At 33.5% G+C, this 125,314-nt stretch overlaps 5 protein-coding genes across 8 annotated transcripts; 3 read left to right on the top strand and 2 right to left on the bottom strand.

Annotated features, from left to right (window-relative positions):
• Nucleotides 1-5,909: 5,909 nt before the first annotated feature.
• On the top strand, nt 5,910-11,025 carry hb (zinc finger protein hunchback). Its single transcript, XM_077437682.1, has 3 exons — nt 5,910-6,145; nt 8,838-8,913; nt 9,359-11,025. Exons 1-3 carry the CDS (start codon nt 6,138-6,140, stop codon nt 11,000-11,002), a joined length of 1,728 nt encoding a protein of 575 aa, XP_077293808.1. The 5' UTR covers nt 5,910-6,137; the 3' UTR covers nt 11,003-11,025.
• A 19,977-nt stretch (nt 11,026-31,002) lies between these two features.
• On the top strand, nt 31,003-43,826 carry Uggt (UDP-glucose-glycoprotein glucosyltransferase). The gene is made up of 26 exons (XM_077438675.1): nt 31,003-31,100; nt 34,075-34,340; nt 34,415-34,650; nt 34,720-34,902; nt 35,070-35,263; nt 35,342-35,537; nt 35,607-35,820; nt 35,896-36,152; nt 36,237-36,458; nt 36,529-36,708; nt 36,782-36,963; nt 37,038-37,311; nt 37,387-37,572; nt 37,647-37,828; nt 37,895-37,983; nt 38,051-38,357; nt 38,431-38,791; nt 39,731-39,804; nt 39,884-40,054; nt 41,648-41,825; nt 41,912-42,094; nt 42,176-42,279; nt 42,353-42,519; nt 42,593-42,714; nt 42,784-42,952; nt 43,028-43,826. The coding sequence occupies exons 2-26, from the start codon at nt 34,088-34,090 to the stop codon at nt 43,060-43,062; spliced, it is 4,719 nt and encodes a 1,572-aa protein (XP_077294801.1). The 5' UTR covers nt 31,003-31,100; nt 34,075-34,087; the 3' UTR covers nt 43,063-43,826.
• A 1,916-nt stretch (nt 43,827-45,742) lies between these two features.
• bel (ATP-dependent RNA helicase bel) lies at nt 45,743-55,303 on the bottom strand. Of its 4 annotated transcripts, none has more exons than XM_077438684.1 (13): nt 55,164-55,303; nt 51,655-51,775; nt 51,020-51,208; nt 50,452-50,738; nt 50,224-50,364; nt 49,942-50,150; nt 49,731-49,856; nt 49,390-49,654; nt 49,101-49,308; nt 48,863-49,015; nt 48,592-48,787; nt 48,334-48,512; nt 45,743-48,226 (listed from the first exon to the last, which is right to left on the bottom strand). In XM_077438684.1, the coding sequence occupies exons 1-13, from the start codon at nt 55,206-55,208 to the stop codon at nt 48,087-48,089; spliced, it is 2,259 nt and encodes a 752-aa protein (XP_077294810.1). In that variant the 5' UTR covers nt 55,209-55,303; the 3' UTR covers nt 45,743-48,086. The 4 variants fall into 4 exon arrangements, with proteins under 4 accessions (XP_077294810.1, XP_077294813.1, XP_077294812.1 ...); XM_077438686.1 differs by having other exon boundaries at nt 45,749-48,220; nt 55,164-55,275; XM_077438687.1 differs by lacking the exon at nt 51,020-51,208.
• Nucleotides 55,304-57,927: 2,624 nt separating this feature from the next.
• On the bottom strand, nt 57,928-59,692 carry Rbm13 (RNA-binding motif protein 13). The gene is made up of 8 exons (XM_077439061.1): nt 59,588-59,692; nt 59,431-59,477; nt 59,206-59,349; nt 58,940-59,122; nt 58,739-58,868; nt 58,465-58,668; nt 58,300-58,371; nt 57,928-58,215 (listed from the first exon to the last, which is right to left on the bottom strand). The coding sequence occupies exons 1-8, from the start codon at nt 59,600-59,602 to the stop codon at nt 58,096-58,098; spliced, it is 915 nt and encodes a 304-aa protein (XP_077295187.1). The 5' UTR covers nt 59,603-59,692; the 3' UTR covers nt 57,928-58,095.
• Nucleotides 59,693-61,334: 1,642 nt separating this feature from the next.
• Nucleotides 61,335-73,411, top strand: cmet (CENP-meta). Its single transcript, XM_077437824.1, has 20 exons — nt 61,335-61,732; nt 64,987-65,221; nt 65,299-65,458; nt 65,538-65,612; nt 65,694-65,905; nt 66,029-66,154; nt 66,232-66,367; nt 66,456-66,628; nt 66,706-66,866; nt 66,948-67,007; nt 67,085-67,197; nt 67,282-67,428; nt 67,502-71,467; nt 71,556-71,601; nt 71,687-71,873; nt 71,964-72,150; nt 72,227-72,362; nt 72,442-72,623; nt 72,696-72,821; nt 72,907-73,411. Exons 1-20 carry the CDS (start codon nt 61,588-61,590, stop codon nt 73,030-73,032), a joined length of 6,699 nt encoding a protein of 2,232 aa, XP_077293950.1. The 5' UTR covers nt 61,335-61,587; the 3' UTR covers nt 73,033-73,411.
• The last annotated feature ends 51,903 nt before the right edge of the window (nt 73,412-125,314 follow it).

Raw genomic sequence — 125,314 nt, forward strand, 5'->3', positions numbered from 1 at the left:
TGCTTAACACTGAGAGGCGCCGAGTTCGATCCCTTGAGCTGACCTCGATTGAAAAGAATTTTTCTGAGTATATCTGTAATGCTGCTGGTCAGACCAGGATTTGTGACTCCTGGTTGATCGTTTCCTATCAGAGTTTGCCGATTTTCTCTGATTTCATTGTTGAAACGATTCCCGATTAAAAATTGGCTAAAAATCCTTCCTACCCACTATGTCACCACTATTTGAGTATGAATAATGTAAATATTACAATAAAAAAATGTATGTACAATTCATAGATGTCTCGTTAATTGTCGAGTTTAAGTCAGTGTCTCGTAATTTAGCGACTTATGTATATAATAAAAAATGCTGTATTGTTTGTAATTTGGCCAGGAAGGCGCATTGGGGTTTACCTGTAATGCCTTCCTGGTATGAAATAAAATAAAATAAATAAATAAAAAATTACATATTTACATATAAATACATACATATGTACATATGTATGTGTGAAAAAATGCCGATAATGCTGATAAGACTTAAAAAATATAAATACACATGTACATATTAAATTTAATTTCAAATACATACAAATATAGAGCCGCATCAAATGGTGGGCAAAATCATCAAAATTGAATGCAAAGATATTATTCCGAACTTTGAATCAAATTCTTCAAAAAATGGCACATTTAGAAGACCGTTGATTAATTATTAGAATGATTTTGACAGCAAACTATAATACAGATAGTCCCAGACTTACGACAATTCGCATTTACGACCGAAAAAAATCAACGATTTTCAGAAAATTATTTTTTAAACATTATTATTATTAAACATTAAATCATCGGCTGCTGTAACGCCACTGCCATTTGGAAGAAGTTAAATGGCGCATATTTTCGAGAAATTAGTAAATATGCACATTTTGAAGTAATATAAAATTAATAAATTTTAACGTTTTGTTTGAAATTCAACTTACGACCGATTTGACTTACGATTGAGGTGCAAGAACGTATCTCCGCCGTAAGTCGAGGAATACCTGTATAATCATATAAAGATAGCATATAGGGTTTTCTTGAGTATTCCAATAGCTCCTGCATCAGTCGAAAGATCTTTCAGTAAACCTAAAATAGTCAAAATTTATTTGATATCTTAAATTTTGACAATTTGGTTTTTGGGGGAGGGAGGGGAGGGGGAGGGAAATAAGCCTGTGTGTATATAAGAATAATATTAAAGCTATGACACATTCTTCTTCGTATTCCACGAATGTCAAATTCTATAACCGAAGTCAAAGGGAAGTGATGAAATTATAAATGTTGTCACAATGGGAAATCAGCTACTATATAGAGTGAAAATAATATACCCACCTCAAATGTTTCCCATTAGCTTATTCGTCTTGTATAATGCAAAAAAAATTTAAGCACATTTCAAATAAAAGAGAAAGTTAGTAAAGTGGATTCGTTCGATTCTATGAAATATGTATCTAAATACATTTCGACATATTTTAATGTGTACTTTTTACCTAAATGTTGAAAAATCAATTAATTTAATAGCATATGTATAGGTACGTATGTAGATACATTCATGTATATGAACTATTTACATATATTTAATGTTTGACGCAAATCATACTGATCAATAGGGCTCAAAGAATCAATTGATAACGGAGATAAATGATCATACTTAGTTTGAAATTACTCAAAAATTATTGTTCAATACATTGGACAATGCAGTCGTAAAAAAGGGTATGTTTTTGATTTTTTACACGAACACGACACCCCGAAGAAATCTCGCAGGTATCAATTTTGCAACTCAACAGAACGCCGATGGGTTCGATAAAAACATTCAAGCGGTTGACATACAATTTCGAAATTATGTCCAAGTGAAAATATCGGTTCCTTAGTGTAAGTAATTGTAATTTTTGCATAGATATTAATTTATATCGGCAGGTAGTCGATTTCCCCGAACACAAATATAGTGGTGAAAGCAAAACAGGTGCCTTTTTTATGCGAGGTGTACAAATGTATTTATGTTTCGTATTTTGTTCGATTGCTTTATCGATAAAAATAATGTTGAATTATTCTTTTCAACAACACAAAAAGCCCCTTTTTTATACGTCTGTTGACTCGGATTAGTGTTTTCGCACGTTTTTCTATTTAAAAAAATTCACCCCACCACTTGTTAAAAATTGGGCGGGTCGTTGAAAAACGACCCCTCTTTTTAGAATCGTAGGGTCATGAAGGTCCCTTTTTTTACACATGCTCTTTGCTTAGGTTCCCTGCACTTGTTACGCTCATTTCCCAGATAAAGTCTTCCGTATAAAAACTCCCCTAATTTAATTCAAAACGCTTCTTTTTGAGTGACAGAAAGATCTTTAAACATTTTTATCCCATTTAAAGACATTTTTTTGAAAGTAAAACTAGTGAAAGTAAATTGTGTCCTTATCTTCAAGGTTGTTTTCCTTTTTGCAAAAATGCTATTTATAAGCAAAAAATACAGACGAAGTGAATAATAGCACAGTTGGAAACAATCGCTAGCTTCCTTGTTGCATTTTTCTCACAAAACAAACAAAAGATCGAAAACCCTGACACGATTTTTGTCTGAATAATGCTCTTACAAATAATATTTAAATATACTCATTTATGTATTAAATAGACAGTGACGACCTGTATCCGAATCTCAGGCATTTTTTATTTAAAAAATATGTAAAAGATACCCGGAATAAAATAGATAAGGGTACCTACTTAAAGTAATCGGTAGTCTAGCCAAATAAATAGCCAAATTTAAAGATACCCTTCTGTGAGATAAAACTAGCTGTCGTCTTCTAATGCTAAAAACGACAATGGTAATCCGTTAAGGGTAATATTTTACCCATCCTCAAACGATCAAATTTCTTCGAACGTAAAGAAAAGGTTATATACAACAAAAAAAACCATAAAAATTGTATGCAAATTTCAAACTGAAAGAAACTGGTCCATTCAAAGTGTACTTGCACTTTTTAGAACAATTCCAACCAATAAATTATCCCAAAACCCGTCAATATGCAAACGAAGGTTCTCAGATTTTTTCCTTCAGTTTGATGAATAGAATACTAAGATAGTTTCATTCTTTTGTCACAGCAACATTTAACGTGAGTTAAAATATAATATTTAAAATACATGCTCAAGGAAATATTTCACAATACACATGTATTCATTTATTAACGCTATTTTTTCTAGTTGTTGCAGTAATTCGAAAGTTTGACCATTATCGTGTTATCGATCAAGTTTTCGGGCTGTCAAAAAATTAGCAATGCCTTAAAATACCACGACATTACATGCTGTCACATTAGTAATAAATAATTTGAAACGTAAAATGTGAAAGCAAGTTGACTCATTGAGTACCTATCTAGGTACCTACATATATGAAATTCACTTTATTCGCTTTACAAAAACTGAATAGCTACTGGGTATATAGATGCAATGAATATGTGTAGGCATATGTACATATATATTTATGAAAATATGAGCGCATGTGAAATACATATGGTACATGCATACATATACGGTAGTCGGAAAGAAGATATATCTACAATTATTTTCACCCTTCCTGTTTTGCTAAAAATGTACTTTTGTTAGGTATTTTGTGGGTACAGCATGACTCACCTTCCCCTCAATTTTCAAACCAGAGCGAAAATAAATCCTCCCTCGCATGATTTTGCGATATAAGACTCTCCAACATCAAACTGATTATATTTAATGTATTTAAAATCTATAATATATCTTTCGTGTCACTATGGTAACGGACAAGTTGAAGTATATTTTGAAGTGATCAGCTTAACAATAATTTTGTGCGAATTCATTTGCTCGTATAGTGTGTATATGTACATATGTAAATGTGTATATATACATTCATATTAAAATATATTTATTATATTGAATAAATAATCATTAATATTTGTGTTACAATAATGTATATTATCAATAGATATGTTATTTGCCATTTCTTCACTATTTTTAACATTACATTTCCAAGCACGTAAACATGTTTTCAACTCTTTTATATCGAACATACCTATCATAAGTGCCTACTGACGAAATTTGTTATTTTTGTTAAAAATGGTTGTTTTTGAAAAATAGAATGGTTGTTATTCTATCTATGTATAACTGATAGTTTTCTTGAATAAACATAACTCTGGCGAAAGTACATAATTATCATGTACGAGCCAAGGTTCATTTTTGTCAGTCAAATGACTAATATGGTCAACATCAATATCTCATTTTGCATTTTTCAATATGAATTTAAAACAAACATACAAAATTGTTTACATTGTTATTTGTGAACTATGAAATGCAAAAACATGTTCTTGAATCCCAATTACATTAGAAAAGTAGGTACATTATCTCATGTAAGAACCAATATTTAACAAATGATTGATAAATGTGCATTTATTGCGGATGACAAAACTATACATTGTTGTTTTTAACGACAAGTTCGTGGAAAAACGCATTAAAATGACCCTGATATGGCGGTATGTAGAAATTTTGATAATTACGTACTATATACCGGTGTTTAATATATCAAGGTAATTTTTATACCGCAAATTTATACTGTTTATTAAAAGAGAATTTTAAAATATCAAAAAATATTTGGTTAAATATTCATTCTGTTCTGTTCTGTCTTACAATGTTTACTTTATCTATGTACGTAGTAATAATAGATGAAGTTTTGTGATCATGCAAAAATTCAAACTCGTTTTTTTTAAAATGTAAAAATTTAAAATCGAATGAGCGAACATTAAAGCAACTACTTAAAATAAATAAAGCTATTTATAAATTGTATGAAAGTACAAATTTAATAAATGTTTATTGTCGTTATCTCGAATGTTTGCAAGCCTGTATCAGTTATGATTATTTTTATACAAAATACAACACAGACAAATTTAAAAATTCAAATTAAAATAACACGTTAAATAAAGCATTATTAAAATTGTTGACATAAGAATGCATTAATTTTATTACTTTATCTACATTATTTTATTTGCAGTCAAAATAAATAACACATTTTGTTAAGCGTTATTATAATAATTAAAATCAATTTGCAGTTATGTCAGAATTAACTATTAAACAGCTATAAGTATTAACGCAATGAGCATTCACGAATATTAATTTTACCAACGCACCAGAGTTAATCAACCCGAACAAAACAGCACACACGCCAAGACGCGATTTTTTTTTTCAAAATTGAAAATGGTCGAATATTATTCAGTTATAGCATAAATCGTATTACTTTTTAACTACCCTGACGATCGATTAGTTCGCATGTGATAATTTTTGTGACAATAAAAACAATCACACTGAAACCGTTGACGGTTTCGACAGCTTTGATATTTAAAAATGTAAAAGTCCACTTTAAAGATTTTTTTCTGATGTGCGCGCAGACATTTGAAGAGCCCAGTGATTGAGTTTCAGTTCGCATGTGAGTATTTTTTATTTCAATTCGTATTAAATTTATTTGCGTTGTATGTATGTAGAAACACCTGATGAATTATTCCTTCATTCATAGTGAATTTATAGTTGTTTAATTTTTTAAATTTAAATTGTGTGGATTTCGTTTGTTTTATTTTAATTTGATACGAGTCGATTCTGTCACCTATCTGAGGCACTTTCACCGAAAGGCTAGAAATTGCCACACGCGCAAACGAAAATCGCCTGATTTTCCGTAGAAAACGCTCCGCGATAAGTGCGCTAATCCATAACCGCGAAACCGACCCTACAGTCAACTGGTGGGGGAGCAGAGCGAGACGGCGATGCTGTCGCGTACGCGCGTCCCTCTCTCGCGCTAGCCAGCCAGGGGGCGGGGAAACTGAAAGCGAAAAACGAGAAAATATTGTACGAGTAAAATTGATATGGATTTTTTCCTCAGTCGATTGTCGTCGTTGGTGGTGAGCAGACGAGCATCTCGCCCCGTTTGCTCGCTACGTGTTTACGCGCGCATTTCGTATGCGACAATAAACTGATCTGTCACAAGTACTTAAGCGATCAAGATTGCAATTAGTTGTGCTCAATTTGGATATTGCGAGTGGTATATACATAGTTTGCTATGGTGATTTAATGAACAATATACGCGACAGCTTTTGATACGATTACGCGATTTCGTCGGCGAGTTCTTCAGTAATCTGCCGCAAAATGTCGAGGTAAGAATATATCTATTTTAAAATATATGTACATCAACTTATTAACTAATGCATACTATGCTCCGACACTGAAGATACATATACGCTGTATCTCGTAGGCGCAACAATTAAAAAGTAATTATTATTGTTGTAAGTAGGTACATACATACATACATATATAGATAGCAAGTTGCATTTTTTTCCATGTAATTTAGCTCGGATACGCATTATGTTATAAAATGAAAATAATATTTTTATCTTGCATTTAGATGCGTAAAGGCCTTGAAGATAAAATACCTTCAATCATACAAAAGGATCCTACTTTTTTTATGTACACTTTCTAAACCTTTTTTCCCTTAACCCTTTCATTATAACAAAAAAAAGCAAAACAGTTAGGTTGTATTTCTTTTTTAGTACTGTCTAAAACCAGGAAATGATATTTTGTATTATCTAAAACCAGGAAATATATTTTTTTGAAAATGTTTTGTTTAAAATTTTACATTTTTTTGTTTTAATAATTTAATCATAAATTCTTTTGGTAATTAGCTGCTAATAACTACATATATAATTAATATACCTACCTATGTACATATACATATATGTATGTATGTTTTTTTCTTTGTATACAATACGCATTCCCCTATCACGATATCGACACGTTTAACCCCCCATCTCACCCTCTCTGATTATACATTACGCTTGCGCCATATTATCAGTTTTTTCATCCATCTTTTTTTTCTCCCCAAAAACCCCCCTTTCACCACCCCTTGGCTGATCTGCGGCCATTTTTTAGCCCGAAATATTTCGATTAAAGCTGTTTCAAACCCAAAACCTTAAAAAAAATTTCGGCGGCATGCGATCAAATGCGTTTTGAAATGATAAAATTTCACAAACAAGTATAATTTTTAATTAACGAGAATTCTTCGAAAAGTATTAAAATAATATCGACTGCGAATAATTACAAATTAATTATTAAATACGATACTATAAATAGTCGAATTCGATATTAGATCAAAGCGATAAAACCTGTTTTATATTCGTATTTATACAGAATTCATTAGGGATGTTATTTCACACTATTAATGCAAGATCATTAAGTAGGTTCAAAGAATAACTTCTAATTTATAATAATGTGATTAGAGTGAAATACATGTACACACTATTTCCCATGCCTTTTTGTACACACTCGTGTGTACATATTTACATACATACATACATACATATAAGCAATGACCATATATGGTAAAAAGCGGCGTAACGTCACCAAAGCACCTGCACTTTATTTATTTTATACGCGTTATAAGTTTTCATAGATGGCTTCAGTTAGTATTTTGTGTAGTTTTGGACAGATTTAGGATAAAAATAAGAGGGAATGAAAGCGAAATGGGTGGGTGTTGAATGGGTTTACGTGCGAGGGAAAGAGGAATAGATCCAATGAGATAGAACCAAAGGAGGGAAAGGGGATATATGTACGAATGGATATCGGATAAAAGCGGTCATCTATTTTTATGGTTATCCGGAGAGATCTTTTTATTGAGATTCAGGGGCGTACTAGGTAGCAAACGAACATTCATAAAATATGATTATTATTTCTATCTGCAAACTATGTACTATGTACTGTTACCTTTAGTATTGAACCTTGATGTAAATTTTAATGTTATATTACAATACCAAATTCGTAAGTCCATCAACTATCATAATTTCAACTCAAAGATAAAATAAATACTCTGTTCTAACTATATTTATATAATGTACATATAATACAATATCTTGAAATGCGATCTGCCCCTGTCCATCTTTACATTTTTCTCCCATTTCGACGCTCTCTCCCCTATACTTTCCGTAACACCCAGTACTTACCCGATTGTACTTTTACACGTGTGTAGGCGGATATAAACAGTACCCTGCGTCTATTTAAGATTTAATATTTATTTCTAACTATTCTAGATTTTATTCGCGAGAAGCTTACTTATCGATATTGTTGTTTTTTTTACGCTCTGAAGTATTTTCATAGTGCGAAATGTAATTCTACGGGGAATATTGGTTATTCGACATAACACAATAAGCGAAAGGGTTCCACCCTTTTATATGTGATATGAAAAAGGGCAGATTGTTGGATACTTTTTTCCAGGGGCGAAAATTTCCACAACAACACATCGTCAGATCGATACTCGAATAATATACCGAAAATTATTCAAAATACATTTTCGAAAGCCGGCTCGTCGAAAATGAGCCAGTGGTTCTTAAAAAAGGGAAAATGAAATGGAAAAATTACGAATGTCGATGTGATTTACAACTAATGATTATTTAATGAGATTTTTTGAGCCTACGTGACTTTTGTGCGCTGAAGCTTGTTTTGTCACTAGGTGTGTAATTATTTTTTTCGCCCGCATTAACGACACACTTAATTAATTTAGTAAATTTCTGAGAAGCTGCCGCACTTAAATTAATGATAGCAACACCAAAGTTGGTTCGACTAGATTTCATCACAATTATACCTATAGATACGACTTTAACGTTCGCACTCATCGCATATTACTTATTCGCAATCGATGGATCGTACCGGGTGGACGCATAGCAATCGGTTCGTTCAGTGGCTGCTTCTATTCATACATTATTATAAGCTTTTAATTCTGTTTCCATATATATATTTACAATGCATATACATATATAATGAATTTTCATTAACTAACATTTTTTTTATTCTTTATAGTGTACTAAGCTGGGACTCTTCCACTCTTCGTGCGCCTACTTTACCCTGGACACCTCTCCACCATCATAGAACTATTGTAAGTATACTTTAAATATTAAAGCTAACTACACAGATTTAATCGTCTATTCTAGAAACAAAATGTGAACAAACACGTGCATGGAATATGTTTATGTCATGGAATAATATTATTTAATTAAACTACCAATCCATCATTGATACAACAGTTGAATATTATTTTTATATCGCACTTTTTTTACATTATTTTAATATATTAAAATTAATTCATTATCAGTAAGTAATATTATATATAAATATTACGCTCAATAAATAAATATCACACTAAATACTACCTAAATATGTATATATAATATTTTTGTTTAAACCTGCATTTCAATTTCAATCATCTAATGTACGTGTAGGTATATATCTTCATTCGTAAAATGAATAGTGAAAGCTTTACATACATACATACATGTACGTCATTTTTACTAACGCTTATTATTTTTTTATTTTTCCAACAGAAACAAGAACCGATGGACGCTACAATGGCAAACCCTTTCGTATCAAACCATTCAGAAGGATTTCACAGCGCGTCGCCATCATCATCAAGTCGGGACTCGAATCCTCAATCCCCATGCAGCGTGAGCCCAACCCCATCCCGAAACCAACCAACAACTTTTAGACCTCTAACGCCTCCGAATTACGAAATTTCACCGGAAAACATAAGAAATTCGACCTCACAACCGTCATCGGCCGCAGTGACCCCGCCGAAATCACCTTCACCGTCTCCACCGTGGACCACAACCTCTGAGGGAGCCCTCAGCCCCATGGACTCGGCAGCCGAGAACGAAGACGACCCAGGAGTCAGAATCCCAACTGTAAATTCACACGGCAAAGTGAAAACTTTCAAATGTAAGCAATGCGAATTCATCGCCGTCACTAAACTAGACTTTTGGGAACATACCAAAAACCACATCAAACCAGAACGTATGCTCAACTGCCCCAAGTGTCCATTCGTTACCGAGTACAAACACCACTTGGAGTACCACATGAGGAACCACTTTGGTTCTAAGCCGTTCCAGTGCTCTCAATGCCCGTACTCTTGCGTGAACAAATCAATGCTCAACTCTCATCTGAAATCCCATTCGAACGTCTACCAGTATAGATGCGCCGATTGCAATTACGCTACTAAGTATTGCCATTCTTTGAAGCTGCATCTGAGGAAGTACCACCATCAACCGGCGATGGTTTTGAACCAGGATGGCACTCCTAACCCCCTTCCGATCATTGATGTCTATGGAACGAGGCGTGGACCGAAACAGAGACAGTCGAAACATCAACAACAACAAGAAGAATCTGCATCTAGTATCCAAACCAATGCATCAGTTCCTTCTCATTCAATATTCCAAAATCCTTTCAACGTGACATTCCCATATGCACCACTCCTTCAACATTCCATGTTATTCCCTCACAACAACAACAACAACAACAATAACGACCCATCACTGCTATCCAAAGTAATTCAGAATCAAAGCCCAAAAAAGGACGAAGATAATCATGTCGGTGCTATACAACCGATTTCACCTCACATGCTACTCCAACCGAGATTCCTTGCTGAATATAACCAGTCTCAATTTTCACCCACATCACCTTATTCAAACGCCAATAACCAAACAAGTGAAACACCAATGGATCAGTCGGCAGATGCTCTGGATTTGACCAGCAAGCAAGAAGCATCGCCTGCACTGTTCACGCCCACGATGAAGAGCAGACGCAAAGGCAAAGCGTTCAAGCGATCCGCACAGCCCGTAGAAGACGAAGATGAAGGAACGTCTCAAATGGTGATGCAGAATCTGAAAGACAACCAAGTTGAAGAGATTGAAGTCAGCGTAGACGTGCCAAAATTCTACGACTCTGACGACAAAGAAGACAAGGAAAAATTGGCAACCAGTCCTGAACCCGCGGAGCCGTGCCATTCTACCCCGCCGACTAAAGAAAGTTACGATTGTATGTATTGCGATATCGTATTCAAAGATATAATCATGTACACGATGCACATGGGTTACCATGGATTCAAGGATCCCTTCACTTGTAACATGTGCGGTCATCGCACATCCGATAAGGTGTCCTTTTTCGTGCACATCGCCAGATCTCAACACTCTTGAGGCAATCAAACTCGCACTTTATAAAAAAAATCGACAATAGTGAATGTATAGACGTTATGATAAAATGAAAAAATCCAAAAAAAAAAAATAATATATTATAGGAAGAAACTATTTTTTTACTAGTCATAAAATGCTTGCATGTTAAATTTACGATTTTGATGCATTTAATTTCAAAGTCATTTTAAATTTAATTAGAATACGTACTAGTGTAATGGGTTTAAAAGTAATCGATTGTCGCATTTTTTAATTGAAATGTTTCGAACTAATCGATTAATTTTATTTTATTTTTTGTAATACCAATTCGAATAATGTCGGTGTGAATTTTAATCGATGACATAATTTATTTTATTAATATATTACAATATAAACCAGATTTTTATATTACCCACGTGTTTATATCTTATTGATATTTATTTATTTATTTATTCCAATTGAGAATGAATCGCCAAAAATAGAGAAAACATTTTACTTCAATTACATTACAATTATAAATTATGGCATGGCTAAAATTCGCATTGACATTTCGAATCGCGTGCTTTACAAATTTCTTTGGCTGTATATTTGTGTTACCGATTTTTTAAAAGCTTTTATTTTAAGTTAAGTACAATGTTGAAAAGTGTAGAATTTTATTATTTATTAAATCGCGTCATAGATTTAAAAAAAATACTTATATAAATTATTTAGATCAGATTTCTTTATGGATTTAAAATATTATATATTCGATAGTTCGGTATGAAACGGGTGCGTAAAAAAACAATAATAGATATTAGCCGCTTTCTTGTAGAAATTCCAGAACGAAAAATGAACTTCGGCAACTGTAAATGTAAATATTGTTAATACACATAACGGATTAGATCAGTCACCTAATAAAAGGGTCGAAGATTAAATAAATAACTGACATTTTATTTATCGCAATCATATATAGATATACATATGTATTTGTACATAAATAACGAATTTCGCGACTAAAGAAATATTTACGCGTTCTTCGCTTTAGGGTATTTGCATTGTTTCATTTGCAAAATTTATAATTTTTATGTAGGATTTAGTAACTTTAACGATACGAAAAAATATTGCTCCATACGTCGATAAATCTAAGTCTTAACTAAAGTAAATATTTAAATTGTACTTGTAAATATACATATATATATATATATATATATATATATATATATATATATATATATATATATATATATATACGTATATTTTTTTTTGCAAATGAAATCTGAATGCATCATTTCGTATTTCGAAACTTAAGTAAATCCCTATGTATTATTTATTCAACCCTTTGTGCACCGCGTACACGAACGATACGTCCAATCGTGTAATTCATGCTTTATTTTTTATATCGATATGTATCGAATCGTATGTCTCGAAATATTTTTAAGTAATTGTGTTCGCGTCTGCGATTTTCATACTTGTATAAAAATAATATTTTATAAGGTTGCGCTTTTATATTCATGACTTTTTTTACATTTTAAGATTTAAATTTTCACTCTCACGTGTTTGTAATTTTAATATATGTATGTATTCTAAAGATTTTACAATTTTAACTCTTGATATTCTTTTTTGTTTAGAATTTTACTTTTTTCACTTGCCTATCTAAATGTTGTAAATAAAATTTATGTGATTTAATTTCGTCTATGTGAGGGGCCAATTATGTTTATGTGGATAAGATTAAAAAAAAGAGAATAATCGTTCAAGACTGATATAATACTTTGGCAATGATGTTCACCTCCTTGTGTTTTATTAGATTACATATAAAATATACGTACATATATATTTGTAGAGATGTCTTATTTTTTTATTTTTATGATAGATCGCATTCTTAGTGTGGATATTATAAGCTTGAAACTGTACAAAATAGATATTTAATATTAAGCGTGGATTACAAATACGATGTCGATTTTAAATATAATTCTGCCATTGTGAATACATGCTTTATATTGTTCCGTTCTCCACTCTGAATGGTCTATTTTTATTCTAGTTTTAAAGCTACATGTAAAAACATCTCACAATAACCCTTTGAGAGAGCGTTTCGAGTATTTAATATATCTATACATATGTATGTCTTATATACTGAAACGAAAATAAAACAATCTCAATAGGCTATTGTCAGATGCGATTTAGTTTAGGTTAAGTTAAATATTAAATATTTTCACTATTTTATATATATAGAGATAAATTTATAGAAGATGCTGTGTTTAATATGTATGTGTGCATATTAACAGAGATATATTGTATTATTTATGAACTAATAAAAGCAAAATATTCTTTAAAAACAAGTTTTTCACTTATCTCCAATACAAAACAATGAATTTACACATCAACAACAGCTTAATTAACCCATTAGTATTTGCTTTATTTAATACGAAAAAAACAATTTTACGATGATTGATGTAATTTTACAGTGTAATAAACACGTTTTTATCGGATGTGCATTACGATCTTCCGCATCGCCAGGGGCATGTGTGTCATGCATATAATAAGGAACACGTTCCTAGCACATGCCACTTTAAAAATGGGGGGATGAAAAGAGGGAAAAAAGTAATATAATAATATATTATACATATATAAAAAGATTCCATCCCCCACCGCGTGTCAAAACTGAGAGGTGGGGAACTGTAAAACGAAACAGGAGGGTTTGCTCTGGGGCACCTCCTACTTCTTCGCAACTTCCTGTTTTAAAGGTATCCAGGAGATGGAAGAAAAAAAACTGGGATAAATCTGCTTGACATATGACCTCACACACACGTGCTATTTATTCACAAGGAGTGTGTACTAAACTTCTCGTCAGAAATGATAAATTGCATTTTAAAAATCGAATTTGAGCATTTCTCTAATGATAATATTCAGGAAATGGAATACATTTGATCAACCATAATATTATTTTCATCATTTAAAAAAAAATACATTTTGGTTCGAATAATAACACTGAGCAACAAAAAAAATACCGGAGAGGTGACTAATCAATCTTTACTAAGTTTGACTCACAGAATTGTAATATGACAATGATTTTTGCTTGTTTTATCTCGTTTATGATATATGAAACGTTTTTTTCTCGTTTATGATGAGATATGAGTGCTTAAAAAAATACGACAATTTTACAGATTTTTGGCTTTTGCAGTCAAGTTCAAAATCTAATATTGCTGTGGGTCAAACTTAGTAAAGATAGATTAGTCCCTTCTCCAGTAAGTAAGTAAATAATGTGAATTTTTGTTTACTAACGTGTAATTTAACTGCTCAATGTAATTTGAACTTAAGTTCTTTTAAGACAAATCATTTCATTATTAATAAGTAAATACTTATTTCTAAAAAGTATTACATGTCTGTCTGGAGCAAGTCGAAGAGATCTAGAAGATAAACACAACCAAAAATTTATTTCATTGGTATAATTCTAAAAAAAGTATCCTTCGTTGAAAATATAATAATTTTCATGGCTAGGTATACTGAATTTGTACAAAAAAATGTTTGTAATTATCATTTTATTTTGATAAATATCACGTAATAATGGATACTAATTTTCCAAATGCAAATATGTAAGGAAGGAATTATTTATATGTATTTTTAATTTCGTGTAAAACAGAACGAAGTTGATAAGCTCTGGAACTCACCGGTGTTTACTTCATATGAAGCGGAAAAAAGCCGCGTTTTCCCCACAAAGAACAATATGTCATATAGCACTGTAGCACAAAGATCAAATTCGCCCACGAGTTCAGTTCGATTTTTTGTATTGATTTCCCGAAGCACGCGCTTCCTACTTTTAAAAATAGACCAAATAGGGGAAACGTTTTTAGATTGAGTCTCTGTGACGAAAAAAAAGTAACATATTTCCCCCTTTGCATTTATTCAAAATAGCTTCAGGCATTGTATCTACATACATACATTTGTACCTATACGCACAAAATGGCGGATTATTATATAATTAAATTGAAATTTTCAATAAACCATTTTTTGCAAATTTTACATAGCTATCCAGACATGTGAACTAAAATATATTATAAGAATAGTCTGAGAAAAGACCGCCGGTAAATTTTTACAGTCGGAAGACGTGCGCAATTTTTAACTCAAACCATGGATAAACAACATATGGCGTGTGAAAAAATGTGATTGCTTTTTTTTGTTTGACTTGAAAGGGAACGTGCCGGTGGTTGACGCCCATTTTAATTTCAAACGTCTAAAAAGGAAACCTTTCGAAAAACATCTAATATGTTAAAGAAATTTCTACTCCTATATTAAAAAAAATATATTAAATATATATTAAAAATATATTAAATGATTTTATCTAAATGATTACATTATTTTATTTAAATTATAAATAAACCTTGGATATAAAGTTTAAAATACATACATATGTAGATAACAATTCAACTCCTATAACTTATCATCTAAAAGCAAAACTTTCCATATTTACAACTTGAGTAATCATAAATACAACTGACAATTTATAAGCAAGGATAAATAAATTGTGTGCAACATTGAGCAGTTAAATCGACCCTAATAGACATTGCAAAGTCGTCGTATTTTATAATAAATATAGAATACGAACTAATTTCAAATTTAGTCAACAATAATGTTCATATAGAATTCAGTATTAGATATTTTTACAATGATTATTTATTATAGAATTTTAATCAGTGTATAAACGAAGGAAAACTTTCGATTTCGTTGCGTATAAAAACCGTCGTTATACGAACAAAGATAGAGCGATTAATCACTTTAAAAAAAAAACAGCATTTTCGGCTAACGCTTATACAAAGTATAACTAAAAAAGGTGTGAAAAATCGCAAATTACTCCCGCATTTTAAATCCCATTATATATTATACCTACTTTATAGAGAAGGAGCGAAAATTTGCTCCCGACGGGAGTGGCGCCAACGTCAATTTTTTACGAATGATATATTGACCGCTGAAAAAAACACCTTATTATTGGGTGATTCGGGTACTTTTGCGAAATATTCGCTTAGACAAAACCCCTAAAAAATCCACCTGGCCAGGGACATATTGACGTTTCAAAACGACATCGTCTCGTGCGGTCACCGGTCACCCGTTGAAGTGTCCCTTCAGAATGCACCTGGCCCTCGAAATGTGCACGTGCATAAACGCATACCGATTCGTAGACACTTATTTAAACGTGTATGTTTTTATATGCACAAGTATCGACGAAAGCATGTGGATGCGTTATCTGGGCTAAAAATCCGACAGATTATCCGATGCGATTTTATGCGAAATGAATTTTTCGACGACGCGAACTAAACACTGTGAAGATTTCAGATAGCCCGTCTCAAAAGACGATTTTATTTGGTGGAAACTTTCGCTTGAAAGATAAAAGAGAAGTTTTTAGCAAACGAAAAAAGTGACATCTTACGTTTGTATACGAAAAAAAAATCAATAGAATTCATATCTTGATTTTTTTATTCGCATACATGTCCATACATATGTGTGTATGCACATATGTATATAAAATACATATGTATCAACTTTCATTTCGATAAATATGAAATATCTCATCAAATTTTCACCAAACGGGAAATATTATTTTAAATGATGGATACTACAAAATGTTAATCTGCTTTATCTTAAATAAAGATAAACTTAAAATACTTTTTACTTATCTAATGACAGATTCATGATTTTTACCCTCATCCTAAAATTGTTATTTTCTTAGTAAATGTTTCACTATAAATGGTAAATTCGAGGTATATTTTAGCAATTTTTCAATAAGTAGACATTTCAATATAAGAGAGCGCTATTATTTTTTCTAAAATTTGAAAATAAAACGCGTGTCGATTCAGAAAAATATTTATATTATTCGTATCTATAGGTTTTTTTTTTTTTTGAACTTTGTTTCGGTTTAACGGACGTCGGCTAGCTACCCCAAGGCATATGTTTTGTATGACGATGGCTGAAAAAAAATGGCCCCCGTTGACATAATCCTCGAAAGATCACTCCGCACTCGCCAAAATACATCCCCTAAGATCCCATCTAATAAAAATGCAACAAAAACTGTCCGAGATCCCTGCATTGTTAATATCCGGGTGTTATTTCTTCCATTAAAGGGAGAAAACGTGGACATTTCAATGAAAAATCGACCAACACACACCTATACACGCTTGTAATGAAATTTACGATGTATATGTATGTAGAAATTTTAAATATTAGAAAAAATTATGGAAACCAGAACTATTGATCGAATCGTAAAATTATGCTTAAGTGTTATAAATTTGCAAAAAATGTCAGAAAACATTTAATTAGATAGATCATATTAAAAATATTGGCTATAGATAGGTATGCAAATCGGATAAAACTGGTCACCAAAATCGCAGACAAAAAGAGCCGGTTGCCGAAAATTAATATTCATAAATTAATAAAAGACCTGTGACACAATAAAAACACTGTGTTTCGTTCTCTCTTGTATTTTCCAGCTTTAAAAATGTCTTAAATTTGGATTTTAAAGTTTTTTAAGCAACAACGAAATAGTAGATTAAATAGTAGATAAATTAAATTATCGATATTTAAAAAATAAAATTGAAAATCATCTAAAAATTTACAGCACTACTGATTGTGTATTGGTTGCGAAAATAAGGATTTTAAAAAGGTTACAGGGAAACAGTTCGATTACCTGTGCGAGTCCTTGAGGTAGACCTGCTCAAACCTTTTGTTATTTAAAAAGGACTTCACTTTCTTCCCAACAAAACCCTACCCATCACCTTTCTTCTATTTTTTATAAACATCTAATGCTGATAGGGACGGTGCGTGATTTTTAGTTCAACCACGAACAAAAATTATAAAATTTAATGTACATAATACAGTGCATCGTATATAATGATTTTTTCTTTGTATCACAAGTTACATTTTCATTAAGTATAAATAGGTTTTATTTTATTTAAGTTCATAATTCTATGACAATTATCAAATAGTGTGTAGAAGTGAATAGTTTCGAATATCTAGGAGAAATTATCACCAAATATGGCAAATGACATTGAAATGAAGTGCTTTTGAACGTGTACATACTTGAAATAGTTTAATCAACGTGTTTTGCCAACGATACTGGTACGGACGGCTGAATGATGCACTCAAGTAGATATGTACATACATATGTAGATCTTGGTAGATACATATGTATGTAGCTTGGTATAACGATAAGTGACATAAAACGAAGCAATTGTGTGAAAAATATTATGTAAATATGATGTAGCGAGTAAATTTATTGAAATTTTACTAGGCAGAACAATGTGTGTACTATATACATACATATATACATATGTATGTAACTAGAAACTTAAAATGAAAGATAAACTAAACACATTATAGAATATTTTATAGAACTAATACGTGTAAACAATAGTTATAGCATGAATTAAATTATGATGAAATAGTTCAAATAAAATAGAAAAATATCTCAAAGAAGTACATACATATAAATATATATGTCTTTCGCGAGTAACCACTGCATGTCAAGCAGGCGAAACGGTTTTCACCACAATGCGTTGCAATGGCGGCGAAAATAACAAAAAAATAGCTATATTTGTATGTATTTTCGGTTCGGATACTTTTTAGATTTTTAGAGAATATTCGTATCCTAATATGGAATAGTTTCGAACGAAAATTCTGGGTACAGGAGCCGCAGATCCATTCACCGTGAACCAGGTATGCGCGTTTGGTTTTATTCTTTGTACGCGATAATTCCGCAAGTGCACATACGACAAAAAACGCATATTTTCCATGCGAACATATATCTACCTGTGGTTGTCAACGTGTCAATACATACATAGATACGATATATTAAATATACACCAACACTAAATAAGCACACTATATTTATTTAATTTTTAACAAAAGCATTAATACATTTAATATGTACCTATATATATTTTTATAATTAATTCTTACAAGATTCAACGAAAATTTTCATGGAATTACAAAAAATAAATGATAAAAATATTCCGTTGGTATTTGAAAAGAATATTCACAGGAGAAAATAAATTACTTACGGTTCTATTCTACGGTACCTACGATTGAAAAAAGGTTTCAAAAATAACCCTTTAGAAAAGCAATATTTCATCGCAAAAAAGACTTGTATATTCTTGCAGTATTTATCCTATGAAACTTGAAAGGATTTTACTGATTTTTTGCTTTAAAACAATTTCTTTGTATATGTATACATAGGGTACGTACCTTTTGAAACTTATCTTAAATTACTGACGGTTATAATGTTAACCCTTTCCGTTATTTGTATAAAGATAAATCAAACGTTGTATAACGAACACCAATTTAAGTACAAATACCTATTTATATTTTGAAACATTTTTTTTTTCATATTTTCATACAATATAAAATATGTAAATATTATATAAATCAGAAAATGATTGTTAAAGATAATTTTCATGATTTTTCCGAGTTATCAAAATTTGCAATTAGCGGTGTGTGTGTATGTTTGAAAATATTATTTGATTTAAACTATTTTTATAAATATATTTTCCCATTTAAAATGTGAAAGCTTTGGATCACAATAGAGAGATTTTCGAACGTCCGTTTCTATTGTGGGTTGCCATTAAAAAGTATTAGTGTTGTAAATAAAATCTCGTTGGGGCCTACAAGAGTTTACTACTACCCTTTTGTAACGTCTAACAAAGAACATTTTACTTACTGCAAAAAATATTACCATATTTTTTCAACCCTTTAGATTTAAGGTACCGGTTTTTTCAACTCACTGCAAACAATAACGTTTCAGAAGAAACTGAAAAAATATTTTGGCCTTCTCGATAATTTACCGTTTGACTAATGCATTGTAAAATTGTGTAAATTGGTAGAAATTCTGTTTTACAAAGACGCCGGCCCTTTTTGCATATCGAAAAGGGGTTTGTAAACCATAGAAAAAATTCCTTACTTACATACATAGAGATTTATGTCAGAAAAAATTGAAAGGAACATACAATTCCATAAACAATTGCCTCTTTCAACAAGATGTCTATTTATTTTAGGTGGCATTGTAAAATAATGGCGTTCGGTTGGGTTTGAGCTTTAACGATAAATTCATTGTTGGTTTGTCAATTATAAATTTGTTCTAGAAAAATATAGATATTATAGATATTATAATAATATAATTGCAATGAAATAATTACAGCTAACCGCAGATCGTTTTACATATTAGCGCTTTCGAATGGTCTTTGAAGGGGAGCAAGAAAAAACATCCCCTTTATAATTTGATTTACCTCGCGGGGATTTTTTAAGGGTCGGCACGCGACTGACACGCGAATCCCGATTATGGGGATGAAAGTTGAGTTTTTAAGTAGCTTTTTAGGTTGTTAACCCTCGCCCAAAGGTAAACGAGTGTAAAACGAGGGGAAACGTGCCCTTAAAATAGTCATAAGAGGGGGAAGACAAACACGGATCTATTAGGTGTTTTTTCGTGCTACAAAATGGCCGAAGTGGTATTTTTAAATTGAGACCATTTTGACTAAAGTAGTCTTCAAAGTGTGGGATAAAAATAATTTTCTCCCTGAAACGCGTCAAATATATGAAGACGCTATCCAATTTTCTAGCCACTCTGTAAAACTTAACCATTACAGATTTATACTTAATTTAATAACAACATAAAAAATCAGATTACACACACAAGTAAATATACATATGTAGGTACATACCTTTTGAAAAAAAAACTCCCCTCGCTTTTTTCAAAGAGGGTCGCGCTTTTTAAGGGTCGTGAGAGCGCGTAATTTTTTTCATCGACAAAAATAAGGTGTGACCTACCAAGGGTCGCGCAGGGGCGTTTTTTAAGGACAGTAAACGCCCCTCGAATTGACGCAAAAAGCGAACACTTGTTTTGGAATGCGGAGATAACAGGTTCATTTCCGCGGAAAAAACTTCAGAAGGGGTGCCTGTCTAAAATTATACCTTTTTACTGGTACTATACAAAACAGCGCTTTACAAAGTTACGCATACATATTTTATTTATATTTATATTGTAGACATGTTGCTATGGCGGAATATTGATCGCGTTTATGATTTGTGCGTATGCGAGCATCGGATCCGGGGATTTTTCATTAACCCAGGGGTTAAAATCTGCCCTTGCTTCAGAAAAATAACACACAAACCACAATAGCAATAGGTGAGACCTTTCCAAATTACTATTAATCTCTGAGCTCAATGTGTTTGCGCTCTAGAAAATATAATAGGGCTGTCAAATAAGCGATATATTTATATACATATGTATGTAAAATGTACAGATTCTTCAAAACAATTTTTAATACATTTTAAAATAAGGTTTTCTCAAGGAATATTATTAAAAAAAACACAAAAGGATTAAAATTCAATTTTAAAACAATTTTATATGACACTTACGCGTATGTAAATAAACACGCTCTAAATCCGACTTTTTGCCAATCTTCAGTGAAATAAATTCTTAGATTGTTTTTCTATTTCCGAAATTCAACAACCCTTGTCGCGATCACAAAGCGTGACGATCGATTTTGTTAAATTTATTTTATTTCCTTTATGCATTTCCTCCCCGTTATTGCGCTCGTTTCGATGGCCGCCGCATACCCCATTGTCCAAGCTGGACACAACTGGACATAAATTATCGTGTGTCGTTGTGCGCAGATGCACCCCAAAACTATTGACACTTCCCATTACAAAAATCTAGGATTGTAATCGGAATTAAAAAAAAAATCCATATAAAAAAAAAATAGCGAGTAAACCGTTACCGAACCGTGGCTACCCGTATCTTCACTTACGCTAATGACAAAAGTAAAAATTACTTCGTATTTATTATACGGCAAAAACGGAATAGACCGCACGTTGAAATAAATATGGATCCGATCCTAGCAAAGGGACAGGTGTTCCAGATTTTTTCCTATCGAATTTTGCAATACAGATGTTACACACACGCGCGCTAGCGTGTAATTTTTTCAGATGAAAAAAATCCATAGTCATAATTCGATAACCATATTTATAAATATTGCCTAACTAATAATTTGGTAAACATGAGGTATTTCAAAATCGGCGACGTGTGCTTAAACATAGGTAGCACAAAAATGTTTATAGACAGAAAAAAATTCATTCACAAAGAATCCAAAAAAATAAAATGGCGTACCTTTTGTTGGGCACGCGATGAAATTGGCGATATAAAAACTGTGACCTACAGACCTTAAATATTGTGTTGTACGACCGCATCCTGCTTATATGTATACCAGTGACTCTCAAAATATCGTATCTATGCAATGGAATTTTATACCTATGTATGTATATAATTAAAATCTGATGAGTTGTGACCTCTCTGTAAGTATTTGAAATTGCAAAATAAAATAATACAATGACTTTTACACTGATACTAAAATCTTCAATAAAAATATTACATGCCGTAGAAAGTATGGCCAATCGTGATATTATAATACGTTCATTTATACTCTATAAATTATTATGATTTAATATGGTGATTAAATATTTTTATAATGATACTGATAAGCTGAATCGTGTACCTACGTCTACATATAAAATAATGCATTCAACTGAAATATATCAATCTAAGTGAACTATTGAGTATGGCATTTATTGGCAGATATTCATTAATGAATTTCTTGTGATTTCGGCTAGACATGTGTATAGATATTCGGTAAATTAAAATCCATTGGAAATAACAGTGGAAGGACTCCATTTAATTTCTGAACAAATCAAATAATAAAATTGGCACAGTTTGAGCGACTTGCGCGTGCGCGAAAATCATCGTATCAAATTCTTAAAAGGAGACCCCCGAACAAAAGAAAAAAGTATAAATAAAATTACGGCCAAAAACGAATAAAATTATGGCTGTTCAACGCGAAAAAAAATTTTTTAAGACGTTTACAATGTAATGCTATACCAGAGGAGGTCCGGTGATGCGGTGAAGGGGAAGCTTCCTTTTTGGAAGGCCTTTTATTTGTGTCCTTTTTTTCATTTTATGTCTTGTTCCAACCTGAAAAACCAACAAAAAGTATGCAATAAAAAATCGTGTAAAAACATTCACATGATGATTTTGAGTACTGTATATAGTATGTACATACGTATTATATTATAATAAATATTAACAATCCTTCAGTTCCTTCCCGTGATTAACCGCGTAAGCAAACAAAATGGCGTCCTGAATAATGCAATAATTTATCGATGATACTATTGTTCTTTTTATTTTCATTTATCTTATTGCGACATTTTTTTTGAAAGGCACAGTGTTGCCAGGGTACGCCAGTAAACAAAAGGTGCGGAAACACTATCTGGACGCGAGTAAATAGGCATTGTGGCGCGCAGGCGTACGATTCATTCTATTTTTTTCCCTTTTTGGTCGCGTCAATGCCGTTTATATAGAAAACGGGGGAATTTCGTTTTATAATTCGGCTAAAAACTGACCTTCGATGGCCATTGAAAAAAATTCGGACAAAGTGCCCAAGAGTAGTAATCTATCCCCCGAAAATCCACGGGCACAATGAGCTCCGACAATCGGTCGAGAGCGAGGAAAAAAGGCAAAACGCTATTTATCGACGAGACTGAGACGTCGCCAACCTTTGACCGAGCATTGAAATCCACAAACTATTCTATCATATATAACTGCAACTAAAACCAACAATTTTAACTTCATAGCTTAATGTACAACATAAAAAAAACATCTTTCTTTATATTATATACATATGCATGTAGTAAACAAGATAGCCTCGAACATTTCATCAAAAATCTAGCCAGCGGTATATGCAGCTTGGTGTTTCGCGTTAATGCAGCCACCGAGAGGTCCCGGGTTCGAGCTCTGGTTTGACCTCGTTTAAAAAGAATTCATTCGGAGTATTTCTGCAGTGCTGCTGGTCAGACTTGGATATTCGCGACTCCAAGTCGATCGCTTCCTATCAGAGTTTACCAATTTATCTGATTTCATCGTTGAAACGGTTCCTTACCAAACTGGCAACCAATCTACTTACTATTTGTCACTATTATTTGAATATATGTAATTTCAAATTTATAATCTATAAATTTATGTACAATGTACAAGATTCGAACTATTTATGTCACTTTGGGGGAACCTGAAATGGCACCATGGTATAAATATAAATTTTATTTATCTAAAATAAAATTTGGATATTTTTAATTAGCATTTTTTTCATATATTCAATAGTGCCATGACAGATCACCCTAAACCAACTTTGTACATACATGTCCAAATACATTATATAATGGAGATAGACAGTTATTGACTTTAAACCGCAAGCATGTGTATGCTTGCAACAATCAACAAATTCTAGCCAAATTCATGGGAGAGGGAGGGGATGCTGATTTTATTGGAACCAAATTAAGTTATATAAATTAGCAAACTCAAAGATAGTCCAGCATCCAGATCTTGTCAGTAGCGATAAAAGTACTAATAAACATTTCAATTCCAGTCGAGATTTGATCCCACATCTTTACTTGTAAACAATGGCTCCCGAAAGAATACACTGAATTGCACTGAATTGTGGCCCAGTATCGAGAAATCCTAATTTCCAAAGGCGCTCAGAAGAACTTACGTAATAGTATTCCACAAAAAGGGTTAGCATCCTCGAATAGGGACAAATACCCCTTGACGCTTTTTTGTGGAATTCTGTTGCGTTAGTTCTTCTTGAGTATCTTTGAAAGTCAGGATGTGTCGAGAGTGCGGCTCTCTTGAGTGCATTTATCCGATCACCGTAAACAATTACTTAACTAGTTCGATAAAAAAAAGTTCTAAGTTTTCCAAAATGAATGACTATCTCGTCATTAACCCGATTCGGGGAAATGACGGGATAGCAAGTATAGCTTCGGTCCGCATAGAGCTAGATATTTTATATTCTATTACCTTTGCAACTACTAGATATATCGATGACCAACCAATATTCAAGGATGTTGAGTATTGGTTGGTCGTCGAAAGAACAATGTCCAAAGTGTAGGATTGAGGGTAAAAACACTATATTCATGAATGAACTTGAAAACGTTCAGTCTCTCTTATCGTCTGGTCCTGTTCAGAACTTAACATTTTGGTTTTCTTTATTTTTCTGGTTCATTTTTTTTGATATTAAAATTTTCAACACTTTATTTCTCACATAATTTTTATCACAAGGTAAGATATTTGCACTACACGCATGCACTTCATTTTTGTTTTTTTTTTATTAATATGGTTCATACAAATGCTGATAAAATTAAAGAGCGGCCGATTTAAGTTCGCACACAGGTGGCCGAACTCCTACGCGCGGCCCTGGGTAAATTTTTTATAAAAAAGGTTGCCAACAACTGCACCTTGGAAGCGTATATAAATATTATAACAATATTCGTGTTTTTTCGCGTTGATTCGCGCAGCTTTCCAGGGGCGGACCCGCACAATGACCGGCTGGCACACTTCGAGCACGCTTTGTTGCAACCTCAAAGTAACCCCTAAAAACTCGACCCGTTTTTTTTTCAACTCGTGTACACGCATGCTCGTTTGTACGTAAGTGTGCGTATTTTATATTTATAGCGACATTTTTTTCGATCGGTTATAAATCGCTCATTCGTCCATTGTGCCAAGCGGGGGGAGGAAGAGATCGAACAAAGCGGTACGAGCGGATGACGATTTTCGGACGAGTTTTATCTATTGGACATTGGACGCAGTCAATGGGTTGTAGTGTATGTAAGTGGTGATATTTATACATTCATAATACAGATTTTCAGGAAAAAAATTATCAATTAATCTGTCGTGTGCATCTTGGAATCGTTTCACTTCTTCAACTCCACATATATAGATAAAGATAACGTAAATAAAATGAAAATTTTGAATATACGCATTAAACTTGAGAACATCTTTCTATAAAGTTTTATACGCTAATTTACAAATTCGAAATACATCAACAATTTGCAAATCGTACTATTGTTCGCATTGGAAATTTGGTGAAGGATATCTATGTATGTATGTAGCTGGTATACATATACAATATGTATGAAAATTGAAACTCCTAAATGTCAAAGTTGGAACTACATGCATATACATATATTATACATACAAACATGCATACATACGAGGAAACACAAAATTTTCCAGGAGTTAGCCTTTCTCATAGCTAGGAACCCAGTAGTTCCAACTCGTGAATCTACTTACATATGTAAATATATACGCCATCTATTGATTAACCGGAACAATCAATGAAGAATAAATCGAAAATATAGCCTAAATTTGGTTCGAGAAAATTGGAAAGCTGCTTAATTGAGACAATTTCAGTACATATGTATGTATATGTAGATATCTAGCCTTACTATTATTTTAACTAACCGAAATCTGCTTTGCTACTCAAAGCTATGGAGTTGTGGCATTTTGGCTGAGGTTGAAGTCGTTAAAAATTCGAGGAACCCCGAATCTAATTTCTCGTATAAATTGGATATATTTTTTTACTAAACTATGTAGGTGTGTATATGAATATTTAATTAATAACTGAGAGTAACTCAACAATACCCAACGTATGTACATAGATCCGAGACTTAGTGTTTGACCAGGGCCGGCCCGAGGATATTCAGCGCCCTGGGCAAGAACTAAAATTTGCGCTCTATCAATTTATCAACTAACGCGAATAATAAATGTTTTAGATATTTAAAAAAAATTGCAGTATAATTAATGCATAACGCTGTTAAGTGTTATGAAGAAGATCAAAAGATTTTTTTTATAAAATGATAGCCATCGGAATTTCTATTATACATTGTACATATGTGTATATGCATATAGAAAACAAAATTTTTGGCATGGAATTTTTTCAAACATGTCGCTTAGTGTGATCACTGATCAGACTTTAAAGGTAAAGAGATTGAAGAATATATTAAACTCACCTTGAAAAATATTAAAATGAAGCGTTTGTTGTAAACAGGAAAGTTCTTAGAAATTGTATGGAACACGATGCGTTTGAAAGTGCTAGACGTCTAGAAAGTTTGTGGAAGTAAGCGCTCGCCAATGATATTTATGTTTTCGATAAACGATAAATCGAATTTTGACCTTAAAATTTTAAGCATGCGAAGTCTGACCGTTCTGGGCCATTTAAAATGAACATTTTGAACATTATTTATTTTCAACATTTTTCTTAAAGCTAACCGAGGATGACTAAATGGCGCTGTTTCTCAAGTTTTAGATCAAATTGAGGAAAAGCCAGATATTTGACAAATCCCTCCATTTTATGAGTTCATGAATAAAATATTTAAATTATAAAGGAATGAAATTGCCGTGTCTTTAAGTTAACGACTTCACAGTCCCGGTTTTGAGCATAAAACCGTCGCAATTTAATTATATAGGTAGGTAGTGTTAACCATGTACAACCGATAAAGTCAGTTATATGATATATATATATATATATATATATATATATATATATATATATATATATATATATATATATATATATATATATATATATATATATGATATATTATATGATATCAGTTATATGTAGTCACCGGAGCCTGAGGGGGCCGTGTATTGTTCAAAGGTTGTAAATGCATTGTTAAAGGTTTGCCGAACAATGGATAGCACTGTGACTATCCTACCTCTAGTTATATGTATATGATATCAGTTTAACTTATATCGATTGATATTTCGACTTGAAGGAAAGTGTTAGGAATCCAAAGTATTCTACCATTTGAAAATTTATGTAATTAGGTATGTAAGGTAGTCGATATTTTAAATCGAGTCGAGTCACATCAAACTATTCTACATATCTACACATGTAAGTAGGTATCAGTGGCGTGCCATGACTTAATCTGTTTTGATAATATAATTTTTCATTTTTTGTGCTAACAGAAATATCCTAAGAAGCCTACCTTTCTTAATAACATCTTGTTTGTCTTCAAAACTTAATCTTCTAAATGATTTGTCGAAAAATCGATCGAGAATTTGACATTCTAAGACCTTGTTATTTCGCACCGATTTGTTCCGAGGGAATCGTTTCATGAGCCGAATCTCTTGCAACGATTCGATTTTATGTATAGGCGAATCCGAATATTGGCACTCTAGAAGTTTTGTGTAAATATATGTTATTTTAACAAAAAAAAAGAGTTCAGAATGACGTTGGATGGACTAAAATCATAATATTCTCAGCGAAAATTCCACAAATGCTTGAAGAGACGAGTAAGTTAATCTTCGATGGAACGCCTATACATAACAATTCGCCAGTACTGCGAAGGGAACAGAATCGAGACGGCGAGTCCATGCAAGCGAACGACGCGGAGGACCATACCATAACAATCTACAACCACTACCGCCACCTCAGGTAGGTCGTATTCCGGTTTCTGAACTTCGCTAATTCGGGTGAACAATATCAATATGTGCAACGATTTGAATTTAAGTTGATATTTTCAAAAGTTAAGTAAAAGATTTTAGGGAATTAGCCTAGTCCCTCTAGTCCAATGACGGCACGCCACTAGTAGGTATACAAGTTCAGTAGTCTGAATAATCTCAATCAAGAGATGACCGATCAAGAAATATTATACTTACATAGGTATGTTTAAATTTTAATATAATGAGAGTATTGTAGCTTAATTTTGTCTACACCTACACCACCGCACCCAACATAGGCAATTGTGACGAACGTCGAGCTACACGACAATGCTAGCCACCGTTCGCGGATAAATGATATTTAATCAATAAAGAAACGTTTCGAAAACGTCACATGTCACATTCATCAATCACACGTGCGACAATAGCACGTTTGTCGATTTCTTCATAACGCGTCTTCCCAACAATACACCCACCGTACTAATAATTCAAAAAGTCGTCTCCCCCATATGATATTTTTGCATCGGTTACGAGTTTTTTTTTTTTTTTTGCTCACACTATTTTGCACCCCCGCCGCATTCGACAAACCCGGCAATTTTGATTCTAAATATTATTTATATTATATTATGCGTTTTTTCATTCAAACGCCGAGTGTGCTTTGGTGAATGCAAAAAGTGCAACGACACGCCGATATTGTGTTTATCATCGTTTTCCAATCTTTTTATATCACTGGGTGACGGGGCATTACTAATTTTCACCAAACACTTCAAATTTTTATTGAATCGCCTTGAGATTTAAAAACGCATTCATTGTAGATCCCATTCAAATACATTTGCCGAGCAAACGCATTGTAAAAAATGCACCGAGTGTGAAATTTTCACGCTTATGAATCCGACAACGTATCTTTTGCATGGATAATCCGCGTTTGATATTTATATAAGGAATATGTTTATGAGATTGACGAGCTTTAGACGAAGTCAACCGTGACCGAGAATTTATGCGTTTTTCTAGATTTTTCCGTGAAATGCATAAAAAATAAAACCAACTGAGGCTATTTATCTACTTCATAACGCCCTTTCTTAATCTTTCACAAATGGTGAACATCTAAAAATTTTGTCGTACAAAAAATACATCTTGACAAAATATGCATCCCATTTCTCAGAAATTTCATGGAGAGAAAAATATGCCAAATATAAAATAAGCAAAGAAGATAATAAAATTAGAAAAAAAATATAGCCACACTAAGTAGGTATAATGAAAAAAAAATAGTGTTTAACATTTTGAAGTTATAAATGTATTGTATGTATGTGTATACTAAAATGTTATAATGTGCTTACACATTTAAAAAATCGAACCACCAAATTTGGTAAATGTACATTCATACATAGGTACTAACATTATACTTAGTAATGAACCTTTTTCGAAGATTTTTATGTATAAAAATAAATTTATAAAATAAGAATAAGCAGCAATATATAAATGTTCGGTATCCATGCAATTGTATCGCTTTCCAAAATAAAATAAAATAACACAAAACCTATTATATTGGTACATCGTATACTACTAAAGTAGAACGATTCATGAAATTTTAAATTCAAAAAATATTAACCATACGGATTAATTTAAATGGACCAATAAACATATATGGACGTACGTCCATTTTTTAATCCACTATAAATTTTGTCGCGAGTGTTATAGCGCCATCTATTTAAAAATCTTTTTTCCAATTTGATACTTAATTGCGCCACCTATGTGACCTTGCAGTGACTATATTTTTCGTTTTTCTAAATACGGTGAACGTATTTTGTCGCACTGTATAAAAGCGAACCGGAAAAAAGCCTTGTAAAAATTGGACGAAAAAAATCGCACACTGAATGAATCAGCCAGGAAATATTCGCACAGGCATTCGATAATAATAAAAATCTCGTAAAAAAAGCATATGCCGAGCAATTTTTGGGCAGTTTTCTGTGGTTCGGTGATTACTAGTCACCGGAGCCTGAGGGGGCCGTGTACTGTTCAAAGGTTCTAAATGCATTGTTAAAGGTTTGCCGAACAATGGATAGCACTGTGACTATCCTACCTCTAGTGATTACTAGTCAAATGTGAACCGGTCACAGGACAACTGGTCGCTCTAGATCGGTCACACGTGATCACCCGTCACACTAAAACTGGTCACGAGAAAACTAGTTGACTGATTTTAGGGTGTGACCAGTTTTAGTGTGACGGGTGATCACGTGTGACCGATCTAGAGCGACCGGTTCACATTTGACTAGTAATCACCGAACCATTTAAATGTTAAATAAATAAAACACGAAAAAAGCAGGCAAGTAATCATTATTCATATAATAATCCAAGAAAACCCTAAAATCTGTCAACCAGTTTTCTCGTGACCAATTTTAGGGTGTGACCAGTTTTCTCGTGACCAGTTTTAGGGTGTGACCAGTTTTCTCGTGACCAGTTTTAGTGTGACGGGTGATCACATGTGACCGATCTAGAGCGACCGGTTGTCCTGTGACTGGTTTACATATGACTAGTAGTCCGTTTACCAAACTACTAAATTTAAGAGAAAATTAATAAAAATAGAATGTCCGTTTTTTCCATCCGCCTTTTTCCCGATAACAATTTTCAATTTTACAACATCAAATTTAATGTTAAACTTCGCTTGTTTTAATTACAAGGCTGTGTTTTTAAATAAATATTTAATGTCAAAATGGGAAAAATAAAAATAGGGAACATGGCCGTGGTGGAGGTTGCGAGGGTGTGTCGTGGACGGTTAGACGTCAATAGTGTCAGCCGGCTCCGGTCGGAAGGCGCCGTACACCAGGGCAGCCGCACGACGTGAGCCTGCGCCCCCCCCCACCCCCAACCCGGCTCGGGTCCCCTCTTCCCCGCGCCCCCGCACCCCCACTCCACACCCCCACCCTCCCGCCACTTATCTGACGATTGATGACCCACCCTTTAATCACATAACCTGTAATCACTGACGTGTTCCTTACCTGTATCGCGATTTGCATTATTCAAATTGAACCGGCTGCGGTCGCATGTATTTCGATTAAAACGTCTGCATGCCGAAACTCTTCCATTCATCGATGTGGATCGGACGAAGCAGCGAATTTGCGCGACTCGTTTGAAAATGCGCAGTGCAAAACAAAAGAATGACTATTTCATTTTTTAAACGAATGAGCTGGTATGGCTTCAACGTCACTTTATCCGTGCATTGCTTGCTGTAATGTCCAACATTCGAACGGGATTTTTATATTTAGGGAAACAAAGCCTTTTACAAAGGATTTGATTTGCAAAAATTTAAGCAAATACATTATGCTTTTTTATTCCATTTTTTAAACTCTATAGATGAATTGTACACGCATGCAAAAAATTGTACAAATTGAAGGGGTTTTTTATTTCAAATTTTTTTCGTAAAAAACCAAAAAAAAAAAAAATATATATATACATTGTGCTAAGGCGAAATATGCCAAAGCTACATTGTTGAAACGGTGCAGGTATTTGGCCATTTAGATTCTATATTTAAAAGTATGAACCCTGTGACATTACTAATAACTTTGTGCCCACAATAGTATTCCTGTTCACCACTAACTGATACAGTTTTTTTACACTTCAAATTCAACCTTTTGCAAATCAAATTTAATTTTTAAGTTTTAATACGATTTGTAAAAAGGTTGAATTTTATTTGCAAAAGATTGAATTTGAACTGTAAAAACTGTACCAATATATTTTTTTGCCGTCAATTACCATTAGTGAATTCTTTTAATTCGAGTGGTGAATAATTATACAGCAAAGTTTTTCCTACTACGTTTTAATGTGTTTTTACAAATTTTATAATTAAAATGTAATGTCGCTTTTTTGCAATTTAAGTGTTTCTATATATGTATTGATTTTTGATTTTTAAATGCTTTTTATTATTACGAAATTATGTTCACAATACATCTTATATATATTTTAATAGCTACTGATCTACTGATCATTTTCTATTTTACAATTTAATTTAATTTGGTTAATAATCATAGTATTATATTATTCTAATGTTAATCTACAGCATAATAGGAAAAATAACTCAAAAACCTATTTAAAATCCTTATAAATGCTCATAATACATCTAATACATAATATTAATTAAAGACTCACTAAAGTCGATGACCTAAAGCAGATTGTGTTTAGGTAATTCTATATATGTAAATTATTTTGTTTGTATACAAAATTTAGATTTTTTTTTTCATATTAAAACTGTTTTAAACCTTAAAAATATTTCTATACGCAATTCAGTTGAGACAAATATTTACTGATTGTAATAAACAAAGTGATTTTCTACTGTTCTTAGCTTATCTTATTGGGGATGAAGGTAGTACGGATAATCGAAAAAATCACAATTGACGGGGAAAGACAAGTACATTCAGTATGAATGATTTTTATTTGTCTATATTTACATTATTCTTTATTAAGAAATTCAATTATGGATTTTTGCTTAATGTTAGCTGTTCTTTTTGAAGCTGCCAAATCGCGAATACTTTTAAGACACATAAGTTGTCTCAAGTTACGTTCTTCTTGGCTATCAAACTACTTCATGGCAACATCTAAACACTGAAAAGCTTCAGAATGTGTAGGACCGATATCTCCCTCGCAAATTTCCTCATCGTCTTCTTCATCTTGTTCCACTGAGATAGATATTTCTTTCATTATTTCCTCATCCTTCAAAATTTGGAATGCAGTTTCGTTCGCATCGCAATTTAACGGCTCGATGACATCTCCTTTGTCACATTCATTACATATTGAAAGTCGTGCTATTGCTCCCGTAATGTCTCTTATATCACTCATTAATGCATTACTGGAACACACTATTCCAAAATTTTTTGTTCCATGATTTTTTCAATGTTGACACCTTTAAAGAATTCCAACTTTCAGCTGCCATGTAGCAACAGTCTTTTGAATTTATTTTCTTGTAGAAGCTGATTCCAACACCATATTTATTTGACAAGATACGTCATGAGACACCGCTTTTTAAAGCATTGATTGTAACTAATTTGTCTTTTAATGATTTTAACACAACACGTTTTCTTTTTGTTGTCTTTTCCATATTGGTAGTATTAAAAATACATATTTAAATTTCAATAAACAAACGTCCTTTTAGTAGTGAATTTTGAAAACAACTGACACATTTATCCATCTTATTATCGAATTTTTATGTAATGCATTTATGACCCATACTCCGATTTATATTATGCCATCACGAAGTCAACATTTGAAAACAATTTTAATTCGTCACATGCAAAGCAGCAAAATCGTAAAATTTATGTTTGTTTTTAACAATCTGGATAATCGAGGTTACTAAATATTACAGTATTTAATTTAGAATTTCTGATTGGCTTACATTATAAGATTAGTAAGAAAATCATTATAAATTGTCACAATACTCTATTAAATGAGATGAGATTGAAATTTGTATGTTAAATTTTATACCAACCCAAATAAAAGTATGTTTTTCGAATTATAAAAAGATACATATATAGAATGAACACTATTACTAGCAAATTCAATGAAATACATATATGATAACAATAAGCTATTTAAAAAAATATAATCATCATTATCTATATGGTATTATAAAATAATTTCGTGCTGACTAATTTAAATATAAAATTGTGTAGTAGCTTGTTGTTATGAGTCATAGTTCAATTTACTTTTCATATAATACTTATAGGATTTAAGCAGATTAGGACGTACATATAATATAGTACATGAAACAAAAATATATAGTGATGGCAGCTCATTGTAATATATAATAATATATAATTCACAGGTCACCAATAAACATGACGCTGTTGCTAAGGCTAACATGGTTTCTGTCCATCGTCTATTTGATATTGCCAGTATCGTTGAACGCCAGTGATCCTCCGAGACGACAAGACAAGAAGTCCAAAGCCGTGACAACATTGCTAAATGCAAAATGGGCCGTCACACCGATCGTTCTAGAAATAGCCGAATATATGGGTGAAGAGAGTTCCGACTACTTTTGGGATTTCGTGAACGAAATCAATGCCGTAAACCCACCACTCTGTGATCTCGGTAAAATTTAATTATCTCATTTATTCATTCGTACACATATTTCACAGGCAAATTGAATTGTTTCTATGATTTAGGAACTGACAAGGAAAAATATGAAGAAGCTATTAAAGTAGCATCAAAGCTGATGTCTGCAGCTCGTTTGCAAGTTTTAAAGCTAGGCTTATCGTTGCACATCAACTCGCCGCTGGTTGAAATGTTCGGACAAATGGCTCTGGAGAGAGGTGTCGGAGAAAAAGATTGCTTAGCCGTTGTAGATGTAGCCGGTCAACTCACCTGTGAAACTATCGAACTTGATAAATTAATCAAAAAGGTATGTTTGAATGATGCTTTTGATTAGATTTATACATATTTTGATACGTTATTTTTGCTACTCTTGTAGGTGAGCGATTCTCGTATTGAATCATACCAAGTGGATCATCATTATCCGGGTTCAGTGAACAATACCGTCACTGCAGTCTTGTATGGCGAACTCGGAACTCGGGAATTCAGCACGCTACATGCTGCACTTAGTAAACATGCCGAGAGTGGAAAAGTGGATTATATTATCAGGTGGTATATTAAGGTAAGGAAATAAATAACACATTAAAATAGTTTTGCATTATACATAGTGCCAAATCATGATTCATCAAAAAAGGTTCATGAAATTGTTATTGAATTTACTTAGTGCTGGTTCTTTTAGATGAAAGTACATGTAATTATGAATTACTAAAAACTTTGATGCACTTTCAGGATCGTCCGTCTCGTCGTCTTAGATTGTCTGGCTTCGGTGTAGAGCTGCAGCTCAAATCAACCGAGTACAAAAGTCAGGATGACACCGCTCCAGATGCTGAAGGAGTGGCTAGCGATGGAGAAGCGTCATCGGAAGAAATGGACGAGAATGATCCTCAGAGTCAAATTGATGGCTTTAATTTCGCTCGGCTTAAGTAAATCTAATTGATTTTTTGATTGTAATACTATTTTTCTTTACAAGAAAAAGTATATTCTAATTATCTTCTATTCAGAAATATATTTCCCGATCTGAGATCACCATTAGAGCGATTTAGACGGCATTTGGTGGAACAGGAATCAGAGATTGCACCTTTGAAAGTGTGGCAGTTTCAAGTTTTAAGCTTACAAGCAGCGGAAAGTGTCATGGCGGCTCCTCCTCATGAAGCGTTGTTGCATTTCACTAATATTGCTCAAAATTTTCCCATGCAGGTAATTTTAATCGTAAAAGAACTGTCATGGAAATTTTGAATTGAATCATAATCTTTCGTATTGCTTTAGGCCAATTCTCTAGTACGTTTACCTGTAAGTCCTCAATTACGGGATGAAATCAAAAACAATCAAGAGCTATTCGCGACAACACTGAACGTTCATCCTACAGACACGGCACTTTTCGTCAATGGCATGTTCTTTGATATGGATATAGTCGATATTATGACGTTGTTGCAAGTACTGAGACAAGAGTTGACAACAATGGAAGGTTTATATAACTTAGGTAAGCTATATACAATAGATTTATAATATTTTTGTTATTGCTGCCCTTGTTTACTAATGATTTAATTACTTTAAGGTTTATCGAATGAAAGAATGTCAGCTTTGATGTCTTTGGATTTGACTCAAAACGGCCAAGGTCAAGGCTCTTCCAGTATGATGATGTCCAGTGCCAATATCGATTTTGCAATGGACATCAGAGATACCGGTATATTATGGGCAAATGATATAGAAAACGATTTGCAATACAAGCGATGGTCTAACAGTTATTTGGAGTTGCTAAGACCTACCTATCCTGGGGTGTTGCGAAACATTCGACGTAATCTGTACAATTTGGTAATTGGCTTAAGTGTTTAAAGTCAATGTCATTTAGAGTTATATGATTTTAGATGAATATTTTGTTGTTTTTTTGTTTTTTAGGTTTTAATAGTTGATCCACTAGCAGTATCTTCGAGAGTATTGGTTAAACTTGCAGAATCATTCATACGTCTATCGGCCCCAGTTAGAGTCGGACTTGCTATGAAAGTTAGCACAGACACTAATGTGATTGGATCGCAAGATCCAGGAGTTGCTTTAGTGTGCTCCTTTAATTATATAAGTCAAAAGAAAAGTCCACGAGAAGCGTTGGAGTTCCTTATAAGTGTAAGTTAGCGGTATTTAAAACGTAAATTAATTTGAAATTAGTATGATCTTTGACTTATTTTATTTATAGGTATACAATTTGGCTAAAAACGAAGAAATTAAAGTGTCAGATGTGAAGAAGATTTTGCGCGAATATGGTGGCTTTGGAACTGATATCGACGATATATTAGGAGAGGATTCTGATTTTGATTTTGGTAGAAAACTAACCGGTGAATTTATCAGTAGAACTGGAATGCATAATCTGCCCCAAGTAAATCATTTTCCTAAGTTATTTTTGTATAAAGTATGCAACTATTTTTTTAAATCTAATTTTATTTATTCAGGTACTGTTGAATGGTGCTCCATTGCCAGAAGAAGATTTAGATTCTGAACATTTCGAAGAGGCAATTCTCACTGATATCATGCAACATACGGCAAGATTGCAAAAGGCCGTATTTAGAGGTGATCTCACCGATCATGATGATATCATAAATTATCTCATGGAGCAACCTCACGTAATGCCCAGGTAAATTTAATTGTTGTGGATAAAATTATATTATATTATTAAGTTGATTTTATTTAATTTTCGTTTTATTATAGATTGAATCAAAGAATTTTAAACTCGAACCAAAATCAATATTTGGATGTATCAGGAACGCCTAGTGCTAGCTTCGAACCTAACAAATTGATGGACATGTTGAAACTGAGCAGTAACGATATGACTGCTACAACTATTGCTAATTTGAAATATTTTGAAAAGAAACCAACCAGTGGAAAACCAGATAAAAATTCGTTTGTGAATACAGTTTGGGTTGTTGGAGATTTGAATAATCAAAAGTCGAGAAAGAATCTCATTGCCGCTTTGGATTATATGGTATGATGATCTTCAATTAGTGTTAATATTTGTTGTGAGTTACATTTTTGAATATTTTCTTTTTAACTTTTAAAGAAATCAACGAAAGGCGTACGTGTGACATTTTTACCCAACATAGACGGTGACTCGACTGTTGATCAATCTCTAAACAAAGTAGTTGTAGCTGCATTGAATGTATTGCCTTCAAAAGAAGCCTTGGAGTATGTTTCAAAGCTTCTCGCTGATGATGGTTGTCACGAGCGTAAAGATTGCAGCATAATTGTAATTATAATTATAATTTTTATAATAATTCACTCTACATATATGTAACCATATGATTTGTATAAATATTTTAGACGGAATTAGTACCAGCATTAAATCAACAGGATTGGCTGTTGAAAGCCTCAAGAGTTTACGTCTCTAGAGTTCTCGGTTTCAAATCGGCTGGTCAACGTGGAGTTATTTTCAACGGCAGAGTCCTCGGTGCATTTAGAGAAGAAGAAGTGTTTGATGAAGATGACTTTTTACTTTTAGAAAGGTATTTTTATTTTCAAATGAAAAACGTTCTCTTTTAAAATTGTTATATGAATTGTAATTGTTACAGATTCAGCAATCAAATATATGGCGATAAGATTAGAAACGCTCTCTTCAGCAGAGAGAAAAAGTCTGAAAATGAAGTAATCTCGAGTGAAGGTATTTATAATTGCAAAAAAAAGCGTATCGATTTTGTACAATGTTATTTTAATCCTATTTTTTTTAGATTCAGAAGAGACGATGCAATTAGATGCGAATTCTATCCTGAAAATAATTACTCTGTTGGTGTCGAAGCCACAAACTAAAACCAGGTTTTCAATGCCAGCCGGTTTAACACAGAAAGATTCCGTTTTAAACATCCCAGCTGAAGACAATTCTGCTGCAGCTTTTGATATCATAGCCGTTGTTGATCCGGTCTCTAGAGGAGCCCAAAAGATCGGTCCTCTTCTGATTGCTTTACAACAAGTGCTCAACTGTCGCATTAAAATTTATCTCAATTCCGTTGAAAAGAATTCTGACATGCCACTTAAAAGGTAAGACGAAGAAATACATGCTACGTGTTTGATTTGGTTTTTTGATCATTTATAAAACGTGACTTGTTTTTAGTTTTTACCGATTCGTTCTCGATCCTGAGTTGCAATGGAACAACGACGGCAGTCTCAGCAATGGACCGTACGCCCGGTTCACCCATCTGCCACAGTCATCACTGTTGACTTTATCGTTGCACGTACCTGGAAACTGGTTGGTCGAAAGCGTGCGGTCCGTATACGATTTGGACAATATAAGACTTGCTGACGTGGAAAAAGTAGTACACAGTGAATTTGAATTGGAATACTTGCTTCTGGAAGGTCACTGTTGGGACGCGACAGCCGGTACACCTCCTCGAGGACTTCAAGTCACACTCGGCACTTCTATAAACCCAACCCAAGTCGATACAATTGTTATGGCAAATTTAGGATATTTCCAGGTTTGTTATATTCAAAACTAGCGGTTTTACCCGGCTTCGCTCCGTATTTGTAATATAAACAGCTTAAACATGGCAAAACAATCTAATAGTAAAAATGTTTTTTTATTAAATTTATTTGAATCGAAAAAAAATAATATTCAACGATATCGATATGGTCGTCATAGAAACTTCGATTTAATTTCGATGCTCCCACCCAAACCTTACATAATTACAAAGTATCTTTCGAAATTATATATTAGGGGTCTACCTCACGGGGCCGAAAGTGAAAAGGTCGAAAAAGCAGATATCGGAAGACAAAGATCGAAAATCGAAAGATCAAAAAAAAAGGGTGCATGGTAAACGGTATTATGTATATATAATATATTATCTCTCTTTTTGTCATACAGCCTTGTTTAATGTGCGCGCGCAGGATACGGGAGGAAAAGGCTGTTCCTTTTGTTGTATCCTGCTCGCGCAAATTAAGTGAGGATGTATGACGGGGAAAGAGAGAGTTTTACTGCACGCCACTGATATATATACTAACCGTTTTTCATATGTATGCATGATAAACGAATATTTTCGACTTTTCACGGTCACCCGTATTGGATGCGTGGACAAGTTTGGAGATTTCAAAAATTACTCATAGCTTGTTGCTATGAGTCATAGTTCAATTTACTTTTCTTATAATACTCATAGGATTTTAGGGAGATTAGGAGGTGTACATACATTATTATATATATAAAAACGGACGCGATGTTTCTATGTTCATCATTTCGATGCGGGCGAACGGCGAGCGTTTAATGAGCGCAGGCGCCTATAAATAATTACCTTACACTAAATTTATATATAATACAACTTTATTTTAAGTCGTGTATCAATTCCTTTCCGAAGCCACCCATTGAAATCAACGGGCACAACACTAGTATTGTATAATATTTTTAAAAAATGATTTTGTTTTAGCTCAAAGCAAATCCTGGTGCTTGGATTTTGAGACTAAGGCAAGGAAGAAGTGCTGATATATATGATATTGTCAGGTGAGTTGTTTTCATATGATTTCATTTAGTAGTATTTGTATCGAGTTGATCTTACATATACATGTGTTGCTGATTTCAGTCATGAGGGTTCCGACACACCTCCGAACAGTAAAGATATTAATGTTCTTATTTCGTCATTACGTTCACACGTTTTGAAATTGAGGGTTAATAAAAAGTCTGGCAAGGAAAGTATGGATCTTTTGTCAGATTCGAACGAATCCAGCGGAGGAATTTGGAATTCGATTACTAGGTAATGTTAAATGTTCTGTGCATGAATTCTGTTACATATTTTTTTACAGTTAATTTATTTTTGCATGCCTTCATTCATTGCAGTTTTTGTTTGAGGTAATTTTATGTTGCTGGTGAGATGTTTATATATATAGATAATCATGAGGATTGGTCGGTCTTGATGTGTCTCTGTTGAATTCCGATTACACTGAGCAACAAAAAAATCACGTTTTTCAATTTATAAAAAGTTTGAACCACTAAATTCAAATATGATAATGATTTTTTTGTTGGTTCACTTTCATTTATGAGTATTTTTACTTTGCTAATCGGTCAGGCAATATTCCTACATTCTTCTAATAGATTTGAAACTTTGTTATTTTGCGCGGTTTGGTCACCCGATAGAAATTTAAATCGCTTCCGCTAGTTCGAAGGTGAAAAATAATCGTAATCAACACGTTTAAAAATCGAAAAATTTTGGAGACGATGACACTTCATGGCCAGTAGCCTTGTTTGTTTGGCTTTCCGCCCCCCACTCGTGTGAGATTTTATTACAGCTTTTTGGCTTTTGCCGTCTTTTACTCAGTCTATTGGAATCAATAGTTCGATGATTTTTCTATATATTGTAATTTTTTATTGTTTTAATATAATTATAATTAATTATATAGCAATCAAATTTGTTTTTCCCCATGCTATTATGGGTTTATTTGGCCAGTTTTTCATTTCAAAACGTTTAAAAAGATTGGATTTTTTAATTCGAGAGGTAAATGATTGTTAATTAGCTCTGCTCTGGTAATTTTTTGTTGCTCAGTGTTATTTATCGATATTTAATTTGAGAATTTTTCACTTTAATTCAGGAATGAGTGACTCTTACAATAGTTTCGTTATTGAATTATATTACAATCTTTTTTTAAATTTTGGTCCATACAATTAATGCCATGACTGGCAAAAATAATAATCGACACTCATATAGTGTTTTCAGGTTAATATTTACAATCATTCAATTTAAAATACGTTTATGAATCCATAAATGTTTGTAATAGTATTTTCCGATCCTAATTTGTACTTAATTTAACCTGATTAACTGTTAATATTTTGCTTCATTTTAATATTTCACACGCTTGCAATTAACAAATCGTATCTAACAAAGACAAATACAATAATAAGTTCTATAAGGATCCAAACATGATTAACATTTTCATCATTACAATTTTATAAAATGTAATAATATAATACATATGTATATGTATCACCAAATTTTATGTTTGAATTGCATTCAAATTATTCACAATGTACAAAATTTTGCTCATTTGATTGGACTTTTTTTTGCAAAACCACTTCCATGTTTCAGTGTTGTAAATTTGGAATGAGTTTTCACTGTCTGGAAAATAATGATCATTCGATTAAACTAGCAGCTCTTGATCAACAACATTTACATACGTTTAAACAGTTGGCCCTTATTAGGCTTCTTTCATTATGAATATCGTACAGTTTTATGACCTTGTATAATATATGTATATATAATCGCTAGTTATGTTATCGTCATTTTTAGACATGCATACGTAGTCTGTATAATATATATATTATTATATTTTCGAACCACTTGATAATTTTGCAGTTCATTTTCTGGAAGCGATTCGAACGATAAGGAAGATGAAAAAATAAATATATTTTCCTTGGCTTCGGGCCACCTTTACGAGCGATTCTTACGCATAATGATGTTATCAGTTTTAAAACACACAAAGTCACCTGTCAAATTTTGGTTCCTGAAGAATTATTTAAGCCCCTCCCTGAAGGTTAATATACCAAGTGTTTTTACTAATTTCGATGCACTCAAGCTATTCGCAACACGCTTTTATTGCTGTCGATGCTATTCTTTTAGGACATTCTTCCCTACATGGCTAAAGAGTACGGTTTCGAATACGAACTCGTGGAATACAAATGGCCGAGATGGCTACACCAACAAACTGAAAAACAACGCGTCATTTGGGGATATAAAATTTTATTCTTAGACGTACTTTTCCCACTCGACGTGAAGAAAATCATATTCGTCGATGCCGATCAAGTATGATTTATTCTTACTATACATAAAATTTTCATTCACACACGCTTTTTTTTGTAACATTTTATGACTTTCTTATTACAGATTGTTCGAGCTGACATGAAAGATCTAGTCGATTTCGATTTGGGCGGTGCTCCGTATGGATACACACCGTTCTGTGAAAGCAGAACTGAAATGGACGGTTTCAGGTATTTTTCAATATTTCATTCAAATTAATTTCATTTAAATAGTATTTTAGAATATATTTTATTGTTATTTCAGATTTTGGAAGCAGGGCTATTGGCGAAACCATTTGCAAGGTCGTCGGTATCATATTTCAGCATTGTACGTTGTCGATTTGAAGAGGTTCAGGCGTATCGCAGCCGGAGATAGATTACGTGGACAATATCAAGCTTTGAGTCAAGATCCGAACAGTTTGAGCAATCTCGGTAAATCTTTTCCTCAAAGTCGGTTGAATTTCTTCCATATGGAACTGTATTTTTAATGTATGTTTTTGTTTAGATCAAGATTTGCCTAATAATATGATACATCAAGTCGCTATTAAGTCATTGCCTCAAGAGTGGCTCTGGTGCGAAACTTGGTGTGATGATGCTTCTAAACCCAGCGCAAAAACTATTGATCTCGTATGTGATTTATTCAAGTTTTTTTAAACATTTCGATTTTATACTAACTTCAGCGTTTTTTTTTTTTAGTGTAATAATCCGATGACTAAAGAAGCTAAGTTGACTGCAGCGGTCAGGATTGTACCCGAATGGACGGAGTACGATGATGAAATCAAACGGTTGCAGCAGAGGATACAAAAAGGTTTCTACAGCACTGAAGAGAATGCAGAAGTAGTCGACGATAATAGCATAGAAAAAGGTAATAACAAATTTTAAAAATTGGCATCCTCGTCCAAGTTAACGCGAAACTGATTGCTGCATTTTTAATTTTCAGATAATCCAAAACATATGGAACATTCCGAATTATGATAGCATCAATTATAGTATAATTAAGTGAAGCGTATTTAAATTAATAGTGAAGTTTATGTCAACGTGAAAAAACATGCAAGACTGAAATATCAAAATAAAATGACACCATCATCATGATTAACAGTCACCGTGATAAATATCTGTGTGCACTTTTTTTTTCGCATTTATTTGCAATATATGATCTGTGATTGTTGAGTGACACTAAATGGATACTTGTTATAAATGTATATCACTATTTTCTTTTTATTTTGAATGCTGTTGAACATCTTTTGTATCAAATCACGTTGAGACGGTCTGGACACTGAATGATCGGACCAAAAGTAAACTACTTTAGATGAATCTAACCATTTATACATAATATATGTAAGATACTTAATCCCTCCGACAGTTCAGTATGTAAGATCAATATTTTATGTGAAATTATTTTAGTACAAAATTTATTTTATGTTCGCTTTGTAATCTTGTTTTTTTGATATTACACTCTTGTGAAATTTGTTTATTAATGTGCATGTTGAAACGAGCTGTGATCATGTGAATATAATGTAAAATGAACTTGTAAGCATTTTATTGCATTCCATATAGCATTGAGGGACTCGGGATGAGGAAGAAGAAAGGGTATGGATAAAATTGAAACATAAAATTTTATTCATATCATTTTAATACCATTTCTTGTATTCTAACAAGTACAACAAAATGATGTAAATGCAGAGAATATTTATTTATTACAGAGTGTAATAAAAAAAAGTCATTTTGCCATCCCTTACAGTATTATCTCTTACTTTTTTTTTTATTAAATTCAATTTACTTAAATATCACTCACAGAACCGCACAATATATTCGTGTGTGCGTTTAAATATAAGTGCGCACCCTACCAAGTTGCAGTCACAGCGATATAACAAATCCACATGTTACCGTTCATAATTCACTTATAAAATAAAAATATATAATCATCCTCACACATTATGCTTGATGCGCTCGCCGGGTAACAGATACATCCGCCAAACAAAACAAATATTCCAAATTTGCACAGCGGTTCGTGTCTCCAAAGAAAATCTCGTCCTAACAAAATCAACCGGGGGAAAATAGATTCCGTTTCCTTTACTTTTTCTCAAATAGTACGACTTTAAAAAAGCCATCGTTGACATTTGACGTTCCCATTCAATTATTATTATATAAAATATGTACAATAATAACCTCTAATTAGAAAAATATATATACTATTAAATACCCGTACCACGTATGAAAATATTATGGTCAAATGGAGGACAAAACAAATGATAAAAAAAAAAAGGTTTGTTGAAATGCAGACATATCTGACGGATTTTATTCATTTTTTAATTTAATTAAAGTTTTAAGACATGTCTGGTGTTAAATTATACTGAATATTGAAACTTTCGGAAAGGGAATGATGTATGTATGTACGAATCTACATTTTATTTTATCATTTTGGTCTCGAGAGTACGTAAATAGGGTTTTGAATTGCATTCGTAGCATTATATAATATATATAAACTTACTTAAAAATTTGTACATAATTACACTAAATAGTTCTGAAATATGATTCAATACTGCCTCTGGGTAAAACTTTGGCATAGAACTCAAAGACGCGTCCCTAGTTTCAGAATATGAATATATATATATATATATAATAAACCTGAATTAAATTAAATGACAAAAGAATAACGTTGTTACCCGTTCAATTACATCAAGTATTAACGTACACGAAGAAAGTAAAATAATCGCGTGAAATTATTTATATTCCGTTGCAAGAGCAACTGCACTCGGATCACTCTCGGCCGCTCCAATGAAAATTTTCTAATTTCACTTCATATATATAATAAATAAAAAAGGAATAATAGTAAAATCGAGGTAATAATAATCGACGGGAAAATTTTCAGGGAGCAGACCGAGACCGACACGTGTGCAGTCCTCGCTCAAGGGAATAAATATATATGCACATCGGTGACGATTACCATTCTGACGTCGATTTGACACGAGCGCTTCACAGGCAGATCATCCGCACCGACAATAAAAAGAAACATAAAATATACATCATTGTACTTTCAAAACGAGATCAAAATCCACCGACGTCTGCTATATATTTTCATATAATATTAAATGTGTGCCGAATCAAATGCGAGTGAACGCGCACACGGCATCCAAGTCGTCAGAATGGTAAGAGACCGATGTTGGTTAATGGTTTTTTTTTTTCTATTTATTTTTTACCCTCCCTGCACATCAGGATATATCTATTCATTAATTGGGTCCCATAAACAAATGAGGAACTAGTGACCCACACACAGGGCAGAAGTCACATACGCAACGTTGTCCCCCCCCTTATTAATCCCCATCTCGAACTTAAAGATATATTATCATTACAGTTTAACTTACTAATAATAACATATCTTAAGATCATATTATCATATCACAGTCGATTTTAATATAAGAAACAACATAAAAAGAAAAACGAGCGAATGTTACACGTAAAAAAGAAATATATATAAAAAAAAAACAAACAAAAGAAACGTCTAAATTAAATTATCGATTTACAATCTACAAAAATGAATATTGTATAAAATTTCATTCAGCCGCTAAACGGGGCGACCTGAGCTCGTCGGCTCTCTCGCGAGGGGACGATGCTTTCGTCAAGTATTCGTAACGTCTTATTTTTTTTTTTTTTTAATACATACGCACACGTGCATACATATATTATATCATATATTCGTAATCGTCTCGGCCTTCAATCCGGCTCAGACGTAGTCGTGGGTTCATCCGCGTCCCGCAAAATCGAATCGATCGACCTTTTCCGGGACGAGCGGGGCGCGCGGACCGTTCCGAGAAGGGTCCAGGCGCGCAATAGTCTCAACGCGTACGTGCGATGATCATCATCGTCGCACACACACACACACACACACTAAAGAATGTATCGTCGGGGTAAATAAAATCGCGGCAGCTCGTCGACGGGTCGGCACACTTGAGGCCGTTGGCGTCCGTCGTCATTATTCACGACCGCATTACACGACAGTTCGCAGACTGTTGCGGCGGTGAGTAACGGAAGACGCTTCGTAGACGTGCCGCGTTTCAAAAGCATTTCGTCGTCATATATAGGTCAAGTACGGAAATATTCATTCAGTATTTCCTACAAAATCAGCATACGTTTCGTACAAAAGCTGTAACTGCAACCATAAGTTATAAATTTAGTAAATATTTGTGACTGTTTTGACGCATCCGAGAGTTCACAAAAGCTGCGATGCGATTAGTACACATATTGTATTAAAGAGAAAACATAATAATTATACCCATACCCCCCCCCCCCTGCATCACAAATATTCAAGTTTATCTAGTAATACACTACATTATTACTGCAATGTATTATTATTAGATGCAACACACAACTACACATTAAAAATTGTCAACTATTTAAAAATTGTTATGATTTTAAGCATCAGAAACGATGACAATCTTTCTAATTGCTGTCAGCCAGTCAAACTGTAGTATGGCGGTAGTATCCGCGTTGACGTTGCTTTTATTATTTTCATATATATATATATATATATAAAAGTGAAGATTAAAAAAAAAAAACAGTGTTGCATTACATTAAAATTTGGGATAGCAAAATTTCACATCAAATATTACGACGAGGACGTCGTTAATTTTCTTATTCCCTGTTTATTATATATTAAATTACACCGAAACATCTGATTTGTATATATCAGATATTGAGAAGAAAGACATGAAAGTGTATATAATTACGAAAGAAAATCTGACAGAATTCTAATCTTAGCCAGACAATTAGATGAAAAACTTATACATAAATTAGGGTGAAAAAAATTAGCATCAAATTACATGTTTAGATAATATAAAGTGTGAATCAGCATTTAACGCACATCAATCAAGCAGTGCTAAAGTAAAAATATATTCATAAGCTAAAACTTTGCCATTCCCAATTTGCAATATGTAATTTGTGGTGTTGATGCATTAAGTTGTATATATAAAAAAAAATATAGTAAATTGACAACTAATTGTTGTCCCATTGGTGAGTGTAAAAAATCACATTTAACATTTATTTAAGAACTGCAAATGGCAAAGCTCTAAAGACATAACAAAAATACTTATGGGTTAATAAACATGAATTGAAATTTTTACGTCTAAAATTGTTGAGATTGAAAAAAATCATGATCCTTAATATTTATCACACTATCATTATGTGTCGAGAAAAACATACAAAATTAAAAAAGCCAATCATTGAGTGTACGAAATATATCATTTTCATCGTTTATTATGTAAAATTGCCAAATATAAGCATCCAAATACGATCAACACATCAACACCATAATAATTAAAACAAAGGATATTTGGCATTCTAATGAAATACACATCAAATGATTATATAGTGTCACATCTTCAAAATATAATGAAAGAGCTCCTAGAACTGCCCTGCAGAATACCAACCCAATCATTTTCATCAAAATGGCAACAATGCTGTCATCAGTAATTGTAAATTTTATGTATAGGTTGGACGTACACAATTTTCTTTAAATTTAATTCCTTTGGTAAGATGGTAAAATTTATTTTAAAAAATTTTACATTATTTTACAAAAAAAAGTCTCTTACAGATTACAAATACTTATGCTGTTACATAGTTACTTACGGTGATATTTCACAGCAAAATTTTAGCCAACGCGTGAACGAAACAATAGTGAATATATGTATGGTCATCATGATTATAACCCCTCGAGTATGATGTTTGAAACAACGGCAGTACAAATCATATCAAGACAATACACTCTCAAAATGTCACTTTTTTTTTTCTTTAATATACAAGCAATTGGAATTTAATTAGTTGTTAACAATTGCAAACTTAATCTCTTAATATGAAGCACCTTTGTTTCAATGTGCACAATAGGGTTGCAAATCATAACATGTTCGAATTTAATTAATGTGGTGTAGGCAGGTAGGTACATGCCTCAGAAGGCTATTTATGTGTTAAAGGAGCAGGGCAATTCTTTACAATGTAGAAAATATCTACTCGTCTCCCCACCAATCCCTGGTACTGCCTCCGCCTCCGCCGCCACCGCCTCCTCCTCCACCACCTCCGCCGCCACCTCCACCACTGCCTCCATAGCCTCCGCCGAAGCCACCTTCGTTGCCGAAGTAACCTGCACCTTCACAAACAATTAAAATTTAAATCGACGCATTCCGATAAGAATACTTTTATGAGCATCCATCACAGTTTTAGATTTATGAACAAAAATTATAGTCAAAATATAACCTCCAAGAGAGCCACCACTTCCAGGTGGACCACGTCCGCCAGGTCGGTTTCCAGATGACTGAGTACGGAAATCGCGAGCTTGGAATCGACCTCCACCTCCACCTCCACCGCGCCCCCCTGAACCCATACGCCGACTGCTGCCTCCGCTACGGCCATCCATAGCAACACTTCTTAACCAACTAAAAATATAATAAAAAATTAATATTTACATATACAAACTCTATATATTTTTGCAAATCATAAGGATCGAATTCTAACCTAGGGACTTCCTGTTTGGCGTCTTCTAAGAGATCAACGAGATCACGAGCGAGATTGCGATTACTGTCATTGAAGAAACTGGTGGCCAAACCCAAGTTTCCCATACGACCTGTTCTGCCAATACGATGTACGTATTCCTCAACATCAGATGGGAGATCGAAATTTATAACGTGACGCACATGTGGTATATCCAAACCTATCGTGAAAAACAGACTAAAATAACTGTTCTCTTTTTTTTTTGTTCACTTCATTTCATTTCGAATATATTTACCTCTGGCTGCAACGGAAGTTGCCACGAGAATTGGAGTATGACCAGAACGGAAACGCCTTAGAGCTTCTTCACGTTCACGTTGTGTACGATCTCCATGAATTGAAGTTACTGGGTATTCAGACATGTGTAAGAAATCCTCCAACATATCCGCTCCTGAACACGAAAAACAGAATAAAATAAGTAACGCTAACTGTAATGCTACGTTTAAATATTAAAAAAATAAATAAAATAAACCCACCCCTTTTAGTTTCCACAAAAACGAGAGTGAGACTGTCTTCAGTAACATTGTCATATTGTTTGCCTACAGCGTTTAATAAATCAAGAAGGTACGACCGTTTATTAGCTTCATCTACCCATACAATGTGTTGAGTGATGTTTTCAGATGTTGATCCGACTCGACCGACAGCAAGGAAAATATAATTCTCTAAAAAGTCTTGAGCCAAATTCTAAAACAAACACAAATAACAGCTTAGTCTTAAAAATATCCATCATAATATAAAAATCAAAATTTGATCTATGAAAGTTACTTGAATTTGTTTGGGGAAAGTAGCTGAGAACATAAGAGTTTGCCTTTCGCCTTTGGGAGGCATAGTCTCAACAATCTTTCTAATCTGTAATTCGAAACCCATGTCTAACATACGATCAGCTTCATCCAAAACGAGATGATTACACCGATCTAAGCTTACACGACCGCGTTCCATCATGTCGTGTAAACGTCCAGCCGTAGCCACTAGTAAGTGGCAACCTCTTTCTAAATCACGTAATTGATCCTGAACAAGAGACCCTCCATATCTGAAAGTTATAGTTTGTGTTGTAGTATTTTAATATAATGTATCTTTGTTTATTTTACACAACAACTACTACTTACACGACAACGGGTCTTAATCTTGAACGATATGTGAATTTTCTGGCTTCATCGTAAATTTGAGTTGCTAACTCACGCGTTGGGGCAAGTACCAATGCTAATGGATACTGTTTACGTCTGTAGCCTCCACTATTGAAGAAATAAACACGATTAATATAAACTGATTGATTGATATTACATAAGTGAAATTATTCAATAAAAAAATAGTACTTACGCACTGGGATCTGGCCCCCTCTCAAAAAGATGATTAAGAATTGGCAACAAAAATGCTGCAGTCTTACCAGAGCCAGTTTGAGCACAAGCCATCATGTCTCGTCCAGCCAAAATAATTGGAATTGCATACTTCTGTACAGGAGTAGGTTTATCGTAACGAGTCAAGGCAATATTATTGCTTATTATCTCTGTAAGCTTAACCTCTTCAAACTGAAATAAAAATGATTTATATAAATTTCCATAAACTAAAAAATAAATGCAATTCCTTAGAAAATAAACTCACTGATGATATATTCTCTGGGATTTTTTCTCCAGTTGCTTCCACTGGTATATCCTCATACTTAGAAAAATTAATGCCCGTATTACCAGTTCCAAAAAGTTCAGCTTCAAGACGCTCATCGCGGGGGAGCATGACGTTCCAGTCCTACATATCAAAAGAAACGTTAACACACTACATATATCTCAGAATCATCGCACAATACAGATTTAAAAATGCTCAAATAAAACGTACGTTTGATCCTCCACGTCCACCTCCACCTCCACCGCCGCGGCGATCATCTCGACGATCATCCCATCGAGAGGTGGTACGCGGCTCTTCTTCCTTCCAACGATCATTTGCTGGCAGGGGTGGTCCATCGCGATAATCGCGGCCATCTCTGCCACCGTCGCGGCCGCCATCGCGTCCTCCATCGCGATCGCGGTCACGGTCGCGGCCGCCACCACCCCGCCCTCCATAATCGTCTCTACCACCACCACCACCTCCCCAATCACCACCGTTCTGATATGAATCCCGTCCTCCTAGAGAAAAACGAAAATGAAATAAACGTGACAATATTATTACACACAATGCAGATATATTGCATCGAATATATAGTTTATATATACAATGAAAATTATCATGATATCTCACAATATTTTATTGGCGACGACATTTACACGAAACGAGGTCGTTGGGAATGAAATTGAAGTTTGATATCATACAAAGACTGATTCTTGATGCTGCGGTTGGAAATGAAAATGCTAAAACTTTAACGTCTATGTTAAGTAAAAGACTGTGAAGTGAATGACAATTGTCTTGCCTCTGTCACGATCACGCCTGCTAGTGTAAAATGATCCAAAATCACGGGATTCTTCTGGGCCCTCGCGTTCGTCTCGTCGAATGTCTCTGAAGCGGCCACCACCTGCACTGTAACCACTACCACGTGTACTTGCGCCTCCGCCACGACTGTCAGAATCGCGGTCAGACGAACGGAATCCGTCGTCCCCTCCTGGACATACAATGGGCGTAAAAAACTATTGAAAGTTTTTTAAATTTCCCATAGTATGACGGGAAATTAATGATTTGTTTTTTACATCCAAATTTAAATCATTTGTTCACACAAACACATAACAAAAAATTTATATAACACCATCCATAACGCAGCTCCATATTAAAAATTGCAACTGGAATAAAATTTCAATTAAAACACAAACAGACACTAACTAGTCTATATTAATCGAAAAAAAAAGCTTGTAATAAAGCAACGTCTCGATCGACCTGCGAGATCAAAAATACAAAAACAAATTGAGTGAGCCTATTGAGGAAGTTACATGTGAAATAATTTATCGCTGCAAATTTTATGGAGTTTCCTACAAACAAACCACAACATTCATGAACAATAAAATCTTAAATAATTACAACTCACTACAAAATACAAAAATGTAAATAATTTACCGTGAGAAGGGGGTGGTGGAGGAGGGGCAGCAGAAACGGCCGCCTTGTTGCGCAGGTGAGGCGGAATATAACGACCCCCACCGCTCTTCGGTTCTTGCGGTTGCAAGTCCAGAGACGCAAGCTGAAAAGAAAGCAAAAAACAAAATGAAATTCATCTCATACTATTGTATATAACAGGAAGTGGCTATCAACTCAACTTTTGCACAGTTGAAATAACATTATAATAAACACACCTCTAACACAAATCTCAGATAAAACCTTGTATAGCTTATTGATAAATACACAATGAAATAAAACGATTCCTAGGCAAATTTGCTTAGAGATAACATGACTCAGTAAATTGCACAACCACAACTCGTCATATGTACTCATTACATTATACAAAGCACAGTAAGATAATCACAATTTAATATATTACATATTAACTGATATAATTAAAGCCACGTTGATATGAGTATACATATGTGTATATCAAATAGGAATCATATTCGTTGCAACAAATGATAAAAATTAATGCATAATTCATTGCAAGCTATTCCTATGCACATGCGTCATTGAACTTTGAAAATCATTGCGACCTTTAGCATTGCTTCTAGTGTTTCAATAACATTATGTATGCAGTCTGGATGCAATCAGTGAGAATTCAAGATACAAGTAATTATTCTTAATTGAGTCCTACATGACATTTGCTAGTATTATTATTAAAATCAGAAAGACCCAATTACAAACAAGGAATTATTTATGGTTATCGTGTGGGAACAAGTGGTTATTTTGATAATTGCTTTTTTTAAATTTTCTTTGTTATAAATATTATGTACAAAATGACCCACTGTACAAAAAATTCCCTGCAATAAATATTGTGCTCGTCAGGAATAAATACTATAGTAAAAAATACTTATATATGTAAAATAACGTATCCAGACACGTATTTTTCAACGAAACATAGTTTTGGTTGTGTCAATGACTTTCAATTATATGGCTGGTTCATTGTGGCATTCCATTGAATTACGTAGTATAAAGTAAATGTTGCTTTTTTTTTATATTCTTGACTTTCTTTTCAATGAAAACGAAAAGCATTGAATTTGACAAACTCGCAAATTTTGGATAGCATTTTCTTAAAAACGTTTAAAAGCCTTTGTCATTAATATGGAAGGAAAAATAGTGAACCCATTTTTCATTAGAACTACTATATCAGCTACTTCATTACTTTGGGAACAACTTTGTATGGAAATAAAAAGACTCCAATTTGAATAAAAATTGATAGACTTCTCCAATTTGCTTCCATTTTTCTTTTCTTTTTACATTTTCTTAATTTACATTTGGGCCCAACATACTTGGGTACATCTTTCTCGTCCATTTTATAGTCATTTTAATCATTCCACTCACTCCTCATACCAGACATTCTAGATCCATATGACAGTTTTCAAAACGCACTGGATCTTATACATCATATCATTCAACATTTAACTTTACATTCCATGTATATTATTAGCTTTTTTGTGTGATTTTAAATATTTTCGATAGCATTTTCCTTTGCAATGATTGGGGGACCCCACTAGCATTGGTATGTTTTGTTTATTATATTTCTTGGTACAATATTTTTATGACAACAGTGCTAAGAAGATACGAAATGACATGCAAACATTTTTCTTTGGGAACAATGGAATTTCTAATAAAGACAACACTCAATGAGATTCCATATACATACATGTAAAGACATTTCATGTTGTTGATCGCTTCTCCAATCAATAACAAGATAAAAATAGAAATACAGTTTCAGATCTGTATACAATGGTTATGAGCGAATCACTTTCATTGCAGATATGCGCCCTACAAATCTGTTAGTAATTAAACACCCGCATAAATAAAAACATAAATGCGAAACCAGGGTTAGTAGATTCTAAACGCTAGGTTAGGTTTTTTTTCCTACAAATATGGTGTTTCTGAATTTGGGGTGCATCTTTTAATCGCTATTAAAAATGCCGTTCAAATATGTACAACGTATCAATTAACAAACCATTTAAGATGAGGTCTGTTTGTGGACGGACAATCAATTGACACCTACTGGTAAGTTAAAAATAAAATAGAACACGCTAGCATCAAAAATGGCAGAATAGGTATCTGGAGTCAATAGTAAAGTACTCTTTAAGGCAATAAATACTGTACTTGATGGTAGAGAAGATGACATTCTGTAGAAAATTGCAGAACGATTCAGATGTTCTTTCTCATTCGCTCAATGTTGAGCTTCATCATTTTTATCATCTAGGAACGGAGAGGGGGGGGGGAGATTATTAAAAGAATGTTACCAAGTGGCAAAATTCATCGGGATTTTTTATACTAGGAGACATAATGCGATACGGCAACACGAAATGATCATTAGACACCGGATAATCAGTCCTTTTTCTAGGAATCGGGGGCGGTTTAGTTCTATTTTCAAAGCTAAGGAGTCCAAAAAAAAAACGTTCGGCAAACATTTAACAATGCAATGAACAATATACAGTTCTTTCAAGACGGCACCTTGGTTATCCGGCCTTTACTGATCATATATTATAATAATCATCGACCGTTTCATTTTATTATCCGATCATTTTGGTTTAATAACTGAGTATATGACAACTGATCAGTGTATTGATCATTTAGAATACTCCCTGATAATTTCGAAATATTTACCGAAAGTTTATTTATTTTTGTCGATCAAAAGCTGAATAAATTTGTGATCAATTAAATACACGCCTATTAGAATCGACGTATACGGTAATTGATATTCTAAAATATCGCCCCATAGTAGAAAAATTTCTGGATTAGTACATATGTAGTTGAATGTATGCATGTATGACAGAGTGCGGGTGGATTTAGCGGGTAAAACAGATCCCTACCATATCGAGCGAGAATTCCCTTGTCAATTTTCACGCAGATTTCTCATCCGATTTGGGAGACTTCACCGTCGCGTCGAATAGTTGGGCGCGACTCCAAAATTCGTAGTCGACGAGAGCCAGTCGGTGTCAGATTGTGAAACGAGAGAGCGAACCAACTGCGCGCGCCGATGATCGTCAAATTACGGGAAACGGGAAACGGCAAAGCGGATGTGGAAAAGCGCGCGCCGGAAGTGGCTGAAGAAAGAGCGAGACGGAGCGGGGAGGGGAGGGGGGGGGGGAGAGAGCGCGAACACGCACACATATGAGTGACGTCGTGCGTCAGTAGCGCGACATCATAACCTATAGGGGACACGAGGCCAGGGTCGCGGGGGCCGGGGTGGGGCGGGGGAAGCAGGAGCGGGGCTCCGGCGGCCGAGCGGGGGGAAGGGGGGGCCGCGGTCGCCCCCGATTTGACAGCGAGAAAGTGGGAGTGGGGGTGGGGGCGGCGCGAGCCGGTCCGGTCGGGCGCACAAAGCGGCGCGGCCATGTTGGGGTGCGGCGGCGGCGGGTGCGGGCGCGGGCGGGCGGGGGGCGGCGCGTGGGGGCCCCCCGAGCGAGAGCCCGAGGGGGCGAAATAAGTGGAATGGGGCTGACCTGCTTCTCTAGACCTGATCCATTCGTGTGTGTATCATTACTCATATTAGTGAGTGTGCGGTGCGGTGCTGCTGCGCGGGGCGCTCTGACGCTGGCGCTGGCGCGGCCGCAGCTGCCTGCTTTGCCGACCCGATGCGCGCGCACTCTCTCCTATACCCACACACATACCAATTCGAGTGTATTCGTTACGCGCGTTGGTCCAACGCGTTTTTCACACTCGCTCGTCGTTTCGTGTGCTCGGCGCCATCTTATTTCGTGGGTGTGCGCTGTATCACAGCGGGTACGGAAAAATTAGATTTTTTTTATGGCTTATATTCTCGTCGCGACTCGAATTTACAGTTCATTTCGGAGGCTTGAAATCAATTTTAGCACGCTCAATCGTCCTTTGACCAGATCTGTTCCGCACAAAAACGAAAAAATGTAAAGGAAAATGAAATTTTAAAGGAGCATGATACAGGGGTTCGATGATTATTCCGCAAAAAGCTATCTCGCGCAAGTTGCTAAAATCTCGACTATGGAACATCTGGCACCTAAAAACTCCATCAATCGAAAGCTACTACGTGAAATTTATTTATTTATTTTTGAAAAATTTACAGTTTAATTAATTACACATAATTATAATATTAACAACGGTAGTACCAATGATAGTAATAAAAAATAATATTATTAATAATAATAATAACCTAATACAATTATAATAATAAACTAATAATTATAATTCAAATTACGTAAAATAATTATAAAACTGCTATATATTAAAAAACAAATTTGTAATAATCACTCTAATATTATACAAACGAGCTCTCGAGTGCCACATGTTCCGTGTTCGAGATTTTAGTGTCTTACGTGAGATCGCTTTTTGTGGAATAAATATTTAGATTATCTGTTATTTTACTTTAAATGTCTACACTGCAGCCAAATATATTATCTTTTTTATTTATTTGAATTCGAGGGACACTCCCCCGTTATCGTTATGATAAATTAATATATATAAAAAATTGTATTTAACAATTTCAATCCGTTTACCAATACAGAATATAACCAGAGCTGAACTTCTCCAGAGGGGGCCCGCCCCTCAAAAAGTATGGAAAATACATTATATAAATAATTGTATTCAAAGAGACTCGTTTTCCGTTAGAATCTATTTTGTTAAGGTTCGAACGCACTAGGCGAAAGTGCGCTGCAACAAAGCAACGCAGCCCGTCAGAGTTGGTACAAAAGGCAACTCGTCGTAGCGCGTTCTATATCATACAATTTCGTATAAACTACATATTTGGCTGCAGTGTAGATCCGTCTAATGCGGTCAGAGCTTTAGCTAAGACCGCACTACAGCGACGCAGGTCGGCCAAATATCGTTTGTATGAAATTATTTGAGATAGAACGCACTACGAGTGGCGCGACAATGCACGTCAGAGTTGTCTTTTGTACCAACTCTGATTTGCTGCGCTGCGTCGCTGCAGCGCACTGTCGCCTAGTGCGTTCGGACCTTTTGTGTTGTCAAGAAATGTCATTAAAATAAAAAGCAAAATATTTTTTGAAACAAGTGGGACGCCATTCGTCAGACCTCAAGTAGCATAAACGATAAAGGTCTGACCGCACTATGCGTCTGCGACACGAACGACAGCGTGCGGCCAAATGTTTGTATGAGATATAACGCACTACGCGTCACGCGACAGAGTTGCCTTTTATATCAACTTTGCCGTGTTGTGTCGTGCTGCAGCAGTCGACGGCCGTATAGTGCGGTCAGACTTTAAAGCAAATGCTTTTTTTTTCATAATAGTTTTGTAAATAAAATATTTTTTTCTTTTCTTTCCTCAGGGTTTTATCCACAGTTCCCAGCTATCTTGCATCCGCTGCTCTTTAAATTGGGCCGGCCCAAAATTAAACGGTTCGGTGATTATTACGCACAAGTTACTAAAATCACGATCACGGAACATCTGGCACCCGAAAATTTCATCCATCACTCACGCGAACCATAATATTAATACTAAAGAGAACTCGAGTTTCAGATATTTCGTATTCGTGATTTTTATGACAACGATTGTCGTGTGCGCAATAGTCCGTTTACCGATTTCAACATCTTTCTACATATATTTTTTTCTATTTTGCCAATCCAGCGCGTTATAGAAGAGCTGACTCTTATTATTAAAGCGATTCAATTGCATATTTGTTGAATCGATATCATGGTGGTGGATTTTCAATATATGTAGTTTTTCAAAAAACCACTTGACAAAATTTTAACTAATCGAGCTGAAAAATCACTCATACTTTCGCTTATACTTCGTGCACATGTTTTATTTATAAAGTGACCATACATACTGACTTCACCAGTACAGTAGAATTTAGAATTATTAATTTATTAAAAGATCGAGATGTCAATTCTTGATAAACCAGACAAATCGATTTTATTATTTTACCTAGTTTTATTTGTTAGTCCGATTGTGCTTATATATCCTTTCTCTTAGAGATATAAACACATTCCACAATATTCTTTCAACTTTTATTCTATGACACTGACTATTACTCATGCTGGCTAAGCAGTTTTAAATGTTTTGATATTAAATCATCTTATGCATCTCCTGTTCAAAACTGCTATCTTGCATACGATTTCGAACAAAATAAAAAGGACATCTAGAAACATTCAGTACAATTAAACTATGACATGCAAGAATAATGTGGATTCCTCCCAAACTCGTATCAATTTTGATTCGATTATACATTATGGAAAATATATTTTCTTAAATAGGAAAAATAAGTCACCAGCCACTTGGATTAAAATAATATATTGGCCGGTTGATAATTGTTAAGCCTTTTATTAATTTTTGGGTACAAATTTAACTCGATAAGAAATAATATAAATGACAGACATTGTACTTAAATTATTTATTTGACGCTTACAAATTTGTATATGATTATAAGTATAAAAAAATAATCAATGTTTCATTCTTGTTCTCGGTGTCACCGGTTCAGTTTCGTATTCTATTTCAATACGCGGTCTCTTTGAAAGTTCTTTGAGCTTTCCTTGTTTCTTTTCAACGATCATGGCCGTATCCTGTATGAATAAATAAAAAAACTATGAAGAAGAACAGAATTTGAACTTAGTTTTTAATTTTAAGGTATAATTGATAATACATACCTCGATATCTGAGGTTTCAGACTCGAAATCACTATTAACTTCAGTCGATTCTTTGAGTCCGGAATCACTTTCCTGTGAAAATAAATAAAAACGATAAAATAGTATTACGCCGAAAACAATACAAAATCAAATAAAGAATAATAGAAAGCTTGTAAAAATACACACATAATCTGATTCCATGTCACTATCAGCTTCAACAAATTCATCAGTAACAATTTGTTTTTTACGGAGTTGTTTTTCCACTTCTGGTTCAATTTCAACGTCTTCTTTTTCAGATTCATCGTCTTCCATTTCACTTTCTCCTGAAATTTCTTCTGCTTGTAGAGCATTGTCGAAAGCCATTTGTGGGAAATTGTATATTTCGTTATACTAAAATTCAAGATATTATTGTTAAAAAGCTCAAATAATAATACAAAATGCAACAAGGATCATAACTTACTGTTCCTTTTTTCAATCTTTCCAACAGTTGTTTTTCGATAGCATTATCTAATCTGGCTGCTACTAGTGCCTTTTCTTCCCTTCTTCTTTCTCGGCGTTCTATTTTACGTTGAATTGGAATCAATTGCTTACTAAAAATACAAATAATTTTAGAACATACCAAAAATTACCTCATTAGACCAATATAATAATAAATACTCACACTCTTCTCAATTTTAGCTTTCTCATACGTATAAGATATTGAGTAATTTTTACTAGCCGCTGTTTGCATTTTGATCGTATAAAACCAGGCCAATATAATAGATTTTCATTTATTTGATAAATGGCTTTTTCAAAGTTACGAGACAGTTTAACTTTTTCCCATGATTTAGATGGAAACATAGATCTAAAAATATTGATTTGTATGGATAAATAAAAACGCATTTTTTACATCAATACGAAATACCACTACAAGACAAACTACACTACCTTTCTGCCGTTTTCATATATAAATATATTATTCCCTTTTCTTCTCGAAGAGTAGCGTATTTGCTGTTTGCTAGAGGACATGATGATCTGTTACAAAGACCGGTCAAACTGTATTCATTTCGACAAAATTGCTGTGTTTTTGTGCTGCAAATGAAAATTATTTACATGAAGCACACTGCATAGATATTCAAAGCAAGAAGAACGTCATATTTATAATTGACTTACTTTACTTTATGCGAACAAAACGAATTGTTGATAATGCTCCACACAACCTAAAATAAACACGTACGAATAAATTAGAATGTAGCACATAATGCTTTAATTGCAAGAACATAAGAAACATTGCTAAATCAGAATTGCAATTGAATGTAATTAAACTCACATCGTCGTGCTGCATCGTGAACTACACGTGACACACCTAACCAAACTTATCCGCTTCTGTCAAATTCGTTTACACTCGTAACAACACATTATACGACCTTACACTAAAAGATACTCAATAATGTCACAGGGTTCTTATTCTTAAGCTTAAAATCTAAGTGCCCAACGATTGTATCGCAGTCACTGATTTCAGTGTTTCCTTTACTTATTTGTGGCAAAATAAATTTCTTCACATTTCTAAAATTATTGTTAGTTGATGACATCGATTTAAAAGATAATTCTTCGTCGTTGCTTTCTTCATGTATTGGGATCGGGATTGTGACATTTTTGCATTCTGACCAGGGACGTCATTGGTAAGGGAAGGGGGGGATGGGGAAGGGTAGATTCCCCCCCCAGATCTGGCCAAGCTAGAAAAATGCATGTCACGATGAAATACTATGAACCTGAATCAAATAAATTATTCGTTACTAAAAGTTTAGGTCATCAGAAACTGAAATAAGTTTATAGGATGGGAGGTTGTGACCGTAACCCAGCCTATGGAAACTCGGTTAAATATAACAGGATATTTAGATATAACAGAATATACACGCGACCACGTGTACAACTGAAACAGATGCACTGGCAGATCAACAGAACTAACGCCAGTGAGCTTTGGCAGCTCGGTTATGGTTCACCTGTCGAAGCGATTAAACGGTAATTGGAGTATTCGTCACATTGGGGTGGTCACAAAGACAATTTTTGCCATAAAAATTGCGAATACACAATATTTGGCACTCAAGTTCTCGTTACTATTATGGAGGATGAACGAATGAGACGACTGGCATGTTAATGCACGTGTTTATTATATGACAGCTGAAGACAGAGTGAGTAGTAGCTCTCCGAACCCAGCCGAGTTGGTTCCCACTCGCAGGAAGGCAACCAAACTCGGCCATGTCGTATAAGCGAGCCGCCACACTATGATAGTTATCGTTAGTATGATGGACTTTTCAGCTGCCAGATGTTCCGTTATAGAGATTTTAGTGACTTTGTGACGAGTAATTTGTGACCAGTAATCACCGAACCCGATTAAGCATATACTTCGTCGTACATATAATAACAAATGGGTGACCATAAAAAAGTCGACAGTGAAAAAGTCGAAAATGTTCGTTTACCATGCATACATATGAAAAACGGTTAGTATATATATATCAGTGGCGTGCGGTTAAACTCTCTCTCCCCCCGTCGTACATCCTCACTTAATTGCGTGAGCAGGATACAACAGGAACAGGCTTTTCCTCCCGTATCCTGCGCGCGCACATTAAACAAGGCTGTATGACAAAAAGAGAGATAATTTCACCGCATGCCACTCATATATATTATATATACATAGTACCGTTTATCATGCACCTTTTTTTTTTGATGTTTCGACTTAAGATCTTTCGATTTTCGATCTTTGCCTTCCGATATTTGCTTTTTCGACCTTTTCACTTTCAGTGCCGTGAGGTAGACACGGTCAACATACCTTCCCTGCCTTACAAGGTCATATGGAGAACGAAATTAAAAATGCCTGCTCTTCACATTGGTGGAGTAGTTCCGAAACATTGCACCCTGCCCAGGGCCGATTTTCTCCAGAAGGAGCCCGGGTGTGAAAAAAGTGGTACATTACATATACAATGTGTCCTTACAATGCATGTAGTGCATTTGTACAGATATGACGAGGGAAACAGAAGGATGTTCGTTCTCGGAATGAAATTGCTACAGGCAGTGCGTGACGATGAGACGCACGTGCGTGTGGTATATCGTCACGTTGGTAGATTTGTGGGCGCGTGTCGTTTGAACGCGGCGACCGTTGCCGGTTGCAGTCGGTTGCAGTCGCCGTCGACCGGTGACACTGTCAGTCGATGTGGGTGTGTTAGTGGCTCGGTCGCGGCCACGGGCTCAGGTACGAGTACAGGTGCAGCTTCAGGTGTCGGGAGTGTGGAGTGCGGAGTGCGAAGTGCGAAGTGCGAAGTCGCCAGCGCAATGGGTGACGACAGCATCAAGGTCGTGGTGAAGGTGCGGCCCCTGATCAGGCGCGAGGTGGACGACAGATTGCCCAAATTGTGGGGCTCCGACGAACATCATCTGTGGCCTGCCGATTCGCAACGCAGGGATACCTACACTTTCGGTGAAAACAATATTTTCAATACCTTCTTAACAAATGAATAACGCCTTTATTGCCCCTGTGCGTAAGCGATATATTTGCTCGCTCGCTCCCTATATTCGTCAAAACAAACGTAAACAGTGTGTGTGTGTGTCTGTGAATTGTTCAAACATAAAAAAGTGATTGTTATTCACGTATAATTATACCTGTTAGAGTCGTTGGCAGATTGATGATATTCATTGCCGAATTATTATTTTTTTAAAAGGGTGACAGATTTATTCATTTACATATAATGTATGTATATGGTATTGTAATAAAAGTGGAACGCGAGCTGATTTGTTTGGCACGTAGACAACCAACTGATTTCTTTAATAGAAGACGGCCAAAGACTATCGAAAGTAGTTTGTTTTCATTTACGAATGTATTTTATATTACACAATAATATATACATGTATCTTTCTCTTACAGAATCAAACCGCCTGAATAATTTGTTGACAATCACAATTACATAAATATTTATTGTGCAATATGAAAGCAATCATTAAATTTTTTAAAACTATAATAATTTCTTTCATTAAAAAAAAAATAGTATCAAATTCACCAATCCAATCCATTGTCAAAAATCAAAAACTTATAAAAAGAGGACGTATACAGTGAGATATCACTTCTGGTCAACTTAAATTTTTGAACAAATCACTTCACTAACTTATACTAGTTTCAGTTTGATAGGATTAACAGTATTCGAATTATCTTATACACATTTTTCGAAAACCATAAAAACTGATCAGTCATCGATTCCGAGTTCAAATCAGTCAAAATTTTGAAATTGAATTTTCACTTGATCATAAAACTTCTTCTATTGTTACTAAATATGTATGTATGGGGTCTACCTTGTTCTGACAACTTGCAATATCTCAAGAATCGTTTGCCCAACTTTTTCGGTGTATTCTGTCATCGAGTTTATATATATATGTATGTTACAGTTGAAGTGTATCTTCCAGTTGTAATATATTTTGACTATTGGGAATATAATCCATCTAACCTGGTACCAACTAACGTTATAGTTGAAGTCTATTTTCAGTTGTAATATATTTTGACTATTTGGAATATATTCCGTCTAATCCACGTAAGTTGCTTCATATTGCGAATTATATTCCAATTTGTCAAAATCTATTACAACTGAAAATACAGTTCAACTATAAGTTGGTACCAGGTAAGATGGAAAGGTTAGGTTTTCGTGAAAACACCATTCGACTAATAAATTGGGTTGGAAAGTCACATTTTTGTTTTGAACACATTTTTAGAGCTATTGTAATACGGTACTCATTACCTTTATTCGTAATATCTAGCAAATATTAACCCGTTATTGAATTCTAAACATTCGTAAAAACATCAGAGCTGGAAACTCAACTGTTATATTACAACTTGCGCACATTTTTAAAATTGTATTTGCGCTTGTAGAGATATAATTTACTCATTGAATTGTATTTGAATATGAATGACTTAAAACGCCAATTGGAATATATTACAACTGAAAATACACTTCGACTGTAACATATGTATATACAAAACACATACAAAAATGTTTGATGTAGTGAAATATTTATTTTACGAGATAAACATTAACTATTAAAAATATAGTAAGAATTGATTCTTAAATTTTTTTTTATTTTTTTTAATAGTTTAAAAATCTATGAATGTAACTCGTAAATTGAAGATATTACTTACGTGTTGCGTAGGGGTAGGTTCAGGATCCAAATGAAAGGCCAAAGTCGCTTCACAGCACTTATTTAACGATTGAGGTCCACACAAGATCACCGTTCGTACCAGAATCTACCGTTTGTACCTGCTTATAAAGGACAAGTTGCCCAGTACAGTATCCCTGATCCGTTGGCATGTTGACCAGCAGTATGGCTCGGTGGTTGCGTTTATGTGTAACACCGAGAGATTACTGGGTTCGATCACATGCTAATTAATCTTTAACCCTTTGCCTGCGGCAATAAATATAGCGAACAAGCCCTGTACGCGGCACCTTTTTCGCGAATTTGGCAATCGAGTTGTCGACCTTAGATACAGATTTTAATATTTACTCAAGTAACCAGATATATTAATTAACACAAAGTATTATTTTAAAAAATGAAATACATACATAATATATCTCGTAGTTTTGGCTTAATTGTCAAATAATCATACTTGATACAATTGAGACGTATCGTCGCCATTGTTCAACAGACGTGACGTCACATAAACGAGGTTTCAGTATGGTTCCACAAAAAACTAATTTTGACTGGTATATATTTATTTTAAGCAAATTGAATAGATGGCATTCAACTCTCAGTAATATATTCAACCAATTTTGCACCTTAAAACAGTTGAAATAGGCGCATATAAGGCTCAAAATCCCGTGCAAAGTTCAGAAATTAAAAAAAGACAGCCGCGCTACAGACTTGTCGCGCAAAGCTTCCATAGAAGACGGCCGCGGGCAAACGGTTAATACTGCTGGTTAGATTTGGATATTTGTGACCCCAAGTTGATCGTTTCTTATCAGAGTTTGCCAATTTTTTTGATCTTCATTGTTGAAACGGATCCTCAAATTGGCAAAAATCATCCTTCCTGCTGTCACAAGTATCTGAATTTGATTTATTTACAATATATAAAAAAAAATTATATTCAAGTCTAAATCAATAGATGTCTCAATGGATTAATTAATTGTTAATTTCGTGTTCTTCAGCCTGTCGAAATACAGTGATTTATGTAATAAAAATGCTGCAACGTTTGTAATTAATTGTCTAGGAAGGCGCATTGGGGTCTACCTGTCAGGCCTTCCTGGTATATATCTATGTAAAAAATAAAATAAAATAAAATGTCTATTGTCTAGGCATGTATGTAGGTCTACTCGCTTTCGCCCCCGTTCAGTGAGAACTCACTTATTGAATCCCATTAGCCTTATCCGGGGTTTCTATTGTTCACCCACGAATGCACTTAGATAGTGGATACTCTCTGCCATGTTCCCATGCTACACATGTATACAAAAATACATTATTGTATACTATATACAAACTCCTGTTTAAGCGGACGAAAAGTTGAGAAAACGAGTCTTGAGATATTGCAAGTTGGTAGAACAGAGCGCATCGGTATGTATGTATGTATGTACATAGATAAGTTAAAAAAAAACTACTAAGTTACTATATTTCAACTACATATGTAGTATTTGGTCAGAATTAAATGTGAATTTTATATATGTATGACTAATAGTATTTTTTTTTTTGCATTTTCAGACAATGTATTCGATGAGAATAGCACCACTTTAAATTTGTACGATAAGGTCGCCCGGCCGATTGTCGAAGCGACTCTAGATGGCATCAATGGAACGATATTTGCATACGGCCAAACATCCTCTGGTAAAACCTATACAATGATGGGAAACAAAGAGTCGCCTGGAATAATTCCATTAGCGGTCAATAACGTATTCAAATTGATCGAAAGCAAAAGCGACAGAGACTTTTTGATAAGGTTCGTCCTCCAAAATGCAATTTTAATTCACATACATGTAAATAAATATCTATTTTTTGTAATCAACACCTTTGCAGAGTTTCGTTTATTGAAATATATAATGAAAAAATAAAAGACCTACTCGATCTCGGTAACAACGAAGTAAAGATACGCGAGGATTACAACAATCAAATAAGTATCACGTGCAAAGAAATAGTCACCACAACACCGGAAAGAATACTTCAAATCATGCAACAAGTACATATACTACTGAACAAATGATCTTATTATATATTGTTTATAATATTAGTGTATATTAACAATTATTCCATATTAGGGTAATCAAAATAGAAGCGTCGGTGAAACGTCAATGAATGACACGAGCTCTCGATCTCACTCCATATTTCAAATTGTACGCTCTTTCATACATTTTTTTGTTCACGTTTATGTTTTGCACTTTCTTCATGTATTGTTTTCATTGTTTATTTGACAGATAATTGAATCTCGAAGACATGCTTCTCCTGGAGCCGAGTGCGACGATTCGGTAAATGTGTCTCAATTGAATCTCGTCGACTTGGCCGGATCGGAGCGTGCATCGCAAGCCGGTACCACTAAACAACGCTTACGTGAAGGATGTCACATAAATAAGTCTCTCACTGCTCTCGGTGTCGTAATTCGGCAATTATCCTCGGTTGGAGATCAAGGGTGAAAATTTTAAATTATTATTTATACTACATACGCATATGTGCATGATATATTAAAACTTTTACTTAATGTGAATTTTTATTTTTATTTAGAGTATTGATTAGAATATCTCGTGTTTTGCAGTTTTGTCAACTTTCGAGATAGTAAACTGACACGTATTCTTCAATCGTCTTTGGGAGGCAATGCCAAAACTGGTATCATCTGCGCTGTTACTCCGACCAGTTTAGACGAGACACATTCCACTTTGAAGTGCGTTCATTCACATATGAAATTGTGTTAATTGGTGTGTATAATAGTTTTGTATAATTGAATGTTTGTCTGTTTAGATTTGCAACTTGCGCAAAAGAAATCCAAAATAAGCCGATGGTCAACACCGTCGTTAGTGATGCAACACAATTGAAAATTCTCACCAAGCAATTGGAGTCGTTGCAAAAAGAAGTGCAAACTAAGAAAAATTTAGAAGTATGTCGTATAATTTTTATCCATGCTTGTACTATGTATTTGCAAAAATTTGTATTGTTTTTGTATTTCGTTTTTTTTTTATTTATAGGAAGACAATCAGAGGTTACAACATAAAATATCAGAACTACGCGCTCAGATACTGATGGGTATTGGTGAAAGGGAACCGGTACAGCGAAATTTAACTAATCGGCGGTGGACTTATTGTGGTCCAGAGTTGGCAACTATAGCTGAAGATGGTTTTCAACTGCTTGCACTTAAAAAGTTAGCTAATATTCGTTTTTTGTTGTTGTTGTAAATTCAATTAGAATGTCAATATCATTGCCGATTCTTGTTTTTAGGGACATTAATGGGTCATCAACTTTTCAAAGATTTTCTAATATTTCTGAAAAGAATGAAAGTATTATTAGCAATCACGAATCTGTTATTTTTAATACAAGGAGTATGTCTACACCCAAAATACAAAGTAAAGAAATATTTCCGGAGAATTCTATGTGTATAGGTATTACAATATTTAATATTTTTTATATCTATGATATATAGTGCGTACATGAATTATATTATAACGAATAATGCATTACAGATGATTCTATTAGTCAAGATGGCTCTAATGGCATATGTTCTCCAACTCACAAGTGTTTCGGTCGGTGTTTGAATTTCAAATTGCGTACAAATTGCTTTGTAGTGTTAGAAATCTTATTTTATTCTAAAATTTTGTAGAAATCCATAGAACTCCACCTTGTATTTTGAAAGACCGAGTTAAATCGGCTGAGCGGGAATTAAAAAAGTTGGAAGAGATGACTTCTTTAGAACGCCTGCACAATCCTAAAGAGGTATGTCTCTGATTCATTTACATATACATAAGTGATTGAATATCATTCAGAAATGTTTTTATTAATTTTCAAAATATGTTTTAGGTTGAACTTATTAAAAATTCACGAGAGCTCAAAATGAAATTACATGACACCTTAGAAGAATTGCAAAAGTTTAAAAGCAGTGAAACTGAATTAAAGGCGACAATAACTGATCTTATTAATAAGCGTGAACTAGCCGACTCTAATAAGGTATTGGAATTAATTTCTATTTCACTTTTTCTGTCAGTTTGAAAAAATAACAAAAATTTTCCTTTTTTTTTAGTCACAGTTTGAAAGAAAAGTGGAAGAGTTGAAGTGTGAAAATGAAGGTTTAATTTACCAGTTGGAAAGCAGTAAAAAAAATCATAAAAAACGGGAAGAAGAACTTTTGACTTGTTTGGATGAGGCTCGCAGACAACAAAATTTAGATAAAACTCAACAGCATGTTGGTCTCGATGCCAAGACGAGAGTTTCGCACATACCCATTTTAGCCGAGAGTCAAAGAAAGGGGAGTGCCGATGAAATTCACTCGCTTAGTTTTGTTCAACAGCATCCAAGTTTTGTAGAGAAGGAAAATGAATTACGCGAACAAATCAAACTTAATAATAAGTTTAAACAAAATATAGAAGAGTTGGATTTCAAGCTAGAAGTGTGCAACGAAAAGATAGCAGAACTCTCTAAAAAAAATATAAAATATGCCAATTGTTCCGGTGAAGCTGACGATCTTAGGAAAATTATCTCTGAAAAAAGTCAAACTATTCAAGAATTCGTTAGTCAAATTGAAAGTTGCAAATTGGCAGTACAACAAACGCTCGTACGAGATCATTCCAATGAACCTTTGCAAGAATTTGATTCAACATTTGAAAAATTCCCCGAAGTCCAAACGCTAATATTGAAATATGCTCAAGTATGTAAAGAAGTTCAAGAAAATAAATGTTCTTGTGATACAATCAAAGAGAAATTGGTGCATTTAGAAAATGTCAATAATGAAATGCGAACAAAGATGGAAAATCTCGCCAAAACTATTTTCGAGTTGTATCCTCTGTATAAATTGAATGATGAAGATATTTTAGATGTAAAGTTGTCAAACCCGAATATTTCACCCTTTGAATATTTTAAAAATCTATTTGAAAATGCTCAGGATGCACTTAATGTAATACAGAATTTATTCGAAATTGATGAATATGATCTCATTAAGACTGTTCCCAACATGTTTGTAACGCCTAAGAAAAACTGTGATGAACCAATTGTAACCTCGTCTCCTTTAAATGTATCAAAAGCAACTTCAATGGAATCTACTATTTTGGAGAAGCTGGATGATTCCTGCATCCAAGACACTCCAAATCATGATTTGTGTGATTCCATTAAATATTTAGAAAGTCTTGTTAGTGATTTTGAAGATAATTTGATGAAAGTACTCATGGAGAATAATTCAGAGATATCTATCAATCGACAAGTTGACGAATCAATTACAGACTCTTGCTTACCCATTTTCAAAAACCTGTGCATGAAATTCGATAACACTGAATATTTGCATAATTTGTTGTTAAACGAATTGGAAAATCGAAATATTCAAATCAAAGAAAATAGTATTACGTTAGCTGGAGAAAACGAATCGCTTAAAATCGAAATTCAAGAATGTCTCCAAAGTGTTAGAGAACTTTCGATTGAATCCGAAGAATTGTTCAAGAAAGTTGTATGCGGCAGAAACGCTCAGGCGATGAGTCATGCCGAGTTCAGCTTAATGACGTCACATTTCAAGGCTGCAAATCATTATCACAGTAGCCTTCATTCGGCGTGTGACTTGACACTGCCATATTTTCGTGAACAACTTCTTAAACTGCAATCATGTTTACAAAATCAATACATTGACAATAGCGACATGGCTGATCTATTGAATGCATCCTATGACAATCTGTTTTCTAACAGACCAGAGCCGATAGACGAAAGTATCTCCATTATTGTTGATAAAGAATGCGCCGACGTACTTATATCAGACAATAAGCATATCTGTGATGAACTGAATGCACAACTCGAATGTAGGACGAATGAAATTAAGCTTTTATCGACAAGTATAGAAGACCTCAAGGCCAAAATCAAAATGCTCGAAGCCGAAAATAGTACACTCTCTGATCAACTAATGGAATACATTGAAGAAGCTGATTATTTAAGTAACAAGAAAGATGTTATGAGCAGTGATGTCGGTGTCAATACCACAATTATGACAAATACCCGAACGTCTGCCACGTCGCCGATGAAAATTCACAAATCCATAATAATGGAAGGCATTGAAGATAATTTAAAGAATATTTTTAAATCGCTACAGATTGATTTTGAAATGGAAGAGGATTCAAACATCTCATCGAAAATCGCTGCAATAAATGTTACTTTGGAAGAGAGTATTGCTAAAATACAGACAATGCATGAGCAACAACTTGTCAAAAATGATGAAATCGAAAAGCTAAATATTGAATTAAAATCATTAGAAGCTGAAGTTCAGAATCAAAACATAACTGAAATGGAATTAAGTTGTGTATTAAAGAGTGAGGTTCAAAAAAGGGATCAGCTAGAATCTGAAATTGCTAAATTAAGAATTGAATTACAAGAAATTGAATCCAACACAAATATAGAGATCTCTCAATTCAAAGAAGATATGGAAAAGCTGAAAGAGGAAATAGTCAATAAAAATGAAATTTGCAATTTGAAAAATATTGAAATTGAAGATTTGAATGCAAAAATAAACACTTTAAGTGCTGAAATTTTATCTAAAAATAATTGTGAAACAATTTTAGAAGCTGAAGTTGAAGGTTTAAAGAAAATTGTACGTAATTTAGATGAGCTTCAAATAGCGTATGATAACATGATCCGAGATATGCAAAATAAAGACAGTGAAATTGCTCAAATTTCTGGTGAACTTTTGAAGTTGACGGATTTGCAAGAAAGTTTAAAAGTCCAGGAATCAATCAAAGATAAACAAATTCAAGAGTTAAGAATAGAAATTCAGTGTTTGCACGATAAGTTAGAATTAAAATCCAATAATGAAGTTCAGTTGAATACTGAAATCGAAAATAAAGTAATGTCTTTGCAAAGAAATCTGGAATTATGCGAATTGGAAAAGGTTAAAGAAATAGAAGCTCTCACAAATGAGATTACGTCGATGCGTATTGAATCACAATCTAAATTAGCAAATGAACATGAATTGAATAACCTTAAAACTACGATAAGTAATCTTCAAGAGTGCATTGAATTACGCGAATCGGAAATAAAGCAAAAAAATACAGATATTGACCAACTGAAAATTGATCTTCAATCATTGTTAGAAAAATGGGAGTATCAATTCAATGAAAAATCCAAATTGAGTGACGAAATTATTATGAGTCTTCAGAATGAAAAGAAATCACACGAACTGGAAAAAAATAATTTTATATCTGAAATAAGTTCTTTGAAAGAGCAGTCTCAACAAAATATAAAGGAATATTGTAAATTAATTGAAGATTTGAATTTAAAGGTGTCTCAACTTCAAAGTGGCATTGAATCTTATGAATCTCAAAATAGTATAAAGGATACAGAAATTCAAAAACTGAAAATGGAAATTATTGAATTTAAGCAGGAGATTCAATCAAATATCAATATAAAAAATTCTATCAAAGATTATGAAAATGTCATTGCTAAGCAAAATGAAAAACTACATGAAATTCATATGAATGGAGATGGTTTGGTAAAAGAAAATAACCAACTTAAACAACTGTTAAGCAATAAACAAATGGAAACGGAGCAAATGAATAAATATATAATAGAATTTAAACAGAATAAGGATACTGAGGTAGATAAACTGAAGTGTGAGTGTAAAAGTTACATGTCACAGCTTGAATTGAAGAACAACAGTGAAGTACAATTTATAGACGAATTGAGATCGTTGAAAGTTCAAAAGAATTTGCTGGAGAGCAGTATAAAAACCTATCAATCCGAAAACAACGAATTTAGGTCTAAGTTGCAAACTTTTGAAAGCATTTATAAAGAGACAGTATTGAATGCTAAGAATGAAATGGTAGAACTTAAAAAATGCATTGAAGCGTTGAAAGTAGAAAGCATGAATTTGAAAAATGAAGGTGACGCCAAAGATAAGGAAATAAATCAATTACAAACCGAATTGAAAACATTGATTATTAAAGTACAAACATACAATAATTTAGAATTGAAATTCAAAGAAATCAATAATAATCTAAAATCGGAAAATTTGAAATTAGAGGTAATTGAATTGTAGATATATCATTGCATAAATACATTTTTAAAAGTCATCAAATATTTATATATTATATTATTTATTTAATTAACAGGAAAAATTAGCTGAATTTGAAAAGAAAGTTCCGGATAAAAATCTAGGTATGTTGTAGATAACAATATTACATACATCGTATACATTTATACTTCATAGTGCTATTTAAAATAATTGATGATTGATTTTTAGGTTTCGGCGAGATGATGGAATATTTTGTTGATAAAGTTACACATGACATGGCTTTGGAGAAAAATAAACAACTTCAAAAAACTAATGATGATTTGCGAGTAAAAGCTAAAGAATACATAGTAGAGATACGTAGATTACAACATTCTCTTCAAAATAACACTGTGAATAATCTAATGCCAAATGATAGGTAATAAAGGATTGTTTTTATGAAACATGTTTAAATATTTGTATTCAACAGTTATAATAATAACAAATTTGTGTATCTTTCGATTACTAGACCAAGCAATGAGCAAAAAGAGCACGTTCTTTTATTAGAATCGAAATTAAAAGAGAAGGATAGCGAAATACGAGATCTCAAAACTACATACAAAGAGTTGGATGAAGAATATGAAAATTTCTTAAAAGTATTAAAAGACACAGAATCGCAGTGTAGCGATTTATATACCGAAAATAAAATTCTAATGGTATATCAAACGCTTGATAATTACTTTTTGATTTTATTTTCAGTACTATTTTAATTAATTGTTTTTATATTTAAAGGCACGTGTTGCTAATTGTGAAATGGAGCTGGACGAATGCAAAGAAAATAGCCAAAATCAAGAACGCAGAAAGAAACGGCAAAGTTTACATGATATGAATCGTGGATGTTATACCGGAGTTAACGGTTCAATGAATGGTATTAATTTAAGCTCCATTATAGACTTAATGATATTTTCCCAACGTATATATTATTCTCAAATATATTACACTTTCAGGTAAAAATGTATCGTTTGAGAAAGAAAATAGTAATAAACTGGAATTGGAAAAAGAGAATACTATGCTACATAAAAATATCAACGAATTACAAAATCAACTGGTCGTTCTGCAAAAAACAATACCGCAAAATTTTACCCACAATACCTGTCAGAATTGTGCTAAAAGTGAATCGTTAAAATCGGTAAATCTTTTATACAAATAGAATATAAAATATGTCTCCATGTGTTGTTTTAAAACTTGTCTTATTTCAAAGGAATGCAATAGATTGAAAGTTCGTAATTCTGATCTGGAATCGAGACTCGCTGCTCAACCGGCAGTTCTGACTCAAGTTATGAGACCACAATTACAACCGACGTATGGAAGTGGAGGAATTGTAATGGTAATAATATTTTATTTATATGTAACTAAATATTTTTATACTAAAATCATATTTATGATATTATTTTTCGATATTTCTGTTATAGAATCAAAAATTGTGCGAATACATTGCTGAAAATCAACGGCTGCAAGATAACAACAATAAACTGAAGCAATTGTGCCGTATGCGTGATAAGAAAATTAAAGATCTCGAAGAACAAATACGAAAATGATGCCTTAATTTATTTTAATTCTATGCTCACCAATTAAAGTACAAACAGAGTGTTGTTTTAATTTATTATGTGCACTTGGATAGCGCATTAAATCGTTTTGATATTATATTAAACAATACTATTTTGATTATTTCAATTTGATATTTGTTCTATAAAAATGTAATATTTTTAAGACTAATAGTATTATTATGTGCATTGTTCTAAGTCGTTTTAATTATTTAAAAAATTCTATATTGTACTTAATAGTGCACCGTAAAATTCGATTATTTTAATTTGACAATTTTTTTAAATTAATAGTTATGTAATACTTGATTGTTTTTCACTGAATGCTTATTTATATTAAATATTGTACATAAATATAGAGAATTTATATTTTTCCAATAAGACAGTCTTTTATTATTCTTCGTATTAACGTTATGTTCTTTTTACAAGGCTTTTATATGTTTCACTTCGCTCATTGGTCTGACAATATAACCTATATTCTTCCGATCGTTTTGAAACTTTGTCATTTTGCGCGGTTTGGTCATTATAATGTTTACATCATATGACATATCTGAATATATGTAGATATAAGGTTTCTCAAACATTTTTAGGTTTTTATTGAATCGTCAAATTTTCTAGAATTTTTAACTTTTTTGAGAAATTATCAATATTTTAAAGTCAGTGGCCCTGAAGCCATTTTTTTATTCTAAATCGAATAGTCGAATAAAAAATATTTTTCGTGATTACTATGATTACTATTGCGAGACTTTATATTTATTTATAGCTGATGTGTATTTTTAAACCACTGCTTCTCGAACTGTAATTTTTAATAAGCAAACACCTTTCTTTAGGTACAAACGAGTATTTAAGTTCAATATAAATTTCATGGTAATTATTCCAAAACCTTATATTTAATAATAGATATTTATTTATTAAACACTGGTTCTCAAACTTGCATTAATAAATAAAAATTTTCTTTGAGTAATAACAAATATTTTTTAACTAGAATTCAATTTATTTTTAATAGTGATTATTCAAAAACTTATGAATAAAAGCATTTTCGAACCACTGGTTCTATATTTTTTTAAATCACAAATTTATATTTATTTTTAATGAATTCATTTTTTTACCGAATTTTATCGAAATTTTTAATGGATTATAAAGATTGTGGTTGTCTAATATTTTTAAATTTATTTCTTCATTTTTTTAATCTCAATATACATATGTAATAATTGTGTTTTAACATCGGGTATTGTTTTATTTTGCCATTAATTAACATTCATTTTCGGTCTATCGTAGCGAGTTTATTGTTTACGCACGCACTCGTCCGGGTCTGTGAAAACTCCAGCGTATCCTTTGTTCGGGCACTTACCGTCCCGTTAGAATAATCCGGGGTCTCTATTGTTCACTCGCGCATGCACTTTGACAGTGGATACTCTCTCTCATGTCCCCACGTTATAATATTTTTCCAATAAGACAATCTTTTATTATTCGTATTAACCTCATATTCTGAATATCTGAATATGTATACATACTTACAATACGTAGTAAAAACATTCTGTGATCTGTATTAAAATATAGAATTATTAGATTAATTAGAACACTACAAATCTTCCAAAAACAAATATGTATATTTTAATCTGCATTATGTTTACACGTATTTACAGAACTTTAATTTGAAATATGTACTGTTTAAATGATGACAATTTTTATTATAAATTCTTATAAGATCTTAATTTTATAAATTACTAGTAAAATCCGAAAATTTTCAACTATTTTAAAAATATGTATGGCTAAAGTGAGACGTCCCTTCGCTTATGTGGGTATACACGAGCGTTTATATAATTATGGTTAGATGAATAATAATTCAGTATATCACTCGGTATCGAGGAGGCTGTTTCCAGTAAATTGCCACAAGGGTGTACACCTTATAAAAAGCATATTCTTGTACACCCATAACAGCCCGTGTTTCTGTGCACTTTTTTCTCTACTGCGTTATATACGTATTCATCGCAGGGCTCGGCAACTGTCGAAATGTGTGTGCAAACAATGAGCAAAATTTGTGGGCCCCAAAAGTCAATTATTGTAATAAATATAAGGAAAAACTGAAGAACTCGGGTTTATTATTCTAGTGCAATATATCTAGGCTTTTCTGTTAGAGTTATAAATAAGTTTCTGTTAGAGATGTTATAGTACATAATAGTAATAAGAGGATAAATACAAAAGTCATATTCAACATATTGTAGCGTACATATGCTAAAAAGAGCTACCGTTATAATTGGTTTCGAGGATTATCTCCAGAAACCCCTAAATGCACTTAGCGGCTATATCGGCACTCGGTCACATTCCCGTGGAGTTCTTAGAACTGACAACGCCAAAGCGTGAGACTGCACATCCGAGTACGTGACTTAACAATGGGGAAGTAACCGGACGTTGAAGATGCCCTGAGCGACCTGTCTATTATAAGGAGGTACTTAGGCCATATCAAGATATTCTGGACGGAGCACTTGCAGTGCATGTATCTCCTTAATCACCAATAAATGCTGTGAAACGACTTTTACTTGGATCCTCCACCCACCCCTACGCAACAATATTATGAAAATTTGTGGATATAAAATAGATCATATGAAATGATAGTAAAACTTAAAATGAAATAGTACATACCTATGCATAATATTTACCTATATACATTTTTTTTATTTTTATATTCACATATATGTACATACATATAACCCCCCCCCCCCCGCCCCGACGCTATCGGCCTGATAATTTTTAAAGTTTTTTCATACAAATCAGACGAGTTACGTCCGATTGTGAAAAGTCATATCGAAAAATTACGTTGCCATAAATTTTAATTTTGCTACAATATATATTAGCCGTTATATTTGAAAGTGGCATAAGTCCACTTTTCTTCATTTTGAGAAATATTTCGCAAAACATAATATTTAAAAATACTGGTGTCCTGCAATACGTTTATTCTGTTTTTCTGAGATTCTGCACATATCGAATTTAAAGAACTGATAACAATTTGTGAATTTCAAACAGAAATATTTTTATTATTGAAAATGAAAATTGGATTTCCAAGACTTATAATAATAATACCACCAAATATAACGGTTCATATAATATAGTTGGTAAACTTTGGCATGAGTTGTATTTTTGATCGGGAAAAGGTTGTTGTTCCCTGCTCCATGTTATGGTCCACAATATTTTATATACGTCATAGCAGCTCCCCGTGGCGCATTGAATTGATGCGCGGAACACATACGGCTTGAAGAATGGTCTCCAACTAATGCCGAAATTCCCCCAATACACCCCTGGCCACCTCACAGCCACCCATCCCACCCCCAAACAACGCTAACATATTTATAAATCCAATTTATTTATTATCAGAGTGCGACTAGCTTTCGTTTCAATTAAGGAAAAGCGAAAAGAAAAACATCATCACACACTATATAATAGTTAATATAATATCATATCAAAATGTTACGTGGAATTAGGTAGATTAGCGTTAGAAATGACAAGTGATAGAAAAACAATGACCAAGGTGACAAATTTCGAAAAGTAAAAAAATACAACGATATAATAAATAATGATGCAATCGATGAAGATGAGATGATGCAAAGACAATACGGGAAACGTATTGAATGAATGATATGCATATAATTGTAAGACAATTATATAGAGCAACATGTGATTATGATTGTTGGTCGAAAGTGGACAAAAATAACAATGAGAAGGTTACAAATTAAATAAAGTAAAAATTTAACTACACACATGGAAACTAATCTACAATACAAATGTAAACATTAAAAAATAAAATTTATTCATATATGAGAAAATTGGTACGCAGGTGAATTTTTTTACTATAGGTGTTTATTGAATCGTATTTCATACAATATTTTAAAGAACTTATTTTATTCGATCTGTATTAATATTTAATATAGTTTTATATTAATACAGATATTTAATATTTCAAGCATATAAAAAGTTTGCTGATGTATAATATGTACATATATATGTATGTAGGTACATATGTATAATATAATTTAGTGATCAATTCCGCATTATAATAATTATTAAATACTAGCATAGGCAACGAATTAACTAAAAAAATATGAAAAAAATAACTGAGCAATATAGCTCAGTTGAGGGGTCATGGGTTCAATCCCTGGCTCAGTGCTGGTGGTTAGATCTTGGATATATGTATGTGACTCAGTGCCGGTTTTAGGAGGGGGGCTGGGTCGGGCAGTGCCCGAGGGCGCCAAATAAGTTAGGGCGCTGCTCAATGCGTCAAAGGCGCTTTAAATTAGAGCGCCAAAAGCCATACAAAATTTTAGCTTAGAGCGCCAAAGGCGAAATTTTTTTCTAAGGGTGTTTTTTCTAAGGCCGGCACTGATGTGACTCCAGGTCGATCGTTTCCAATCGGAGTTTTCCAATTTATCTGATTTTATTCTTGTAACGGTTCCAAACAAATTGGCAACCTATCCTTATTATTCACCATTATTTGAATATACATAATTTAAAATTTGTAATAATAATGTTATTAATTTATATAAAGTACATACATATGTACGAGTTTAACCGTAGGTGTCGCCTTGGGGCAAAAACTGTAATGGCACCTTGATATGTAAATATATGTACATTTTTAATTTATCCAAAAAAATTAAAAATTAAAAATAAAATAAAATTTAAATATATGTACACATAACAGAGTGCGATTAATTTTCGCAGTAATTGTAATGCCTTATATTATTATTAGTATTATATCGGAGACTCGCGCTTTTCTTTCGTCGGACACATTTGGACCAAATAAATAACACGTTAACGCCACTCGTTTATTTTTATGTGGCGGGACCATAAACAAGTTTTCTGGCTATAAATTTATTTTAATCGGCCAACCGTAACTGTTATTGCCTACAAATAATCGGGCAACCTCTCAGACGTACATACATACACACATATCTCGATCCTCATAGATAACAAAAATAAATATTCGACAACATTTGAAAAATCATGCATATTTAAATCGGATCGAATAAAATTTCCCGAATGAGATCCGAATCAAATTGAAAAATAGTTTCAGAACGTTTCAGCTAATTATGCCACAGCTATAACCGGTGATTGCTGACATACATCAAATCCATTGTTTCCTTTTTTCGTTGTAACAAACGCCGTGTGTAATTTCCGCTCTCGAACACGATATGAAAAATTAACAAACATTTGTTAATGGCAATTTATTAACGATTAATTAGAGAAACCCTCGGTGTTGCGCAACGTTTCCCATTTCGGAGCATTCGCGGTGAGCTTTCTAGAGCGCGCACCACTTTGAGAACCGCTCGACGAAAACAATGAAAAGCCGAACACGAGTTTTCTAATGAGCCTGCGAGTGTGTTTTTAATTTGAGAACCGCTTGCAAAACGATCGCCTCCGTTTTTAAATTAACCGAAATTGTATCATATATACATAATATAGCGGGTTTGGTAGATAACAATTAAAATTCACGTTGGTTGTAATTAATAAACGTAATTTGCAGTTGAAAGCCTCAGATGAGTGCGTGTATGTAATAAGTACAGTTACAAGTGAATTCGCTTAGTTTGACTGAAAGCCTGAAACGTAATGGTTTTCTGTAACGACTACACTTTCCGTTACGAGAACACCAACTGCGTTTTATCACACCACTTATAATATATTATTATACGTGCCATTTTTGTTCCAAAATTTTCAAACATAAATATTTTGGAAGTACGTGTACATTTTCTGAACTTTAAATTCATATTCAAATTCAATTAAATTGTACTAAAAATGACGTGAATTTAAACATAGCATCTCGATCGGTACAAATCGATTTGAAAGATATATATTTTTTGATTTTTTATCGTTATCATTCACATCCATTCACCATCCACTGCTGGATAAAGGACTTTCTAACAGGCTTCCATTCGTTTCTGTTTTGCGCAAATCTCACCCACCTCAGCCCACAAATTTTTCTATTTTTTTCCTTGACCATCGCATTGCCATTTCAATCTCTTAATTCTCTCCATCCATCCACCATCCACTGCTGGATAAAGGCCTTTCTAACAGGCTTCCATTCGTTTCTGTTTTGCGCAAATCTCACCCACCTCAGCCCACAAATTTTTCTATTTTTTTCCTTGACCAGCGCATTGCCATTTCAATCTCTTCATTCTCTCCATCCATCCACTACTCTTGTCATACTTCTCAACTACGTATTCCGTAACTTATTTCTCCTCGTTAAGCCAAGCACACAGCGTCCCATACTTTTTTGAATGCATCGGACTTTTTGTGTAATATTGTAACGTATACCAAACAGAGCCGCCGAGTAACTGCGAGCGGATTAAGACGGGTAGACGTCCTGAGAGACCGTGAGACCGGTGTAAGTGGTTTTAGGGATTAGCGACGAGCTAAGTGCATGAAAGCTAAACAATGATTGCACTTCTCATACCGTGGGAATACATATCCGAATACGTGACTATACTGTAGGTAAACAGATTAGACGTCCTGAGAGATCTACCCCTTATAAGGCGGTACGTAAGCGATATCAGGTCATTCTGGACGGAGCAGTGACAGTGTGTCTAACTCCTTTATCCTCAATAAATGCTGTGAAACGATTGTTGGCTTTTACTTGGATCCTCCACCCACCCTTACGCAACACTGGTCGTCAGAAGTGGGATCCAAGATGGGCCGTGGAACAAAGTCACCAGCGAAGGAAGAGAAGCTACAGCGAAGCCATCCTCGGGAGCTGTAGGAGAGAGTTCGAGCCATGGAGACACGAAATAAAAAAATGCAGTTTTCACTGCAACACACAGAATCGGTCATCACATTTTCGGTTGTCGAATTGCAGTTATCACCGCAACTCGACTTTGACATTATCGGCGGTGGCCGCCAAGAAGTCATCGGGATGACGGAAAGAGGTTACGAAACGGGAGGTTTCGTACAAGTGCTGCCGGGAGAGGACAACTTGAGGCGTTGTCAAGGGCAACATCGGAGAGCAGCATCCGGCAATTGCAGAGTCATCCAAAGGGCGACCGAGACGAGGGCAGTTCGCCCATTCGCCGCAAGTAGCAATAATTAGCGGCTGTAGGTGACGACGATCCACGGGAAAGCATCGTCGTCAGAAGAGGAGTGGAGATCAGGAATGGGGAGGAGCAAGAATTCATCGGGATGACGGAGGGAGGTTGCGAAACGGGAGGTTTCGTGCAGGTGCTGCCGGGAGAGGACAACTTGAGGCGGTGTCAAGGGCAGCATCGGAGAGCGGCATCCGGCAGTTGCAGAGTGGTCCAGGGGGCGACCGGAACGAGGGCGGTTCGCCAATTCACCGCGGGTGGCAGGAATTAGCGGCTGTAGGTGGCGTCGATCCACGGGAGGGCGTCGTCGTCAGAAGAGGAGCGGAGATCGACTACAACTGAGAGATGTCGATTACAAGCCACTATTCCCTTCAACTGTTTGTTGAGGGCAGATGTCAACAAACTGGAAAAAAATCTAATTGGAAACTAGTCGAGTCTAATTGGAAGAGTCGGAAAGTAAACGGATTGAAATGGAATTCAATCGGAACCATGCAACGGCAGAGAGGCACATTTATCAGATTGGATAAATGTTGGTTGGTCAGTCGGTGGAGTCAATCAAGTCACTTTTGGGAGGATAGAGGCACCGCTTCAGAGGGAATGGCAACGGAAGCACGTTCTGGGTGGAACGTTGGTCTGCAGCAGGATGCTGGGCCACAGGACAGGAAGACGGAGCCACCGCAACAAATTTGGACGTTGGGGAAACCAGCTACTTGGATCAACCACGTGAGGGCATTTGAAACCGAAGAAACGCCAGATCGCGACTTCAACGAGAGAGAGCGGAACAATTGATATACGTCAACATCGAAAAAAAATCTAGTTGGAAACTAGTGGAAACACGAGTACCTGAAAAAATACATGGACAGTTGCAGCAGTGTTTAGATCATCTCGCAGATGTAACGGGAAAATACATCAGAAAGAAATGGATTTCAGTTGGGTCAATGGAACGGAAAAGAAGCACATTCAACAGAGTGGCAGACTGTTGGGTGCACATTTACCAAGGTCAATGGAACGGAAAAGAAGCACATTCAACAGAGTGGCAGACTGTTGGGTGCACATTTACCAAGGTCAATGGAACGGAAAAGAAACACAACCAGCAGAGTGGCAGACTGAGGTGTGCACATTTTCCAGGGTCAAGGGAACGGAAAAGAAGCACCACCAACAGAGTGGCAGACTGAGGGGTGCACATTTTCCAGGGTCAACCGTCATTTTTGTGAGGATGGTGGCGATTCTTGTGGGACATGGCTTTGGAGCACGTTCTGGGTTGAACGTTGGTCTGCAGCACGATGCTGGGCCACATGACATAGGAACACTGGGCCACCGTAGCAAATTTGGACGATGGTGACACGAGAGACATGGACCAAGTCACTTATGTGACGATGGGAGCGATTCTTGTGGGACATGGCTTTGGAGCACGTTCTGGGTTGAACGTTGGTCTGCAGCAGGATGCTGGACCACATGACAGGAATACGGGGCTGCCATAGCAAATTTGGACTTTGGTGATACGAGCAACATGGACCAAACACGTGAGAAAATTTAGGACCGAAGAGCTGACAAAGAATGATTTCCAAATGTAAAACATCGGATGACTAATTTTAGGGGATTAGAAATATAACTGTAATTGTTTCCATTCTAAAGGTGACGTAAAGTGAAGTGTAATGAAAGTTTTATGTAATTGTTTCCATTGTAAAGGTGACGTAAATTGAAGTTTAACGAAAGTTAATGTAATTGTTTCCATTGTAAAGTTGTCGTAAATTGAAGTTTAACGAAAGTTTTCATGTAATTGTTTCCATTGTAAAGGTGACGTAAATCGTAGTGTAACGAAATTTTAAATGTTTTTGTTTACATTGTAAAGGTGTCGTAAATTGAAGTTTAACGAAGGTTTAATGTAATTGTTTAAATTGTAAAGGTGACGTTAATCTAACTGTAACAGAATTTAAATTGTAAAGGTAACGTTAATGTAACGGTAATAGATTTTAAATGTCATTGTTTCCATTGTAACTGTAAAGATAACGACTGTAATGGTAAATGTAACTGTGACTGATATCGAAGATAAATGTAACTACTACAGATTTATCAGTTATGATTTGTTGGTCAATCGGGACGATTTGACCTAAGTGGGGGGCAATGTAACGTATACCAAACAGAGCCGCCGAGTAACTGCGAGCGGATTAAGACGGGTAGACGTCCTGAGAGACCGTGAGACCGGTGTAAGTGGTTTTAGGGATTAGCGACGAGCTAAGTGCATGAAAGCTAAACAATGATTGCACTTCTCATACCGTGGGAATACATATCCGAATACGTGACTATACTGTAGGTAAACAGATTAGACGTCCTGAGAGATCTACCCCTTATAAGGCGGTACGTAAGCGATATCAGGTCATTCTGGACGGAGCAGTGACAGTGTGTCTAACTCCTTTATCCTCAATAAATGCTGTGAAACGATTGTTGGCTTTTACTTGGATCCTCCACCCACCCTTACGCAACAATATTTTGGCGTTCAATATCCAAGTTTCACATCTATACGTCGTCACTGTCAAAATACATTGATCAAAGATATTTTTCTTCGGGGAAAGTGGCATTTTTGATTTAAAAACACATTCACAAATTCAAAATTTACTTTTTTTTTAATATTTATTTACTTTATAGAAAAATATATATTTATATACATGTCGTTTGGAGGCTCCTGGATTTTGAGGCCCTAAGCTTAAACTTTTTTAGTATATAAGTACATACATAGATAAATCCAGCTATGACATTCATGGAGCTAGAAATAAAATAAAAAACGGTAACAAAATTAAAGCTAGAAATTAACCAGTTCGTTTAATAGAAATTGAAAAAAAAAATGAACATTAAAAGAAAGACAAACAGTTTGAATTTTAAATTTAAAACATTTAATAAAAATGGTTCGGTGATTATTCCGAAAAAAGCAATCTCGCACACGTCACTAAAATCTCAATCAAGGAATATCTAGCACCCAAAAACTCCATCAATCGAGAACTCGAGTGCCAGATCTTCCGTATTGGCGATTTTTGTACCAACGATTGTCGTCGCGCCAATAAAAAATACATGTAAGCAAAAAGGCAATATACTATATACCTAGAAATTCCTCAAAAATAATATATTACATACTTACCTATCCATATGTAGGATATTAACTACTTTTTGAATGAGGATTTCAGAAAACGTTTGCTCTACCCATCTACGCCACGCTATCGAAATTTTCGCGTGCGCATTTCGACAATTGTCAGGCCGAGTTATGTTCGTTTGAATACAGATGAAACGACAAGGGTTTACACGGTCGACTGGGAGGGGGCGGTGGGTGTAAGGGGAGTGATTAGGGTGTTGTTCTGTTTGTTCCTCTACGGGTGGGATGTTGCGCGCGCGCAGCTCGAACAATGGATCGGCTGGAGTGTTAAACGCGGGTTCGAATCCTGCTGGGACACATTTAGTGGTATTAATCGCTCCGACAAACAATATTTGCGTACTGTGACATACATATACCTTACCATGCCTGTCCTTTAATGTTTTTAATATCCCAAGATAAAAAAAATGTATGGCTTATTGTAGCCTTAGCCTATGCTTTATTATTTTACTTTTCTAAACCTAAATCATAGTAACTTCAGCATGTATACGTATTAGCTAATTATGTACCTACTAAACATTAAATTTAGGTCTTGTTGTACATATTGTGCACTTGATGAAAAGTGAATTTTTTAAATCCATAATGTGGATCACTCACCCCGAGCTAAATATTGATCTCGATTGTTGTCGCTGTCTCTTATTATGTCATCTAAAGAGATAAAAACGCGAACTCAAGCGACGAAATGCCCAACATGGTGGCGATGAAGTAAATGAAAAAACAATAAAATCATTATATGCCAGCAGCATAGATCAATGGCTAGCGTGACGGTGTAATGCTTTCAATTGTGTGGTCACCGGTTCAATCCATGGCTTTAAGATGCTCGTCAAGTTAAGATGATTTTCAAGTTAAGATGCTTTTATTTAATTAATTGATCTATTTTTATTCCAATTAGTTTACGAGTGACGGGTGCGGGTATTATCCAACGTATAAAATCATCATCATCAAAAATATAAACAATCGAGAAACTCAAACCGAATGCGAATTCAGCAGGAAAATTTTCGGGTTAAAAAGTTTGATGGTCGCGTCGTATTTTTTCTCGACTGAAGTAAATATTTGGTGAAAAATGTTTTATGTTAATATAAGCTCATCTTTTTCTCACAATTTTAATCAACTACCCCCTGCAATAAGATCGTTTTTATTAGAAAAAAGTGCAAACACTAAAGTACTTACATACGTATGTATATATAATTAAAGAAAATATTATGTTAAGTATAATTTGGTTAAAATTTACTTAATTTAGATAGCGAGTAAAATTTTAGATAAATTGTCCGTATAATTTTTATCTATAATATTTTTTTCAGATAAATGTGCCGTAGTAGAAATAACATTATTTAATTTATTGAAGAAGTGATTTGGCAATGAGGAAAGATAGAATTGGACCCAGTGGCGGATCTAGGAAATTTGCAGGGTGGGGGCCATTTAAAACTTTTAATACACATATTTTTTTTCAAAAATAAGACGTACATATATTCAATTATATTATTAATTTATTGTCATACAGGTTTATTAATTTGTGAAGCAATATTTCAACTAAATTATAAAAAATACAAATACGTAAAAAATCATCAACTTTAATTTCTTACATAAAAACAACAACATTTTTTAAATATGTATATTTATAATTTGCGTAATCAATATACATACATTAAAAAAATTCCATATGCAAAAAATACACGTATCTATATTAGAAAATTAATTTTCAAATAATAAATTAAAGTAAAATGAGAATTAATTTCGTAAACGGCGCTTCCCTTAGAATAAATAGTCATCATTTAAAATAAATGTTACTTGTGTAATTGAATTTCAAACACTAATCAATTTATAAATGACGTCCGAAATATACCTAATTTGATAACAAAACTAGATTTTCATTTTTCACCAAAATTTTGACAAATTATTATTTTTCTCAAATCAATGAAGGCGAAGGATTATGAATCAGCTGCATTGATGATGCACATAATAAAATTTATATCTGAAGGACAGATTGGGTTGTTCACACCCCCGATTCAATAATGTTTCTTTTTGGACCAAAAAGACGTTTTTAAACGCTGAATGTGAATTTTAATAATTATATACATATGTACTAACTGAACCCGGCATGCTTTGCAATGCCACAATAACGCATGCAATTCCCGTTCCCGTTCCCGTTCTCATTCCCGTTCCCATTTGTCGGAAAAACGCAGGCAGTGAACACGTTGTTCGCGACGCGAAAACATTTGAAATTATAGCGTTGCAATGACACTCATTCCCGTTTTTCTCGTTTCCGTTCCCGTTTTTTTTCACATTAATCTTCCCGGACATGCATACAACAAATCTTGAAAATTCCATCGTAGTCAATTCAGTGGTTTAGGAGCCTATTCGAGACACACACAGACATTAATTTTTATATATATAGATAGATAATATTATGTAGTCCTGTAGGGTGGTAGCCATTGACCTCGTGCCACCACCGTGCATCCGCCAATGATTGGACCTTAAATAAATCTTGCAAATGTTATGTCTCACATAAGCTGGCTGGGAAACGTTCTAAGGAGAGTGAAATAAGTAAGCCTTTCGATGAAAATTTTATCACTTAATCAAAAAGAAAACAAGAACAAAGTAAGAAGCCAGGGATGAAAACTAGTGCATAAAAGCGAAAGGTTTTATGAGTGGATTATTCTGGAGGCATTAACACTCCGATTAATTATGAAGGGGTAAAGAAGAAATAATATTTCATCTTAAAAATGATTCAGTATAGTCTGAATATCGACGAGGCATTCCTGAAAGTCCTAAAAAGTGTTGGGGAAAGAATGTTATATTTACTCCAATAAATATAGAAAAAAATTGAATGTTTATTTGTTAATTCGATTTAGTAAGATTGTTTTAGTGAGATGGTCTATTGAAATATTATTGATTTTAGGAAGATTAACTAAGAATATTAAATTATAATTAACTAAGAAGATTATTAATTAAGAAGATTAAAGCGTTTATATGAGAATCAGTTTGGACATTATTATAATATGTCAAATATTAAGGGTTGGCTTGTCAAATATCCCATCTGGGTACGTAACATATATGTTAATAATGCGTAAAATTTTCAGAAATGTGGTACTACTCATAAATTTTGCCCCTTTGCATTGAAACTCAACGATAGGGTTAAATAAAAGTGGTTTATTATAACAAGGGTAGGTTGAGCGGGTAATAAAGTGTAGTGTGGGTGGGCGATGGGCGGATCTAGAAGGCGTGGCTTATCATGTTCGAAAACACGCCCATTTCACTGCAAACTGGAAAGATCAATTTGGAAATATACATATGTATGTATTACATATATTTTGATGACAGAAAAAATGGATAAAATAAATTAACTTTTAGTTGTCATAGTAATTAATAGTTATATTGAGTGTAAAGCGTTTTTTTTTTATTTATTTGTAAGTTTTTTAGTAACAAAATTTGTCGACTGGGAAAAGTCAACGATGACTTTCTGCGTAAATGATTGTGATAATTTAAAATTCAATTTCAAATTTATGATTTGGTTTGTCGAAAGTGAATAATGTTAGATTCAATTTAATTGTCCAACGAAGCATTGAATTCGTAACAAATTTTCGCCGTACAGAAACACAATGATACAATATAATACGTACATTTGCAGCGACATAATTCGATATATTTCTTCAGTGTCGATTATTATTATTGAAATGACGAAAAGGGGATGACCCAGCGGGCGGTCAAAAAATTATAACTATCAAAGCACCTGGTTGCAGAATGCGTTCAACACTATTTATTTTTGTATTTTTTCTAACGGAATATTGCGTCGATTCTTTCTTTCGAAAACATCTGTGTAGCGTTTCGAAAACACAATCGCCATTGTTTCATAATATAATAAAACACGCATACTGATGTATGTATTTATCCACACATGTATGTATGTATGAATATGCCTATGCTTCACAATAAATCAATTTATATCAAACTATACGAATCTATGTATGTATGTACATTCATAAATAATATTGTAGTATTTACTACTTTTTATCATATAATAATATCATCGACTTTCGAATCCATCTAAATTATATATGTACATATTTTAATTTTCATATAGTTACAACATAATTTTTTTATTTAATAAAGTAAAAAGCATCATAAAGTTTTCATTACATAATAAAAAAAATATAGTTCTTGAGAATTGAAGTCAATTTCTTAATCCGAGTTCTTCAACTTTATTTATGTACATATGTATGTATGTACATACATATTGTCTTAGCTTGATAAATTTTAATTTGCTTGTGACTCGAAGAATGAAATTCTTCAAACAAAACATGATACATGGTACATATTATACTTATACGAAGTCATAATTTTCATTACAATTTTTTTTTTGCCAATTTTTCAATATTTAATCAGACCAATGATTGAATTGCTTCTGGGAAAGACAATAATTAAAAAAGAGTTGAATTTTTTTGTATTTTATTTTATGAGTAGTATGCGAGGGAAAATTCAGAAATAATTACGACGTAAATTTTGGATTCTTGGTGCATTGGAAAATTTTCCGACTATCCAGTTTATCATTAGCCATAGATGTAAATATATGTACATATCTATGTATGTACATACACATATTCTGATTTCTTACAATTTTGCGAAGAAATATTCTTATAAAAGAATATTTGAATTTTCTTAATTTTTCCTAGCATACTTTTCTTTAATTATTGTCTTTCCGAGAATCCAAACATTGGTCTGATTGAAATATTTAAAAATTGCTAAATAATAATTGTAATGAAAATTATGACTCCGTATAAGTACATATAATATTATATGTATGTATGTATATATGTATGTATATACATATTTATTGTTATATGTACGTATTATGTTTTGTTTGAAGAATTACGATTTTGAGATTTCGTTTCTTATAATATCTTATAAGTTATAAGTTATAAGAAACGAAATCTCAAAATCGTAATAATAATAATTCTATAAGTTATAACAAATATTATAAGTTTTAAGTTATAACAAAACATTAATCGAGGAGATAATGCAGCGATACTGAAACTTGATAACATTTGGTTGAGTTATATTGTACATATTTGTGAGTTAGAGTTTGGTTTTCTCTATCTACCCCAATGCAATAGAAACAAAGCGACAAGTAACTAATAAATAAACGAAGACTATTTTCAAATTTCATATTGCAATTCAATTTCCAACTCGAAATATGCATATACATACATATATACATATGTATGCAGCTATGTAGTCTAGAAGGTTTTTCATATTTTTATTAAGTTCGAAAGGACAATAGACAGAGAACGGTACGAAACTCCGTTGCATATTTAAAATAGAGTAAAATGCGATCGTTTTGTCGAGTTGCCGACGTGGAAAATGCAATGTCTGAAGAGGGAAGAAAAATATGTTCGGACGGCGACGTCAAAGAGCAAAAGTCGTTGCACAATGAAGAACACGAACACATAAAGGGTTAATTCTGCTTCTTTTGTACGCAGCGGGATGCTAGGTGTTTTCAAAGAACAATGGCAAAGTCTTTTATTAAGTCAACCCCTTCAGCGCACGGGTACAAGCGCACTCGAAATGGTACTGAAAGTGTCATTAAGCACAAGCGGTGTCAAATGTGCAATGAATCATCACACGTGAATGAAACTTTTGACACGTTAAATAAATCGAACATTCGAAGAAGCATTTACCTATTTATACAATGTATGTAAGTACCTATGTAATTGCTTACTATATATTTATACATATGTATTAAGAACATATTGCTCAAATTAATTTTGGAACATATTTCCTTTTTCATTATCGTTTTTACTAACCTCTTATACGTTTCACATGGTTTTCGTGTAAGCGGTCATTTTTTATATCCCTTATCTCTTATCCGATCGTTTTCATACTTTGCCATATTGCTCATTTTGGTCATCAATATAAGTTAAGGTATCATCCGCAATTACGATGGTGAAAAAATATCGTATTAGACACGTTTGAAAATACTGCATCGTATTATTTCTTCTTTCCTTCTCTAAAGTGGACCAATATGCATTGTTTTATTCCCATATTTCTACATTAGTGTTATATATGTAATTTGATAAGCAAGAAAATACTTAAAATACTTTCCTTCACTTATACAGTCCAACTCTTCATCTAAATTTATTATATTCATACGAAATCAATCCCTAAAATCTTCTTTAGGTTAGCATCGTGTGTATGTGTATGAAAAGTTGTAGAATGAAATATCCAATCAAACATTGAAGTTTGTCATTGTTTATAAGTAGCTCTAGAAATATAATATAATTCAAGGCATTGAATCGTTTTGATATAAAGAAAAAATAAAAGAGAGACCTGTAATATCTATGTTTATTGCGATGTTTGACGTACAACTGTGTACACCGTAAATTTATTTTAGCAGCAATATGCTGGCAAGATCTGGATGCTTATTAAATTCAGATCGACTACCCCCTGTTAGAGTTTGCTGATTTATCTAACTTAATTTTTGTCACAATTCCAATATAATCGCCATCCTCTGCGTTTCCCGCAAATCCGGATTGTCAGAATTTGTTGATTTTTACAAGCGATAAATGTATAATGTGTTTGGATATGTACACAGCTAGCCAAACTGTTGAACCAGCAGCATAGCTCGGTGGCTGCATTAAGGTTAACCACGGAGAGGTTACGGGTTTCAACCCCTGGATTGACTTCGATTGAAAATAATTTATTCGGAAGAGTTTTTGTAGTGCTGCTGGTGAGACTTGGATATTATGAACCAGCAGAATAGACTAATGGTTAGCATATAATACTTTGGGTTCAAATCCCATTGGTTTCTGCTGGCCTGACCTTGGATTTGTGACTCCAGTTCTGGCATGACCTTAGATGTTTTCCAATTTATCTGATTTTTCATTGAAACGGTTCCAAAAAATTGGCAACCTTACCCATTTTCTCGCATGGAGGTTTATCATAAGACAATTTTAATGGTTATTTATAATTTTATAGACTTCAATTACATCGCCTCTCAATATTCTCGTCTCAAATCCCACTGCTTTCTGCTGGCCAGACCTTGGATTTGTGACTCCAGGTGGATCACTTCGTATCAGAGTTTACCAATTTATCTGATTTTCATTGAAACGGTTCCAACAAATTCGCAACCTTACCCATTTTCTTGCAAAATCTCGAGTTTTCAGCTATCTCGAATTTCACTGAGTTGTATAAAATGCTACAAATTTACAAATTTGTCTGTGGATGTTAATTGATATGTATTTACTGAATCTCGCTGAATTATTTTAAATGCTGAAAATTTACTAATTTGAACATGTCTCTGTGGATATTATTTGATACGCATTTGTGTACTTTGTATTCATTGTATGAATGTTTCTGGCCAGGAAGGCGCATTGGGTTTACCTTTTAGGCCTTCCTGGTATAAATTAGAAAAGATAAATTTATAATTAAAAAAATTGTGACTCCGATCGATTGTGAAGTCGATCGTTTCCTATCAGAGTTTGCCAATCTGTCCGATTTAATTGTTGGAACGGATCCTCATAAAATCGGCAAAACTATCATACCCACTATGTCACCAATATTTGAATATGATTTCAAATTTATAATCTATAAATTGATATATGTACAAATTTAATACCAACGTTGTCTCTCAGGGGCAACCCGCAATAGCATCAAGAAAAAGTAAAAAGAGGTTAGTAAAAAAAGTCGTCCGTTGATTCGCCCGCCATTTTGCAGTGTTCCCAAATCGATTCTGAGGTCATACGTCGAAATATGGCAGGATCGCGGTTGTCGAGGGAGTCTCCGTATTCGCGGGATACGAACCCCGGCAGCGTGAGCAACAATCGGTCGCTACCGTCGACCACTGGGCCGCAGCGGGTTGCCGCATTATGCGCTCGTGTTATTGTGCCCCGATAACCCATTGTCGGTCAGCCACGCCAAATGAGATGTTATTTTTTATACGTTTATTAATAACAAACGAGCGTGAAATCGTGCGTGAAACGGGCGACATCCACGGGCCAATACTCGAACTCGAACCGAACATATTCGATTCTATCTGCACTTATTCATAACTAGTAACTAGGTGTACGCATTCGTGGACTTGATAAAAAGTGAGCTTTGTCGTTGTGATGGTATGACAGACTGCGCATGCGCATTGCCTGCATGTTTATTTCATACGTACATATGTATTACATGTAGTATGTATGCTTTGCTGTAATATTTTAGAATTTATATAATAATTTATATAGCCATAAGAATAGCTCGGTCGTTAAGCTTCTGCTCAGCGTCGAGAGGCGCCGGGTTCGATCCCATGAGCTGACCTCGATTGAAAATATTTTTTCTGAGTATATCTGTAGTCAGACCTGGATATTTGTGACTCCAGGTCGATCGTTTCCTATCAGAGTTTGCCAATTTTCTCTGATTTCATTGTTGAAACGGTTCCCGGTAAAATTGGCTAAATATCCTTCCTACCTATGTACTATGACACCACTATTTGAGATTGAGGAATGTACAATAAATTGATGTACAATTCATAGATGTCCGGTCTCTGTGACTATTACCGGTATTAATGTGCGCGCGCAGAATACGGGAGGTAAAGCATGTTCCTCTTGTTCCTGTTGTATCCTGCTCCCGCAAATTAAGTGAGTATGTACGTGAGTATGTACCGTTTACCATGCACCATTTTTTTTTGATCTTTCGACTTAAGATCTTCCGATATTTGCGTTTTCTGTCGTTTAACATTATGTCTCGTCACGTAGACCCATATATGTCTCGTTAATTTGCGAGTTTTTCAGTGTCTCGTAATTCAGCGACTTGTATAATAATAAAAAAAATACTGCAATGTTTGTAATTGGCCAGGAAGGCGCATTGGGGTTACCTGTAAGGCCTTCCTGGTATATATGTAAAAAATAAATAAATAATAAATAATATGGGCATGATCCATAAGAATATTTATGTTCGTAGTAATAATAGATTTTGTAGTAGATTTTGTAATCATGTGAAAATTCGAGCTCGAGATTTCGACTGATTCGAAATCAGAATCGATCACTGATCTCATTTTATGTGTGTGTGTGTGTGTGTTAGCATGTGTGTCTGTGTATTTGGGAATTTTATGAACACCCAGTTTTATCAAACTGAAACTTAGTATCGATTACTGAAATGCTTAACGATACGACGTAATTTTTTTTTCAAATTTTTAAGTTGACCGGAAATAGTACCTCCCCTTATAGGTGTCCCCTTTTTTTTAAGTTTTTAGATCCAATTATATCCCAAACCGCTAACCGAATCAGACTGAAAATATTTTACATATAATAGAAATTATAAATTTTATACCCTAATATTTTTACCTCAACCGGAAGTAGTACTTTTACTCTAGAGGATCGAGGGTTTTTATGTTTCTTTCGGAAACCTTTTGGTTTATTGAGCTAAAATTTCATATCTAGAAGATTAAGCTTAATAACAAGTTAAGTATAAAATTTGGTGAGCACCCGTCAACCAGACGTAGCAGTTTATTTTTATCTTTAAATCGTATTTTTTGGATACTTAATGAAAGTCTGCAAACAGTATATCCATATACTGATTAATTTGATACAGATAATTGAAGACTAATATGTGTATCTGTTTTGTTTAATGTGTATGTAGAAGAAAAGCATCTATGTACTTATACCCAACTTTACAACAATGCAGTGGTGTAGTGCTAAATAAAAAAGAACCAGGGTGCTGTATAATTTTTATGACCTCCCCTCCCTCTTTTTTCATAATTTAAAAAATATATATCCTAATATTGGTAGTGCAAATATTTATAAAAAAAATCAAAAACTTATTAACAAATATTCTTCTTGAAATTATGATGTTTTTTTATATTTTATAAAAACTTCCTTCCATACATCCTCTTCAACATCTTTGATTTTTCAAATCCGTGTTTGTGTGTCAACAGCAACAATTTTAAAATGAAGTATCTTTCAAATGTTGAATTATTTTGTGAAGATCATAAATATACTGTCATTCTATGATCAATGAGCACCTTGACTTTAAATATAATACAATACTGTCATTCTATTAAAGTAACCACATATGTAGTATCTATGGCTATGTTAGAGGGGTTTTCACATTATTATTTTTGGTACTGCAAAAAATTCGAGGACCACTCTAATGTACACAATTTCAGCTCGCAAAAGAAAGAGCTTTTATTGGAGTTTTTTTTTTAAGAAAAGTGATTTGGTTGAATACAATATAGTTTAATGTACGAGTACTACACCTATTTCTTTCCCAAAATTATAATCTAACCATAGTTGATATCGAAGGGTTCGAACCGTACCTGTCAACCGGCAAACGTATAATCTTTTGACTTTCGTGCGACATTATTCGAATTTCATCCTAAATATTGTGGCGCATAAACAAAAAGGCCAACAAACAGCGATCGATCTTTAGAAACTCTCAACGGACATTATTATTTTTATATTGTCGCGATTACTCCTCGCTAGTAAGAAGAATTCGAGAACAATCATGGTGGGTCTTTTGGCGCACTTCCGGTCGGTGTCGTGTTACTTGCGACTTTTTGAGGGCTTTGTTCGTCGCGACGGGGTCGTCGCTTTCGAGCCCTCGATCGACCGAAGACTTTTATTATTAACCTGTGATTTGGACCCCGGTAATGACTGTGTTTAGGGGGTCCAGACCCCCGTGGAACAATGGACGACAATGGTGTGCCAGATCAATGCGAAATCTATGCAAGAAAGTCAACCGGGTTGACAAGTGTGGGAAAGTGGGGTAACTTATCGCAACGAACGCAATATGCTATATATTGTACGAGTACTTCACATTTCATTTGTTTGATGCCATTATTTTTATATTTATGAAATCGAATTTTGCTCTTGAGAAACTCAATATGTTTTCAATTTGATCAAATAAATATACATATCAATTACTACACAAATCAACTTATAGGTAGGTATATGTAATTGACAGTACATTGTTAAAACAATTAACACAATTTATACTAGAATAATAGATTTTATTCTATTTTGAATGCATTTGATATTCAATATATGAGCCGTTATGTTTGCAATTAAGTTCACTTTTCTCCATTTTGAGAAATATCTCGCAAAACATTATATCATTTTTTTTTGTTTTACAATATTTAAAAACACTGGTGGCGTGTAATACGTTTATTTTTCTTTTCCGAGATTCTGGTTACATCCAATAAAAAGTAGTGATAACAATTTGTGAATTAAGTCAAACTGAAATATTGTTGTTGGAAAACTGGACTTCCGCTATTGTCAAATATAACGGCACACATCTATGAATGTTCATATGTATATATGATTATAATAGTCATAACTGTGAAGTCGGAGTCGTAGAGTCATAGCTTTTTGGACAGAATCCGAATCATTAAAAATTCGATTCTTTGACTTCGATTCCAATTTCACGTTTATATTGTATTTTTTCTTATTAGATTACAACTCTCTTAAAATTTTAATAATATCTTGACCTTTCTAAAACTTCATCTAAATAAATTCTCCATTTGATATTCGAATATATTTGAATACTCGGAACCCCTAATTGTAAGACATACAAAAAATGACTACTGAAAATCCATCACACCCACTAAATTCATTGTCCCATTTTACTTTCCATTATATGTTTTTTAGAGTCGACTGGAAACTATCTAATAATGAAGAAAAACTTTTATTACATTTTGAATGTTAAAAACGTTGCCAAATAAATTTTCAGCTTAAAGGTCCAGAAATGGACTGAGCAACTAGGAAGTGTAAAATATCTCCGCTATCGAAAAGGGTCGAAATTTCATCCACTACTATAATTATATAGGAAAATACCCGTATTTTCAGTAGTAACATAAAATTAAACTTCTCGGGGAGTAAATGGCATAAAAAATAACATTTAAAAATGAAGTATATTTTTCCCAACTATTTTTCATTAATTTACGGAAAATTTCCTCCCGCACTAGAGGCTTAGGAAATTCAATTAAGAGAGGAGCACCCTGATGAACTTTCTCCAGGTCGTAAATTTGGCCCGACCATCCCCCCAGCAAACTAATAAGAAAACTGGAGCACCGGAAATTCGAGTGGCGGCCGAAACTAAACGAAAATATGTTGTTTGCTCATAAAGTGGAAAGAGCTGTAGTAGATCTCGCGCGAGCTCGCGCACGCGGAAGAACGGGTAATATATGAAGCAATATGTTGGACACCTGGGGGCTAATGTGGGGCTGAGCCCCCGGGGCCCCCAGCGCCCTCGTATAGAGGGCCCCCCTGCGACGAGCCTCGTCTTTCGCGACGTAGCCCTTTCAATACTTTCCAACGAGCGATATTTCCTTTTGTGCTTATTAAATTTTTCGCACAATGGAGGCCTATAGTAAGCACCTACATATATTCATACGTTCACACAATATGTTCATATAATACATGCATTCGTGTCTTTACTTATGAAAAGTGACTTAACCCTGCTGAAGTTTATATAATTGATAGGTATGCATATTTGTATATAGTCCCTGTTCTACCAACTATTCTTGTGATTTTTTTATATATGATATGTAGATCTTGCTTTTCTCTTAACAATATTTCCATCATATTGATCCATTTTGTTGTTCCTTGTCTTGCTTTAAATTATTATTTATTTATTATTCTTATATCACATGTTATAACATATTTCTCACTATTCAAAACTTTTCTTCTTTGTTTTTATTTTATTTCATTAGAAAAAAATATTTGTAGAAACTTTTAAAGTATTGTACGTTGTAATTAGTTAGTTTCTGTTTTTAAAATAACAGGTAGGTAGTTTGTAGGTAGAAGCCCGTCATCTTCTTCATCTTCTTGAAATTTTCCGTGCAAAATTTATTGCGCGTGGTTAAGAGTACACAGTAATAATTCAATTGCTTTTTAAGCGATTTTATATAGTATTTTAAGATTATTGAGACATTGATTTGGTCGTTAGTTTTTGAATGGGTAATTCAAAATTTAACGAGTAATTACTTCGGGGTTTGTTTGTATATAGTTTTTTTTGGGTATTCGGAAACAAATGTATTAACTTTTTTTTACGAATTTAAGAATTATAATCAATAAAATTCTTCATATAATAATTATATTCAAAATAGTTATGATAAAATAGTGTACATACAACATACAGTAGTTCCAAATTGGGTAATAATGATCTTAAACTTAGCTAAATTGTTGCTTAATACTGCTATAGTTTTAAGTGACCAATCAGTGTCAAATATATTTTGTTCACATAAATATAACATCTTACCAATCATCATCATCTACACCCATAGCCACATCATTCACTGTTTGATGAAGGTCCCTCCAACACGCTTTCATTCGTTTCTGTTTTGCGCAACTCTAGTCTATCTCACCCCACACATTTTTATAATTTCGACGAGACATTTTCCTAATTTCGACGAGACATTTTCCTTACAGCTTTATTTTTACCATTTTACGTTCTCTCAGGTACCATTCTACCATTTATTCTGTCCATTTTTCATCCATTCTTCTGGCTACGTGGCCCCCTCGTTGCCATTTCATGCTCTTAACTCTCTCTTCTACATACAATATATGTACATATAACCAGTGGCGGACTGGGACTGAAATCAGTGCATGCCAGGAGTCAAAGGGGGCCCCCCACCCAGGGTTAAAAAAATTTGTCCCCCCCCCCCCATATAACAAAATTTTCTTCTTTCCATCACGCTAAAAATCAAGGGCAAAAAAAAAAAAAAATTTAAAAAAATGGGAATAAACAAATTTAGGTACAAGAAAAATGGCAAAAGCAAAATAGATCCATAAATTACATTGTATATTTCGTTTTAATCCTTGTCATATAATGCATCATAAAATAATGCGGCTTTCACTTTCGGTAGAAAACAATCAGGGACGTCATTTCAGCTTTTTCTTGGGGGGGCAGGCAAAGATTGGTCAAATTGAATTTTTTTTCAAAAAATCTTTTTTATATCGGAATAAAAATGGAAAATATAAAATATGAAAAAATTAAGCTTATTTTTGAAAAAATATTATGTAAAAAGCTAAAAAAGCGCCGCAGGCGAAAATTTTTTTCCAAAAATCTTCACATGGCTAACAAAAATCGACCATCAAAATGTATCACTATATCAAAAAATATACGAACATTCGGAAAAATAAACGATACACATCTGTTTTTGAGACAAAATAAAGTAAAGGGGACCTTTCTAACGATTCGCTCCATGGGATGAACAATTTCTAAGAATGTTACTAATGGCATACCACTTAAAAACCAAAATATACTTGCTTCAAAATAATAAAATCTTTTTTTTTCAAAGCACATAGGAGCGATTATTTTATTAGTTACCCAAAAGTAACATATGTACATAAGAAATAAACGCAGCATTCATAGATCCATAGTATCTCATTAATCATTAAATCCATAATATTTTCTAAATTCACACTATTCCTTAATTTAGGGGGGCGAGTGCCCCCCCAAATTACGTCCCTGAAAAAAAAAATGCATAATATTTTCAATTAATGTTAATCGAAAATCAGGATTTTGGGGAGGGGGCCCCTATCCTATGTTTCTATATACATGGATTTGTCTAGATTAGGAATAGATTTAATATTCGGAAACTGTTTAAAATTGTGTATTTAAATCTTACTATATCGTCGAAGTATAATCAAATGTTATTTTGAAAGTATGTATGAAGTAAATTTAAATCGCTGGTTGATGATGAATCGTCCTATCAAAATTGTTTTAAGCAATTCAGTTTATATTATTCAGGGAAATTTGTTTATTCCCATTTTTATTTCAGTAGGTAGTTGTTACATAGGTATTGGTATATGCATAATATTGAGGTTGGAAATGGGCCCGGTAAAAGGGCCCACGCAAATGTTGAAACTTACATTTCGAGCCTAATAAAAAAAGTTAACCGATCCTTGGGCTGTTAAAGCAGGCATTAGTTGTTTGTGTATATCGTAAGAAATTTGTTTTGTTGAAATACCCAAACTCTAGGTCCCAAAGTGCAATATCCTATACATTTTTACACACGTGAAATAGTTAAATTAAAAAGTTATTTAATTTTACTGAGGGCCCATATTTTCTAACGGATAGTGGGGCCCACATGCCATCGGGCATGTACGCTTGTATGGCCAGTCCGCCACTGCATATAACTTCTCACTCACATATTCCATTTCCTATCTCCTTCTCCTTATCATCCTAGTTATTCCGTGCATACAGCGTTCCACAATTCTTTGAGTGTCTTGGACTTTGTGTAGCATACTATAAATAAATATATAAATTTTTAGTATAATTGTTTAAATATATTTTGATCCTATGAATTTAGATTTCATAGTAAAGCAATGCGACAACATTAAGGATATCTTGTTTGAGATTATTGATGTATTTTTGTCGCGTCACGTCGCTTCATTTTGCACTCTGCTTAGCGACCAGAAGCTCAATAATAACACTCTCTTTTATATAAATTTTCATATTGTATACTTTAATTTAATGAAAAAAGATGCAGCGAAGCTAAAGGCACGCGTCTCGGTCAATTTACCAAATTATATTAGATTTACCAAGTGTTAACGGGCGAATCATTAAAAACCCACAAAAATTATCAAGAACCCGGATGGGCGGGTCCGTTTTTTTGATTTATGTTTGCGAGCTTACCGCTTGGGCTTCGCCTCCCACTAATGGGCTATAAATTAATTTGTTAAATTGTTGATTATACGACTCGGAACTTCCATACAACGACCTAACCAATTAATACCCATATTTAGGCGCAAAATTAAACACCACCCCCATTCCTTTAAATTGGAAAAAAAAGACATTTAAGTAATAAAAATGTAATAATAACATTGTACAATTTCTTTTGCACTTTGAACAGTTATAAAAAAAAATGTGTCGAAATCAATTTACAATTGAACATTTGTAAAGAATACGAATCGATTGTATATACATATATTATAATAGTTCGGTTTATTTTTTGCTTTGCGATGTCCAAACTTTTTATTCCACAATTTTTAATGAAGTTTAGCAATGCGTATCTTCGATAGTAATTGATCGCAAATGGATCATGTATGTGTTCGTTGATTGAATTTGAAACAAGGATGATTTATCGAGACGTCAATTGATGTTACAATAATGAAAGGGCAGATGTTCAACTGTTGTTTACACCAATTGATTAATTTCATCGTTGATCTTTCGCTACAGATTGGTTCGATGTAGACGACACGTACGCAATCGTTTTGTGTTAATTCATTTTTAATTGTAGAAAGTTTGTTATCCACGAGGCGCATCGCGATAGAATCTCTGGCAAACAATTTTGCACTTTAATTAAGTTTTAATTAATATTTATGTATGCAAGGGTTTTTATTTGAGTTAACCTCGCACCGTACAAGTTGCTCCCGAGTCACAACAACCTTCTCACTAAATCTTGCTTAATTTTGTAAGCCAGTGCCGTAATTAAAATTCACCGCGTCTTGTCGGTTCGCGAAAATTAATTTTTCGAGTAGAGCTCTCTCCCCCCTTCCCCGACTGTCTGCATTGCATATAGATATTCGAAAACGTGTCTATTAAATACGCCAGGAGTAATATTTTATTTCGTTAATGTAACGCGTATGATCATTAAGAACGCTTCACTTCATGTGTATATGCATATGTATGTATGTGAGGTGTTCATTGTTGAATTTAAATTCAAATTGGGGTGATCGGAATCGAAAGCGTGTTTTGAGAAGCATCGTTACAGTTTAATATACCTGTGCGAGCACTGCAATCATTATACTGACACAATGGTCGGTTATTAAGCACCTGTGATTGGCTTAATTCGACAATGGATTGCGGCAACATCAAAGTCAGCGTGCATGATAAAACGTTTGTGGCAGCATACGTTTCGTCAGTGATATTCAAACTTTTCGGACCGCGAATGCAACCAATGATCTTGCAGTACTAATTTAATTTCAGACTTAGATTATATTGTAGCCGTTGGAAGCTTTGAGCAGCGGCTTTTTGCTCGCCTTTATATTATCGTTTGCTTTAACTCTTGACATTCCGTTTCTCAGAAAGGTTTCTAGCACCTTTTTTTTATTAGAGTGAGAATGAAAATACATTTGCTACGATTAAATGAAATACTTCATTGATTACAATGGCTTTAAACTATCATAATATTATACATAAATATGTATGTAGATATCAGCGTTGTCAGACATTCCGATTTTCACGGGACATCCTGCTTTTTAATTAAAAAATGAAATTCACGATTATTCAACAAATAAAAATAAGAGATTTAGATCGCGATGGACACTAAAAACCTAATTTATGAAGAATTTAACGCGGTGAAACCTTCTATTGATGTGATTGAAAAAAATTCGAGAGTCTCAGCTGCACTGAAAAGGCATCTCCTATTTATGAAAAAGAGACTCAAGATATTTTCAGGCTAGTTTAATTTATCTTAAGCATACCAACATCTAAGTAACTGCAATACCGAACGGATATTTTCTGAAATGAATTTAAAATGGTTTAGTGCCGGGAAGAAATATTGCTTAGTATTATTATTTTGATAGTTAAAGAGTTTTGTAGATTGCACTGTCTCATTTATGATATTACAGAAATAAACATTAGAAATATTGAGCTAAACTTTTAGGTAATCCCGTTTTTTCTTCCTAAATCTCGATTATTTTTTATTTCACATGGTAAAAATCCTGACAATTATCTGACAACGCTGGTATACCTGAGTATTTCTGAAAATTTGCAGAAAAATATCTAATAATAAATAATCTAATAAAAAGTAAATATATCTATAGTAAGTCTATACATATGTATAATGCATGTATATGTATTTGAAATATTTCTTGTTCTCCTTTTTGTTTCTAGCCTTATTTATTAATTGTATTAGATCCAATAAATTACACTTTTTGTGTGAAAAAATATACACGTAATTTTCTTTGTGCGTCGCCAAATTTAGATCTAATTTTTCCAATCGGAAAATGCTTCGATTGGGGCTTTGACTTTCAAAACTTGTTCTATGATTTAAAATTGAATGTGAAAATTTCTATGTAAATTATAATAAACCGACTTTAATAGTCAATACTAATTTTTCGATATTGACATTATAACAACAGATTCTTCAGCGAAAATTTGGAAAAAGCTGCAATTAAAATTCACCTTCGTATCGGGTTAATGGTTTTTAAAATAAATTTTCTGATATATGTAGTTATAAAATATAACATTTTTAAATTAAAAATAATTCGATATTTGATATGGAAATAAAAAGCATATTTGGACCTGCCTCGTCACGTTCAATATATTTATAAATACATATAATTCAATTTTAATAAAATCGAATACAATATCGTTTAAAATAAGCTACTGATTTTAAACGAAAATTATTTTATTTTAATAATTGGCGTAAATGACCGTAATTCGAGTGGCCAATGGGAAATTTAGTGGGCGGAGCAAACTGCCCACGCCCTAAAGTCAAGGACGTTTAAATTATTGTCAATTTAATGGAAATTCAATACTGAAACTTCAGTCGACTGGTTTCAAACGTATGGAACGCCAAAGATTTCACAAATCATCACAATACATACGCGAAAGTTTCTCCTTTACAAAAATTACACGCATACCTTGCATACTCGGAGCGTTCACTTCGATTAACAGACACATTTCATTTAATTGGTTTATTGTACTCGAGTGTTGAAATCCACTCGAGGAAATGGTTTCATGAAGTAACACAGAGCTCTAATATAACTCGTCTGTTGGAAAAGGGCGTTGCCAGGGAGACACATTTGATTACTGTCATTACGTTATTGTGGTACATTTAGATACGAATGAATATTTTCCATGAAGTCACATATACACATATGTATGTATGTTCCACATTTATAACGCGGGTTTTTATTATATTTTCTCATATATTTTGGACTTGATTCGCGAATGCGCCAAGCGACTTGCACAATAAGTACTGATTTTCTTTACCAAGAAATGGGGGATCTCTTGCACAATTAGGACTAATTCCACATAAGTAGGAAGAAAGTCTTCAATTGATTGGTGCTATTGTTTGTGCACAAGATGAGGGGAGGGAAGGACACTTTGCCATTTCCTGCCAAGTAAACACAATTAACTTAGTTAAGAACGCACTCGGAACTAGCTCACAATCGGATTAAACCACTTTATTGACGATCTCAAATTACGAACCGCACATACTTATACATGTGTATCTATTAGATTTGTCTAATATCCCTCGCAGCTACCTCGCGAACCACACTTTATCGGTAAATTAATTATAAAGAAAACTATTCTAAACCTGGAAGGGTATATAATACCAGTGGCGTGCGGTGAAATTCTCTCTGTTTTTGTCACACAATCTTACTTTCGTGTGCGCCAGCAGGGTACAAGAGGAACAGGCCATTTATTCCCCTTGTATCCTGCTCGCACACATGTAAGTAAGGCTGTACGAAAAAACAGGGAGAATTTCACGGCACGCCACTGGTCTATATGTACATACATACGTATACACTTATGACTAGTCACCGGACCCAGAAGGTGCCGCGTATTGTTCAAAGATTGTAAATGCATTGTTAAAGGTTTGCCGAACCTTTTTTACAAAGGATTTACAACAATGGAACAATAGATAGCACTGTGACTATCCGGTGTCTACTTATGACTTATGAGTAAAGCCCGGACCCTGAGGGGGCTGTATATTGTTAAAATATTGTAAATGCATTATTAAAGGTTTACCGAACCTTTTTTACAAAGGATTTACAACAATTGAACAATAAACAGCACGCTTCCGGTCCTACCTCTACTTATTATAATAATTATGAAACAATTTTTTAGAGGCAATATATAATATGTATGTAGATACATGTGTATATCATAAATTGGAAATTTCAAACTGAAGATGGTCATTTTTCCATTTTGGGTCGAATTTGAATTATGTTTGCAATAATCGACTGAGCTATAATTTGACCTCATGTATCATATCCGATATGGAATAGTTTCTATTGAATATCTGAATAGAACAGGTTATATTGTACTGAAGTAAATACTTCAAATCAAATTTGCAAGAATAAGAACACGAATAAGAACTTTACAAAACTAAATATTATAAACGTTTAATTGAAGATTGTAGAAATTAATAAAGAGGCCGACAAAATTACTCCATAATATGTACATATTTATGTATTTGGACAAATTTTATTTTTTTGGTTAGTGTATTTTTACAATATTAGCAAGAGGCTTTAAGAATTTTACTGAGATGTAAGAAGTAGGCTAGAAAAAATTTATTTATGTATTCGCATCTATATATGTATATATGATGATTATTTGTCCATTTTTTTTTTATTAACCCAGAATGAAACAAAAATATTAAGAATGAATCGCGACAGTATCAAAAAAAAAATTTCTAATGTTTAATCTGTGTACACTTCCAAAATAAAGTAGTATACATAAATCATCATTCTGGGTTAATGAAAAAAAAAAATCCGGCAATTACCGGCTAGTTTTCAAAATTACCGGTATTTACCGATGGTGACATTTTTGGCGATTTACCGGTAAACCAATATACCGGTATTGCTATCCCTAATATTCATTGAAATAATTTTCGAATACACGTTGGTCGCAAATTGACAATCTGAGTGTGAAATGACTTTCTAGGAATGAACCAGAATTAGATATTAAATTTATCCAAGGCTCACACATTATGAACATATTATTCCAAGAAATGAAACCTATGTATGTATTGTATTCGGGATGAGTTATTTATTATAGACTACCTACAATATACACATGAGTTAATTACTATCTTAAATTACCGAGTTGGTTTTCCGTTTTGCCGTACGTTATTGCCACTTGTTCATTTTTCAAATCTGACCATTGACAATATACTTCCCAGAACGATGTAAATATATCATTGTGCTCAAGAACGATTATAATACGAACGCGGGCTCAGTTGATAGACGGTCATTTGAATGGTCTCAATTACGCGCTCTCCCTATTGCATACCCCATTGTTCATTTCCTCTCATTACATCGAATCGTGGCTTCGTTACGTTCAATCATAGGATAATTGCGTTTTGTCATATATCATATGAATCTCTTAGCCGTCTGATATGTGGTGAATTTTCTGTCAAATCTGCTTACAAGACTGACGCGCGCATTTTTTCTGTCGATATATTAAAAATATTGAATTAACTCCCGCGTTCAACATTTGATCCATTGACGGCGGGGAGCGGCAAACCTCACAGAGTTCCAGACTCCATTATCCCCGTCGAATTAGATTTTATTTAGACCGGGTAGAAGTTGCAAAGGAAGCAACAAACATCACTTGTTCAGTTTGGACACAAGAATCGTCCAATCATGGTGGCGAGGCGTCGCGTCGCCATCATCACAAACACAATCATCCAGCACCATTTGTCCAACTCTAATTTGGGATTGCCCGTAAAAAAGAGCGGGTGGGTTGGAAAATTAAGCGTAGCGTGTCCTCTGAGCTGTCGTTGTGTTGTATAGGTATGGTTACTTATAAATAAATGTTTTGAATCCTTTACGAAAGCCCGCTTCAAAAACATATATTCACGTACCCGAATAAATACAGGTAGATAAAACCATTTTCGGTGTTCAAATATAAGAGAATATTAATGATTCTAAAAACAAAGGATTTCACTCATTTTAGTAATCATAATCAGAAAAAAAAAACATTTGGTAGGTTACTATGCGATCAGATATTAAATAGAATGATAAGTATTTAAATAATATGAGCAGTAATTATACCAAAATGATGATAAATGATAAAATTTTAAAATAATTATCAATTATTAAATGAAATGATCAGTTTTACGCATTCTTATAGATGAAGTAGAGCCAATGTTGCCATATCGGATCGTTTGCGGTAGTGTACTCTCCACCAGCGTGCGTTTCTTTATTTATGCCGGACCACGCGTTGATAAAATCTGACATTCATTGGCGTTTTCATTTCTCGCTTTTCTCCTGGACTTAGTTTTTCAACTGGCTTTCTTTCACTTGTTGACGCTACTGGCTTCCTGATTTTTGTTTTTTCCCTTAGTCTGACTTTTTCTCGGATATGTGTTTGACCCAGCTTTAACAACTTGAACATCGTTCATAAACAAATATTGACCCCCTCTCCGTTTTCTACACCCTCGGTACTCGCCCCTCGCTCCAGTTTCATTTCAGCTTCACTGTCTCAGTTCTGGCGTGTCTGTTAAATTAATAAATAACGACCCTAAAAACCTAATCTTAAATGAATAGGGCCAACCCCAACTTAACCTAACCTAACCTGACCCTTAAATAAATAAGTGGTGATCTAAGATGGGCGACGCGCTTTCACCCAACTGTCAAAAATTATAATTTATTTGGTTTTACTTATCATTTATATTATTTATCTGATCATTTATTTAAATATTTTCTGATCGAAAAATTAATATTTACTGATCATTTATATTATTTAACTGATTTAATAAATTACTGATCATTAATCTTAATTTTTAACTGATCATTTTAGTTATTTTTAAGCCACCAAATAATTAGTCCCCATTCAAACATACATTGTTAATACAAAAGTATTAGATGATTGCATAAGTTCATGCCCGAATAAAACACATATTTTATTATATTCTAATTAATTGATTCAAAATTTATATAAAACTAATATTAATAATATTAAAAACGACTAATCAAAATTAGCGTTATATTTTCAAATTTTATAGGTTTTTGAGCTTTTTTCCTATTATGCTGTATACTTGGATTAAACAGAGCCGTAGCTTGAGTAGTTTTGCGCCCGGGTGTAAACATGCTACTAGCGCCCTTCACGCAATTATTTATTTATTATTTTTATTTTTATAATTATGTATTATTTTTAATTCACAATTTTCGAATACATCCATTAAGTAAAATATCAAAAATTACCGTGTTCTCGTAATTTTTAAATAATAACTGAAAATAAAATAATTCAATTAAAAGGAGAATATTTTCATTTGCGTAATTATGTAGGTAGGGTGAATGGCACCCCTCCTTTTAGAGGTCGTCTTCATTTTAAATAAAATTAATTGTAAAATTTCAGATAATAATAAAAATTTAAAAATATGATATTAAAAAAATCCCCGATATTAAAAACCACGATTTGGCATCCCTCTTGATTTTACGTTCTGGGCTATCTGCCCCCCTCCTCACAATACAGCCCTGCATTGAAAAGAGATAATACTATAAACATTAAAAAAAAATTGTAAAATAGAAAATGATCACTAGATCAGAAACTATATTTTATAATAGACCTAAGATGTACATATTATGGACATATGTAATTTATAAACAATAAAAAATATTTATATAAAAAAATATCAAATTTTAAGCTTTGGGCTTTACATAAAAACGAAATTTTCCTCGATAATATTTTAATTTAAAATGCCTTATTCCAAACAGTGTATATGTTATAAATACATATCTGTTTCCTTATTTTATTGTACGTAATTGCATGTAATACGAGTACAATAATTTCCAAATATTACAGTAAACATGATAATCAAAAATGTTATTTTGTATAAGAAACACCACGCTATCCATCCAAGTACGCAAAATGCAGTTATTGGTTCTGAAATTATGTACCTATAGATGATTCATTCCTGGTACTATTTATTTTATAAAAATAAGCTACGCCATAATTTGATCATACACCTTCTCGTGCGCACAACTGAATCTACAGAAATAACTACACAACCATTTGCCATTGTGATAGAAGAGTGTTTCAACATAAAATTTCGGCTTTTCCTAGAAATAGAAACGATTGCCACACAAGTTAAATGCTTTCCGATGTATGTATGTATATGTAAGTAATATCGATTGAAAAGAGTTCGAGTTCTGAGGGGGGGCTTAGAAGCTCTCGTTTTTTCCACGTTTTAAAAAAATGTAGGAATAATAGTCCAATACGTACCTACCAATCTGTACGAGATAAAATTGTATCAAGTGCTCGATCGTTTCGATTCGGTATCATTACTCATTTGGACGCCGTGTGATTGAAATATCGAGTTCGGGTGTTTGGGTGCGGCGCTCCACAAAAGGGCTAAAGGGGATCCGTTCTCATTGTATCAATCAAAACGAGATTCGTAATTATTTTAATCGAATTCGAATCTATATAGATGAATCTTTTGTCGGCGGTTCTTATCATTAGCACAATCCCGAACGGCGTATATTTAATGGAACAGCGATTCTCAACTCGCGTATAAATAAGCATCATTGTGGTTAAAATTGAGGAATTTTTCGGCGTATAATTTTATTAACTCTCGTCTAATAATATTATATTCTCGTCTAATTTACTACTTGGCTATTACTACTACCTAATTATAATGCTCAATGCTATGTAGATATTCACATAATTCTTTGACTGTTAGCAGTTAGCACATCCGGTAAACTTTATTTGTCAAGCAGCTTTGTTTTTTCCTTACTCGTGAGTACTTAGTGTTATTTAAAAATAGTGAGACTTTTTTTTTAAATTCAAATGTTGCTCCTTTTTGTTTTTCACAAGGCTCTTTTTAGTTTTACTTCGGCTATTGATCTGACACTATTTCCTACTTTGCCATTTCTATCTTTTTCATATTACAAACTTGAGAATCACTCACTCTACATAACGACAACGATGACGCCGTTTATTATAAAGTTGCAGTTTTATTTCTCCTTTTAAAAATATATCTCCTTCAAAAAAAAATTATACCTCTTTTATAGTTCCATTCTTTAATTCTTAATCTTTATTTTTTTTTTGGGATGCAAATAATAATACTTAAAATAGGCGAAATTTTGAGAGTAAAATTCTGGATTAGCAGTTTTTTTTAAATCAATCTAATAAGGGTAGAAGGAGATATAGGTATATAAGTAATGCCAATTTTTAATGGATCTGTATGTATGAATTTTATTTAATAACATCCAAAATTGGTTATACACATGTTTTAGAAAATATTAAATTCAAACACTTTTTTCCATAATTAGATATTTATTAAAAAAAACCAAAATTATAACATTATATAATGGTCACATCCGCTTCCCTCTCCCTATTATCTATTTTTTTCACAATTTTCAAATACATTCATTAAGTAAATTATAAATCGAACAAGAAATAAATTAAAATTCAAAATAATATATTGCATTAAAAAGAGAATATCATATTTTTTGTAAATAGACAGGGCGAATGGCGCTCCTACGTGTAGCTCTCATCTGCATTTTAAATAAATATAATATTAATTTTAAAATTTCAGATAATAATCAACATTTTAAAAATCATCATTAAAAATCCCGATTTAATGACAAAACTCTTCGAAAAAATATGACAAATGTATGGAATATTACCAACCGCGTTTGTGGTCCCTCAATCTTGCGCTCCGGGTCATCTGCCCCCCCCCTCCCCCACAATATGGCCCTGGTTATGATTAAAATGATTATAAAATAATAATAAAATGTTGTCAGCATAATATTTTGTCGATAACTAAATTATAAAAGCGATTTTTAATCAGCATTAGTATCCTTATATAATAAAACAAATACATATAAAGTCTCGGAGCTTTGTCGCCGTACGCGCTACTATAAAATTTAAGGTCTGGCCATCCCGTCGTTTTCGAAATGCGAAGAATGCAACACTTTGAGAAATGACCTCTCTAAAATGTCTAAAAAACGCTGAAATAAATATACACACCACGTATGTACCTACATATGTACATATTCATGAGAGTGTGTGTGTGTAGCCAAATAAAATAGAGTAGGATGTATAACGAGGCTCGAGACCTCTGAATAAATTACATTTCGATAATTACAAACAAACAGACGTGGTCTGGACCCACGGAAATTAACATAAAAATTATATTAAAAGCCGTTCGTCCGTCTCGAACGCGTTTGGCAGTCCAGCATTATTATTTATTCATAAAAATGTTAATAAACTGTCGTGCGTGAAGATTGTAATAATATTAAAAAAATATATACAAATAATACATGCATTCGATTGGTGAAACAAAATGGCCACCATTAATTATCCTATGACCGTTTGCGATGGTCCAATCTAGGAAGTTATAAACCGCTCCGACTAATCGCAATGACTAATTCGATTTTTTATTAATTGTTATGTAAATTTGGACTTGTCCACCTACACAATAGTTAACAGTGAAAATATTTACATAATTGTATGCACATTACTTTTTTTTGTTCGAATTAATTCGAATGCAAAAGTATTGAAATATAATATTTATGTTCAAAATTTCTGGTGCCGATCTCTGACTTTTGTTCAAATTTTATAGTATCCATTTTTATGTATTAAACACATATGAAGTTGTCAAAGAATTTATTCAACGTCACTTTCATAGGTTCGTATCGATAAAAAGTCATTTTAACGTTGTTTTCATTCAAAGCGATCATAAAAACAGAAAATGTTGAGGATATGTTCTATATGAAAATATTTTAATAAATTTCAACTCATATGAACCAACGCGTCGTTTCTTTTTTTTATATTATAATTTGATAATTTTTTCCGAATATGTATTATATTATTTAAAAAATAACAATAAATATTTACTATTATTATTTTATTAGTTTCTAATAATAGTTTCTTTAAATTTCAATATATATAAGCATGTAGTGAACTAAAAATGTATTTATATTAAGATTGCATTACAATGAAACGTCTAAAAAAATCCATTCAGAATTGAATTTAAAGTTCATTAAATTCAAAATTGATTTAAGAATTCTCCTCAAACAAATATAATACGCTTGTGAGTGGGATGTGAGCCCTCAGGCACTGAATTTTATTAGTTATAATGAGACGTTAAGCGGATGTTGTTTTTAACAGATCTAATAATACTTTCGCCTGGAGCTGAAGGGGTTATGCTACTGAATGAAACAAATTTGTAAATATGTAATTAACAAATCAACTACGTAATATAATAATTGTACTAATTTCAAATATTTATTTTATTTATTAAAAAAAAAAACTAGCATTAATTTAAGCTATGATAATTTTATGCAACTGGCGAAAAAACATTTATTCCACGATCAATATATTAGTATAAGGTGAAAAAATATTAATGATGTATGTTCTATCGGTCGAAGTTTTGTTTTTAAACAAAGGATGCGAGGTATGTAATAATTTAATAAGGGTTATCAATCAACCCTTTCACTGCGTGGGGTAAGGAGAAACCCTTCGGTCGGGAAAACGTCACGAGCGCACAAATATTATAAATCCGACTTCACGACTATTCTTACATTATGATTTAAATAACGATCACACGTGGGTACATAAATCTCTAGCTAGTTAATGAAAAATATTTTAATTGATCGAAAAAGAGCTATCGTTCGATATCTGCGCTCGTAATCGATGAACAATATTATGCAATTAATAAATTGTGAGAGTTGATTTATAAATCAACTTCATACCTACTACTTATACATACATACATGCATATGTCAGATTCGAATGAATTTAAAATATATTATATAAGTACGAGTATATTTGTACATTTATGAATATTTATAATTATATCACTCGTGGTATAATAAATATAAAATTGTAATTATTTTTTTAGCATACAAAGCGCTGATCTAATAATTCCACAACAATGCAATGAATCAATCCATAGAATTTTTTCATTTTAAATAAAAAGAACACACTTCATCATCATTTTATAGATTGAAAAAAATGCATACACAATGACAACTGCATACAAATTTCGGGAATTCTTAGAAAAAAACAATCACATATGCAACTTTGTTCGAAAAAAGGGAACAACACGTGTTGTTATCCTTTTCCTATATAGCCACACAAATGATTTATACGTTTGTGTAAAAAATCAAAAACGTATCCTAAACCTTTGGCGTGCGAAATCAATATTTCAAGAACGTTTTTAAGTCGACCTTCTTTTAGAAAATGTATTTAAAAAAATCACGATTGTAAAGATTTGCGTCCGTAGAAAGAAACCAATGATAAAACATCATCATCATCTACAGCCATTCACAATCCACTGCTGGATGAAGGCCTGTCCAACAAGTTTCCACTCGTCTCTGTTTTGCACAATCCATCCATGTCACCCATACATTTTTCTAATTTCGTCTACCAATCTTCCCTGCGGTCTTCCTTTTACCCTTTGGCATTATCTTGGGTACCATTCTAGCTCTTCTTTTGTGCAACTTTCGTCCATTCTTCTAACCACATGACCCGCCCATTGCCAATTCAATCTCTTTATTCACTATATCTTATCTCTTTATCAATCTCTTTATCAATCTCTTTATCAATCTCTTTATCAATCTCTTTATCAATCTTTTTATCAATCTCTTTATCAATCTCTTTATCAATCTCTTTATAAATCTCTTTATCAATCTCTTTATCAATCTCTTTATCAATCTCTTTATCAATCTCTTTATCAATCTATTTATCAATCTCTTTATCAATCTCTTTATCAATCTCTTTATCAACTATACATTAACTTGGTCATACATCTCGCCCTCGTATTCCGCTTCCTGTCATTCCTCGTTATACCAAACATACAGCGCTCCATACTTCTTTGAGGGCATTGAACTTTGTGTAGAATCTTACAGTTCAATGTCCAAGTTTCATATCCATACGCCATCATTGGCAAAACACATTGATTGAAGATCTTTTTCTTCAGGCAACGTGGCATTTTTGATTTAAAAACAATAGTCATTCGTCCAAATGCACTCCATTATAATTTCATACGTTTCTTTATTTCCTTTTCTTCACTACCGGACATGTCTATTATTTGACCTAAATATAAATAATTATTTACTACTTCTACTATTTCTACTATTACGTTTTTATCATCTAAATGATATAACATATTTAATATAAAATTAATTATGTACTGAAATGACTATAATCGAAATTGAAATACAATCTTATAAAAGTTATAAATTACCTGCATTCATTGTCGAACCGCTCAATTTCAATATCTTTTTGCTCATTCAGTTTTCTTCCATTGCACTTTGTATGTATGTTTCTTCATTTGTTTGCATTTTCTTATTTTTTTGGATAGCACTCGTTCACCTGTAAACCAAGTACGACTTCAGATTTTTCATTTGATATCGTTATATTGGACAGCCAGTAATGTATTTTCATATATGTACATGTTCATTTAGATCATCATTTTAAGAATACATAAGTATCCACTCATGAAATAAGATTTATACGATCACACTGTAAATATTTTATACTCGTACTGTTTAAAAATTTTTCAAACGAAAACAAAAATTCAATTTTTTTTCATATGAAAAACAATTGAAAATATTTTAACTGCTTTCGTTATTGCTTTGACAATTCGACGAATTGCACTGAAATTAAAAATATACAAACTTTATATAAATCGAGTCATATTCAGCACCATCACAGACAGGTGTACTTGCAATTTTTAACCATTTGTAAATCGTACATTCAACACGAATAACGGAAAACTGAGATTCCTACTAGTGAGCTTCGTATAAAGGTAACTATGACAATTTTCATATTATAAAAACAAGTGAACTGTTTTTTAGTTTCGTTTTTCATAATTTAAATTTGAGTCCGGTATAAAATATACGTCGTAAAATCGATACATTTGATTAGATACGAATTGAATCCTTGGAAATGTTGTTGATCGCTGTCGGCCAGCGAACATTTCGAATGACAAATGATGGCGCGGCCGAAATATATCGAAAAAACAACGCGGGGTTCCCACTGTACAAAATAATAAAATCCTTTCTTCGAGCCTCGGGAATAATCGGGGAAATGGAACTAATTTCTCATGTTTATTGTTTCTTTTTCTTCTTATTTCGTTACATTTTTCCATACGCACACACAGGCAACACGCTTCTTTTGTGGCGCACAAGTGTACGTACGGATATATATTTTTTTCATCCCTCGCACGGGGGAAAATAATGGCGAATGACACGTGTTTTAATCTAACGGGAGGGTAGGTTTTTTTATTTTATTTTTGTTTTTTTTCCTCACACATACATACATATGAACTATATACAATTTTTCCTGTTCCCCGTTCGTATTTATTTCTATGCAGTTGCGTGCATTGTTCGGAAATGATTAGTGGTGTGTAGGCTTCAAAGAAGTGATGATTATTATTGGTGGGTAGCGCGTTTCTTGGAAATCGCTCCCAAGGAAACAACCTTATAAATTGATTCGACCGTTACATTTAAATATAAATACATATGTACGTATGTTACGGTCAGATGTATACAAATTGCTCCACAGTCACAATTTTCACGATGTATATACATACAACACATACTTCGGTTTATTTTTGTTTTTAAATAAAAAATAATATGAGGTCGACACTGCAGAGATTAATTACAATTAGTTCAATTGATGATAGCTGGGTTTATTTAGATAAGGGAAAAAATTAAAAATATTTCGGAGAATTAATGTATTAAATCTTCTTCTCCTAGTGCATTATTTTCCGGTAATCTCGTTTGTGATGATATTTTTAGTTTGTCACCCCACTCGGAACAGTGTAGTGGTATTTCGATTGAACCAGCCTCAGGTTTTTCAGTCAAGACGTCCTTCATCTTTCAGGGCCTTTCCTTCCGCAGATCTTCTCTTGGATAATAAGATGCAAGAGTTGGTATATCTCGGAGTGTCGCATTACGTGGCCAATGTATTCAACTTATCGCCTCTTGATGGTCTTGACGATTTCTTTAGTTTTATTCATTCGAGACTAAACACACATTTTTTTGCTTATCATTTGTTAAACACTCATTCAGACACCTCAATTTTTTATTAAATATAATATATTGAAATTTCCTTTCAAGTATTTGAACTTATCAGTTTTGTGATATGGAGCTTTTTATACTCGCTCTCTTATTTGGTGTGTGAGCATGTTGTGTGTACACATCCCCACTTATTGAAGCACCCAGCAGCATGGGCTGTTATTTGAGTGTTCCAAAACATTTGATAATATTTAAGTTGATTCATGTCAAACTTAGTAAACATGAATCTAATGCATTCAAAAGTTTTATTTAAATCGAATTTTAGGGTTTTTTCTTGAGTAATACTCTTAAACCTTTGAGTGCTGACGTCTTTTCTGTTGAAAGCCTGTCACGCTATATAAATTTTGCCAACATTTCGAACTAGAATTATTTAGAAATTCAATGAAAATCAGGTATAAAAATTGTAGCTAATACAAACAAACCCTAGATAACTACCGCTGAGGATTTCGAGCTTTGTAAAGGTGTGTTTAGACTCTCTAATATATCTTGCAACAATATATAATAAACAAAAGAAGTCTATTAATGCATGTATTTTCCAAAACTAGTTGCATCTTCTTCATTGTTGTTAAAATGCCATGTCAAAATCTAAAATACTCAGCATTTAGGGATTTTCATCGGGAAATTCTGCTGTGGCTATAAATTCAGAAATTCCGGTGTAAGCCAGTCTTTATAAACGTTGGCAAAGTTAGGTCATCGACTTTAGAGAGTATTTAATTAATATTATGTATTAGATGTATTATGAGCATTTATAAGAATTGTAAATAGGTTTTTGAGCTCTTTTTCCTATTATGCTGTACATTAACATTAGAATAATATAATACTATGATTACTAACCAAATTAAATTAAATTGTAAAATAGAAATTATCAGTAGATCAGTAGCTATTAAAATAGATATACATAAGTAGTCACCGGACCCAGAAGGTGCCGCGTATTGTTCAAAGGTTGTAAATGCATTGTTAAAGGTTTGCCGAACCTTTTTTATAAAGGATTTACAACAATGGAACAATGGATAGCACTGTGACTATCCGGTGTCTATACATAAGATGTATTGTGAACATAATTTCGTAATAATAAAAGAATTTAAAATCAAAATCAAACGTTGGCAAATGAATGACACGGATTATACAACCCATGTTCAATGCATTTTTTTCAATGCTACCTGGAAAGGCTTAGCGGGTAGTATTCTTGTTTACTTTGTACATGCTCAAAATCAAAGCCTATCGGCATTTTTCAGGCCCATGGATTTGTTGATAAAGCACCGATCGGCGTTGGTCAGTATTCAAAGGGTTAAAATAAATAAATAAATACATCTTAATAAGTTTTTTTATAACTATGTAGGTACATATGTATGTATGTATTGTGAAATAATTCGAATGATTATATATTCATTTGTATGAGTACAAATAGCTTTTATATACTAGTAAGTTGACATCCAACATATTAATATTCATCGCTTTGACTGTTCAAATAAAGCTAAGCCAATCCGCGTGTATAATAGTAAAATACTTAACGTCAAACGGAAACATGTTCGTCTCCAATTAGAAATGTTTCATAGATTTCCAATCATATTTTGAGATCAAAATACTCACAATTAAGTATATGAAAATTTTCATAAAAAAAATCTTATGCAAATATCAATTCCGAAGAACGTCTTCTGTTTTTCGAGAATCGGTTGCCGGTTTGCGTTCGTTCTAATCATAATAAAACGGCGAAATTCCGATGATAATTCACGGCGGTGTAACCCGGGGGCCCCGATCACCCACTGGCTTGACCCCGGCCCCCAATTAAACAGCCCTGACCAGCAGCCGGAGCGGTGCAGAACCGGCCGCGGTTAATTGGCCGGTCCCAACTTACGGCCGCAACTCGACCAACCAACCCATCCGATACGATATGTATACAATATTATACATACACACACACACACGCGTACGAGTCAGAGTTTCGAAACAGACGTTTATTTATTTATTTTTTTGTGTAATTATTTATTTATTTTTGCGGCGGACGCTATTATAGCGAGACAAGATTTAAGAGGCGCTTGCGCATGAAAAATAGTAACGATCAGCGACTGAACGGCAACCAGTTTTTCGTAAGCGTTAGATTAAATTGTAATAATATATACTGATCGTTCGTCATTAAGGGTTTTCTCATATTAACTAACTATGCTTACAAACGTTTAGGATAAGATTTTTTAAATCATATGTATGTACATATTATATTATACATATACTATACATTTTCATTAGCGAATAAGTTTGAGCTGTATTTGTTACTATTCGACATATTAAAGCAACTACGTATATAAATATCGCCCATTATTAAGTAATTAAATTGTCATTTTTTTACTTAATAATAAGCTTCTATGTTCATCTTTAATAGTTTTCCAAGATTACGTTATGTTACGAGTTCAAGTTAATGTTTGTGTAGGATTAAAAATAAGATATGTATGATTAAATCACGCTCAATTCTGAAATATACTTTTAACAGTACATATGAGCCGTTACATTTGACAGTGGTAGTCCAATTTTAAGTTCCATAAACACTACATATGTATTTCAGTTTGACTTATCTCATTCACAAATAAATTGTTATCACTACTTTTAGTTCGTTATGTCCAGAATCTTGGAAAAGCAGAATAAATCTATTACAGGCCACCAGTATTTTTAAATATTGTATATTTTATATTTGAAAATATATTTCTAGAAATGAAGAAAAGTGTACTTCGAACTTCACTTTGTCGAATATTTGTATTTTTTGCCATTTAGTGAAGTTGTCTTAAAAAAAGGATTTGATCTTCAGTGGTTTCTCATTTGCCTTTGGAAGCGTTAATAATATAAAAGGAATGGATTATGATCTTGGTGAGGCTAATTTTGAATCTCTTTTTTGAAACAGAGATAGTTTTTCATTTAATTAGTGTCCAATGTACCATTTCCATTCTAGTGCATTTTAGTAATACAACCAAACTTATTTATTGTATTTATAAATATTGAGAGTTTAATTTGCAATCTTCATATTTTCATTTAAATTTTAGCCCGGGTGCAGAAAAATAATTATGCTAGGCATGTTGTATTATAATATTCGTGACTTGCATCGATCACAATTGTTTTTTAGTTATAAAATTTAACGATTCGTAAAAGTTTCCTCATGTTTTGTCAAAAATGGCAATCGTTATGTTTTATATCAATAGAAATTTTAAAAGAATTCGAGAATATTTCGCACGTAAATTTGGCGACAATAACAATAAAAATTTATGGTAATTACGCGCTTCGCGTTTTAATTGGACGTTTACGATGCCGAGATTATAATTATTCAAAAAATGTCGAATATAATATTTTGGCGGTGTTTACGCCCTCCATCGATATAAAATATACTTATGTCGTTTTTAATGGTAAACTTTGCCCATTTTATGTCGTTACGCATTTCAAAACTTAGCTATGTACAATAAAGTGTAATAAATCAACGAATATAATGTTACTTTTACGCATTGTTTTATTTTATAATGAGGTTTATTTCAGAATCAAGTACTTATATGACGTAAATTTCAGTATAATACTGTATATGTATGTATGTATATGTAATCTTCTGTAGGGTTTATTTTATAAAGAAATTAACTTATTTTTTATACAAAACATGCACCAAGGCGGCAGCATTGGAAAATTTGTGCTTAAATACTAAGCATCAATTTTAATTTTGGGATATCACAATTAACTGTTTAAAATATGGTGGAAATTAATCGAAGGACTATTTTTGGATTCAATAGAGTATACATATTTATATACATTTTTTAAAAATTTTATGATGTGAATTAGCTTTTTTAATTCTAAATTTGGTCCTCAAAACGGTAACTATGATAAATTAACGTATGTACATATGTACATATGTACCTACCAGTGACGTGCCGTGAAAAAAAAACAAGGAGATTTCCACGGCATGCACTTATTTATATACATACATACGTATATGTAGATACATACATATGTACTTCATATTTATTTATTTATTTACATAGATATATACCAGGAAGGCCTAACAGGTAAATCCCAATGCGCCTTCCTAGCCAATTACAAACATTGCAGCATTTTTTTATTACATAAATTGCTGAATTTCCAGATGCTGAAGAACCCAAAATTAACTATTAATTAATTAATGAATTAATCCATAGAGATATCTATGGATTTAGAATTGTACATACATTTTTACATATTGTACATAAATCAAATTCAGATATTGGTGACATAGTGGGTAGGATAGTTTTTGCCAATTTGATGGAGGAACCGTTTAAACAATGAAATCAGATAAATTGGCAAACTCTGAAAGGAAACGATCGGTTTGGAGTCACAAATACTGTACCAAATAATGACCAGATAAATGACCAATTTTATCTGGTCATTGTTGAAACGGTTCCTCAAAATAGGCAAAAATTCGTCTTTTTCTGTTGTCTATACATATATGTATGTATATGTTACAGTGAAAGCATATTTCAAAAGAAAATTCTTGAACCAATTCAAGCAGTGAAAATTTATTAAACAATCAATTTACAATGTTTAACTCTATAAATTTAACCCTAGCAACCCAATCTTAAATGAATATGGCCAACCCTTACTTAACCTAACCTATCCTAGCCCTTAAATAATACCAACCTTAACGTCTAATCTAACAACCTAATCTTAAATTAATAAAACCAACCCTGAAAATGTTACTGGTTATGATTTCACTGAAACGTCAGTGAAAATATATTTTCACTTGAAATATACATACATAATTTCACTGTGACATGCATATGTACATACATACGATGTATATATAATTTATTTTTTCAAATTATTTTTTATATTATTTGATTATTATTAAATTTTCAAATTATTACCTACTAAGTTCAACTCTTTATTTTTACATTTTATTGAAGTATATTTTAATTAAATATTTCCGCTTTTTTTAATCAACCTTTTTTTAATTAAATCCACATCTCTAAGACTGCATTTTTAATAGTGAATTTAATCATTGGATAAAAACATAATATATACATACATATATATGAAAAGCAAATTGGAGCCTTTGGCTTTCTTTGGGTATTTACAGAATGACACAATAAAGTTAATAATTTTTATTAGGAAGGCTGATTTCGAGTGCAGACTGCAGACCATAGATATAGAATAACATAATAAGTTATTCTATATCTATTCTGCTACACATTTAACCGTTAACACTTAATTTTGCTTGTGCATAACGGAAAAAAAATATTTGCTCTTATCTGCTACGTAATCGACTGCGACCTTTTCAAAGTTGTAATCGTCGAAAACCATTTTCAAGATTTGAGTAATTTTTTACAAAAAATATATGAAATTTTAGAATTCTAACAGGATTCTGGAAACTTTTGATTTTTAACAACGGGTTTCCGGAAACACATGGAAACCATTAGGGTGACACCACTGTCAGTATATGTATGTATGTACTATGAAAAGTAAGAATAAGTATTGAAAACATTATAGTGGTTTAATACAAATTCATCTAAATATAAATCAAAACGGGCACGCGTTCTGCCAAATTGACGCTTTATCTTTCTTTTCACGCGCATCTACATATTTTCCACCTTTTTGCGTATGTATGTATTTTACTATCATTTGGATCCACGAAATTATTACCACTTTTACCGGAATTCGGAATATTCCCGTACGCTGTCCAACCGTCCGAAATTATATGTGAACCAGGCAGTATATGTAGGAGTATTTCATCAGGTAAAGTTGAATTAATTCAGGGCACGGCAATACTATTGGCATCGCAAAGCGTAGCCAATCACAGGAAGGAGCGGGTCGACCGAGCCTCGCTTCCAAGCCTGGAGGGTCCGCCCTGTCGACAATTCAGACTTTTACCACATTATAATCATCATTTTATATTATCAACATGTATGTATGTAGATAAGATGCAAGTACATATCTATGTATAAATATAAAACAGAACGTGTTAAATTATTCATCTCACCAATTATCAGTTGGCATTTAGTCTCGGTGGTATTTTTTATTATTTTCTAGAAATAAATCTGAGCCTTATTATTTTTCAATAACGCGGTCGTTTTTTACCATTCGGGCTTTGTTTTTGTCTTATAAGGTCTGTTCGGTTATTATAGGTGATTGGAACAATCGGAAAACGTGGTGTGGATGTGCGAGCGAGTCTTGCCATGCACCGACGGACGGACAGACGGACGTACGGAAAGAATTCGACTCGATTACCCGCTGTGCAGGGTTCGAAGCCTGCTCGCGCCCATTTATAATATTCCTCTTTTCGTTATGTTGGCCAGCTTGAGTTATGGCCGTCTAGCATGCTTACGCGGTCATCATCGTCATAATCATAATATAATCAGCGGCAGAATGTTATCGCAAACTGGTCGATTTTAACGATCCCCGAGCGGTACTACCGTTTGCGATTTGGACAAATTTTCAAATAGCACACAATGAATTTTTGCGCATTTTAACACGTTCGATTTGGCGCGATAGCGCTTCTTAACGTCAATTAAATTAATTTATATAAACGTACACACGCTAATCGCGTTCGTTTGTATGAATACGATCTTGACTTGTAAATAAAAAAAACTTGTTTTTTTTTTCGTCTTAAGACGGGAAAATGCTAAAATATAATTGTTTATTATTCTCGATAACAATCAGAGGTATTTTGGAGCTACCTCGTATTATTATGATAAATTAAATTAAATTTATACGATTTGCATATCTTAAAAGCGTAGTCTCTGTGAATTAACAGTCAAATATGTTCATGGTTTTATTTGAAATTAATTTTATCGAAATATTTTTTTTTGTAAACACGAATAAAAATATTTCTTTTGGGTACCTACCTACAGGTAGCATGAAAAAAATTCAACACATTCTCATTAACTTCTTTAGTGAAATTTATTATTAACAAAATTTAGCAACGTTTTTTATTTGCAAAGAACGGTTGTAATATAATTAATTTTATAATTTCAATTGAAAGGAAACTCAAAACGGTTCTGAATATTAAATACATAACATCAAGAATTATATATATTACACTTCATTTTAAATATCTTTACCAATAAAATTACATTTTTATGATTTGCCGTTTATGAAATAACGTTGAAGAATTGATGACAGCTACAAAATTTAAATTATTGAAATTTCCGGTGAAAAATGTTGGTGCAATACGATAATATTCGAATTTTTAAATTTAGTGAAAATATCAATTTGACATCGCCTTTTTTAATTGTACGAATAATCAAACCAATAAGCATTTTTGTTTACATTCAATTTCGACCCTTACTTTAGCATAAAGCGAACTACAGATAAAACAATCTATGTTCCTATGATCCCTAAGCTTTCATTTGACATATGAGCTGTTATATGTATTTGAAAGTGGAAAGTACACTATGCAGACATATAATATTAAAATATACCTAATATGTATTGTGAACATAATTTACAAACAATAAAAAGCATTTCAAAATTAAATTAGAGATATTTAAGTGATTCAGTTAAAATAGGAACATGGAATTAGATTTATATAAAATGATTAAAGTTTATCTTAAGTAATTTATAATAATTTGATATATGGCTTCTGTTTAAACACATGAGCCGTTATATCTGAAAGTGACATACATAAGTCCACTTTTCTTCATTTCGAGAAATATTTCGCAAAATATTAAATATAATGTTTTGCATTTAACAATATTTAAAAATTCTGGTGGCTCGTAATACGATTATTCTGCTTTTCCGAGATTCTGGACATACAGAATTAAAAGAAGTGATAACAATTTTTGAATTAAAACTGTAAACTGTAAACTTGGAACTGAAAATTGGACTTCCACCACGTTATATAACGGCTCTAATGTATGTACATATATACACATCTATACTGAAAGCCTGAAGGGTTCTAAATTCTGAATTACGCGATCCCAGTGCGGAAACGGCCTTTAATAGATACCTTTGCCGGGCACACAATGGCAAAAACAAATGAGGGGTTTGTGTTGTGATTATCGCGAGATAGCCATGACCAACAAGGTGAAATTTAGTGGACTCTAGGAGTCCCGAGAGGGTCTCGAAGGCGTGCTCGAGATGGGTGTGGCAATGAGTCGCGTGTCGTCGGACCATTAGGTGGCTGCGGGTTCGAACCCCGTAATTTATATCTAACCTTAATTCCAATAACGAAGGGAGGGCCTCCGTTGTTTTCGAGGCCGTCATACCGAAACGTTGGAAAAATATTGCTGTGCCTGAATAATGGCCGCACAACGAGTCTCGTATAAATCTTGCGCCTCGTATAATAACTTTCGGGGATGCTTTAAACGGAATACATAATGAGTAAAGTGTTCCTATATTAACACGCGCGCCTATAAATAAAATTGCTCGCTTGTGTTTCGTACCCACCTACATACCTATATTTGTAACTACCTTTTGTAATTATGTATTATGCATTTTTATTTATTTATTGTTGGTTTCTCGCTCGTGGTGTGTACTTTAGGCGTAATGCGCCTATAAATCTTGCGCTTATTACGACGAAACATACTAATAATTATAATGCATTAGTTAGTTACATTATATGCGTGCATGTGTCGTAATTTGGATTTCCTGACTTTTACAAGACGGAATGGTATGGTGATGAAAAATAGTGGTTGTAAATTGTGCCAAGACTGACGGAACTGATTCATCAAAATGTTTATACATCAAGTTTTACTTCGGTTCGTTCATGAGCATACATGTTTTTTCACGGTCTCCGTGACGAGCCGGAATGTTAAATTACAGAAAACGCAAATATCGGAAGGCAAAGATCAAAAATCGAAAGATCTTAAGTGGAAAGATCAAAAAAAGGGTGCATGGTAAACGGTACATACTCACTTAATTTGCGTGAGCAGGGTACAACAGGAACAAGAGGAACAGGCTTTTCCTCCCGTATTAAGTGAGTACATATGTACCGTTTACCATGCACCCTTTTTTTTGATCTTTTGACTTAAGATCTTTGCCTTCCGATATTTGTGTTTTCTGTAATTTAACATTCTGGCTCGTCACGTAGACCCGTTTTTTCATACACGAACTATTGGTTTTAGTTTAAGTATTAACAATGTCAAAGGCTATCTTCGAATAAACTTGCCAGGTGTCGCATGAAACTTTTAGCTTTTAGAAAAAAAAACTTTTAAACTTTTTAGATCCCAAAGCCTTTGAGATGTCAATATACGTCAATTATTTATGGAAACCACACTACAACGTTACTATAATTCTTATTTTTGATCATTTTAAAACGTACCTACCTAGAGGATGGGTAAAACTATTGAAAATACCCAAACGTATGCATAATACTTTGTGCGCGAAAAAACTATTCGGATGTCAATTTGTTATTTTGTGTACACTATAACTGACCAGATTAGTTATTGTATGAACAAACAGGAATATTCATGAACGAACCAAATGTGCACTTAGACTGTAACCTATGCACTTACTATAGTAAGAAAAATTTTTGAATATTCCTGCTGACTTTCCCACTTATAGGTATATCTATTTTTTCTCTGCTAGTGTAGTAATGATTGTTTTGGGTAAATTTTTATTATCCATAGAAACATGTAGTCCACCATTTGCATACGTAGTCCAAAAAGTCAAATTCAAAGACCAGTTTCTTGTAGTAGAGAAATGTAATCTATAATACATTAGTAATTTTCCGAATAAACATACCTAATTCTTTATTAAAATTTTATCAAAAGCTCTTGATATAGGGTAATTCTGGGCTGATAATAGATCCAGTATTTTTGTATCAAAGAAAAAAGTTTGAAAGTTTTAAGGAGTATCTATACAGGAAAATTCATACAAAATTATACAATGGAAATTTTACATATAGGTCTATACTGGAAATACATATGTCCTGGTAACATACATACATACGTATGTATGTATCACTGGAAAATTAATTTCAAAATTTAAGTGATTATTTTTTGGTACAAAATGCATTTATATCCCTTTCAAATCGACAGAAAATGGAACTACATTTTACGTAAATTTTCAATGACAACGAGAGTATTTTTTTTTTTGGAAAGATATGACATTATAAATACTTACTGATTTATAAAGTAGTCGATTTAAGCATTATTACGAACGCATCATTTATTATACAGAAATATAAAAGAGCCTTGTATAAAAAAGGCAACACATGAAACACGACTTATTATAATGGCATGATTAAAATCGATCGAACTTTCTTCCACCGATTCGCGATTTATTTTTCAGGAACGTGAATGAAATACACAATATGACAAATTAAATTTATTAACCAGGCGCCTACGCGTTCAAAACGCGCTACGATTGGCCAAGCTGCGACCAATCAGAACCCTTCCTTTCGAGTTTTACAACTTTACCGCTTAACGACGCAACGTCAAACGACAATTCACTCCTCCCACGCGCACTCTGGAATATTTACGATAATATTCACACGCTGTAAATTCCCAATTACGAATTTCATCAACGGAAAATTTCAATTGGCTCGACTTTCATTTTCATTCAATTTCAACTTCAAACCCAATGAGATTATACGTACACCCAACGTACAAACTGATATTTCTTATGTACATTATTAATTATAGATATCGATCATTGATTCCGTTATACCAATAGTACATACAATCATTACGTCTACGCTTGGTAGTATTGGCGAGTGGTCTCGGCGAATGTTTGATTGAATTGTGGAGGGTTTTCCACCACTCTGGGAAATTGTCAGTGGAATTCTTATTGGATTTTCGGTCTCGCAGATGGCACGCTTTTGAGTGGCCGGTCACAACACGCCATTGATGGGTTCGATTGATGGCCTCATGCTGAAAAGTCTACTGTGCGCAGTGCGCCAACTGGCCCCGTTTTTGAATGGAACCGCGGGCGGTCACTATAGTGAAGTTTTGACGCATGCGCTTTGATTCTCGCGGACGCAAACTCTCCGCGGTTTGAAATTCGATCCGCAAATTATTTTTATTATTATTTTTATAGTCGATGAACAATGCGAGTTTAACCGTCGCATTTCATCGAATTCGGAATTTTCGTTTCTCTTTACATTTATTCGTTTTTTAGGGTAGAAAATGATGAAATTACTCCGAAGCTAAAAATCAATATAATAGTTACTATAATAATCAATATAATATTGTATAAGGACTTCTAATTTACATATACAAATTTTTCGTGAACAATGAAATTTGATGCCTAATGTGTAGCTCTTATCATATTATCCATCTACATATTTATCGATGCACAATAGATTCTTTACCTAGCTAGACAAAATAGTAAAAATTATATAAAATTATACATCACTATTTGATTAAAATGAAATAAAAATACAGGTAGTTTTTATTGATCGCAATTTTAATTTGTAGTACCTATTAATTTTATAATAT

The sequence above is a fragment of the Arctopsyche grandis genome, chromosome 9 (assembly GCF_051622035.1).
Source record: "Arctopsyche grandis isolate Sample6627 chromosome 9, ASM5162203v2, whole genome shotgun sequence".
Lineage (NCBI taxonomy): Eukaryota > Metazoa > Arthropoda > Insecta > Trichoptera > Hydropsychidae > Arctopsyche > Arctopsyche grandis.

Excerpts from the sequence above, each read along its gene's own strand:
- hb (XM_077437682.1), top strand. Across the intron at positions 8,914-9,358 it reads TCCACCATCATAGAACTATT|AAACAAGAACCGATGGACGC; the intron begins GTAAGTATACTT and ends TTTTTCCAACAG.
- Uggt (XM_077438675.1), top strand. The coding sequence starts at position 34,088 with ATGACGCTGTTGCTAAGGCTAACATGGTTTCTGTCCATCGTCTATTTG. Across the intron at positions 36,153-36,236 it reads GACGTAATCTGTACAATTTG|GTTTTAATAGTTGATCCACT; the intron begins GTAATTGGCTTA and ends TTTGTTTTTTAG. Across the intron at positions 39,805-39,883 it reads GATATATATGATATTGTCAG|TCATGAGGGTTCCGACACAC; the intron begins GTGAGTTGTTTT and ends TGCTGATTTCAG.
- bel (XM_077438684.1), bottom strand. The coding sequence starts at position 55,208 with ATGAGTAATGATACACACACGAATGGATCAGGTCTAGAGAAGCAG. Across the intron at positions 49,309-49,389 it reads CTTTCCCCAAACAAATTCAA|AATTTGGCTCAAGACTTTTT; the intron begins GTAACTTTCATA and ends TGTTTGTTTTAG. Across the intron at positions 48,788-48,862 it reads AACTTCCGTTGCAGCCAGAG|GTTTGGATATACCACATGTG; the intron begins GTAAATATATTC and ends TTTTCACGATAG.
- Rbm13 (XM_077439061.1), bottom strand. Across the intron at positions 58,669-58,738 it reads AAAGATTGAAAAAAGGAACA|TATAACGAAATATACAATTT; the intron begins GTAAGTTATGAT and ends CTTGAATTTTAG. Across the intron at positions 58,372-58,464 it reads GTGACATGGAATCAGATTAT|GAAAGTGATTCCGGACTCAA; the intron begins GTGTGTATTTTT and ends TTATTTTCACAG.
- cmet (XM_077437824.1), top strand. The coding sequence starts at position 61,588 with ATGGGTGACGACAGCATCAAGGTCGTGGTGAAGGTGCGGCCCCTGATC. Across the intron at positions 65,613-65,693 it reads CTCACTCCATATTTCAAATT|ATAATTGAATCTCGAAGACA; the intron begins GTACGCTCTTTC and ends TTTATTTGACAG. Across the intron at positions 72,624-72,695 it reads AAAGTGAATCGTTAAAATCG|GAATGCAATAGATTGAAAGT; the intron begins GTAAATCTTTTA and ends CTTATTTCAAAG.